The sequence below is a fragment of the Lupinus angustifolius genome, chromosome LG17, assembly GCF_001865875.1.
Source record: "Lupinus angustifolius cultivar Tanjil chromosome LG17, LupAngTanjil_v1.0, whole genome shotgun sequence".
In the NCBI taxonomy this organism is placed as follows: domain Eukaryota; kingdom Viridiplantae; phylum Streptophyta; class Magnoliopsida; order Fabales; family Fabaceae; genus Lupinus; species Lupinus angustifolius.
The window spans coordinates 20,603,574-20,747,147 of record NC_032025.1 but is presented as its reverse complement, the minus strand read 5'-3'; the positions used below and the strand labels follow the sequence as shown (position 1 = coordinate 20,747,147).

Genomic DNA, 143,574 nt, shown 5'->3' with positions numbered 1-143,574 from the left:
AGTCAGGGCAAATATTGTCAAATTAAAGGCATAATACTGTGCAAAATCGAATGTCTGTTTTGGAGCGGGGGAGCTTCCGGTTATCGGATAGACAAAAAGATCTTGTCCCTCTAGATTATCCCCATTGGAAGTGTCATAAGCACTGTCATGCATCAGTGGTCTCTGAAGACTATCAATGTCCTGATGTTCTAACGGGTATTCTTCGCTTTGTTCTGGAACTAACTGAAGCATGTCATTCTTCCGAAACTTCTGAATCTTTCTTTTAATCCAAGGAATGGGAGCCAATAGATCGTATGATATACCCAAGAAAGTACTTGTGATCAGAAATGCAAGCGAGGAAAGGCATGATTTTGACAGGAATGATGCACTCATGTATTGCTCAATCCTCTTGCAATCTTGTCCGTCCAAATAGCACTGTCCCATCTTCAGGATGGTACTCTCTAATGATGATTCTACCAGACCCCTCAAGAGAATGAGATTTACAAGGAAGAAGCAAACCAACTTTAAGAGTGCAGCTCTTTGCTCCCCGGACACTGTCAGATGGCGTTCAAATTTTGAGAAATAGGAAAGAGCCGAGGGAATTATTATGTACATACTAACAAATATGATGACATTGGGCAAGAACTGAAAAATAAGGCTTGCAAGCCAGCTAGAGCTTTGCACCCAAGCCAACCACAGTTGCGCATTATCCATAGCTTCGGCGTTGAAGATCCTCCCAGCATTTTTAACAGCACTTATCACAGCAAGAGGAGAACTAAAGAATAAGAGCAACAACAATAAGCAAGTATTCACAAACACTCTCCGCAACTTTAGCGAGAGCTTTGGTGTGCCCATATTTTTCCAATAAATGTCACTTGCCAAGGGAGCACGCTCAACTTTCCATTGGTTTCTCCGCAATCGCAACTCCATGAGAGAAAAGAACTGCCCAATTCTCCTCCTCTTTTCATTCTGAAAATCCTGAACAGCTCTATTAGCCGTGTACACATCCTTGAATATAACGAACGCAACTCCAGCACCAGGCGCACGGCCTTCTTTGTATGCAGCCAATTCCGTCTCCAACTCAGCCCTCAGTTCTTGCAATTTCCTTAACTTCTCTTCATCAGTGTAACCAAATCTAGCCATGATGTCAGAAAAAATATCTTTGCACCATCTCCAACAATAAACCACCCAACCCCATAATCCACGAGAAGTACCCTGCACATTCCCATCATCTTCACCATCATCTGGCAAAAGCCGAGAATCAATTCGTGCAACTAACCACAAAATCTCATCCCTTACCCGCAACAACTCCGTGGCCAAATCATCCAATGCACACAAATCCATCGGCACAATAACCTTATAAACCTTCCCATGATATCTATACTGAAAATACTCCTGCAATAGAGCCCTATCAGCACCTATAATCTTAGGCAAACCTTGCACCATGATAGTAAATATAGCAGTGGAATTCACAGTTGGATCACTCAAATTACCATATCCATCTCTAAACCTAGTAATTCGCAATCGTTCCTCGGCCGCGGAAATGCCAAAATGAACCAAAACAACCACAACAACAGCAAAAAGGAAATGAATCCAAAGCAAAGCCGAACCTTTCTCGATATGATTGATCGTCGTATTCGAAAACTGATCATCCAAAATGGCATTCCCAGCGTAGAGATTAACCGGAAGCAACACGAGTAGCGCCAACGCCGCAATTGACAAGAGAATTGCGCAGCTTCCACCTTCAATCAGGAGGAACTGCGCGGCGTCCGCGCCACAATGACGAGCGATTTCTCGGCCCGTGGCGTGCCAGACAGCGAGGAGCTTGGTGAAGACGGCGGCGGGACCCGGCATACGGCGGTGATCGCTGCGGAGCTTGACGAAGAGGAAGATGAGGAGGCAGCATAAGGCGCCGATTGCCGATATATTGAGAAGGTAGTCGATGTTACCGTACCAGGTGGCGAACGGGTCTCCGCCTTCGTTGCCGGAGGACGGCGGCGGAGGGAGGGGGTTTTCCATGGATAAGAGTCGAAGTTGGTTGGATTGTTAAATTAGGGTTTATAGAATCGAAATTTGGTGGGTTCTTGCTGGGAATTTAGGTGAATTGAATCCAATTGGGAATTGGTTTTCTTCATCGATTGAACGGAGTATAATTTTGAAGAAGGTTAGGGTTAGGGCTGCATTATTTGGGGGAAAAGTAAAAGACTTATATACATATGTTCGTCACATATTTATTTGGATGAACAATCACACTTTTCGATTTTCATATTGTGTTAAAAAAATTATAAGTTTTTAGTTTGGTCCTTTATTGTTTCTAAGATTTATTTTCCCTTCTCAAAGTATTGAAATAGGAATGTTTTGTAACTTTATATTTTTAGTTTTTCTTCTCTCAATAATAAGCAAAGTTGAATCAAACATTAAAAATTCAAAGATTCACTTGTAAAAAAGGTAAGGATAAGTTTGATTTGATTAGATATTGAAGACTTTTGACTCACCATAACTAACTCATTTAAATTAGGAGTGGATCTTTTGTATCATAAAATAAGTTATTTCATATATCATTTGATATAATTGGTTAAAAAAATACTGAATTATTAAAATTTTAATTTAAATATTTTTATAATCAATCATAGTAAGTGACACATTTTACATAATATAAAATATGCTCTAATTTAAAGCTTGGTTTTGTTTCCATTTAACAAATTTCCTTCTAAATTTTTTTTTAACATATAACACTAATAAGCATGTTTATAGTATAATTGAAATAAAGAGTATAAAGCTTGATTTCATATTGCAATAAGCTTTGGTGTAATGTTTTGAAGGGAAAGTATATTGATGATCTATCTTTGATATTTGCTAATCATCGATCTTGTGAGTCTTACACTTGGCGTAGTAGTTTGGAATGGATGGCAATGTTTCGCAATGGATTCTCTTTGCACATGAGTAGCGAGGAGGTTTCTTTTTGGTATTCTAATTGGCTTATGTGAGGGATTTTTGCAACGAATGTAGTTGGGATCTCAACAGGATAGTTACCCCTCTTTCCACAGAGATGAAGAATTCAATTTCTAAATTTGTTCTTCCTTTCGGTTCCTCCTCTGATGATGGTTGGGTTTGGAGGTCTCATGCTTCTGGAAGTTACACTACTAGCTCGGGCTATATATGGCTTAAATCAGATGGCGAGGATGTTTCCCTGACACTTGTGTGGAGATGGTTGTGGCATTTGGATGCTCTAGAAAAGGTGAAATTCATGGCTTGGCTTGTTGTTCATGATTTCCTCCCAACCAACGAGCTTTGTTTCAAGCGTAAGTTGGCTCTCAACCCCTTTTGTTCTTGTTGTAATATGAATGTTGAGGACCTCCTTCATTTGCTTCGATATTGCTTGCACTCGACTCTTCTTTGGTGTCGTCTAGGCTTTATTGTTGTTGCTTTTTGGAATAATCAGTCTTTCCATAGTTGATTGGTGGAAATTCTAACACACCCAATGGAGGTTTGTTCTTGGTTGGCATTTGGTGGGTGTGGAGGTGGAGGAATAACTCTATTTTGGATTCTTCGATTTGGGATATCAACTTTGTAACAAAGCGATCTCATCAAGACTTAAGTTATTGGTTTAGTAAGGCCAGTCAGAGCAGTGTGGATATTGGTACTTCTTGTTGTAAGTGGGTCCTTTCAGCGTTTGGACAGGTGAAGCTCAATGTGGATGGTTGTTGCTCTATGCGTACTATACTTATGGGTGCTAGTGGTGTGATTCACAACTGTAAGGGTCAGTGGCAAGTTGACTTTTCCTCTACACTAGGTGTGGGTTAACCGATTAAGGCTGAGGTTATGGCTATGGAAATTGGGCTCCTCTTGGTCTATGAGAGGGGTTTTCGATCCATCATCCTTGAAACAAACTGTTTAGAGGTTGTGCAAATAATTTTTAGAGGCTTGAAAGTTATGTTTCATCATCTTTCTGGTGTGGTCCAGAGGATTCGTGACTTAATTGTTCGTCAATGGGTGGACCAGGTCAATGTGCCAAACCTATATTTCAAACTAACCCCTATCATTATTGTATAATATAATCAAAAGTTGAAAAAGTTGAACCACATCAAATCTCAACATTTTTCTCCAACGAACTCTTATTTATCTCTATATCATCCATTCTCAATGAATTGTCCATTCTCACAAACGTCATGTAGCATAATCATAAACAATTACACAATTTTCATAAATACTACACCAAAAATGCCTGATTTGTCTAATTTTATTATTTGTGGCAATATCATAAACATGAAATCTAAATTATTATGTCATGCTTAATTTATATTATTAAATTGTATAACATATTTAAAAGAATTAATATTCTAATTAAAAACGTAATAATATTTACAAATATAACTAATGGTACTAGTCCATATTGGAAAGAGTTTAATATAAATAGTAGGAGAATAGTCAAATCTAATATAAAAACAAAGAAAAATAACATCTATTTATAAAAGTACAAAGCATAAATAAATTATACTCTTAATTTAAAGTTTTAAATTTATATTATTTTTTATTTTAATGCATGATTTTATATTCTACATGAATTTATTATATATTTTTTGATATAAACAATGACATCCCTTACCACCTGTATTGGTAATTAGGGTTGCCCTACCTGTACATATATAATGTACGACTAAATTAGGGCGGACATAAACATGTTCGTTTTTAAATAGGGTATGAAATATCATGTCATGTTCGCCCTAAATATAATTACAAGATATATATATAAATATAAATGTATATATTAGTCATACAAAATAAACAATACATATTTTGCATACAATTAATCTACAAATATATTTGTCATAATAAATAGTCATACAAATGAAACAATACATACAAAATACAAATACATATATGATACATAATATCCATTGTACATAATTTGTGTACAAAATACATAACGAACAATACATGTGAATATATAATATACAAAATATAAATATATATAGTAAAAAATAGTACATTTTTCACATTTGATATACAATTTCATATAAGTTATAACAAGTGGACAATTTTTCTCAATTTGATAAAATACATATAAATTTACATATTCAATGTTTAATACTTTCTCCAATAATATATGCGGGCCACCCATTTTCCGTTTAAAATACCCTAGGTGAATATGGCATGTTAAGCAGACATTTTAGGGCAGATGAGCTCGTCTCTTATGCATTGCCGCCCAATAAGTGCTGGTGACGGGCTCCATGGGCTTTGCCCAAATTTCCATTGACACTTATTACATAGAGTAAAGAACCAATCACTTTTGAAATGCAAGATATTCTATGGGGTAATTCACTCATATGGTGCACTTTGACCGAAAAATTATGGTTTTGATGCACCTTTTAGGAAAATTACAAAATTAGTGTAACTTTCCTAAAATCAGCAATGGAATTACCGATTTCTGTATAATTTTTGTCTGACTCCCCCAAAATCGGCACTAGGGGAGTTTTATTAAATTGTAATTTTTTTAGCCTCTCCTCGCTAAATCGTCGAGGGGGATTTATATAATTTTTATTTTTTCTCCTCCCCTAAATCGGCAAGGGGGGAGTTTTTGTTCTTTTTTTGTTTTTTTTTCCTCTCCCCCTAAAACGGCAATGGGGGTTTTGATTTTTTTTAAATTTTTCCACTCCCCATAAATCGACAATGTGGGGATTATATTATTAGTTTTAGGGTTTATTTTTTCAAACACTAACCCTAACAGCACACAACATAATAATTTTTGTCATTCCAGAAAATTAAAATTTTAATTGGTTAAACAATTAAAATTAACATTTAAAATTTTAATTTAGGGTTGACAAAAATTATTATGTTGTGTGTTGTTAGGGTTAGTGCTTGAAAAAATAAACCCTAAAACTAATAATATAACTCCCACATTGCCGATTTAGGGGGAGAGGGAAAAATTTAAAAAAAAAATCAAAAACTCTCCCATTGCCGATTTAGGGGTGAGGAGAAAAAAATAAAAATATATATAAATCTCTCCATCTTGACGATTTAGGGGGGAGAGGCTAAAAAAATTACAATTTAATAAAACTCCCCCTAATGCCGATTTTGGGGGAGTGAGACAAAAAATACATATAAAAAAGTTACACTAGTTTTATAATTTTCCTAAAAGGTGTACCAAAACCATAACTTTTGGTCAAGGTGCACCATATAGGTGAATTATTTCATTATATGATACACGAGGATTTAGTGGGGTATTATGACATCTACATGGTATTTTATTATATACTATTGATCATTTCATTATATATTATTGATCATTTCATATATCTGATTTTTTCATTTAATTTTATACTCCTTAAACTTAGAAGTATATATGCATTGTTGGTACTGGTGTATTGGTATTAGTTATACATATTTGACAATGGAATCAACTCTAGAGTGTATTAAGTTTGTCACGTGTTAATATGAGCTATTTATGAATATCTCTAAAATATACATTCTTTAGTTTATTTCTACAAGATATATAAATTAATAATACTTGATATATACATGTTTATTAATATTTTAATACCTCTAAAAATTGAGGAAAATTAATTAATACTAGCACATACGATGGATCTAGTAATTTAGGCTGAATAATGCATAGTGGGATTTTGTTGATACTTATGAAATAATTTAGAAAGAAAACATAATTATTTTCTATTTTATTAAGAAAAATACATTCATATCATTCAAATATAAAATACATACAATGGGTGTAGTTATTTAGCCCGTGTTATGCATGATAGGATTCTAATTTTATTAATACTTATGAAATAACTTAGAAAGAAAACATTTTTCTATCCATTTTATTAAAAAATACATCCATATAATTCAAATATTCAATATGTACAGTTTTCAATAGCAATCAAATAATTTCATCCAAATAACTGGTGTTGTAACACAAAATTTAATAGGGTTCATTATTTTTCATTTTTCAAATATAATGATCTAACATATAACTAAATAAAACTATAATGTAATATATTTGAAATATAAGTATAAATATTTATGACCCGTCACTATATCATCTATCATTTATTTAAACTATTTTTTAGAAGAGTTAATTATAGATAAATATAAATGGTGAATAATACAGTAAATAACATAATTTTTTTCTAATAAAACTATCCTCATGATTACATGACAGATTTTATAATATTTATTTCACGATTCCATAGTAAAATTAACAAATGGATGCACAAGAGATACGAAAATAATAACCCCAAATTGATGTTGCTTTTCTCATGTAATAAAAATAGTAATTAATAGTGTAAAATATTTTTACATGTTACTGTATTATTCATATTTTATTAGGATGATATATCATCATATAAATCTTCCAACAATATAAAAAACAATATATGTCATATGATAATTTGTTTATTAATGATATATGTCACTTTCTTTTTGTGTAGAAGAATTTGTTGGGATTTGACCAGATGATATATTCTTCCTATTTTACAATACACGCTTATTACAATTTACGATAGTATATGAGTTTTATACATTATTATTATTATATTATATATTTTTCAAAAAAGTAACATAAATGATATACTGACTGTGTATAAGCATTTACAATGACATTGAGTAAATATTTCATTCTTTTATTTTTTTTTGGTATAACAAAGTGTACATTATTGGTAAAGAATTAATCTTTTCTTTTTTCAGGTATTGAGAAATAAATTCATCTCCAATGAGATGAAGTAGTTGTTAAAAATATTTAATTAAAAAAAGTAAAAATCTCAACTATTAGAATTTTGTTTTTGCTATATGTCATATGCACTCTCTCTAATAATTAAAAAGAGTAAACTATATTATAATTTTTCTGAATCAATGTTATTTTTAGGAATGAAATCTTTTATATTTGACATAATACAATACATAAAAATTTAATATAATCGTATGCCACTAAACTATTATTTTGATTGTTTTAATTACTATTTAGTATTTACTAATAGTAATTAGAAAATGGATAGGGATTAAGTAAGTGCATGGGTGGAGGTGTGTCATATTCACATAGGATAGAGTTAGTTGAGACAGGGGTGAAGTTTTATCCCTTTCCTCCCGGCAGAATCTCTGATGTCCCACAATGTGTCACTAATTATGATTGATTAAAAAATATATTTTAATTAAAATTTTAATAACTAACAATTATTTTTCTGATCAAAGTAGTGACACACGGAGAATGATACATTATTTTGGGACAACATATATCACTCATTTCCTCCCTCCTCCACCAACACTACAAATCCATAATAACAAAAGAAGGAAACTATATCCACTTTAATCTTTAAAAAATTTAAATAGTTAATAATCTACACTAAAATATCTCAAAAATTAATATAAAATTGTGAAAAGAGTAATCATCCTCTTACAAATAATCATATACTACAAAAATTCCATATTTTAGTTGTAAATTAATTATTAATAAACAAAATTTATAACATATATTACTTTTCTTATGATGTGAGAAAATTTGTAAGATAATATATCATTTTGAGAAAAAAAAATGTATGCACCGACATTATAAAGTTTTATACATTGCACAGTTCATGATTTATATTTAATCATCACTAACTATTAAAAAAAAATAATACAAACAATGACAAATAATATATTGTCTGTATATAAATTTTTATACTAAAAATACATAGATAAATAATATATATGAAGACAAATTAAACAAATCATATTTAGAGATAAATAAATTTTTGTTTTTGTTTTTTGATCCTATCCATAACACAAAAGAAGAAGATGAATATTTGAATTTAGATTTTATTTTAGAAATTGAGTGTAAGTAAAAGAAAAAGAAAAGGAGGTGAGTCTCACCTTATGAGTGATGATGATGATTAACACCTTTTTTGGTCTCAACCCTTTTCAATCCTCTTTTCTACTTTCTACACAAAACCCTATCACCACACACACACTTCACACCTTCTTCCATCTCTAGATCTAACAACCTTCTCTTAACAACCAACAATAACAACAACAATAGCAATAACAACAACAATAGCAGTAACAACAATAACAACCTTTCTCTCTCTTCCCCTTCCCTTATTTATTCCATTCCAAGGTACTCACTTTTACTCAATTTCATTTTCCACTTCCTTTGTTATTATTATATATTATTCATTTCTTAAGTAAGTGAAGGAAATTAAAATCATTTATCTAAGTTGTATTATTATTATTATTTGTATTATTAGGTGAACAAAGCGGTTTTTTATTAGCATCCATTTGTTTGGATGTGAATTATATAAGTCGGGTGTTAGTGGTGAAATGAGGGATGGTATTAAGTTTAATAAACTTCCTAACTGCCTGTTTGCGGCGACAACAACAACAACAACAACAGCAATGCTCGGCTTCTTCGTCGGATCGAAAGGGTTCGGATGTTAGTGGACGTAAAGAAGGGCTGCTTTGGTATAAGGATGTTGGGCAACACTTGTTTGGTGAATACTCAATGGCTGTTGTTCAGGCTAATAATTTGCTCGAGGATCAGAGCCAGATTGAGTCTGGTCCTCTTACTTCGCTTCATGATGGCCCACATGCTACATTTGTTGGTGTTTATGATGGTCATGGTGGACCCGAAACTTCGCGCTACATTTGTGATAACCTCTTCCAGCATCTAAAACGTAATGGTTTTTTTAAGCTTTTACTGGATTATGTTGTAATATTTTGTAATCACTCTTACTCTGTTTAACATAGATTTTTAGTATTTTGTGATTCTGTAGCGTTACCATTCAATGTGTATTATATCGAAAAATAGTTAAGGAATAGATATGCACACACACACAGTTGATATGGTACATATTCAATAGTATAGGACTCGTTGCTCATATTTAATAGTGTACAACACTCGTTGTTTTAAATTGTGGTTGTTGTCGTAGTCGCAACTGCGGTTGCGATTACATTGTGGAGACTCCTGAAACTGCAATATTTTGGTTGCTATTACATTGTGGAGACTCCCGAAACTGCAATATTTTGGTTGCGATTTTGTTGTGGAGACTCCCGAAACCGCAACATTGTGGTTGCGATTGCGTTGTGGAGACTCCCGAAACCGCAATATTGTGGTTGCGATTACATTGTGGAGACTCCCGAAACTGCAATATTGTGGTTGCAATTATGTTGTGGAGACTCCCGGAAATGCAATATTTTGGTTGCAATTATGTTACGGAGACTCCTGAAACTGAAATATTGCGGTTGCAGAGTGCAATTTGAAAAGCTGTTAGCATGTAAGAATTTCTCATGTTTGTTGTTGTTTTTGAACACTTGTATTGATGTGTATGTGTGTGTTATTTTGTACTTGGAAGGATTTGCATCTGAGCACAAGTCTATGTCCGTGGAGGTTATTCGCAAGGCATACCAAGCTACGGAAGAAGGTTTTCTGTCGGTGGTTACCAAACACTGGCCCGTGAATCCCCAAATTGCTGCTGTGGGATCTTGTTGTTTGGTTGGAGTGATTTGCAGTGGTACCCTCTATGTTGCTAACCTTGGTGATTCCCGTGCCGTGCTTGGTCGGGTTGTCAGAGCAACTGGTGAGGTTCTGGCAATCCAACTCTCATCAGAGCATAATGTGGCCATAGAATCTGTGAGACAAGAGATGCATTCTCTGCATCCGGATGACTCGAAAATCGTAGTTCTGAAGCACAACGTATGGCGGGTGAAGGGCCTGATACAGGTATGTTTTATATACGAGTCTTGGTGATTGGCTTGTTTTATTAAAAAAATCAGCATCTCATTTCCCAAATTATTCTGCTATTTTGTTTTGGGAGTTGTAAAAATAAAATTATAGTCTATCAAAAACCGGATGCCATGTGAATAGACTACATATTTTTATTAACTTTTAGATGGGTAATGCTATAGAGCAAATATCTGAATGAATCTCGTAGAACCCTGGTAGTTGATTGCTATGAATAGGAGAAATATCCCCAGATTACTATAATATGTTGCGGAACTTCGAGGGTACGCACCTCCTTATACCGAAAAGACCCAATTCTTATTTATAGGCAACATGCCTTATTTCTCTAAATAACTTCCTTACTAACTGTTACCACCAAATATCTAACTAACGGGTTGCCTAACAGAACTGTAAAAGCTATGCTTCTCTTTTAAACTTGTACATTAGGGAATATGATTGAACAGTTCAATGTTATTTATACTAAATGTCATATGTAATTTTGAAGTTATAAAGTGAGAGAGATTTCTATCAACAATTATGGTTTTGAATGTTGGAACATGCAAAATTCATAGTAGTAGCTCAAGACTCAAGTGCTGCATTATAAGAAAAAGGACGAAGTTATGTATTTCTAGAGTTGCTGGATGCTTCTGTGTTTGTTCACCGATATGTGTCACACTTGAAGGAAACTTTTTATGTTTGAACCTACTTTTGTGGTTTGATCTGAACTTGATACACATCAACTAGTACAGTCCATGAATTTGTTTAAATTAAAGGTTAGATTGAAGGGAAATTATGGTGATAGGTAGTATGAGGTAAACGGTATGTGTGGGAGGAGTCTACCTCCTTGGATAGAAATATGATATGATAAGAATAACAGAATTCTAATCCTAAGTGAAGTTAATAGTTGTTGAAGCCAAATGCTTCGTGCTTACATATGTGTGGAAGTCTTTTCAGCTTCAAGTGGTTGAGACGTTATGAAACCTCTGCTGTTGGGGAGAGATATTTCATTTTAGTTGCTGTTGACTTTAAGGGATAAAGACTTGCTCACTATCCCTTACGACATACCTAGTTTTGAAAGTGAGGGCAAAGTGTTTTCTATTTTTCGAGGTCAGAATGATGGAGGATTGTATATTCTGGTCAGAGTTATTTAGCAACGATAGTAGGAATACAGCTTTTGAACTTGAGGGCCGCTTGTGTGCAAGGCAGAATCTTTTCGAGAGGTCTTTTAGCTTTATCAGATTTGTTGATGGCAGTCATGTTGAAGACTGCTGAGTTGTAGCCCAATCAGCATTTTGCATCGCGGCCACAAGCGGTTTTTGGGATACAATCATGTTCGAATATCGAATCTGGAGGCATTAAGAATGGTTGTCATTAAGGAGGTTGTTTCGGGTCTATCTAGACTTGGAGGAAAGGGGAATATTTTCTGGGCTTGTGCCTAAACCATAGTTATTGGGTGTCCATTAGAATTATGGATATGCAGATCGTCATTTTTTCTGTTCTTATCACAAGGCTTTCTTTAAGGCAAATCTGTATGTGGCACGCGGTACAACGTATTCGGTATGTAGGGTAAATGACAGTACCCAATAGCTAAGGTATAAACCCTCACCATCTAAAGGTTCATTAAAATGCCTCTAAAGATCAGTCATATTAGGGTTATAAAAGCTACATCATCAAAACCTTCAACTCAAGTTCAGTTAAGATAGTAAGTTTAGGTAAAAGCTTTGGTGTGCTGGCTTTTGCTAAATCTACTTGGACTCCACCTTCCTTCTCCACTGCTGGCTGATGGAACTTCAATTGGTTTATCTCAGCTCACCAAATCGGGTGATGTGACATGATCTTATAAAATGTGGGAATAACAAGGACAATGATGCAAATAATCAATTTATCCGGGTATCTAATTATGCTTTTGAATAACCTTTTCCACCTATTATGATTTAGAGTCTGGAGTGTGTGATGAGGATGGGTTCCTATTCGATAAGTTGCAGTGGCTTTGAATTTGACAAAAGACGGTTCCTAGGTTGACTTGCCAGGAATTCTTGAACTTTTTAATCAAACAAATTTAGGGGAAATTGCAGATTCTACTTGTCTTCAAGTTGGCGTTAATTGTGCTAAGAACATTGGTTTTCCAACTCAAGTTTTATCTATTCTAGGGATTGACCTTTTGAGTTGATATCCTCTTTGTTCAAATTTCTCCTCTATCCCCTCTTTGTGTTTCTAATGACGAGACTGGTAATTTCTCCCAAAGAAATGGCCTTATTTTATTCCCTTCCAATGTCATATTCTTCTTCTCCTAGATTGCGCAAATGTGCCGAAGGGGACATATGTTAGAATTTAGTAAGGTGAAGTTGGGTCTTATCCCCTTCAGATTTAAAAACATGTAGCTTAGTCATCGCTTTTATCCCTTTTGTTAAGGAGGTTTGGAGTTTAGTTGTTGCTGATGATTGGGAAGATTTTGAAATTATGAGGAAATTAAAAATTCTAAAGGATAAGTTAAAAGAGTTGAATAAATTTGTTTCTGGGATAATTGAATTAGAAAAGAAAATATCTTGAAAATGGATTTTTGATCTTTTTCGACCTTTGCAATTATAGTGAATAATGAATCTACATTTTTATTACTTAGACCAATAATTACGAGATTGGACTTTCCTAGACTCAATTAGTAGTTCTAGACTTAAAATGAATTATGACTCTGAAGTACAAAAAATATGGGAAACGCTAACCATCGCCCGTTAAAAGCAATGACTGTCCTTTTTTTCCTAATCAACAAGCAATCCCATACATTTCCGCATAATTCAAACGCTTTCTAAAATTGATGCCCCCTTCCATTTTTCAATATGTCTTGCAACTCTTATGTCTTTGGAAGACACCCACTCATGAATAACATCTTTAACTTTGTCAGATGCTTTTGACACCTTACAAGATCTAGGAATAGTTTTTCGGCCATTAATATCTCGTTGGATCCATAATGTTGGATGAAAGCATTGTGTTCTCCCCTTCCAACTGCTTCAATAGCAATGTTAACAACTTTAGGTGTTAGTTGTTTTTTCGTGACCCCTCACTCTTGTTAATGGCTTGAACCACTTTCCACTGTAAGTGAAAGTATGGGTTTTGGTTTTTACCATCGTGTTGCACCTCTGTATCAGTGACATGTACGTCCCAGGAAAATGTGTGCTACTTTCATTGGAATAACATCTTTCTAGTCTGTCTCTCTCCCTCTATATATAATGGTGATTGGTGACCAACAAAGAAGGTCAGTAAACTTTGTTTAGTGACTTAATGGGTTGTGTCATTGATGTTCTCGACTTTTCAGATTCTCTCTCTATGTCAGATTGTGAGTTTGTGAAACAACATAATCATAACTTCCACCATCGATGATTAGCCATTTAGCTTGACCCCCTGGTTTCCACAGTGAACATTCAGCTGCTATAATCCTTCAAACAATGATTCCTCATAATTGAGTGGAAGAAATCTCTCTTGTAAACTTAGCTTCTTTTCCTCCCAATGAATAACAAGGGCCTGGCCTAGTTTATTCATTCGTTCTTCAATATTATGCCACCACATTCCAGTCTGTCCTTTCTATTTCATTTTTGCAAAATGACCTTCCTTTCTTCGTTCATGCTATATCACTCGAAATAGTCTTCTGAAGCTGTTATCGTATCAGTAAGGCCTCTTTCAAGAAAAACATTGCTCATCAACCTTCAATTCTTTCGGAATATCATGATGGCACAGCTTCATAGTTGTGTTGCTCCAAAAAGAATGTTGGTCCCCAATATGAAGTGGGACTTTATAAGTATGACTGTTTTGGTTCATTTATCCAGGTCTTGGACTCCAGGGAATGGATTCGAGTCAAACTTTTGCATGACAAAGCCATGTAAAGAGATAGATACAAAAACTTTTAATATATGGGCCCTCTTAGAATTTATTGGACCCTGTGTTAGGTTTTCTGTCTATTTCTGAAAATTTGACATGAGAATCAATTCCCTTGGACTCCTTGGCTTACTAATATTACTTTGTGCATCACGATTTTCTTTGAAGTTCTTTGTAGTTTTCATTTTCACCATTTCCTGTTTCATGATTGATTGTTGGAGTTTCCCTCAATGCTTCTAGACTAGCTACTCGATTTGATATACAGTGAATTTCCTCTGCCTCAGAATTCTGCGACTTCTTGTTGCCATCGGAAAACAAAGCAGTCCCTAAGAAAGCTACTCTAATGTGAAACTGATGTAGCCTAGGAATTTGTTTAAATTAATAGTTGGATGGAAAGGAAATTATGGAGGTAGTATGTTAGATAAAGGGTATACGTGGGAGGATTCCACCTCCTTGGACATGATCAAAATTCTAATCCTATGTTTAGAGATCTGCCGGAACCCGGGCGAACTCACACTTTATGTCCCATAGCTCTACCAACTGAACTGACTCTTGGAGGCATTAGTTTAGGTATTAATGGTGAAGGATGGGGTAAAGTAATAAAGAGATGGTTAAAAAATCTCCCATTTGGGAAAGTGAAAACTTCAAGAAAAACACACGGGGATCTTCACATTAGTACCCTCTTGCAGCTGACAACCTCCAATTTCTTAAGAAGGATTGTAGGATGTGATCACATTGTTGATGAACCATATTTATGTGATTTATCATTTAAGAATTGAATCATATGTTCGTTATTGTTGCAAAATATGTAGCTTTACTGTGCTTTGGTTTTCGGTTTTATTACGTTCTTGATTCAAACATCTTCCAGTGAAGCAAATTGAAGAAAATTACTTTGATTAGTTTCTGTATGAATTGATTTATTATTCCATAAATTTGACAAAGGATGCTAGGTTTCCAGTGATTTTGGTCTATATGTGATAGTAAATTGTTTACTCTTATCATGTAAATGCTTAGTTATGAATTATTTTCATGGCAGGTTTCTAGATCCATTGGTGATGCATACCTTAAAAAGGCCGAATTTAACAAGGAACCTTTGTATACTAAGTTTCGTCTTCGGGAAACTTTTAAGACGCCAATTTTGAGCTCTGACCCATCAATTTCTGTTCACGAACTTCAAGAACATGATCAATTTCTCGTATTTGCATCGGATGGTCTTTGGGAACACCTTAGCAATCAGGATGCTGTTGATATAGTTCAAAATAACCCACACAATGTAAGATGAATGTGTGACTTTTCTATTTTATTTTATGTTTTTCATTACTTAGGTTTTCAGTGCTTAGCTACTAACTATAGTTTTGTCCAGTTCCAGACACTTATCTGCTCCTTTTCTTTCAAGATGTTTCATGCCTCCGATATTTAAATTTAGAGTAAATACTCATTTCAGTCCCTCACGGTTGTAAGTCCTTTTTAGCATGTTTTACAACACCTAATAGAAATTAATTTGACCCAAAAAATCACTGATTTGACCCACATTTGAAAATTTTGGGACCATTTTGGGTTTTTCAATTTTTGAGGGATCAAATTGGTAAGGTCGAAAAAACAAGGGGAACTGAAATGAGTATTTACTCTTAAATTTATTCGTGTATTCCGTTGGAGCATTGAGTAGTTTATTTTCTTGACTTGCTTTTCCATGCAGATATAAGCCACTAGTGTTTACCTTTAGGTCATGCTAATGTGCTCTTTTCATGTAGAAGATACAGATTACAGGCTTGGAAGTGAAAATGGAGAGGCTGTTTATTTGATTTGTAGAGAGGAAAACTAACTTAAACTGCTTATGATGCAGAATTTGATGGCAGTTTATTATGTAAAACAGATCTAACACTAGAATCGAAGCGTCGGAGAGTAAATATAGATGTTGGCATCACATGCTTTGTGTTTTGCAGGGAATTGCTCGGAGGCTCATCAAAGCTGCTTTGCAGGAAGCAGCGAAGAAACGAGAGATGAGGTACTCTGATTTGAAGAAGATTGACCGCGGTGTACGCCGTCATTTCCACGATGACATCACAGTTGTAGTTGTATTTCTTGATTCCAACCTTGTGAGCAGAGCCAGCTCAGTAAAAGGACCTCCCTTATCGGTAAGGGGAGGTGGCATTCCCGTACCTTCAAGAACCTTGTCTCCCTTCGCTGATCCTACGGGAACTTAGGTTCCGGCGATGGCTGTATGAACTTTTACGCTTGTACGTACTGTTGTACTTTTAGCATACATTGAACTCGCGACCGTCAGTTTGTATACCTGATTTAACAGAAACTGTGAAAATGTTGGTTCAATTAATACAATGTAACAGGTAACTTGGGATATATATAGCTTGCATGAGTAATGCATCATGGAAATAGAACACCAAAGCCAAAGGTGACCTTGAATATTTGATCTTTCATTGGTAATCTTTTCTGCATTTCATATATTTCTCCTTCAAATGATTTAAATGTAAATTGTGTCACACTTTAGTAATACCAATAAGACTAAACATCGATGTCAACTTCATGTTTTTCGATCTTACCAGTTTGGTCCTCAAAAATTCAAAATGGTCCCCATATATTTCAAATGTTGGTCAAATTAGTCATTTTTAGCAAGTTTTATAATATATGATAAAGATTAATTTGATCAAATATGACTAATTTGATCCACATTTGAAATTTTTGAAGATTATTTTGGATTTTTCAAATTAGTAAGAAAAATATGAGAAATTGAAATGAATATTTATTCTACCGGATAATAAAAGCCTCATTGTCCCCAATTAGAATACTGAAGCCACCACCCCTGAGAACATTTTTAGTTTTACTGATTGAATTCCAAATACACAAACCCCTCTGCAAATCCATCTAAGAAATTCCCATGAGAAGTGTGCTAGGCTGGAAAATAAATTGAACCCAAAAATTTGTCTTTGATAGATATTCCCATGTTTTGATTTACTCAATGTTTGCTTTCAAATATTTAATCATTGAGCTACTTCCTTCCTTATAGTGTATCCCCAAGAACATGTACATGTTTTTTGTAATGATATTCTTGGAGAATCGATAGAGGAATTAATTGTGAAGCTACAAGGTATCAAGAAGGTGTTGGACTAGTGGTATAAGACATCTCTAGATCTCCAGAATGATCAAAAGGTTAAAAGTTTGATTCCGACGAGCGATTTTGTTGGAGGGGCAACTACGAATCCCGAAAGGGATTACTTCCTTACCTATAAGGGTGAGGGGTACACTTGGTCATACAAAAAAAATGTAAAGATATGCTTTAAAAGTACATGACTTTTGTATAAGTCGAAGTAAAACTAATTATATGGACTGTAATTTAACATGCGAGTGACAAACCCTAGTCAGAATATCATATCACAAGTAATTAGATTTAAATATATTAGGTCAATCATACTACACAACAAGGAAATTGCGGGAGATGTAAACCATAAGGTTCAAGCTAGGTGGATGAAATGATTGATTGCATCAAGTGTTATATGTGATAGAAATGTGTCACTTAAGTTTAAGAGAAAATTTTGCCTATAACTATAAGACTTACAATGCTAAATGAGAAAGAATTTTGGACGACATAAGAGAATACACTAAATGTAGTAGATATCCAATAATGTTATAAGTCGTTTCATGTTAGGCAGTTCAACCGATAAATCAGTCTTAATATTGATATTGTACAACAATTATACTAATCATGCAATCATATGGGTCAAAAACTAACGTAATATCAATTGATTTTTAATTGAACCGTATCGGTTGTACCGGTCAGTTTCATTAATAGAATACTAAGGTGTTGCTCAATTCACCTATTCAGATTAAAGATTTGGCTGTTGTCCCCATAATATTAGAATATCAGTGAAATTATTTAAAATGTTTTTTTTTGTAGTTAATATATTATTTTATGTAATGTTCATTAAAAAAAAATTATTTTACAACTAGCGACTTAAAGTTTCTTGTGAAACACTTATGTGAAGTAGGTGGAGAATTGAAAGGGACGATTAGGATTAAAGAATGAATATAAAATGGGGATGGGTGTCTTTATTTTCCCCATTAAGTAGGACACTTGTCCTATTAATGTTGAACAAGCTCACTGCTCTCCACTCATTTATGGTTGTTTTTTTTGTTTCCCGCTGGTATCTTCATACTGGAAGCAATCTTATCCGAGTCGGGAACATCTATAAGTCTATGGGGTTAACTCTCCTGATAAACATTTTTCATCTACAAGACTCGAACCAAAGAACTTGCTTAAAAAGAATCAAATATGTATCATTTGAACCAGCGTCCGATCGTTTATGATTGTTTGTGATGCTCAACTTGGAGAGTTGTTGAAACATTTATTTTGTTTCTAATATTTTATTCGGCAAATCACATGACACTATTTTTTTATCACATTATTAAATGTTTAATTATTTTAAGTAGATATTGTTAACGAGGGTTGGTCCAAGTCAAAAAGCACTATCACTTAAAAGATATAAGCTCACAAGTTTGGCCATTGAATTTATTTATATGTAAAAAATATTATGGTAATAAATTTTCGCTTGAACATCTTATTGTACATTGAAAATTTAATCTATCATCTATAATTCAAAACTTAATGTGAAAACTTTTGTTTATAAAATAAATTCAAAGATGAAAGACATCAACAATAGTGATCCCAAATCATTATGTTAATTCTTCTATATAAATACATTTAAAACACCTTATTTTTAGATGATCACAATAGAATAGAAAAATATTCTAACAATATTTTGTTTTTTCTAGTTTCTTTGTTGATTAGGCAATACAATTAGAAATGAAAGTTAAAATATGGATAATATCAAACTATAACTCCTTAATATAACATACACGTCAAAATATAATATCAAGGCTTCCAAATAGAGATGACAAGCTGCTTGACCCGTTTAGCCCGCGCCTCTAAATGCCCGCAAAAATTTAAGCGGGTGCGGATATGCTCGTATTAGTTAACGGGCAAAATTCAATGTCCTGTCCATTTTAAAACAGGCTTGCGGGCAGCCCGCGGACATTGTTAAATAATTTAAAAAAATAAAAAAAATCATATAATAAATGAAATTAAATTAAATAAAGTAGTTGAAGATAAAAAATTAACAAATTTTTTTATATTTTACATGAAGTTTAACAAATCACATTAGATTACAATTTTGTTAGGGTTTAAAAATCACATTACTTCATAACTTATTTAAAATTTTCTTACTTTTTCCTTAAATTATGTTTATGGGCCGCTCGCATGTCCAACAGAAATGCCCACAAACTTAGCGGGCAAAATAGGCCGAGCAAAACAGGTAAATAGGTAAATTTTTATGCCCTGTCCGCAAAAAAGTGCGGGCTATGTGGGCGCGCCCGCGAGCAATACTCGTTTTGCCATCTCTACTTCCAACCTTGGATTTGATAGTTGTTTGTAATGAGTTCGGATTAGGGATGACAATGAGTGCAAGCAAACACATATAGTGTTTTTCCATTCCCAGACTTTCAATATTTACTGATATTCGTACAGATATATATTACACTCTTAGACAATTAGATGTGACAACATTTGTGAAAAAATAATATATTTAAATTTAAAATTTAATAATAAAATATTTTTTGATGTGCCGGTATTAGTTTCCATTAAAAATAGAAGAGATGAGTAAAATTGTTACTAGTCTCTCTCTAGAGCCTATAATTTCTCTCATACCAATCATTGATTCAAATTTCAAAACCCTACAAAAGCTACGCTACCATTCCCCAGAAGAACAACAATGGCGAGAAGAACCGTTTCAATCCTCAATCATCTCTTCACCAGATCCAATTTCCCTCTCTCTTCATCGATCTCCCCTCTCATCTCATCCCGATCCGTCACCTACATGCACCGCCCCGGCGACGCTTCCCCTCGCCCCGTCACCCTCATCCCCGGCGACGGAATCGGACCACTCGTCACCGGCGCCGTCGAACAAGTGATGGAGGCGATGCACGCGCCGGTTTACTTCGAGAAATTCGATGTCCACGGTGACATGAAATCGGTGCCGCAAGAGGTTCTGGAATCGATAAGGAAGAATAAGGTGTGTTTGAAAGGTGGACTTGCTACTCCTATGGGTGGTGGTGTTAGTTCGCTTAATGTTCAGCTTAGGAAGGAGCTTGATCTATATGCTTCACTTGTTAATTGTTTCAATCTACCTGGATTACCCACGCGCCATGATAATGTTGATATTGTTGTCATTAGGGAGAATACTGAGGGTGAATACGCCGGACTCGAACACGAGGTTGTTCCTGGTGTTGTTGAAAGCCTTAAGGTATTGTGTTTTTTTTGGTATTTTGGTTAAATGATTCATTTTCGTTGTAATGTTGTTACTATTGTGAGAATTTCGTGATTTCTTTTGTAAGGGGGGTTGTGCAGTACTTAATTTCCATTAGGTTTGGGTTAAATTAAATTGGATACTATAACTTATCCGTGATGGGTGGAATTACATTGATTTGTAAGCTGGTGATCAGAGCGTGGTCATTCTGAATTAAGTGGGATAAGCTTCAACGGAGGCAGGTAAAAGATTGTAAATCTAGGTGTTACAGAATACAGATACCAGAATGTTAAGGTTTTGGAAGTTGCCGAAACTGCACCGTGATCGCACTCGCGGAAGCAGTTACCTGCACTAGTATGTAATGTTGAGATCTTCGGAGTCTCTGAAACCATGACCGTGGCCACTGTTTTAAACTTTGGCCATGTAATTAAATTGAATCTCTCTCTCTCTCTCTCTCTCCCCATATATATATATTAATATTTGCCAGCAATGATCCTCTCCAATGGAGAGGCAAGTGGTTGTTTTTACACATATTTTCAATGGCAAAAATGTGATTTCATGGTAAACAAAGGGATAAAAGTGTATAACATGTTGCTTTTTGTGTGTTATTATGTGGTACTTGGAGAGGATCCTTACTCAATATTTGCATGCTGCCAGACAAAGTTGATGCTTTGCCTATTTCTACTCTAAGGTCTAGTTGATTGTACTCCAGATATTTTCTGGTTTCTATAATTTATAGGGCAATTCTTTTTATAGGAAAGTTATTTTCCTTGTTTAATTTTGTTTTCCTCCCTGTAAATTTAGTGTATACTTATCATGGAGTTATCACCTTGATACTGATGTTGTAGGGTTTATGTGTGGTGTTTATCCGAACATTTTGCTAGGTAATAACGAAGTTCTGTTCAGAGCGTATTGCTAAATATGCATTCGAGTATGCTTACCTAAATAACAGAAAGAAAGTGACTGCTGTGCACAAAGCAAATATTATGAAGCTTGCAGATGGTTTATTCTTGGAATCTTGTCGAGAGGTTGCTACAAAGTATCCTGGAATCAAGTATAATGAAATTATTGTGGATAACTGCTGCATGCAGCTTGTTTCAAAGCCCGAGCAGTTTGATGTCATGGTATGCAAATTTACTATTAAATCCTGGTCCCCAGCTATTTAGTCACTTTTGTTTAATATATTTTTGCAGAGTAAACATGTAGATTTACTCTTGTTTGATTTGCAAGATTTTTTAAACATACTTTTCCCAGTTTTTTATGAAGAAAAACAACTCTTTGCTTTAATTGTGAATCCATTGTATCTCTGTATATTTTTTTGTGTTAGGGAAGTGTGCTTTAAGTTTCCCCCGTTTATGTTTCAATAATTTATTTCTACTAGGGAAATCAACTCAGTAATGAGTAGTGGCAGAAAATACAGTGGGTATTTATAATAAAAGCTAAGATGTTTACGATAAATAATGCTCTACTCTTGCTAAGGCTTTTTCACTGTTGGTTCAATCAAATGGGTCTTTCAAGGTTTAATGGAAAAAATAAAAGCTAGGGATTGAGATGTTTCATAATGTGGTTATGGCCATTGAGGATTGTTGGGAATGTGGGAAAAAGAGAAGGAGTATTCTTTTAGCACATTGTCTTGGAAGGTGGAAATATTGATACTGATAGCATCTGATAGTCATTGATATTATTTCTAATTATGCTAGAGGATTAATTAGTATGATAAAGGCAAACGATGCATTTTAGTCTGTTACGTTTAAAAAATTCAATTTGGTCCCTGATTATTTATTTTTGTCAATTTGGTCCCAATCATTTATTTTTGCCAATTTGGTCCCTAGAGTTTTAAATCATCAAGACATCAACCAATCTGATCCTCTGTAATGATTCTGTCATAAACCCTTTTAGAAGTGATGACATGCCCGTAATGGTGGTAATGTTGCTGACATGGTGATGATGTGATGATGAAATGACATCAATAGTTAGTGACATGTCATTGCTTCTTTTAATGGGACTAGTGGAAGTGTGAAGGAAGGCTAGATTGATTGACTATTTGAAACAAAAGGATCAAATCAACAAAAATAAAGATTGAGTTCTAATTTGGGGGAAAAAGAAATAAAGATGTAAAATGCATATTTTGCCTATGATAAAATAGTTATAACGTATTTTGGAATATTTGAAGACGATGAGTATTTTATTTAATAGTTGAGTAAAATGTAATTGCAGTTGGGTTTGGATAGCCTTTTGATACATATGAAAGAAATATTTACTTATCTCCCTTGTCCCTATGGAGATGAATAAAGTAGGGATTTCTTATAATGAATGGTGTGCCGTAGCACTTGTTGGTCTTTGGGGGGTAGTTTGGACTTCGGGTGGAGGAGTGTTTAGGAAAGGAGAAAGGATGGATTTTTCTTATTCTTAACGATAGGAATATAATGAGAGACTATCATGTAACTTCCAACCATCCCTTTTATTCATTGGTTTAAACATTTAATAATTTTCTAAACCTCTCCCTCTCCATCTAAACTTCTCCATCCAAACATACCCTTAAGGGATGTTGATGTACTTCCATGGAATATTGAAGGATACATTTGTTTGTTTATCTTTTCTATTACAAGTGTGAACCACTCATGTTTAAACTGTAATTCTGATGGTTCTCCCTTGCAAATCAGTGTTTGTAATTTACTTCCCATTTTCAGTAAATAAGGAAGTTTGAAGCTCACACATGCTATTTCCACTTGCTAGGTAACCCCCAATCTTTATGGAAATCTAGTTGCAAATACTGCAGCAGGTATTGCTGGAGGCACTGGAGTCATGCCAGGAGGTATTGTCATTAGTTATTACTGCATATTGCAACTTTATTGCTGTCACTTAAGTATGTTTCCTGTTTCCTTTTTGTCTACTCATTCACTTCTATAATGCCGTTGTCAGATGTGTGACTAAATGTTCAACACTTGTAGGACTAGGCCCAGTTTATTAATCATGCGCTTGTCTACATGGTTACTCTGGGGATCATTTTTATGCATTGAAAATCTTTTCAAATAAAAACATATTACTGTAGTAGACTGGATTACATAAGACTTGTACCAAGCTAGAAGTTAATTTTTCTATCTCCATACGAACTGGAGACAGAAGCTGTCGTTGGCTCACTGCGGGGGTAATGGAGTTGTTGGTAGAAGTCAAAATGGAAATATAAGGTAGTGATAACTGATATCAGGTTGTGGAGGTTGCCATGCCATTTTTGGGCATTGATAGTAGAAAACATCTGGAACATCTTGAAGTTGCTAGTCGGTAGACTGAATTGAACACTTTTTTTCGGAACGGAATGGAATGGCTAAGCACATTCTAAAGATGTTGGTCTCCCCAACTTTTATTTTAACCTCCTTTTCGGGTGTGCACGTGGGCAGATTTGACTGGATGATGCAGCTGGCTAATCCATTCCCTTGTGTAGGTTTGTTCCCTCTTGTTTACAGCAAAAAATAGTAGTGAATCTGTGAAGTAGACAAAGAAGTGGCTGTAATGGTAGCAGTGGCAGTATTATTGTAGAGAGGAATTAGGAATAGAAGACAGAGCTAAAATGGCATCAAGCTGGTTTTAATGGCAGCAGCTGATGCATGTTTACTTCACAGCTTAAATCATGAGAAATGATCACTAGTTTTTCTAAAGCTCTTCGAAAACATTTAATTGTTAAGCTGTTTTCGACACAAATAACATATCCACACACCATCGTATTGGTCCAGAGGTTTTTTTTTTCCTTTTTATTTTGGGGGGTCGAGGCGGAAAGAGATACGGTAGGTAGATGTAATTGTTGAGAAAAATCATTTTGGCATATTTATTTCTTGAAATCACAAACTCTGAATGCCATATTTGTAGGTAATGTTGGGGCTGAGCATGCTGTGTTTGAGCAAGGTGCTTCAGCAGGAAATGTTGGTACTGATAAAATTATTGAACAACAGAAAGCCAACCCCGTTGCGCTTCTTCTCTCATCAGCTATGATGCTTAGGCATCTCCAGTTTCCGGCATTCGCCGACCGATTGGAAACTGCTGTGGAAGGAGTCATTCTAGAGGGCAAATACCGGACCAAGGATCTTGGAGGGACAAGCACCACCCAAGAGGTTGTTGATGCAGTCATACGTGCTTTAGATTGAGTTATTACTTATTTGCTGATTCCTAAATGAAGTTAGCCTCCTATATTCTTTTCTAACTAATTTCATCAAGAGAACAAAATTTATGCACTGGTATAAAAGTTTTATACACTGTCAGTTCATCGTATACCATTCATTTTTTAATCATTATTGACTTTTCAGAAGAAGTAACGCAAACAAATGGTGGATGATGTAGTGACCGTATATTAATTTTTACAATAACAATGTATAAATATTACACTATTTTATAAATATTGTTTTCTCCAAAGGAAGGTGAGCCTTAGTGTAATGGTAGGTGGGGCCTTATTCACTGGGTATCCTTTTTTGTTTTGCCCCTTCATATTGAAAATAACAATTTTGGGGTCCTAAATAATGTGTATGCAGCACAGTAAATGTATTTATTTTCCTGAAGAATATGTAGAGAAAGTGGTAATTACTAAATAGTAAGGTATGAATCTGAACTTGATGTTAATGGAGATTTATTAATTGTTGAATAATGATTTCAATCATACATATTTATTGTGTAAAATACAATTTCTATATGACTCACCCAAAAACATGACTTGTTTCTTGGAAGATAGAAGTGAAAGATCTCTTTTTCCCTCTATGGCGTAATGATTTGTTTATGAGTTAGATTTTGGAGGAAAAATAAGAGAAGAGAAAAATTATTATAAATGTATTTCATGATTTTGAAGTTTTTTTTAATTTATTTTCCAAAATTCAACTTAAACACTGAGATAGCTTTTTAACAAATATTATTATAATATTACATTATATTAATTAAAACAGTTTCTTTTAACATCAGGCATCTCCCTTACTCAGCATGTGCTTCTACAGAAAAAGTGATTTTTTTATCGGTTTGACAAGATAATAATGAAAGTGCTTTGTAGAGTATCAATATTTTATTCAATATTTATATGTTAAAAGGTGCATAAATTATTTGAATGGAACCTATTATCATTAGCAAGAGAAAATATAGAATTAGTGCAGGATAATAATTCCTTATTAATTCAAATTAACCCATGATTTCGAGCATACAAGTGCAATAATATAATTATTGTCTCTTAAATAAAATAATGATTTTTAGGAATACAAATAAAAAATATTGTTTATTAAGGAAGAATTCATCAAGCAATTTTATTATATCCTTTCTAAAAAATCTAAAATAGTTATATATTTTTTTGTTTTTAAGTTAATCCCATGATTGTTTTTCAAATAGGTTCTTCAAGTTTTTATTTTCAATTAAGTTCTTTAAATTATTATATATTTCAAGTTCTTTATAATTATTTTTCATTAGATATATAACCTAAAATCTATTCTAAGTGACACCATTTCAAAAAATTGTAGAAATAGTTTATAGATTATTCTAAACGTATCACATATTATGAGTTTTAGTTGAAAATTAAAAAAATTATTGATTTGTTAACCATTATTGATTCTTAAATCAAAGTAATACAAATCAATGATAGATGATATACAATATAAAATTAATTAGATTAAAATAAAAATAAATAAATTATAGAAACAAATTGAAAAGCCAACGAACGCAGAGAGAGAGAGAAATAGGTCATGTCATCGCACGCCAACGATCCACGTCAGCCATCGGCGGCGAAGCCATACGTCGCGCCGCCAGTTTCCCCGCAAGATCTTCCGATCGATTACGCCGGTTTCATCGCCGTCGTTTTCGGCATCGCCGGCGTCATGTTCAAGGTTCGGATCATCTCATTTCTCTTTGTTTTTATGGATCTGTAGTTTTCATTGCACTAATCTTCTGTTATTGTTTCAATAAATAAATTAATAAAAAAATCAGTACAAGTTGTGCTCTTGGCTCGCTCTCGTGTTCTCTGCGCAATCCATTGCTAACATGAGGAATATCGAAAATGATCTCAAACAAGTTATGATGGCTATTATGTAAGTCTTTCTTCGTTTTCATTTGCATTTGTCTAGATTAATTTGTATGCATATTTGTGTGAAACATCAGGGTGAGCCTCGGCGCAAGGGTAAGGTTACGAGAAGATCATGGTTTCAAATCCTGAAATAATTGTGTCTTATATATAAATAGAATAGACTAAAAAGTATAATATTATGGTTCCATTTAAAGAGTGGAACTGGTGTTTTAAAATTGCGGTCACAGTTACATTTATCGTAGTTGTGTGAAAAAGTGGGTGATGCAGGCGCAATTGGGATCTTGATGCCATTTTTGTGACTCCGGAAACTGCAATATTGCCGCTGAAATTGTGATTGCTGAGTGCAATTTAAAATACTGTGTGGAATGAAATAGAATAAAACAGAAGATTTTTCTACATTCAGTTTTATTCTTGGACCAAATAGTACCTTGTTTTATGAAGGCAATTGAGTTGGCTGAATCAGCTGTAAAAATATTCTATAACTTTCCTTTCTTTCCTTTTTTAGTTGAGTTTGTTATCCTATTCCTATACATTTGCTTCCTCATATGTTACAGTAGGAGGAGGAATAAATATAGTCAGATTTTTAATCTGTTTTCTGTTCTCGATTATCCATGAGTATAGAAAGCTGTTAAAAAAAATTGATGCTCAAGTCAATAATCAGCTAACTAGCATCAACATCATATATAGATGGTTATAGGTCAATTGTATGATTAGTGGTAGCTTGCAATAGTGCTATGGCAATTGCCAGGGCATTGTGAAATTGCTTCGCAATAACACAGGCTATGTGTGATGTGGCAGCTCAGAATCTCTAAGTGTCTATTTGTGAGGGGTAAGGTTTGGGAACCAATATACCTTGTGTTTCTTTTTTCCCCTTTTATGTTCTCTTCTCAAGGAAACTCTCCATTATCATGGCATGTGTCTACCCTCTTGTAATTCATCCTTGCTTCTGTTTTATAGCTCTATCTTGTCATAAATGGCTATCACTTAATCTATTTTTACTTGCAAAATGGACTCTTTAAATAAAAGTTCAGAATTTCCATGGGAGTACTGCTATGCTTTTGCAATACTGAGTACTGACATGTTTATGAGCTGTAGCATTTTTTTACTAAACAAAAATACTTAATGATATGATAGGATGAGCTGTAGCATTTGCTTGAGCAATGAGAATTCCCATCAATAGAAATCCACTATTTGCTATATACAAGTGTGGGTTGAATATATAAAAAAACTTTCTATTCTATTGTCCAAAGATGTAATTTCTGACACCAGTACACGCATCATGGTTTAAAACTGAAGTTGGTGTTATTGCAGTTGTGGGCATTGTGATGCTGGTTGCGGCCTATGCAGCTGCAGTTTTTTATAGCCAGCGATAGCAACTTTGAAATTTATTAAACAAAAGTTGCAACATAGCAGTTGATGCATTTGCATTGCAGTCCTGTCACAGCCTTTTTAATGTCATTAGATATTGATCATCCGCAATTTAATGTGGTGATGCAGTTGTGGATACTACTACAAATGCAATATTGTCACTGCATCGTTTGATCCTTTTATAAATGTATTTGTTACCCCTATATGCAATATCCGTAGCATTAGATAGTAATTTAGTGAAGCTGTTTTTGAATTGTATTTTATGGAGATGAGAGTCACGAGACTTCTTTTAATTGTACGAAATATTTGTTTCTTCACATTCAGACATAATAGAGGTAAGAGTATATTAGGATATACTTTCGTTATGTTGACAAATATCTTTTCTGTAAATTGTGAACATTATGCTTATTCATTATTATCATTAATTGAGAATTGATGAATGTCTTTGAGGTTTAGATTCATTCTATGATAGAAAAGGTAGCTTAGAAGCATACTAAAATAAATTCTAGCTTTCTCCAAAAGTGATGTTAATCTTGGATGTTCCATTAATTTTGGACATAATTGATATTAACGGCGATCCTTGTACTTCATTTCTCCACCTTTCTGTAAACAAGAAGTGTATCATGTAATGATTTATTGTCCTAAGTTCTGGGTAAAATATAAATTTAACAAATTTTCTATTTCACTATCAAAACTGTTACCTTGATATGTTAATTCTGAACTTCAGGTTTTCTATAATGGGATTGGTAACCAACTACTTCGGAGCTCCTAGGCCCAGCAAGCAAAGCTGAGATCTCAAGTTTTCATGAAGCAAAATTGTCCTTTTGTGGCTGTTTTCTGGTATCAACAAACATAGCAGGTGCTTCTTTTTATCTTTCTTCATATGATTTCTCAGTTGTGGCTGTAATATGCTTGTGAAGACTTTTGTACACTTGTGTCTTTCAGCATTATGATGTTTTAAGCATTAAAAGTTATCCATTTAGGAATATAAAGAGAGCAACATGATTAACCTGTTTGGAAAAATATTGAATGGAATACATGTATGTGATTTTTGGTAGTTTTTATCATATGATGATTGATGCATGCAAAGTTCAGAGTTCTAGATTGGGAATCACATACATGAGATGTTATTACCAGAAATGTCATTGTTGGGTATGTTCCAAAACATGTTTTGTAAGCAATAAGTATTTCTGGGAATATTTTTCAATTCTTGAGATTAACTTATTACTGGGAATTGATTGTATACTTAACAAAATGTCCTTGTTCTGTAAAATGTTATTTAAATGTAATTTTTAATGCCATTAAGAAAAATGAAAAAAAAAAACAAAGTGTCATGTCTATAATATAAAAATAATATATTATTTTATATTTTTCTTACATTTTTAATAATACAAGTATTAAATTGTTGTCATTGCCATTATGTAATTGATAATAGTTACAATATTAATTGTAGGATTTAGAATTAATAAAAATTCGAAATAGACATTTATAATAAAAAATGTTATTTGAATATAATTCTTAATCTAATGAAAAAGATGTACACAAATCAAGGTGTTTATTATGTATATAATATAAATCAATATTTATATTATTTCCGTTACATATTTAATAATTTAAATAAGAGAAAAATGCATTTACTATCTGTGTATGAGTTTTATATACTGTCATTGTATTCTCTACCATTCAATAAATTTAATAATCATTGACTCTTCAACAAAGTAAAAGTAGTATAAATAAAATGTAAATGATGTGCTGATTGATAATGTAAAAATCTTACACTATTTAAATAATTATTTTCTCATAATTGTGCCCATGTAATTTTTAATACTTAACGTTTTATAATTTAAATAATTAAAATGGGCCTAAAAAACCCATCTATTTCCAAAGAGCGCCCCATAATCTCAGTAAAGATCTAACAATGGCACATGAATCGAGGTGTCAAACTTTAACTGGTGAGCATGCTCATGCACATCCATGGCACTAAATTGGGAGCAAATGTTTAGTCCGAGTGTTAGGATTGATCAACACTATTCGACCTCTAGGAATCATGCCTATCACTAGGTAAGTAAGATTTGGGTCACACGATTGTCAATCATGCTCGGGCGGTCGACATAGCTAGGTGAAGGACAACAATGATAAGACATGGTCGAATCAATACCTTTAAAGTTGGAAAATTCTTCTACATGCCAAAGGACAAACTATGTCGCCTGAGCAGTGCATGTTGTCATCCACATGACAATGGTAAACCAAACACATAATATTAACAATCCGAGCAAGGATAAAGCAAGACGATCCATTATGATTAAAGCAATTACTTTGGAGTATACCATACTTTACATCTTCATAAATAGATAGAACTACCTAAAAGGAAGAGTTACTTACTCACACACTCTGACTCTAACTTATATCTCTATACCATATCCTTTTATTGAATTGAGTATCAAAGTCCCTTTTCAAGTACCATCCAAGGCAGTTCAAGGCGTTCCCGAATATTGAGAGAGGTCTATATTCCTTTTATTGAACATAATATAATTCTGTTTTGGGAATTATATAATTAATTAGAAAAAAATAAAAAATAATGTAAAAAAGAGAATATATTTATTCCAAAGAAAGTTCAAATTTTATAATAGATATGTGTTTACATTGTGACATGTATATATTTATGTATTATAAGGATTTTTTTTTTGCATATTGTGAATAGTAATTCACAGTTTTATTTAATAATAAACGATGAATAACATATGAATAACGAATAATAAATAAACAATGTAAAAAATTCTTGCACTCTTAGTGGGTAAACTATGTTCTCTTTTTTTAGTATTTTATCAGTGAAAAAGTAAAAATAGTGCTAATATTTTCATTTATTCATTAATTACAATGATTAAAAAATGCTATTGCTTATATGAAAATGAATTGAAGTTTTTAATGAAACTTCATAGATAATTATTAAATGTATGTTTTAACCCCAAAAAATGATTAGATATATGTTAATAAACATCAACCAATAATAAAATTATAATATATGAAATCCAACAAACACTAGTGGGACTTTCCATTGAGAAATTTCCCCTCTAGAACTACACGTATATGAAGATAAGACCAAACAAAAGAGAGTGAAAGGAGAGTGTAAACACCTTGTAATGATATTCATTAAACCAAGTTATAGAGAAATAACCATGTTCTCCCATTTGTATTTATTTTAATTTAAACTCTACTATTATTTCAAATAGTACAAGTATTCTCAACACTAGGCTACAACAAATGAGGATATAACAATTGCTATGACAATAATAGAGCTTATTAAACACTATTCTAGAATAAAAAGAAAGTTTGTCAAACCGAATATATTTATTCCAAAAAATGTATCATTTGTCGTGATTAGTTAAAAAATATATTTAAGTTAAAAATAAAAAAATTAAATATTTTTTTGACTAATCACAACAAATGAACTATATAATGACACACTTATTAGGATAACAAATATGCTCTTCCAAGGTTAAACTCTTTTGTTTTCTGTTTTTGAGTTTTGTATACAATACAAAAAGTATGTGACCAACAACTTTTTTATAAGTGTATTTTTCAATATTTGTCACCAAGTAGTTCATGCACCAAATTTTCTCTTACCAAAAGCTTGCATTTAATGCATATGAATAGATTGAATATTATAATGTGTAAATTATATTCACATCATTTGAGTTTTAATGAAATTATACAAATCATTCATATACTTTTATATTTATATAAATTATCCATAATTTATATACATACTGACTATCATTGCAAAAGAAATATGTTTGATCTTTTAACCAAAAAAGATATATTATAGAGACAAATCCAAATAATATAAGAGTCGATGTTTCTTCATCATTTTTGGTTCGTTACAACCTGTATAATAATTCTAAAGAGATGTTTAGATCACTTTTATATTATATTGTAATAAACCAAACATAACGAAGAGATATTGATTCATATAAGATTTGGATTTGTCTCTATAATATATTATATATTTTTTAGTTTAATTATACTTATTACAAATGTATATAAATAATGGGGCAGATAGAAAATGATGGATAATTTATATAATTTTACTAAAACTTTAGGAAATATACATGTAATTAATTCTTATAATATTTACAATAAGAACATTTCCACACATAATAAGAACATTTAATGATACTCGAATAATTTAATCTCTTGATGCAATCCATAAAATATATAAGTTCATGTTTGGTACACTTGGTCCATTGAATACACTAATCTTTAGAGGGGAGCACGTGTGATATCTCATACAGTGTTTCATTCTATGTATTATTATTTATGATTAATTGAACAAAATATTTTAATTAAAAATTTAATAATTAAATATTTTTATTACCAGCAGTGTCACATGAAATGGTACAATCTTTTGGAACAAAAAGATATCATCCCTATATAGTGTTATAATATATTTACAATTTTATCATTAAAAATTATAAATTGGTTTGTGTTTTATTATTTATTTTATTAAGATGAACCTGAGATGATATTCTACACCAATTTTGATGTAATTAATCTTTATCATTTATATTATTTGAATAATTATTTTTATTAATACTTACAATAAAATGTATTAAATATATACATATTATGAAAATGGAAAATTTTAATGAAATGATAATACCATCTCATTATGTAGGTTAAGTGTATTATAAATGATCAGGATGTTCACGATCAGCTTGGATTGGTTTTTAAACAAAAAAATCATCTGACCTAAAGACATAAATAACATTTGGTCATGTTTGGATTTATTAATTCACATTAAGATATGTGATCCAATTTAATCCTAAATTCATATGCAATTTCAATCCAATTTAATTCAGTTTTTAATTGAAAATAACAAGTTATTGGTCTAGTTGTGTAAGACCTCAATGAAATTTCAAAGGTCTAGAGTTCAATTATTAGGAATGACACTTATTGGAAGAAGCAATTACAAATCCAAAAAAATTAATTCTTTATCCAAAAAGGTGAGAAAATATATTATTAGTAATAAAAATAATCAAAATCCGCGCACCACGTGGACAACTACACTAGTTGAGGGGTTATACCTTTTTTCAGGAATTAGATTTAGAGTTATATTTCTACGATTTAATTCCCTGTTAATTTAAAATATATAATTTTTTCGATATTATCAAAATATTCACTCATCTTATAGGTAAGAAATTTGAAGTATATAATTTATAACCTCGAACAAGTATATAAAAAATAATAGCTCAAATAAAATAATTGATATACTTAATTATAGTTCAAACAAATATATCATGAACAACTTATTTTTTATGCTTATTTTATTTTATTTTATAAATATTATAATAGAAAACACATTTTACGGATTTGAACTTGAGTATTCACATTTCATGTTGCATTACTTAATTTATGTTTTTTTTGTATAACTAAATTATCTCCTCACCTTAGTTGTCCATCCTAATAAGTTTTGTCTATATAAATTGAACTTTTAATTTTTTGACTTATCGAAAAAATCTAATGAAACCTTTCACTACTAAATCAACATCTCTCCTTGTGCTTCACAAAGTATGACACTTGGGATAATGTGATCTTATGTGCATTTCAAATCCAAAACATCTAGATACATATCATATATAAAAGAGAAGTTTACTCTCACTATAATTTTTCGCAAAAATGATCTTAATTAATGCTAAATAAAGTTAAAATTTATCTTAAAGCTCATTTACAAATTTTACGAATAAACAAAGAAACGTAACTTTTAATATATGAGAAAAAACAACATCAATTTCGGGTCATAATTTATGTATCTCTTGCACATCAATTTTATTAATTAAACTACGAAATCATGAAATAAACATAAGAAAATCTAGTATGTTGCATTTGTCATATAGTTCTGTGATTTTTTTTATTGACTAAGATCCTATTTCATTATGTTTGAAAATGGAAGATAATCTACCCATATTATATAATTTTATTTTTTGTACATCAATTATTATGTAATTGCTATTTTATATGACATATTATGTATTGATATTTCTATTTAAAACTAAACATATTTTACATTTGAATATATTTTCCTAATAAATTAAAAAATATATTTCTTTTTCTAAATTATTAAACATGTATCGACAAAAGAAAAATCCTTCCTCGCAAATAGAACGAGCTAAATTGCTAGTTAAATATATGATATGAATAAATGGGATAATTAATAACATTGGGAATTTCTTTAAATCTGAACATTGAAATGCATTAAGAAAATTAAAATATTACCTTCATATCTAAAAAGTGTTTTTTTAAGAAAAAGGAATTTGTTTAACAGTCAATTTAGAAAACAAAGACAATTTTGTTGACTATTTTTTACAATTCTATCATTGCTTATTAAATTAGTAAAATAATATGTATACTTAATAAAAATAGATATATTAATTTTATTCCTTAGTTATAATATTATTATCTTTAAACTAAAGAATGAAAAGTAAATATATTAATGACTTTTCATAAATGAATACCTTTTCCATTAAAGTATTGATGATAATGATATAGGCATTTATGTTAGTACTACACAAAAGTAGAGATAATAATTCATTTATAATAAAACATTATATTATATCTCGAAATTGGGTGAAAGTTATGAAATTGAAATATTATAATTATAAAGAGCAATTTAAAACATGACTAAAAAAATATATGCCCTAACAATATAAAATTTTATATATTGTCGGTCCATTATTCACTATTAATTTTTAATTTTTATTATCTCTTTAAAAAAATTATACAAATAAATGATAGATGTGTATAAATTTTTAGACCGACAATATATAAATATCACTATTTTGTTTAGCCAATTTCATTACATTGTTTTGAGGATAATATCTATCTATCTACCTATAAACATTTACAAATCCATTCATTGGATCCATAATATATATATATTTTTTTGGAGTTTAAGGCCATTTTCTTTAGCCATGGAAAAAATGACATATGATTCCATCACTAAGAAGCTTCTTTCTCCAAATGATGAACATGAAAAAGATGATAATGTTATTGCTTCAACTGAAGGAGGATCAGAAGAAGAATTAAGTGATTCAATTCAAGAACCCACACTGGAGAATCTCAATCAAGGTTTATCTGACACTGGAATTATCACTCACAAAAGAAAGCTTTCTGAAGGTACACTTTATATATATATATATATATATATATATATATAAATGATTACAACTTGTTACAAATAATTCGATATTTTTGTTGATTTCTGAAAACCAACAAGTTCCTCGATAATCAAATTGATCAAACCACTACAAACCAAATTGACATACATGACGTTTTCTATTTCTTGTTATTATGTATGAGTAGTTGTTTCAAATTGCGGACTACATCAAGTGATGAAGTGATAATATTGTGGTTGTGGTGATTGTCGCAATCACATTATAGTGCAATTACGATGTGACACCAAATCATATATAAAGTTATGATGCGGTAAAAATGAGAAGTGAAAAATTGAAAGAAAAAAAATAAACCATCATATATATATATATATATATATATAAAAATATATATTCAAATAAATAAAAAAACCAATATCAATATTAAAAAGATAACATGACATACAAATAAATAGAAGTTGTTAAACTTAAATTAACAATTAAAAAAATAAATAATACACGAATGTCAAGTTTTATATAAAAGTTTTAATAAATTATGACGATGATATGAAGAATTATGGTGCTTGATGGAAGAGTAAAAATGACAAGAGAGATAAAGTTATGTTGGAGTAAAATGGGAAATAGAAAATTTGAAAGAAAAAAAAACTAACCAAAAATAAGTCAGCCCTGATTTTGAAGCTTATATTTTTTGCTTATTTTTTCAACAAAAAAACCGAGTTTATAATTTTATTTTGTTGCCAAACATATATAGTTTATATTTTCAGCTTATTTTTCAAAAAATAAGCATAAGTTTTGTTTGGGCTAAGTTACAAAAAAAAAAAGGTGTCTACAATCTTCAACACAATATGAGCATATGAATAATTCAAATAGTGATTATACCAATAGTATTTTTTCTCATTGATGATCATCTTGGTGATGCTTTTCATCATAGTGATAAAACTATATTAGCAATGACTTCTTTTCATATCGACGATCATTTAGATGTTGATATATCTACAGATTTTGCAGTTCACACTACCTTTTGACGATTTTATTATGGAGCCCATATAATTATTTACTTATTTTTATTTTTAAATGAATTATTTGTAACATATTTAAAGTTTACTAAGCTTTAGCTTCGAGACATATTAAACGATATTTGGATTGATAGAATATTATCTTATATATGATTTAGTTAGTTTTATTTTATTTGAATTTATCACTATAATATAATTTATAACTATTGACACTGTATTCAAAACTTTAAGATTATGGGTGAAAATCATGATTGATTTTATATTCTAATGCATCTTTCATATATAGGTTGTTTGATTTTGAAAACGTGGTCATCCACATACTTTTATTTTGCATTAAAATTCAAGCTTCTTAGAAGAAAAAGATGATAATGATAAAAATAAAATATGACGTTTACTATTAAGAACACTTGTCCTTAAGAATTGGCTTAGTTTGTGAAATTATGGGAAATTAAGATTGAGCACCTTAGATTCAAAACCTTGGTAGTACAATGGAATATATCCCCCACCCCTTAGAAAAAGAAGAAGTTTTACTATTACGAAAATATTGCGAAAGCATAAAATGAATATTATGGATGATTTTTCATTCAATTTGAAATGATACAAGAGAGTGTTGTTTATACTTAATATCTCGTAAAGCAAGCAATACAACTAACTTAACTAACTCTCTAACAAACTAATAAACATATGTTGTAAAACAATTTAACATGTATTAAAAGTGTAAAATGTGTCATTTTCTAATTAGTTAATCGATTAACTATAATATTAATCGATTAACACTTACCCAGTTAATCGATTAACTACACAGTTAACCGATTAACTGTTATTGCTATTTTCTTTCTGCTTGATAGCTTTGTTTTCCAATATGTATCTATCTCATTGTAACTAAATTTTGGTTAAGAACATTCCTATGGGTATGTTTTTGGAAATCTTGGATCACACATGAGAATCTAGCATTTCTAGCTACTTACTGGGTTTTTTAAATATGAAAATATATGCAAAAAAAATATTCCACTATAGTTTATTGATCTTAAGCTACATTATTTTATTTTGGATGTTATTTTCTCATTCATTTTGCTGATTAATTATGTGTATTCTTATATGGTTGTAGATGAAAGTGAATTAGCTATTGAGAAAGTAAACAAGAAGTGCTCATTGCCTAATGATATTTCAGCTTGGAAAAATGATTTCACTATTGATGCTTCTAAGAGAATCCAACTTGACCTTAATATTCCAATTATTGATGAAGATGAAGGTTAGTATGCATTATAATTATAGCATAATGTTTAAGATATATAAATGTCACTCATATTTTGTTTTATGTGCAAATAAGGTACATGAATGAGTTTCATTATTTTTTTCATTAGTAACTCATGATTATGCTACTATGGTTGCCCTATAGTTAGATACTCCTAATTAATGTAAAGAAAATAAGAATTAAAAGTTTGTTACACAACATATGATATTTCTATACTATTCTTAAATCTCAAACCCTATTGAATGTGAGTACAAACCTATATTTGTTTTAAGCCTATGTTGTTGCTCCTTCTATATTTCACACCTCTAGAGAATGATGACCATTTTGGATACACGATAATTAAGGGTTTGTTTGGGATTTGGATTTTGGAGGGAAAAAAAAGGAAATGGAAGGCTTGAGAATCATCTCACAAATATATTTCATGACTCTCAACCTTTCTCTCTCCCAAATTAACCCTAAGTGTATTCGATATTTTAAACTGTGCTCTACAACCATAATTGTGACAATAATATTGCGGTTTTGAGAGAACATAGTTTGCTGGAATTGCTAATGCTTGGGGATCAAAATTGGACCCTTGATGTTAATGGGTATGTGTGATTCAATGGTTTAAAAGATTACTAATATATGATTCAAGAAAGTAACTATTATTGAGATTATTCAACGGATACACCTTATAAAATACAAAGTGAAAACTCAACCATGTTATTTTTACCAACAATTTTGTATATATTTATTGTACAATTTTGTTTTTGGCAAAAAGAAATGAGGGTATCCACTTTATTGTGTTAATGTCACTTCTTTTAAGTTAGGGAATATATTATAGGTTATGTGTATATATTCATGTTTGTATTTGAAAATTGTTTCTTATTTGTCTTATATATTTAACAAAAATATATATATATTTGTTTATTATTGTGATTGAAGGTGAAGCCATTGATGAGAAAGTTGGAAATGTGGAATCACCACATGCTCTTGGACTTCAACTAGATCAAGGTGAAAAGTGAAAATCAATGCATACTTTCTAGATCTTAATGCATATTATTATGTTAACGTTCTCTTAAATTACATTCCACAACTACAATATTACGGTTTTAGAAATCTTTGTAATGATATCATGACCACAGTACAATTGCGATAAATGCAAGGTAACCATAGTGTTTTAAATTGTGGTTGCGGTAACGGTTTTGGTTACTGTGATTGTGGCCATTGCAGTATAAATTATTTTGTGATTAAAAAACTATTTTTGAATTTGATGCAGTCTAATGCGGTCAAATACCGTTACGTTGTGGCATGACACGATTGCATTGCAGCCTGATGCAGTTGTGTTACGGCTCGATGCGGCCACACCATTGTGATGGTGTTGCGGCAGTAACCGCAACCGCAATATTGCGGCCACAATTTAAATCACTGAGTAACCCTAAAACCGTAGCGAAACTACAACTTTTAGTACTACCAAGAGTATCCCCTCATCTTTTTAGGTAAGGAACTAATACCTTTCGAGGTTTGTAGCTGCTCCTTCCAACAAATGTCACTCTCAGGAATTGAACCATCGATCTTGGGATCCAATGAGGCCTTAACTACTAGACCAACGCCATATTAGTAGTGTAAGTACTTGTGTATATTTCTTCATTTTAATTGTGTGTTATTAACTAGGGGAAAATGAGGAATCACCCTATGAACTTGGAGCAGCTGAATCTGAAGGTGGGATCTCTAGTTTAAATAAAAGTGATGAAAAGGTTTATGACTTTGACCTTAATGTGCCTCTAGTTGATGAAGATGAAGATGGAGCTTATTAATATTTCTAATAAGGGCATGCATTTATCATCAAATGGTACCTATAATAAATGAACTTTAAAGTATTTAATACACATTGGAATATTGTTGGAATATTGTAGTAGTGTTGGAGAACATTATTCAAGAGCTTAAGTTAAGATTCTTATTAAATGTGTGCATGCAATTTGAGGAACTTTAGTGCTTAATTAAGTTAAACTCATTATTTAATATGCATGTCAATGACTATTAAGTCTTTTGTTGTTCTTGTATGTGTGTATTGGGTTAAAAGCTATGGCTCATGGTGTGTATATGTTGTGTTTATAATTTATATTTTTTGAAATGGTTATAAAATATTAAACTCATATAACTTATTTATTATAAAATTAAACCCATACAACTTATTTATTATAAAATTAAACTCATACAACTTATTTACCATATTATAATATATTTTGAATCACTTAATGAAACTTACACCTCTTATTCCGGAGTCATAGATACACTATTCCTTGATAGAAATGAAATAGCAATAGATAGAAGTATGAGATACTTTTCTTTATTAGTAAAAAGAACAAAGATTATATGTCCCAAAAAATTCATGTCCCAAGCCAATTATATTACAAGCAATCAAAAAAAATTATTTTCTTTTTATGATTTTTTTAATTAATTGTAATTTTTTATAGGATTAGTACATAACGAGACATCAAATCTTGAGACAGGTGATATCCATTCATTTTGAAAAGGGTCGGTGAAAAATAAAAAATAGGTAAAAATAATATTACTCATTGGGTTAATTGGGTGGGGCTTACAAAATCTTCCAGAATACATTTTTATTTATATTTTATATTATTTTATAATTTATTACACATTTTCATAAATTAAGAGTAACATATTTTTTATTCATTATGGAAACCAGATTTCTTATTCTTATTTGGGTTTTACAATCTACTCACATTTTTATATTTTATAATAACAAATGATTTCTCTCTCCTCATTTCTACCTTTTTGGGACCCATATTTCATTATAAGAATGTTTTTTTGACAATAAGTATTCTTAAGAAATAAAAATCTCACATTGACAAATGAATAAATAATATTATTATTGCAATTAAAATGCTATAAAAAACATGAATGGTAATGCTCTTACATTATTGTTATTATGGGTGGGGATTGGCCTTTTTGCATAGTGATCTTATCTCAGGTTTAGCCTGGTACCCTATTAGTAATAAATCTTCTTCTGTTTTTATTTTTGTACTTAATTTGTATCTAATTTTTAGAAACTAAATAGAAAATAAAAGTTTTTAGAAAGAAAAAATGAAAAAATGATGTTCATGCATGAATTGTAGATGAAAGATATATATGGTAATAGATTTATAAATTACCATTGATTCATCACATACACACAAAATAAGATACCAAGAATTTGCCATGAGTTTGGAATCATGTAGATTTTTATCAAAAGAAAAGATTAGCATACAAATTCATTGTTAGGATACCATATTCTAAACATAACATTTTAAATTATAATTATGATCGCGGTTATAGTCTTATAGACTTTATCGTAATTATGAAAAATTTCAGACGATACGACTACAATTGTAGTCATGATAATCTCGAAATCACAATATTTTTGTTGCAATTGTAGTGACAATGTATGATTTAAACGTTGTTTCCACACAATAGGGTGAGTATCTACAAGACCCTCTAATATTAAACCCTTGGGTAAATGGAGATAATTAGAAAATGTAAATAATAATATTTTACCATATGAGAAATATTTAATTTCCTCTAATCACTTATGTATACCATTATGTCACTATACTTCTAAAGTCTTGATTTATGTGAGATCACACTTCAATGTGTCCCACCATGGGGGGGTTTAGGCCTTTGGGCAAAGGATCTATTGGAGGGTGGTGCCCTTAGGAAAGAGCAAGCTTAAAGTTGTAGGTACCTCTTATGGGTATTTGGATTAGGTCCAAAACAAATTTAGTATTCAACTTTTATTCTTAACATTTCTTTAATCCTATACGCTTTTTTCAATAAGCACCGTTAGAATATCATGGTTATACATAGTGAACACAAATTTTTTGATCACATCAAATGAATGTTGCTCAATCTAAGCATATGACTAATTAGTTGTAGAATTTGCATTTTAACTTTTTAGAATATCATGGAACTCGAGCAATAAGTGTTAAACACTTAAACAAATAACTTTTTTTTTGCAAATTATTAATAAGCCAAATTAATCCGGTCTAATTTAAACCAATATGATTCCTAGAGTTGGAACAAAAAACTGAACATGACAAATGATTTTTAAAATATTAATCTACATGATCCAACCATATTTGTGTTTTTTTTGTAACTTTGATTAATTTTAACCGATTTTATGTTTTAGTCTTGAAACTATATGGATTTTGAGATTCTTACCTTAGAACATCTATAATGATTGTTCTTAAGGATGTTTTTAATATTTTGCTATATTTATGGTAAAATATAAAAGATTGGGGTAGATTGTGGGACCCAAATAAAACAATGCTTGTCATTGCTGAGAAAAAGTAGATGTTATTATTACTTTATGAGAAATTATAATAATTATAAAATAGTGCGTGAGATTCAAATAAAAATGAAAAATGTTTTCTCCATTGTAGATGCTATTACACGGCTAGAATATCTTGATTATAATATCTATCTATATCTATATCTATACTATATATAAAACTAAAATATGAAATAACTTCCCTCATGGTGTAATTTTCACTTCCTGTTTTGCCCTTTATATTATTTAATTTTTACAAAAAAACCATATAATCCTAAGCAACCATCACCAAAACATTAATTAACCACATATCTCACCTTAAATTAAACATTATCATAAACGCATAAAAAATATAATATAAAGTACACCGAACATAACAAATACATTCTAATTCTAAAAAATGAAATATATAAAAATTGAATATGTAATATCATGCAATATTCATCGGCAGGCACGAAGTGCCTGTACACACTAGTTATTAATAAAGGGAAAACACAAAATAACCACCCATCATGGTGTAATTTGTGTTTTCCTATTTTACCCTCAATATCTTTTTATTTTTACAAAAAAATCATATAATATTATTTTCTTATTTTATTTTTATTATCTTTTTATTTTAAAAGTGTATTTAAAAAATTGAATATTAGACCAATTGAATAATGAATAAATTCAACCGTAAATTTAGCACAAAAAATTATATTTAAATTTATAAAATATAAACTATAACGATAGAAAAACAGGTTGACACATGACAGTGTATGTTAACACGCTAGTGATTATAATTTGAATATATAAGGGTGTGATAGGTAATAAGGACCCGTAATCACCGAATACGTGTTTCAACCTCACATTCCTCCGCAATCGTTTCAGCTTAACCAATCGAAATTTCCATTTCAATTTTACGAATTTGAACAAATTCATTTAACCATTTCATTTCATTATCTTCTTCAACAAACTCCTTAATCTCAATTCGTATCACTATTCTCCATTCTTCCACCTTCTACAAGGTCAACATTTTCTTCTGCATTTTCAATTCATCATTATCTCAATTTCAATTTGTTTTAGTTACTTTTAATCACACAACTTAGGGTTTATTTGTGATTGCGGGGCTATTCTATGTGTATCGGATTCAGCTTACCGTGTACTCGATTCATATAAAAGAAGTCACTCAAAAAGTAATGAGAAAAAAAATGCATGCACGGACGGAGTACGAGGTTTTTTACACCGTCATTGTTGATTGATTGAATGAATGGTGGATGATGCAGTGACTGTGTATAAATCTTTACACTATCAATGTATAGATATTACACTCAAAAGTAATTAACTGCATAGAACTTGTACATCGAACCAGAACTAGTACGGTAAACAATGTAACTATAATGTGTGTATATATATATTGATAGTCGAGTCTGTCTGGTGGGATTAAGGCTTGTTATTGTTGTAATTGTACGTAAGTTTTACTAATTTCAACTACATTGTTGGTTAAATTGAGTTGGAAACCTTTTACAAGCTTATTTGGGTTTGTTTGAGCTTGATGGTGATTTCTGGTGTAGAGAGTTCTTTAATCTTTGAATGATTGGATCTGTTGTTGTTTTTTCTTTCAGTGTGTTAAGAAATAGGATAATGACGGAAAAGGCTGATTCAGTGAAGAAGCTATACACAGAAATGCGACTTTGGGAATTTCCGGATCAATATGTGATTCAGCCAACGGATGGATCTTCTTGTTCTTCATTGTCCATCAGTCGTAAAGATGGCTCCATGAAACACATTGGTTTGTTCTTTATTTGTATCGTGTTTTTGGTTCCACGCTTTTGATTGTGCTTTGCTTAGGTTTGCAAATCATTGTAGCTCAATCTGTGTTTTTTTGCGTTTTTTTGTTTTGGGTATTGTTGTATTGCTTAAAACAGATGAGATTCCAGAATACAGGACCATTAGAGTTCCCAAGATTTTCACAATTTTTGGTGTGGTTGGGATGTTGCGGCTTTTGGCTGGTAAGTACTTATAGCAACCACTTAACCTTGATTTGAGGTTGATTTTGTAGATAGTGAAAGTGCTATTTAATCTATTTATCTGTATTATGTATGCCTCATGTTTATGTTTCCTGTAATTTTAAATAGTGGAAGGAGTGGACCATGTTTGCGTCCATCTTTGTCAATATGATTGTTCTATATTATGAAGAAACTAGATTAAGTGTTTTTTTCATGGAAATGTCTTTGGCTTCATCAAACGATGATTGATTTTTGAACATAGATGAAAACAAAATAGGATAAGATACCGGCAGTCTTCGGTGCGCTTGTGAGCAATGATAATTAAATTATGCATTCTACCTCCCTTTCCCTCTCTCTCTCTCTAAAAAGGCATTGGAGTTAAGGATTGAGATGGTTGACTTTCATTTGCTAATCTTCATAGTCAGTGCACTAGGTCTCTAGTTTTTACATTTGCTTGTACTTTTGATTTTGATCATGACATTTGTTTTGTAAATCTACTTTAGATGCATCAGCTTCATATTCATATGATGCATTCCTTTTCTGAAGTAGAGGTTCATTTGACCTATAACTTTGATGTGTAACTTTTAGGGTCATATTTGATGGTTATAACTGGGCGTAAATGTGTTGGATCATACTCGGGGCATCCAATTTTTAAAATTTCATCCATGAAGGTTTTTCCATGTGATCACTCTCTTAAACATACGCCTGCTGAACAAGTAAGTTGCTAGGACTCCATTTATTTCTTACTCAGTGCTATGTTCACAAGCAATTTGAAACTTATAATTGTTGCATCATATTTGGCAGAAGAGGACAGAGATGGGATTTTCCGCACTTTTAAATGTAGCTGAGAGGACTTCTGGTCTGTTCTACTCATATGACACTAATTTAACTCTGAGGTGAACTTCCTTGGATATTTTTAGCAACCACCCAACTCTAATTATGATTGGAACATGACATGATTCTATTTTGATTCTCAAATTTGATGCTTATCCCATTAAAAATATCCATATGTTCTAACTTCGGTTAGTAAATAAATGGGTGCAAGTGCCACCATTGAACCTTTTGAAATAGATAGAGTTTTTTCAATTATAATTAATATAACTCATTTTAGCAGGACATTTAGGATAGTTGCATCTCTGTTGTTTTTTATTGGATAAAATGTATTACTTCATGCATATTTGATAGCTTCAGCCCGAATTAGTTGCACTCATACTCAATTTCATAGTTATCAGCACATAGTAAGCACGAGTCATATATATATATATATATACAAAAGCACATTAATGATCTTCTGAATTTCAAGAGAGGATCCTATGTTGCAACTATAGCATGTTAAGCTATATAAATCACTAATTTTAGACGCAACAACTTATTTTAAGATAAACCTATTTTTCTTGAGGGTGATATTTTGAGCTGTTCTATATCGCTTGTCTCATTGTCTCAGGAGTGGTTTAAATTTTTTTTGGGCTACTCCTTTCATTGGCAGTTGGTTTTGTGATCGAACCTTAACATGGTATTGCCTTTAGGGAAACTTAGGCTTGTGATCCTTCTATGAGTTGATTTTCTGGTTGTTGCCTTCTTTTTAAGTTACAATTAGTTGTTGTTGTCATCTCACTTTCAAGGTTTGTCATTTCCGCTTGTGCTATTGTTCTTCTAGCCTCTCTTTTTAGTACGTCGGTTTTCTCTCCTTGTCCGGTTTTGTTCTTGTTGGTGTACAATTTTGTTAAAGCTTCGATCTACACTGTCCTTCTTGAGGGGAATGTTGGAGGATTTATTGTGGTTTAGCTACAGTTAGTGCTTGTGTTGCTTAAGATCCTTATTGATACTCTTGGTATCATCCTAATTACCAATTTAACGATGGTAATTTCTGGTTGATGGTGCTTTCAAGTTCTTCCATATTGAAGATCAATCCTCAAAATTAGTCATTGTTGTTCGGTATTGCCTATTGTGTGCCCATCATTCATGTTTAGTCTGTTTCTAGATAGCTTCTGTTATGGATGGTTAAGCGTTGTTTGCTTCTGTCCGTGGTGGTTAAACATGATGTTAGCTTTTTTCGTGGATGGTTAAGCTTTGTTGCCTTATAGCATTGGAAGATTGTAGAATTTAATAGTTTAAAGCATTTATTTCAGATACCTTAGACTCTACCTTCACCATAGCTTCATTCCACCATCTCCATTATAGATTCCGCCAACAATTACCTACCTTTCTAGCAATGTTTGTGAAGTTCATATAATTATTTTGGTTACTTTCATTTTTTTTAAAGGAATTTTATATGTCAAGCTTAAATTATAGTATACTTTAGCTAGAGAGGAGTATTAGAGTATATGGCAATATCTCAAAATATGTTAAATTATTTATCACAAAGTATATGGAGGATATTTGAATATTGATAGGATATTTCATATTATCATGATTATATCTTAGATTGGTTTAGAATATATTAGAAAATTTATTAGGATTAAAATTATTTCATCTTATCTTTTATGATTTATTCCTTAAGTAATTACTAGTCTAATATTAGTACAAATATGAGCTATTGTTATATCTTTTGTATAACATCATCATTCATAATAACATTAATATGCAATTTTACTATTTTGAGCATTCCTTTTTTCTCTTTTTATACCTAAATCCTATAATTTCAATATGGCATCAAAGCCAGGGCCCAACTTCTCTTTGGTTGACATGGGCCAAAAGATGCCCTTTCGTTATTGGTCAAAGGTAACCCCTCGCCTGATTCGACAAACTTATGTGGAGGGAGCATGGAAGTAACTTCTACATCGCCTACCTCATTGTCTTGAGAGTGATTCAAATGCTTGTTGGACTATTTCTCACATTGTAAATTGGTTTTGAAATGAAACCTTAACATGAGTTTTGGATCTTCACCAATGTAAAGCTACATATCATTGCAATCTTAATTAAAAGACATCATTTTAGTGGTAATGATTGTCTTTGACTGCTATCACCAAGCATGTAGCTCAGATGACATGGGGCTCTCTATCTTAACCAAAGGTCTCAAGTTCAAGCCTTATGAAATGCAATTGCGTTAAAAACTCGGTAGGAAGAGCTTTGCAGCCTTTGTGACCCTACCCACTCGATCTCCGATTAGTCAGCACCCCATGGTGTCTAAATACATGAGTTCATACCAGGAAGAAGTAGTTATTACTTCTAAGATAGAAAAGTTTGAAAGTAATTTTAATACTAAGTGGCAAGTTGAATTCAAATTCTAATTGGAAATGAAGTATGAAGGTTTTTTTTTGAAATAATAGGTTTTGATTCTACGAATAATTGTTATTAAATAAAACACTATAGCTACCTTTATCTATTTGTGATAAGGCTTCTCTTACATGAGCTTGTACGTAAAGTGAGTAATCATGGGTGTATTCCCCCTTAAATTGTTTAATGGATTAAGATCATGATGCACTTTAGATAAAACCATGGGTGCATGCATTCTAACTTGCTTGCTTTGGCACAAACTCACTTTAGAGGAGCTTTTTCTATCCACCTGTTATATTTTATTGACAATTATGATTGCTTGATTGCTCTGTCAAGTGACTCAAGTCTGATGCTCAGGAACTGCACACTGCTAAATTTTAAGTTCAATACGGATACAAAATATTTTCTGCAAAAGAGCCGATAACAAATAAGAATTCCTAACAATTTTAGAGGTTTAAGTCATTCTAATATTTTATAAATAATTACTAACATTGGGAAGTTTCTAACACTGCATGACTGAAACAAAAACTTATTTATATTTTTCATTGAGAGACAATAAATACGTAAAATCTTTGTTGAAATGATTTTCATGTCTTCTATAGTGCTCAACGACTGAATGACCTGGGAGATGAGTCTAGATTGCTTCCTCTTTGGAGACAGGTAATTTATTGCCTTTTGTATCCTTAACCTGCTGTCGTAGAAGATTTTTACTACAAAAGAGTTCTGATGCCATGGTTGAAAAAGTATCTCTTTAATAGGTTGTTCCTAATATTATCCCTGGGTGATAGTTTTGATGTCTGTGTGAACAATGTTCACTCTGGATTATCAAATTTGCATTTTTTTTGGGTTTCCCTTTTTATCTGGTTGTTTTACAAATGCTTTATCTCAGGCAGAGCCTCGATTTCTTTGGAACAATTATATGTTGGAAGTAATCATAGATAACAAGGTCGGATTGTGGCAAATTTATTGTTACTTGTTCAATTTTTTCATTGCTTGTGCACTTTAATATTTCTAACTAGTTGATGTATAACCCTTTGTATGCAGCTTGACCCATACTTGCTCCCTATTGTCCAAGGAAGTATCATTTTCTTATTGTTGTATTCATTTTATGGTTGTTTTCTAAGACATGCATTGTTTTTGGGTTTGTTTAATCTGACCATTTTCATTGTTATCTAGCAATCACTTAACTATTTCCTTTTAAGATTATCCTTAACAATGCATCAGGCTTTCATTACTTTCAATCAGCCATTGGGAAAGATATTATTGACATCACTTTGATTGCTAGGAGATGCACGAGAAGAAATGGTATTTAATACTTTTGAATTGATTCTGTATATTTACAGATGGACAGTACAGTTATAAATATCATAAGTACTAGTATATTCTTACAATTTAGTGAACCAATATCCTTTAGGCCATGAAATTTACTTGAGGATAAATGTCATTTCCTTAGCATTCTAACGTCATGTTTTCTACAAAACTCCATCAAGTACCTCAAGCAAGGAAAAGTTACATACAATCAGAATTATCCAATGTCTCCAAAATCCATAAGATGCATAACCAAGATGTAGTCTAATGTTTCCCTAAAAAAGAGACATACCCTAATGTTCTAAATAGAAATAAATAAAAAAGTATATTCGGAACATAGCCATGTGCTCCCTGTCCCATTGTGTACCTAGTAAAAATATGGCAGCCACGTACAAATGGCTTTTTGTTGGGTACGTTCATCTGTTTTTGGTACACAATTGCGCAAGCAATTGGCTTCACAATTTTGGGCCAGAACGACAATTAGGTAAAACCCTCTCTAAAGTGACAACTCCAGGATTTGAACCCCTAAAATTGTTGATAAGTTTCACCTGGGGATGAAATAAATTTGCCTGATAGTGTTCATGTTTAGAATGAGACAATGAAAAGATTGTTAATTACAAGTATTTCGGAGGAGAAACAAAAACACAGTTGATTCTAGGTGCAATTGGCTTCTGTATCTATTACTATTCCTTTAATGAGGAAAATGATCATATGCACAGGGAAATTGGAGAGTTAAAAAATATTATCTCGGAATTTGAAAATTTTGTGTGAGAAAACTTGTGGTTATCATTTTGGGATGATTAATGAAGGCTGTGTGGCTGGCCCATGAGCTACCATATTAACGGTTACTGTCATCTGCCTACCTGGCTGCATAAAATATTTTCAACTACTTGCATTGGAATGGCATCATCTTTTGTTGGTTGGTGGTTGGCTAATGCTTCAAATACAATTTCATTTCCCGGAAGGAACTCGAATGTGGAGAAGAGGAGCTGACCCTGATGGGTATGTCGCTAATTTTGTGGAAACGGAGCAAATTATACAGATCAATGGGTATACAGCATCCTTTGTTCAGGTAATACTTTCTTTTATTATTAAGCAACTATACAGTGCCATGCAAGACAGGAAAATTTTGATGATTTTATTTAGTTTTGTGATACTAACACAGGAGCTATTGTTGCTTTGAAATAGCTCTTAGTTCAACGTTGCCATATTTTTCAAAGAATATCCACATGTAGTTCCTTTATCGCTCTTACTTATTTCATATTTTCCTCTCAGAAATTTTGCCTTTCCAGTTTTGAGGTGATTTTGACGTTGAACTGAAAAAACATAATGATTACTTCCAGGCCTAAGCATTTCTAAATGTAACAGTTGGTGGTAGCTTTAAGATGAACGGTAAACTAATCAAGCACAAATTGCATAGAGAGACATAATGACAATATATTGAGGATGGAAGGGTCTGCACCCATAATGGCCCTACCTCCGTCCCCAGTGGCGTGCCAATTCGCAGTGGCCCTGGGTGGGGAGTTTAGGATGATGGTTGTGTTTTGTTATCGGATTGTGCTGACCCGCTTTGAGGTTTTGCAATATTACACCTAATACCCCTACATTAACAACTTGCTAATGTCAGGGGATAAGTATAATGACAGCGTAAATCTCAAGAGATTGGTGTAAACAACGGGTTTTGAGTGTATTAAAACTAAACATTAGGGGAGGTCAATGTAGTTTTCCCTTTTTTTAACATGGCTTTCATGCATCTTCCATTTGCTGGAATGCCATCTCCCATAACCTCTTGGCAGATTTTTGGCCTGCTGCCATGAACTCCCATTTGCCATTTATAATCAACTAAGAACACATCTTGCTTACACATGAACCATTTTAATTTGGTTGTTCTTTTGCAGGTTCGTGGTTCAATTCCACTGCTTTGGGAGCAAATTGTTGACTTGACATATAAACCGAAGTTTGAGTTATTGAAACTTGAAGAAGCTGTAAGTGATTGTTTTATTGTAGTATTTTTGTAGTTTTCATCTAATATTCTATTTGTATTTGACATATGTTTAACCGCGTATGATGCAGCCTCGAGTCCTCGAACGCCATTTCTTAGATTTAAGAAAAAAATATGGGGCTGTGGTTGCTGTTGATCTCGTCAACAAGGTGAATATTCTTCCATTGCGTACAGAACTCAGATTACTTATCTGATGGACAATATTGTGTTACGAAACTAGCGCATGCAATTGTTTAGTGAACTCATTAAATGCATGCAATCTATGTTTACTGAACAAATATCATTGCTCTATCATGTTGCACATGATTTCCTCAAGATATACTGTGTGATAATGTGTGTAGTTGATCATCATGCATCTCTTTGAGTGGTTTTTTGTTTCCTTCATTTCTTATCAGCATGGAGGAGAAGGGCGACTATGTGAAAAATTTGGAAGTACAATGCAGCAAGTGGCTAGTGATGATGTAAGGTAGAAAAGTCTCTTTCAATTTTCGTTTAGATTTGTTAAATATATAAACCATTCATGTTCCTTCGCCCAGCTTTTGGGAGAGTTTTGTTCTTGACATGGTATCCAAGCAACCAAGCCTCTACTTGAGTTCGACCTTTGTTGTCTCCACTCAACTAAATAAATTAAAGAAATTCAAATTTCACTACAAGATACCCCTGTGCAAGGATGAATCTGAAAAGGGTTAGGGGAGAGTCCCGAATAATATATACATGTTGCGAATATTTATTTAAAATGTATTTTTATGAAAAATAATGTATATAATTAGTGGTACAAAATATCTATAAAGGTAAAAAAAAGTATGTATCTGAAATAAATAATTTTTAAGACATTTTTTATTAAAAAGTTAAAATGTTCTTCCTACATAATTAATTATACAAAATATATACAAGATTAGTAACTTTGCCCATTATCTATTGTATCTTTAAAAATGTGTTATGCATCCCTTGGATGAGAAAAGTAAAGCCTAAAAAAAATCTCTGTTTCAGCTATTGACTATTATAAAAGAGAAGAAATGAGAAGAGAAAGAGAGAGAATACGAGTGTGAGAGAGGAGAGTTGAGAGTGGTAACTGTCACTCTTGATTTGTTATTGAAAATAATGAGTTAGTTACAAAAGAGGGAAGCTCACCTCTTTATAGTATGTGGATGGCTTCTCAAGTAATAAGCTAAGACTTAGTTATTGATAACTAACTCACTAAATCTTATTAACATAACTACCCCTAAGGTAATTAACACAAGAACAAAAAACAGAATAAATGCTACTACTCTAATATACCCCCTTGAAATCATACACTCTTTTTGCTTCTATTTTCTAATACACCCATATCCCCATGGGTTTAATGTTAAGAGATAGAGGATCAAACACTATGAGAGAAGTGAACTTGGAAGTAGACAGAGGTTTTGTCAACACATATGTTGTCTGATGTTCAGAAGAGATGTGTTTAACTTGCGAGGCCTTGTACTGGATTTTATCTCTAACAAAGAATAGATCAAGTTCAATGTGCTTTGTTCTATTATGTAGAATAGGATTATGAGCCATAACAACAATGCTTAGGTTATCACATAGAATTAATGGTGCTTGATGAGCAAATTGTAGTTCTGAGAGCAATGATTTTATCCGAATTATCTCCTGAGATGCCAAAGCAAGGCTTTTGTATTCTACTTTGGTGCTGGATATGGATATGATTTATTGTTTCTTGGACCACAATGTAACAATGTTAGGTCCAACAAATACACAAGCCCCTGAAATGGATTTTCTATCATTTGGGTCAGATGCCCAATCTGCATCACCACTTGCCATAATAGACATTGGCAGTGATGAAGCAATTGGCTTAACATGAAGACCAAAGGATGATGATCCCCGTAGATATCTTAGGATCCTTTTTACTGCACTATGGTCTTGCTGTAAAGGTTGGCTCATAAACTGACAAACCTTGTTCACACTGAATACAAGGTCAGGTCTAGTCATTGTAGTATACTACAGTGCACCAACTACAGACCTGTATAGAGTAGGGTCATCAAAAACATCATAACCGATTCTAGTAAGCTTGCAAGTTGCACCCATGGGTGTGTGAATGGGTTTAGCACTACTCACATTTTCCCTTAGGAGAATATCTCTAATAACTTTGTCTGGGAAAGGAATAATGAGCCATCTGAGAGATGCTTTAACCTCAATCCCAAGAAAACCTAGTTGAACTAGAGTGCCTTTTAGTCTTTCAAACCACTGCTTGGGAGCCTGTTTCCATCCATATAGGGCGTTGTGTAATTTACATACAGTATTTTTGTCACCATTACGAAGACCAGTAGGTTGAACCATATAGACCTCTTCATCCAGTAGACCATTGAGGAAAGCTTTGTTGGCATCTAACTGTTCTAGGGCCCATTTGTATGTAATAGCAAGAGTGAGTAGAATTCTAGTAGTTATTGGCCTTACAACAGGAGATAGTGTTTCATTCTAATCCACTTAACAGCAAGAGTGACTCAGATGTACTAAAAGTTTTTTTTAGCAAGGGGAGAGCCTTGGCCGGGCAGGCCTGTGTCCCCTCCCTGGGCCTGCCCATAGTACATGCTTCAAGCCCAAAGGAGTTGGTTCATGAAAACATTTATGTATATACAATTATACATTGTTTAGGTTTCTTTTTATTTGATATTAATGCTTTCTTTTTAATTTTTGTAGATATGTACACTTTGATTTCCATCACATCTGCGGGCACGTTCATTTTGAGAATCTCTCAATCCTTTATGATCAAATTTCAGATTTTCTTGAGACAAATGGGTATGGAAATTTTATTGATGAAGCTTTTAGTCATCTTAATATAAACTTTCTTGTTTACTTTACAATTTGATTGCACTTGCATTGCTTCATTTCATCCATGCAGGGTTTAACTAATTCCTATGATTTATAATACTCTTCTGTTATTGTGCATACTGTGAAACTATCTGGTATAGTACCTTGGGCAACTGTCTAGCAGAATGTTAATTAGTGGCTTCTTTAAAATAATCTTAACCAAATTTTTTGTTTTGTACCCAAATTTTGTACTCCGTTCTAAACATAAGGAAAGGCTCAAAAAAATCTGATCCCTGTATTTTTGGCTGCAGATATCTTCTGTTGAATGAAAAGGGAGAGAAAATGAAGGAGCAACTCGGGGTTGTTAGGACCAATTGTATTGATTGTCTGGACCGTACAAATGTTACTCAGGTTGGTAATTTCTGTGACGCAACTAGTATGTGCATATTAGATGAATAAAAAAAATAATTTGCTATCCCCCTCATAAAGAACACTCCATTTCTCTTTGATTACCGGATTTGGACTTGCTGCTTAGCATATACCTTACAAAAATGCACAGACATAACCACAACTTCAATTGCTTTTGTTATTTTCAAATCAGAGCATGATAGGCCGAAATATGCTAGAATACCAGCTTAGAAGGCTAGGTGTCTTTGGTGCTGAAGAAACCATTAGTTCACATCCAAACCTGGACGACAGCTTCAAGATCTGTAAGTGTATTACTAAATTTTAAATTATGTATCTTTGAAATATAACCATGTTGTATTAAGTAGTTATCTTCATTTGATACATTCTAATTAACATTGTTTCATAGGACTTCAAATATAGATTCTATTCTAACTGATTATTTATGATCAGTGTGGGCTAATCATGGGGATGATATAAGTGTACAATATTCAGGCACTCCTGCTCTGAAAGGAGATTTTGTCCGGTATTTTCCCATGAATCTTTTCCATGTTCATTATGTATAAAGAACCAAGAGAATTTGGATATTCATAAAAGGTTGTTGATATTTATTCTAGGCTGACATTATATTACAATAAATAATTGCAAAATCTATTAAATTGTGTACTGGCCTTAATTGTATTGTCTAAAACAGTAGTTTATGACACTTCACAAGTAGTATTATGATAGGAATGGAATTTATGGATTAATGTTTTCTCTTTTTAGCTTTGTCCTTGTGAAGGAACGTTCATGCATTATGTTTTCCCATATCAATATATTATTCTTTTTCTTATTGCTTGCTTAAATTCTACCATCTAGTATATTCAATTGGAATCACAAAACTCGGGAATTATATTAAACATTATAAAGCAGTTGCCGAATGATTTTTATACTTGTAGATTGAATAACTTCCTTGTGTAACTATCTGATAAAAAATTTATAGGAAGATGTTGGCTATATGAAGAGCTAATATCTCATAAGTTTCAAAATATGGTAGTAAAATTTGATTTTTTTATGCTTTCCCTAAGTAAGGTTTTGGTTGGATTTAGATACGGGCACCGCACTATTGAAGGGATACTAGCAGATGGTTGGAATGCTCTTATGCGCTATTATTTGAATAATTTTTGTGATGGAACAAAGCAGGTTTGTGAGCCTACTCTCATTATATGTATCAGATAGTTTACTAGGTGTCTGCTGTCATAACTTATTATCATCTAGGTCTGGCCCTTGTATGTTTGATTTTACTTCCGCATCCTAATTCTAAGTTTTACTAAGGTCCTTTTTCTCCATGTATAAATTGCGCTGTCGAAGATACTGATTTTTAATGTAAATGTGGATTATATTTTACACCAAATTTATCCAGAAGTTCCTTTTCCCAGATAAACTATACAGTTTGAGTTGAGTTCACTTTTAAGCTTTTTTGGACCTAATTTGTTTCTTAACTTCATTGATGTAAATAAATTTATAGTTTATTTGTAACTAATTTATACTGTTCATGATTTTTTATTTATTTATGTGAAGGATACAATTGATCTCCTGCAAGGACATTATATAGTTTCTGTTGGCCGAGATATGGCTCCCTCTTCTCAGAATGGAGGTCTTGAAGCTATCGCGGTGAGTTTAATATAGATGAAAGTATATTCCAGATTGAAGTTTCAAGCATCTGTTTTGTTTTTTGATCAGTTATTAGAAAGTTTGCAATATAAATATATTTTAACTTTTGATTTGTGGCTAAATTCCTTCTGACTATCCTTTAAATTAGTTGAAATTTAAGTTTTGTGAAGATAACCTACTTCCCTTTAAGGAAAAAACAAAACACAATACTTTCTGATTTTCTTTTCTGACTTTTTGCTAGACATTTCTTCTGTTTAAGGTTTTCAAAAAGTTGGTCCTTGCTCCTAACCCTTCAGGAATGTCCTGGTTTGGATTCGGCCAAAAGCAAGTTGTCCATGATTTGCTTTATGTAGTTTTAAGTTTAACAAAGTCTCCTTTGACATTAAAATGTGCAACATGGTTTTTCAATCAAGGAAATACTTTAAGTGATTATGTTGAGGGACTATGAACTACAGCATTGCCTTGTGTTGAAGATCTAATATGATTATTTTTCGTTCTATACTTTTTGGCCATGTTGTGGTTAGGAATGCTTGAAGAATAACATCATTTTATGCAAACTAATAGTAACATCTCTTTGTTTATCTTTGTAGTCATTTCCTCTGGCTTTGGGTCTGGTTTTGACTGGATTCCTTTTTGCAACAATGTCATTGAGGCAAGGTGAGTTGACTTTTGTTCTTTTAACTTAAAGGATACAAAGTACACTGGAAGTCTAAATTAAGAATTAATTTGTCGTTACCGTGTTTTTATTCACCACATTTGTGTTCTTATAAATATAAGAATAGACCCAACCCATCACTTAGACTTGTGGTTTCAAACCACCAGTCTAACTTTTTTCTATAGGTGGTGGAGCAATACTATTAGGGACATTCGGGAGAAGGGAAAGGAGAATTTGAGGAGACAGAAAATGAGGAGAAAGTTCAGAGAGGAAAATAGGGTGGAATGGTGGATAGATAATAGGGACATAAGAGAAAACTGCTCAGTAATAATTATTCAAGAAAAATCTAGGAGCTGAGTTAGAGAATAATCCTGAAATAGGTGAACTAGGATTAATGCCACAAGAATAGGAATGCCTCACTCTACATCCATTATCCTATTAAATAGAAACATTAATAAACAAAGCTACTTACAGATATTAAAACCATACATTTCTTTGTTCATTAAATCAGCAATTTGTATTGTATGGTGAGTCATAGATAGCTTTCGATCATGCATGTATTGGTCAAACCTGTGTGAATTGCGCGGTTCTGCAATTCATTGATATGTATTTGTATGCACAAACACAGAATTCAAAGGGGGAGAGAGGATTAAATTAAGTCAAAAGGAACTAAGGGGCTTCATTTAGTTCCGCTTCGGCTATTTAATTTTCTGCTTTCATTCTGCTGAAATGGGGTCTTCACTCAGTCACCTTTATGGCTCCTTAGGCAATTAAAAGAGGAAGAAGGATGTCATTTAGGAACTGTGTATTGTTCTTGACTATAGATTACACATCAAATGTAATTATTGTCTAGAAACAATGTGAGGGTTACATCTAGGATGAACCATGTTTTTTCAGGAACATGTCTAAAAAGTTTCCGAAAGTATCCACCAGAAGATGTTAAGACTTAAGTATATGTTCTTGAAGATGTTGGAGGATAAAGAGAAAAGGATGAATGATAAATTATGAAACTGAGTTATATCTAGAATTATTTTTTCAACTTGAGTAATGAATTGTAAATTGTAAAATTTAGTACCCAGAAATTTATAAATAAAAAAACTTAAATATACGTAATCTCCCCTTTGCCCTAGTGACAAGGGCATCAATAGCTCCTTTTATTTCTGAACCATTAATAATAATAGGACTGTCTCTCTTTCTAAAGAGTTCATTAAGCAGCATGGTCTTGTACCATTATGAAACTGTTTGTATATTCATAATGTGTTCCTTGTTCCTGCAGTTAGATCTGATTTTCGGCACTTCTTCTTTTCGCTAATGTGGGCAAGCATAAGTGTCGGTATAGCAGCATTCGTGAGGGTCAATGGTCGGATTTTCTGCAACAGGCCTCGTTTACACAAACCCAGGTGTTAACTTTTGTATACATATCACTTTCAGCAATTAACATTTCCCTCGAAGTGTCGCGCTTCTGCAACAGGCCACACCAACTGATCTCTTCTACATCTAGACTTTTTTTCGATAAGAAAAATTGTGTTAAACAGAGTACAAGGGGTGTCGGCCAATACTCTTCGACATCTAGATCACTTTAACGAATTCAATTCATTACACAAGGCTCCTAGCATGTTGCTTATTATATTTTATTCATTCATACTGATTTTATAGTGTCATTATAGCTTCCAAAAATTTATTCATACCCTCATTTGAGTGATTGGTGCTTTGTCTGCAGTTCCTGTGCCACTGTTCCTCCTTTTGTACATGTGGGTTTTTTTTGTGCCTTGTTTAAGATAGAAGCACTCAAGGTTCTTGAAAATCACATATTCAGTTCATTCTTCATGCAATAGAACCCTTGCAGGTCTTTATTATTTCAGTGAAGGTTATTGCAATAGGATACTATTGCCCACTGAAAATTATCATAAATTTGTGTGCAATTAACAAGGCGTTGGTCTAGTAGTGTAAGACCTCACTAGATCTCTAAGGTTGAGAGTTCGATTCTTGTGAGCGACCCTTGTTGTAAGGGATAGCCAAGAACCCGAAAACGGATTAGTTCCTTACCCAAAAAGGTGAGAGGATATCTTTGGTAGTATCGAAAAATCTTGGGTGTGTGCACCACGTCCAATAGGATATTATCACCCAGTGAAAGTTATCAGTTAAAATTAATCATTCAGTCTTAATCTTAATTAGTTATATGGATTGAAATATGGTAGAATATTTTATCATAAATTATGATTATTAATAAATAAAAACATTAAATCTTTAATTCTCCTTAAATATTAGTTTAGTCTCTTTGAATTGGATTAATCATAATAAAAAGGGGAACATTTACCAAAAGGAAGACCGAGATTAGTATCAAACTTTCACATTATTTTTTATCTTAGATAACATAACATGTGGATTATGTAATGTTGTTTTATACAACTAGTTCAGTAAAAGATTGTAAGAATGATCATTGAATTTGAATTGTTTAATGAGATTCAATGATAAGGTAATTGATAGGTAAAAAATGACATAAAAACTTGGAAATATATATAATAGTTGAAAATAATAATAATAAAAAGGCTTAAATATGCTTTTTAGTATCTATGCATGATTTTGACTTTAGTCTCTCAAATCATATGTTTTTAGCTTTTTAGTTACTAATTTAGTTAATCATTTTGGTTTAAGTCTATGTTAATAATATGTCAATATTACAATTCTCACATGATCATTTAGTATAATGTGTCACATGTGAGTTTTAACCACATGGTACCTATAGATTATAACAAAATTATGGAACATATAATGACAAAAACCAAAAGAATAAAATTAGAGGACTTAGATCAATTTTTTGTAAATTTTTAGGTATAAGAAATATACTTACATTCCATTTGGAGGTAGGGATGTTTTGGATACACATATGCTGTCTCATAATTTGTGTCACTCTATGTGTTATGGACTTATGATTGGTCATAAAAAATATATTAGAATTAAATTTTAATTATTAAGTATTTTTCTAACCAATCACAAGCTCATACATGTACAAACTGTGAAACATCAGATGTGTTCCGGATGTTTTTAGGGCATTCTTGGTTATGGAATGCATGAGAATGTAAACATCCCTTGGAATATGATTGAATTTTCAGAACTATCATTAATTGAAAATAAAAGGTTATAAAGGGGCATAAAAGTAATTGCAAAATAAAAATGTATAATATTCCTTATAAAAATTCAACATTCTCACATCCTTCAAGATTTCGTACTTGTAAGAATGTTGCTTCCCAAAAATATTTTTCCAAATCTTCTACCAATAATGGGAATCTCACATCTCAAGAAAGATTTTGAAGAATGACAAAATATAATTTGATCATTATACCTTAGGTGAGTAAATAGTCATCATCATCATATCTTAAGCTAGTAAGTGTATTTTTCATATATTTTTATCTACTCTAATATCAAATAGGTAGAATTTCAGTGAGTTGACATATAAGAAATATTTCTTTAGTGCAAGTTATATTTATCCTCACAACACAAATTCTAAAATTAAAAGCTATTTATGAAGATAAAGTGATATACTTACAATGAAACCCTTATCCTTAAAAAATAAGCATTCATTTCCTTTAAACCATCAATAACAATTAAAAATATGAGTACTTCCCATTCAAAAGGAAAGTATCATTCTAGCCATTCATGTGAGCTATTTATCTTATAAAAGTTCTAGACCAAAGATCTCAACAAATGTAAACAAAATCTTGTCTATCATTATTATTTTAGCTAATCTGGACTTACATTTCACTTGTATAAATTCAACAAGCTTCATAGATATAGTTCATTCATCTTATTCTCTTTCCCCGATATTATGGTCTTTTGATTCTTACCAAATGGTTTTTTTAGTTTCTTTACACACTTATCTACATGTTTGCTCAATGTAGTTATACACTTTTTAGTGAACACTCTCTTGCATAATAAAGACAAACAACCTTATTATTTTGGTTCAATGGAGGGGCTAAAACCCCAAAAAGACTAAGCTAAGATAGATCTAGGAAAGTACATTCCCGTAGGGTCAAACAAAAGCAAATCTTTACACTTAGTTAGTGGAAGCTCCACAACGTAGGTTCCTATATCCTCCTCATGTGACAAGTTAGCCATGAAATCTGCTACCTGGTTTGCCTCATATGTATGTGTACACATTGAACATTCCAATCTCTGCACAATGAAGTTCTAATAACATCCACCAAAGAGGAGCAAGGATGGAACTGATCACAACCTTTTGAAATCAAGCCGATAGTTACCTTGGAATCATTTTCAATATTTTCATTTAATATATTCTTTTTGTAAATTGAGCTTCACTTGTAATTTTACCAATTGCTATAGCCTACAGGTGTTCCATTTGATGGAATTGAAGGAGTTGGTGCCATACCAACTTCAATTCAATTTGTATTTTGAACTCAAGACATCTTAAATGATTTAGTAAAAGTTTAAAAAACACGAACATAGTGTTGTGTAGCTTAAAAAAATCATTTCAAAACATGTTGCATATTTGTGATCTAATATTCAAGCTTCCCAAATGTAATGCTCTCTTTTTCTCTAGGTCATGGATGTCACATGACAAAAATAACACACATATATATCTTGTTTTTTATTCTATAATTATTTTACCATTTTTCTTATTTCGAAAAAAATAATTGCTAATTTAGGATTTAGGATTCCAAGATTAGCATGCAAAAAATAGGTTTCATACTAATTACTTTTCATGCAATAGAATCTGATAATTAAAAACAATAGATACAGAGACATCGGATAACAAAGAACGATAAATACCTGAAATTCATATTATTTTTTTAAACATGTAGTTAAATTTTATTAAGTAATTGTTGAATTCCTAGATTTGTGAAGCAATCATAAACAAATACCTTAAAGAATAATTGAACTGTGAAACCAAACCATATTTTATGTTGAATAATATCATATAGAATTTGATAATTCATATTTTTTTTAAATATGTAGTTAAATTTTATTGGAGTAATTGATGAATTCCTAAATTTGAAAAGCAATCATAAACAAATATCTCAAAGAATAATTTGAACTTTAAAACCAAACCATATTTTATGTTGAATAATATCGTATTTTTGGATTCAAGTAATAGAGACACACAAAAACAGTGTTGTTAAAACTGGTTATTAAATCGATCGGGGTATTGGTATAATGGTACAATGGTTCAACCGGTGATTTAGTAATTAAATTGCATGTCAGCTAAACCATACACATCTGTTTATATTTATACATATAAACCTATAACAAAAAAAATTCAAATAGATAGATACTCAAATTTATAATTCATATCCATAATCTACTCAAAATTCACATAAACAAACAACTTTTAAGTCTTTAACAAATTCAAAGTCTAAATTATAAAACATATATCAATCCAAAAGTATCACTTAACAACCACAAAATATAAATAAATGACACAAGTTCACAACTCAATCTACAAAACAAATAAATTAAATTTGGAGTTTTAATATTTAACACCAAGGAGTCAAAGTTGTCTAATCTCATATCGAGATTATATTTTTGCACCAATCCTGTCTTCAGACTGACAGTACTCCAAGATTACACAAATGTCAGTGAGATTACAGACGAATGTTAGAACCAAAAAATGTAATCTAAGTATGTCTTGGAAGCATGTGTCTTGAAGTGTTGAAGAAGAGATGGAAAGATATCACCTTGTAATGAGTTTTAAAGTTATTTTTTTTAAAAAATTATGTGTATAAATCGGCCGGTTTAGTCAAATACCGACTGATTCACCGATTTTGATACTTGGCCAGTTTAACATCTATACCGTACCGGATAGGAGTCCAATTCACTGATTTCTGGTCGAACCGGCCAGTACGACTTTTACATCATTCCAAAAAAAAAACCAAAATGCGGAAAAGAAAGGAATATTCTAAATCCCGCGCGCGTAAACCCCAAAATTGAATATTTAATGTTCCGTTTTCTTTCTTATTTTCTTCAATCACCACACAACACAAACCCTCACACTTCGTGTTCTCTTTCGTGACTCAGAAACCCTTTCTCTTCTCACTCCTTCTCATCATGCCGAAGGCTAAACTTCAATCTAAATCCATTGATAACAAGTCTCTCTCTATATATATATGATTTTGAGATTTGATTTTTGGAATGAATTTTGATATTTTGTATTGATTTGTTGATATAGGTTGAAGCGGAAAGGTGGTGGAAGTGGGAATAAACAATCAAAGAAAGCTGCTAAAGATCCTAACAAGCCAAAGAGGCCTCCTACTCCTTTCTTTGTTTTCATGTATGTATTCTTTTTTTTATTCCTTTTAATTTAATGTTCAGAGTAACCACAATCATTTTTCTCAATGTTGTTTTTAATGGAATAGCATTGTTCTCAAGTTTGTTTTTAACGGAATAGGAATATTTTTACTTTGTTCTCCGTTATGTCTTTCTTATTTCTTGACTTTTGTTCTTAAATAACAACATTTTTTTGTCATTCTTAACAAGGAAAGGGATGAGAGACTTAGATGTTGTGGCAACAACAAAAATGACGTGGGACCCAAATAAGAATAAGAATGATGATTCTCACTATAAAAAGTAAATGAGTTTTTATTTTATGGGAGTTGTAATAAATTATAAAATAACCCAAGTAAGAATGAACATGTTGTTTGTCAGTGTGACTACTCTTATGTATTACTTTTTATACTATCGACTATTATTTTACACTATCGACTATTATTTTACACCATCAATATATTATCGAGAAAAAATGGATATACATACAATGTATGAATGTGTTATTCATTAATCATTGACTTTGACTTTTAAGTATATTTAATACAAATAAAGTGTAAATGATGTGCTATATATATATTGATTGTGTAAAATCTTTCATGGTGTGTAAACTATTTTTGCTTTTGAAATTGTTTTTTTCTTTCTAAGTTTTCATTTAGATTACTGTTTTAGGTTTGGTTGAAATAATATTCGATTTGTGATTGTTGCAGGTCTGAGTTTAGAGAGCAGTACAAGAAAGATTTTCCGGAAAACAAATCTGTAGCCAATGTAAGTAATTTTCTTCTTCTTCTGTGTGGAAAATTCTTTCCATTTTTTTAATAATGAAAATTATTATTCCTGTTTTATATGTGAAATCAATTAGGTCAGTAAAGCTGGTGGTACAAAATGGAAGTCAATGTCTGATGCTGTGAGTATTATTACTCTTTACCCTCTTTTTTAGGTCAAAGTAATGTTATGTTTTATTTATATTTTAATTTAAATTCTGATAATTGGTCATTGGTATTGTGGGTATGAGTTTTATATATTGTTGGTGTATAATCCACAATTCGTGTTTAATTATTATTGACTCTTCAAAAAAAAGTAAAACAAGTGAATGGTGGATTATGTATTTATTGTGTATAAATCTTTACACGGAAAATGCATAAATATATTTTTGTGTAATTTGCTCCTCACTTTTATTTTTTCAGGAGAAAGCTACTTACGTTGCCAGGGCAGAGAAGAAGAAAGAGGAGTATGGTAGAAATATTCTGGCCTACAATAAGAAATTGGTGAACATCACTTCTTTACTAATGTGACTTTTTTATTGCTTCCATTTTTTTGTTACTGTGGTGATTCATTGAAAAGTTATTTTTTTTTAAATTGTATTAGGAGGGCAAGAATCCTTCAGAGGAAGATGAATCTGACAAGTCAAGGTCTGAAGTGCATGATAATGATGAAGATGAGGTAGATTTTATTTAATCGTCTGATTTTAATATTTTACTTCAACCTTATCTCACCAACAAGGTGTTAGTGTAGTGGTAGAAGACTTCATTGGAATCGGAGGTATCGTACTAGGCTAAAAGAAGTCAACGTTAGATTCCTGAGTATGACACTTGTTGAGTGGGACAGTCATGCATTCCGAAAGAGATTAATTCTTTATTCATAGGACGAGGGATACCTTTGATTTATATCTCTTACTATATATTGATTAGTTTATAAGTATACATTTTTTTACTCTGCAGGGGGAAGATGATGATGAGTGAAGTGGGTGATAGAAGAAGTTTAGTTAGGGTGTGGGGAAAAATGTTATTACATAGTTTGGCTTAGGGGTTTTGTTAGGATGTTTCTCAATCAATAGTCCTTTTTGATAGTTCATGAATTATTATATTCTAAACCTTTCAATGTTTAGGTTGGTGCACAATTCTAATTAAGTTTCAATATCATGATTTAAAATGTCAATTTGAAAATAGAAAAATTTCAACTTGAATATATTACTAGTTTTAGTGGTGTATTAGATTACTCTATTTAAGATATTTCTACCGTAAAAAATGTGTAAACAAATTATTAATCACGATATTCTTAAGTACCACAAAAAGAAAAATGGGAGGAGACAACACGTAATGCATGCACATAAGAGAGGGATAAATGAAAAGTTGTGGAATTGTGTCTCAACTTATGTGAGGATTTTATCTTATTTGCTAGGATCAACATTGCTAGTTAATCTTAATATTTTATGCACTACATAGAAATCAATCACTAGCTCTCTATTCTCATTACCCTTTACACCTCAGAAAGCAATTGAGAATGCATGTTCTTTCAATTGTTACAAACAAAAGTTCTCATGTAAATAATGTTCTCTCAAAGGGATATCACCACACCATAACACTCTCTGGTGCTCAAAATAACTCCATGAGGTTGTTTGTTAGGGTTTAATCGGTTAAGTAAGATTATCCTGATTCTACAAGTTACATGTCAGGCTATCACTGCACTATCTTACTCTCAAGGTTTCTTGATGAATCACCATCATTCTCGTCCTGCTCATATCTACATCACGAAGTGTTTCTACCACATATATTTCTTTTCTCCACAACCTTCCTCTCAAATGAAATGTTGAGTCAAATAATTGACACTTTTAATCTTTCTCTGATCGTTTTACATAGTTCTCTTTTAAGACATTTTTTTCAATATAAAATAAGGCTTATTATTCTAATTTTAAAATTTTCAGGATGATTATCAAGCACCAATAAGGAATTTATTGGGCCAAGTCCAAATCAAACATTAATACCAATATGAAATGCATAAAATCAATTTACGACACCACTATCCAATTAACTCATGTTTCCATGCCCATTACTCTAACACATACATTACCTTTGATAAGCTAACTTTTATTTTTATTTTTATTTTTTCTAAAACCTTCCTCACTTTTTGTCATCACTAAAAGTTATAATATCTAGCTTTAGTTCATTTGATAACTTTATAATTCCACATTCATGAAGTGATATAGATCTATCTATTATTTTATTCCATATTTCAATTTTCCTATAAGAGCACATATTCTATATCAAAATATGTTATTATATGTGTTAACTTTTGTACTTTATTGAAAAAGAATATTTCTATCAAGATTAATAAATATGTACTTTATGAATAATTACAACACATGTCATGGAATAACACACTTTTATAGTATAAATGTGATATTTTCCTCTTAATTTCTTAAAAAATAGGGTGGGTTCACTTACTTTAGGATTAAGTTAAAAAAATATATTTCACATTTTAGTTATACATTCTATAAAAATGTAACGATTCTATTCTCTCAAAAATAAATTGAAAATACTATATTAGTTTAATATATGAGCTAAGCATTAATTAAAGTGATGATAATTAAAGGTAAGTAGTGTATATATGACTTAAAAATGAATTTAAAACTATTTTCTCTTCTTCATCATAACTTGTTTCTTCTCTCTCTTGAAAACCCTAACCTCTATCTTCCTCCACAATTTTCCATTTCTACCCTTTACCTTCTTCAACTGGATCAGGTTCTCATCCACCTCCTTCATCCTCAATCTTCAACTCTCTCCTTTTTTGTGTTCCTTAACTTATTTTCATTTAAATTCTCATTCATCTTTCATGATTTTGTTGAACCTGGATTTTAATCTGTGTTAGGTTGCTTGATTTTTATTAATGATTCCTTGCTTTGTGGATTGATTTAAATGGTTTTTGGAACTTGGGTTGTTGAAAAAACTGAGTCTTTTGCTGCATGGGATAGCCAGAGTTCAATTCATATTCTACCATTGATATTTTGAAAATGCCCTATTGCTGAATTATGTATATTTTTTGTGTGGGTACTTTGTTGGAATTGTGGGGTTGGATGAAGTTTCAGAATTTACATTTTCATGTTGTGTAAATGTGTGTGTTTTTACATAGATAAACTTATTCTGATGAAGGAAATCATTTATATTATTTTTATTTGAGTTTGATTTTGTTGGTTTCTTTCTTTATGTTTAGGAATCAAATAGATGGAATTGAAGAATATGATGTTGGGTATGAGTTGAATTTCTTCTCTTGGAGGTTAAGAACATTAAATGGTGTCGCGCTGTTTAGTGTTTTATGTAGGGTTTTGTTAAGGATCCTCGATTTCATTAGGGATCTCGAATTGGATTTGTGAGTTAGAGATCGGGAAAGGTTTGGTGACTTGATCATTGTCCGGATGATATGACTGCCAATGGAGCGACAATTTAATTCATGTGAAGATTTATTCATTATTTTCTGAGTATTAAATTGAATTTACTGTGGGATCATGGAGAATGTATGTGATGTCAGCCAATTGGATGCGGATGTTCTTTTGCCTCCTCGAAAACGCCTTCTTGCTGGTTTGAAAAAACGGAGTTCAGATGGTGATGCTACTGCCTTTCTCTCTCCTGTTGCTGTTTGTTGTGTAACAGATGTTGCTTACCCTTCGTCTGTGTCCTTTTCAAGTGAATTCGAAACCCGACTTAAGCACTTGTTAAGTTATCGTTCAAATAACCCTAACCTTACACCCGAGGAGTTAGTGGAGGCCTCAAAAGCAGTAGCAATTTCTGCAACTAAGGCTGCAAAAGCTGCTAGAGCTGCTGCTGAAGAAAAAAGTGCAATAGCAGCAAAGGCGGTTGCTGCAGCCAAGAGTGCTTTAGATTTAGCTGCGTCTTTTTCGGAAGAGGCAGTGACCAAGAAAAGAAATTTGAAAAGGAGCAAGTCAAAGAAGCATCTACCAGTGCAGCTGTTGTACAAAAAAAATCGACCAATTGGAAATTGCAGGACAGATGAAGAATTAGCCCATACGTTACATCGAGCCATAAACAGTTCTCCCAGAATCTCTAAGAATTCTCCAAATTCAAACTCTAAAGGCAGTAAACACAAGAAGCTCAAAAGCTCTTCAAGTTTCAAAATAATCGAGGCATCTGATGCTGGTGTGGCATTTGGACAAGATCACTTATCTTTGAATAACGGGCATACATTAGTGGGAAAGATTGATTCTGATGGATCGAATAAGAAGGGATTCAAATATGATATATCAAGCCAAATGGAGATAGATAATGGGAAAGCAGAGTCAAGCCAGTCAAAGGAGAAGAACTACGAGGATCTGTCTCCCATCGGTAAGAAGAGAGGACGGGCAAAGCTAAAGAAGTCGCCCTTAAGTATTTGCACCTCCAAAGATAAGGCGCGTCCAAAGGAAGGTATAAGAGCAAGAAGTTCTCTGTTGACTGAAATGAACACAGGCAATCATTCTGCCAATAATATACCTTTGTTTCCCGTGGAGCCGTCCTCGGACAGAATGAAGCCGATTGAGGCTACACCTATGTGGAAATGCAAGGAGCTGAAGGCACCGCCGCCGACTTGTATCAAACAAAATAAATCTGTGCAGTCATAGTATTTACATATTACATTTGAATGACTCTGTGCTAGTGTCATACATGTTGATAGCAGAGGTAGGAATCATGATGCTTCTTTTTTTACAGTATGGAATTTATCTTTTTGTTCATCTTTTGTTTTGTAATAGATTTGTGCTGAATAAATATAAATTTAGATTTTTAGTTGCTTTCATAATTTCTTTCATTTCATTGTTGTGTTACTTCAATTGATTGGAAAACTAGACTTTATTTGAATCTGAAAGTTAGTATTGTGTGAGTTTTAGATGTTCCAAATTGTCTATTCACACTTTTTTACTAAGTAATCTTTATAGTTTTATAAAATAATAATTTTCTATTAATTTCATTTTTATTTGGTCCTGCTTGTTATTTTATAATTTATTATACATCTTCATAGATTAAGAATAACATTTAGTTTTTCTAGATAATTATAGATTTCATTCTTATTTTTATTTGGGTCTCGCTTAATTATATTTTTATATTTTATATAACAAATGATTTTTCTCTCGTTCTTTCTACTTTTCTGACCCACATTTTCTTACAAGAATAAGCATCCAAATGTTCGTGTGCGATGAGTATTCTTAAGAAATAAAAATCTCACACCAACAAGCATGGATGGAGATGCTATAGGGTTACATGAAATTGGAATCAAGCCACTAAAAAATTAGATCATGGTTAAGAAAATTATATTTAAGTTAAAATTTAATTATTAAGTATTTTTTTGACCAACATAGTTTATGATACATGAAGATATAAATTATACATCAGAAAAGGAAATTATAGATCAGAAAAGGATGTGATCCCTATTTGAAGTGGTTGTAGTATGTAATTCTGAATTGGGACCCACCCAAAAAAGTTAGAAATGACTTAATGAAGACTCAGAAACATAAGGAAAAAAACTAGAACCTTGGGTCGGAACAAAAGAAACAATGAAGAGATAACATTTTCTAAATTAAAGATGGGAGGAGATTAAATTTAAAAAATTTCTTTTCATCTTAGTTAAATTTTAGGAAAATCTAACAGTTTGAATTAATTAATACATTTAAATTATTGAAAATAAGTTTTTTAAGCTTAGTATTGGAATAAGTGAATTTATTCTTATTAAACATGGAGAGAAAGAAAGATAGGATAACTACACAACGGAGAGAATATGGTTGTGAAAAAAACACCCAAATGGCATCTAAGTAAATGGGTACACATCTATTATCCTCACAGTTCGTACTATTTTATGTGTCATGAGCTTGTGATCGATTAGAAAAAATATATTTAAGTTAAAATTTAATTATTAAATATTTTTCTGACCAATCACAAGCCCATAGTATATAGATTGGTACAAACTATGAGACAGTAGATATGGACGCCAATGGAATATGTCTATATTCCAACCAAAAAATTAATATTGTTACGATAGAAATGAAACATTAACCAATATTAGAAAGATAGAACACAAAATTAACATATTTTTATTAGAAAACAACTTGGGAAACATTATTTTAAGGAAAAATCATTTATAAAGAGAGAAAAAATGAATACACCAACAATATGAGTTTATACACTATTATTACATCATCTATCATTTATGTTTAATTATCATTGACTCTCCAAAAAATAATACACACAAATAAATTATAGATAATATAATGAGCATGTATAAATCTTTACACTGTAGTATAATTGTCCCTTCCCCTTCATATCACATGCCTTAAACCAAAATGTATAAAGAAGAAACATAACTCAAAGAAAGTGAAATGGTAGTTAATTTCATTTAATAAAAAATTAAGTATATTAAATTAACATTTAGCAAGAAGCTTTAATGTTTTGCATATATTAATAACTTGTATTTGAGTGATAATACACCTAATTACCATGTGTGTACTATTGAGTAAGAGAACAAGTATCATATATTCATATGTATGGGCACAACAACCATTTTAGAGTAACCATGCTTCATAGCTTGGGAGAAAAACATGACATTAATGTCATAATAATCACTTAAAATTCATATGAATATACACTCAAATTCTTGTCAGATATATTTGGATGAACAAAATTCTTTACTAATTTACATTTTTGTAGGTAATATAATTTTAAAAATATTATTAAACTTGATAACAAAAAAAAACACAATCAATAGACATTCATGTGGAAGGGGCTTAAAAATGTGACTGTGTGTGTGGCTATGTTAGACACCTTTCAAGATTTTAAGGTTGTGCATGCTAACATCCACACCTGATTGAATTCTCATTTAAGTTGGAGTGGAGTCCTTGCAGTTGAGCCATGGGTGTTGCAGGCACTGCTGTGCAGTTGGTCGCTTTTCCGGTGCAAAATCGAGAAGTGGCAAAAGAAACTCCGAAAACTCATGAGCATCATTCTCTGGAAATTTATATCTATCAATCAATAACTTGTTAAGTGGCCAGAATTTTAGCCTTCTGATCCTTTTAAGATCACCATGTCTATCAAAAAAATCTTTGGATTTTGCTCCAGCAGTAGCAATCTGCAATATGCAAGCATTAGATATCGCTAAATCGCTATATATATATATATACGATGGAGAGATGGCGAGAGTGTACTACTACCTTTCGCGGAATCTTTCCAAGTAGTTCCATCATCAGAGCAAGGTGATCCTGAAATCAACAGAACACAAACTTCTATTATTCTAACATGCAATCTGATGTGTAGAAACTTGTGTTCAGCCTATTGAAGCAATTGAAATTGATGAATAAGTTCTTAGAAACCAGTTAGAAGATTAACCAAAGAATTTCTTTTCCACTTTTGGATGAAAAATGAGAATAATTCCAACACCAGTAGTTGTAATAATAAAGTACTTAAGAATAATATGAAACTCATAATGCAAACATATAAAAAAAAAATTGTTTTCATTTCACCATGATAATCAAAGACTAAGAGTTATTGTCTACTAGTGACTATTTCAAGACACATATAAATCAATGATTGACATCATTCGATTCATGTAGGTGACCCCACCTAATAAGACTGAGGTTTGGTTGTTGTTGCATATGCTTGCTAGTTTTTCTCTCATCAAGGTTGTGAAAAGATCATAAATATATAGAAAAGTGAAAAACTTTAGATGGATTCTGAAATATATGATATGACCAACTCACCATTCAAGTATCACACATCATAATCCATTCAGTCATAAGGAATCAGGAACTAGCAACAAAAGGAGTATAAAATATTCCTTGGACTTCAGAGAGATATTATACAACTTCCAACCAAAACAATATTCTGAAGTGGAATAAAAAGTGCTTTACTACAGAGAATATATAAATATTTGTAATCTTGCCATCAAATGGACCAGTAACACAGTTAGCTTCTACAAATTGTGTTCCTGGGTATCCTTTTATATCGGTTTATCATTATCTGGTAACCATTACTCACATAACCCAAAATAAAGTATAACTATTGCAAGTGCATTCATGTCAATGGTAAAATATAAAATCAGAGTCAACCTTCTTAAAAAATAATAATAATATAATAAAATCTATAACATCATTTCAGACAAAGTCTTACCATTAGTCCCCCCTAGTTTGGTGTCACACATAGCAGTTTTCAATTCTTCTGCGAGCTTTTCATTTGATATGAACATATATGAGCATATGATTTGTAACAAACTCTCAGGAACTCATCACCCAAATCATTAAATTATATTGTTTTTCTTGCAGTAATGGCATTGAAATATAAGGCATTCGGTCTATGCTAAAAAAATTATCATAAATAAGACCATGCATAAGATAAGGAACATAATCTAAATCTAAATCACCATAATGTAAAAACATCATACCTCATCCTCACTAAAACCTTGTCCAACCTTGGGAGTAAACAACATATCACCAGTGGCAAGCTCAAAAGCAATACAAGCAAAAGACCACATGTCAACAGAGAAGGAATACCCAGCCTCCAGTATAACTTCAGGAGCCCTGTACTGCCTTGTCTGAATTTCTTGTGCAATCGGCTTGTCAGCGAAACACGCATTTCCGAAATCTACTATCTTGCATCTCACATCTACCCCATCAATATTTCTATCAGGCTTTGGAGCTTCTCCTGTTTCCACCATTGAATCTTTTCTTCCAGATATCTTAGCAACTGCCCTCCTCGCTCTCCTTTTCAACCTTTTCTCGATAAGACTTGTAACTCCGCCATTTATGTTTCCCTCCGGCCTCTCTAGAATTGGGGCAGTTTCAGATCTAACAGGGTCTTTGGCAGGATCGATGGTCGAAACCAGAAGAACATTTTCAGGTTTTAGGTCTGTATGGATAATACCATGTTCTCTATGCAAGTAATCCAAACCAATCAAAATGCATTTACAAATCTCCCTAACTCTATCCAATGGAAGGCCTTTGTAACGGCTAAATTTGATAAGCCGAAGCAAGCTATCGCCGAGAAACTCGAGAACCATACAAAGGTGCTGGCCATTAGGGCCTGTATGCTTAAAGTGATCAATCAATTGAATAACAAACTTTACATTTGAAGATGCATTTGAAGAGGAAGCACAATCAGCAATGGATGAAAGAATTTCAATTTCATGAAGTGCTGCATCAACAAACTGAGACGCGCTTTTCTGGATCTTTAGAGCAACATATGCCTGAAAATGAGAAAGTTATATAATAAGAAAAGAGAATCACAAATTTGGAAATAGAAGTAAAATGAGAAGCATAGGGTTTGGAAATGTACGGAAGTGGTGGTATCATAAGCGAGCCATACGGTGGAGAAGTGACCCCAACCAAGCTTCCTCTGAGCAATATACCTACCGGCGGCGAATTGATCGCCGATCCTGACGGCGTGGTATCCTCCTTTCCGGTAAGAGTCGAAGCCCTCACCGTCTTCTTCTGATCCTGATGATGAAGAACACGACACCATTCTTCTCTCTCTATTATTCTGTTATTCTCTCTCTCTCTTATTCTCTCTCTCTCTTATTATTCATTCAATTCTATTTCTGGTGTTTGGCTTTTTCAAATCTCTCTCTCCACTTTTTTCTCTTTCTTTCTCCACTTCCTCTTATATAAATGTTTGAATATAAATAACTTGTGTACTTAGAGGGTTTGTTGTCCTCGACTATGTTCCCAACCACGTCCCTGAGACCAATCATAATGAAGTAAAATTGATAAAGTTATAAATATTTAAATTTTTTTTAACTGACATGACATAATAGGATTAGTTTTTTCCTTGCTTATACGAGTATGCCATTTGGCCTCTCACTTTGTTTGCAAGTATTTATGGCTATTTTAGGAATTGAAAATTTTGTGATGTTATTTTAGGTGAAGGGGTTGTAATCATGTTGTTGAAAAGAGGGTATGAGTTAGATATCATTATTTTCTATGTCACCCATCTACCTTGTATCTTTATTATTCTTTATACTTTTGTTTGTTTTTCCTTTTTCCATCATACATCTTTTTATTGCCCAAAGTGGAATTGTTCTTCAAAACCTTGTTTGGTTTTGTGATTGGGACACCCTACATTGTGCCATGTTTCATGACAAATAGTAAATTCGATGTTGCTAATATTTCTCTCTCCAAAAATCATATAGTAGATGGTATATTATAGTCTAATATTATTTCGAAAATGTTTTTAGATTTCAATACTATTTTTTTATAAACTAAACGTCAATAGTGTGTTTTTATATTGCAACACATTTGTTATATTTCTTATTTCTCATATGTTCCACCCTAATTCTAGGACACGTCATGATTGACCAAATTTGCATATATCGGCCAAATGTCAGGCAAGTATGATAAGATTCATGCATTTGTCGATCATGTCGAATAGTCAATCTGACCAAATAAAGGACAACAGTGATAGGACAAGGCCTAATCTACAATATAAAGAACCACACACCTTTGCTACAGGACTATCTGATAATATTTCAGGCTCATTTCCCTCTCGAAATATAGTAGATCCCTCAAATAGGGATGAGAAAAATATCTGACACGAGTATACCATCAAAATACACGCAACAGATATCCGTAAAAATGGTTGATAGATGACAATGTGTGTCATAATATTTGGGTACCCATGTATATATTTTAATTAAATATTTTATAATTTTATACTTTATTACTATTATTTTAATATTCTATTTTGTCTATCTTATTATTATTTTATAATAAATTTTAGTGATTAGACTATAATCATAAAATTATCATATACATATCATCAGGTGATAATTATTTTTATACATTGATTATTATAAAGCATATTAAAATTAATAAAATCATTGGGTACACGTGCATACCCGCTAGTTGCATGAATACCAGCAAATAGTGCAGGTATAAGTACGGGTATACAATATTTGTGCCCGCCCGACTACGTTATCATCTTGCGGCCTCGTAAGGAAGTTAACACTTAATATTCTCTATTGTGTTCTTACATCTTATTCTCTTTACACACTTTTTTATATATTGAGTTAAGTATGGGAGTGTTACGAAAGAACATCATCTTAACACATTTATATTTTAAAAAAAGTAGTATCTCATAGAATGTTAAACCAATGTTGTATAAATAAACTTTTTGTTTTTAATGGATTTCTTATGCAGCTGTGTTTTTAATGGTTACCAAGCACACTTGAAAATTGAAGGGGCTAGGGCTAAATAAACAATAAAGGACGGGATCTTCTGTCCCAAAATGACTTTGTCCTCATGTTCCTATCCAATGAAGTAACATCAAATAATATAAAAAATAAAATTTTATTTTTATTTTCTCGATAAAGTGAGACATTTTTATTGGTTTTGGACACAAATGGGGACACCAATGGGAATAGAAGATCTTCATCCAAGAATAAAAGGCAGAGATTTTTTCCAATCGGCATAAAGTATGAAACAACATATGTGTATTCATGGGAATAGGCTACATTTGATTTTGTTAGGGTTAGCCTTTAATATGCTAACAAGTTTTTAAAAGTCTATATAACTAGAGTAGGTAGGTCATAAATCATTAAAAATATCTTTTAAATTTAACCACTCACTCTATTTAATATATATTAATAATATTTTATATTTTATTATGATTATAATATTTTAAGTGAACATATTCGTTAATGTGCATATTGATTTTTGTTAATGTACAATGTACCATGTTAGAAGAGATTATCATTTGAAATTTTGAATAGACTTTCATACCTTAAAGATGATATATAAGAGATTAGGTCCTGTGAAGCCTATTTCCAATCTTAATGAAAATTTATTTAAAGGTTTTATTGAACAAATAAGCTTTTAAATAAGTTTGTAAGTACCAATGAACATTCAAGTGGTACATGTTTGATTCCTCTTAAGTAAGGTCTCGGGTTCGAGTATTGTAGATGAAAAATGTCCGCTGGGAGAGTTAACCTCATGTACCTGTGAATGTTCCCGACTCGAATAGAATTACTTCTGGTGCAAAGATACCGGCGGGAAACAAAAAAAATAAGTTTGTAAGTGAAACTACCTAGGCTTCGAAGTAAGCTTTAAACTTTGGCCTATAGTAGGCCATGTATTTGGAACACAAATTAAACCTATTCACCTTAAGGTTTAACTTATGATGGCAATGTGGTCGAGTAGGTGCAAATAATATTTTCTCATTACCAAACTTATACAATTTGTAGGGGTTCGTCGGGTAAAAATATCTATGGATACCAAACAAATTTTTAATGTTAATTATATATTTTGTAATAATTAATGTATAAAAATAATAATTAATATATTCATATGATGATTATAGTAAAATTACTGTAATTTAATATGACATAATAATAAAGTAAATAATATATAATCTCAAAATAACAATAAAAAATATAATATATAAAATTAATTAAAAATAAATTTATAAATATGTAGATATTCAAGTAGTGGATATGATAAAAATCATTATCACTCGTACATTATTGTTGCGAGTATCTATTGTACATATTTTTATGGATACAATTAAAGGGTTTTTTACCATCCATAATTCAACTAGATCTATATGTTTAAAATACAAGCCAAACGACTGTTGACAACTTTAAAAATGCCACATTACCTTTTAAAAAATAAAGCATATATTTTTTGTCTAAAAAATAAATATAATCTATATTGAATTATTATGGTATTGACCGATAAAGAAATGATTTAATTGTGTAAGGCTTCACTGGATCCACAATATCAATAGTTCAATTTCTTTGGACAACACTTGTTGAGAGGAACCCTGAAAGAAATTAATTCTTTATCAAAAAAGTAAAAGAATATCATTAGTAATATTAAAAGACTAATAGCAAGAAGATATTTGTCTTGTGGTATAAAACTTCATTAGATTCTAAGATAGACCAAAACATCAAATGTTTGATTCATATGAGTGACATTTGTTAAGAGGTGCAGTCACACACTCTGAAGTGATTAGTTCGTTATCATAAGGTGAGAGGATACCCTCGATCATATGGGTGAGGGCCACTTATGGCTTGTCCATTACCCGACCGTCGGGTTATTTTTATGAAGTTGGACTCGACCTCAAATATCGATCAGGTGAGCCTTTGAATCTGAACCTAGACCAAATTAAATATAATGTATATCATTTTAGATAATGTCTTCTCAATGTTATTTATTATTATGAATATGTAATTTGACATATAAAATGATATATGTATATATATTGTTAATCACATTTATTATGAAAAATTAGATAATCAAATATGTTTTCGACCAAATAGATGTCATTACTCTATACAAATTTAATAGAGATACATATAAACATGATAAGTAAGTGATTGTGAGATAGATTGATTCATACTCATCCCCTATCAAGTCGATGAGACACAAGCTTATTCAAGTATGATCATGATCAGTTAAATTGGTAATTTTAAACTCTTTATATTAACGATGCATAGATATTAGACTCTTTTGAGAAACCTTTTTTCAGAAATAATTTTGTTAAGCAATCAAAACAACATGAATGAGCAATTAAGAGTAGGTAAAATCTTTCACAAATAACATGTGGAGGAATATTAAATCATTAATCAAAAAGTTAACTTCTTTAAATCCAAAATCATCCCGTTAATTATAATCTGAAAGGAATAAAGAGTTAAGAATATAATAATGACACAATTATTTATATTGGTTCGATGAATCCAAGCAACATCATATCATATCACATCACAACATTAGTAACTAAAGAATTTCTCTCGATCAACACCAACTGAAAAAATACACCTCTAATATATGAAATTGTACAATCATTTTTTTTAATGTTGGGAAATCCGAATCAGACATTAAACTGGAAGAAAATTTGTATTAGGTTTAAAACTTAAACAGTTAAATCGTTCGGTCGAATTATACGATTTTATATATAATTTATCATTTTATTTATAAATATATAGTTATGTGTAAATACAAAATTTCATATAATTATATTGAAATTTCATTAGAGTAACGTTCTATTTTTTAAAATTTTAAGTGAATCCGCTTCACTTCCCAGATTATTACGGTTCAATCGGGTTTAATATGGTTAGACCGAAATTTCTCCGGTTCAAAGCGATCTAACTCCTCACTCGGTTAAGACTACAAACTAAAGCGATTTTCAAGTCCAGTCAGTGGTCAAACTGGTCAGACCTTCCAGTCTGATTATCACAACACTAATTTTTTTAGTCATTACAGTATCTACTATTTATTTGTATTATTTTTATTCAAAAGTCAATAAATATTAAAAATGAATAGTAAATAATATAGTAATAAAGTAAAAATTTCTTACACTGTCAATATCAATATATATATATTTTATATGTTATGATAGCCACATTATCTCTCATGTTAAATATCATTCTCAAGCACCAAATATATTAACTTATGCATAATGATGATAGAGTCAATCTTAAACATTATACATAAGTTCATTCACACTATATAATTTTTTTTGTTATTCATTTTATAAGATACTAAGCTTTTGATAACACATATTTTCAATCCATTTAAAGAAAAAATGTATACACTGACGGTTATGAGTTTGATATATTATTATTATATCATTCATACTTAATTATTATTGATTTTTCAAAAAAAAAACAAAAGAGTAAAATGTTTAAAATAGAATATATAAATTTATTGTTAATAATAAATTTAATTCTAGAGAGATAATAAAAATATTGTGTAACATAAAAATATAATTTCTTAAAAAGGGTACAATATGGTAAAATAAAATTATGCCATCTAACTATTTGTCTCCTCAAAATAGTAAGTATAGATTTTACAATTTGTGTAAAGTATTTAGTTTTTTCCCTTCTATGTATATGATAAATCATGGTCCCAATTTAATAAACCAATAATCTTTAATAAAATTTGTTGCCTTTTGAGGTTATCAACTTTAAAACTAATTCAAAGTAAAATCAAAGAAGGTATACTAAATAATAAGTATTTTTTATCTATATAACATAACACAATAAAAAATAAGACTATAATATATATATATATATATATGCATTAATAATATAAAAATTTATATACAATTAATATATTTTCCTCTATCTTTCAGCATATAGTTAGATTTATATGTTTGAGGAAAAAAAATGCATAAATTTGATAAATTCATGACTTTAATAAACTGTCCATAAATTATCCATGTTTTATCAATTGACTTTTCAAGAAAAAATAATATAATTAAATGACGAATAAATGAATGATGTATTAATATGTACAAAACTGTACACCAGACAATGTATATCACGTAAAAAAAATTCATTAGAACATCTCTCTCTAGTTTCTCCCTCCTGTTATTGTCTTGTTTCACAACATACTATTGGTTGTGTTTTTTTGTTTATAGTGAATGGGTACACTCTTCTACATGAACCTTCACCACAACCCCACATTCATGTAAAGGATTTGTATAATCAAAAAGCAAAAAGTGAAAGAAACTAAGAATAACATCATTCACATTTTCTCTTTTAAGATCTATTACTTTATCTCCCTATTTTTTCCTTGCTGCCCATGTTTTCTATTTCACTGCTTTTGATTTTACACTCATAGCTTCTGATTAAAGTTCATGTTTTTAGTTCTAGGTACATGTAAAGTTGATATTTTTAGTTTTCAATTTGGACCAGGAATCAAGTTTTGTGCACCATTTTGCTGCTAATATATCAGGTATACTTATTTTGTTGAATAAAGCTTTATTCCCTTTGAGTTTCTTGGCCTGCAACTTAGTTTAGAGGGCTGCTATTACTTACCAACAAATGGACATGATTATGAGCTGCAGTTTATGCTTAGGTGATGTTTTAAAAATCACTTTTGACACTTGCAAAGTATATTTGGTTTGATTTGATTTTTACAATGAAAAAGTAGAAGCGCTCTAGCGAAGCTACGATTATCAGCTTCGTATTGGGGTAACTCTTACTGTAGAAAAATGTTAGAATCCGACCTTATAGGTTGTTTGGGCATGTTTGGAGGAAACCGGTAGAAGCCCAGGTAAGGATAGTAGATCAAATAGAGGTTAGTCCAATTTCTAAAGGCAGAGATGTCAAGAAAAATCATAAGCCAAACAATTATGAATGATTTAGAGATCAATGTTTTGTCGGTGGACACACTTTACGATAAAACATTATAACATTTTTCGATCCATATAGTCGATCTCACCTAGTGAGACTAAAGCTTGGTTCTTATTGTGTAGTCATCAACTTCTTAAAAAAATCACTTTTTTTAAGCCCAAACAGAAATGTGTGTTTAACTTCACACTTTTTTATTTGTTTAATTGAGGATGTTGCATTACTTGTTTGATGAGCAGAGTGATCATTACTAGCTTTTCAAAAGGCAACACAAACCATGATTAGTGTTTGGGTTTTGGTGTTGACGGTTCTCGCAAATGGGTTCTCTTCAACCGGAATTGGCATGGATAATTCCACCATACCCGATTTTGTAAATATCGGGGTTCTCTACTCTTTCAACACTAGTGTTGGTAGAATTGTGAAGATTGCTGTAGAAGCTGCAGTTGAAGATGTAAATTCTGATCCATCTATTCTTGGTAAAACTAAGCTCAAGGTCTCACTACAAGAAGATTCCAAATACAGAGGTTTTTTGAGCATTGCCGAGGGTACGTTACGTCCTTCATGATATCCCCTTTTTCGATGTTACTTTGACTCTAACAGATTATGATTAGTTTTAAACATTTTAGCAATTTGTAACAGCCTTGCAGCTCATGGCGACGCACACTGTGGCCATTATCGGCCCACAGACCTCTACAACTGCCCATGTCATATCACATATTGCGAACGAGCTCCAAGTACCCCTTCTATCATTTTCAGCTACTGACCCTACCCTATCTTCACTTCAATTCCCGTTCTTTATTAGAACTGCTTTTAGTGATATTTATCAAATGACGGCAATAGCAGACCTTGTTAACTACTACGAGTGGAGAGAAGTTATTGCAGTCTATGGCGATGATGACCATGGAAGGAATGGAATCGGCGCTTTAGGTGATAAGCTTGCTGAGAGACGTTGCAAGATCTCATTTAAAGCACCTATGAGTCCTGAGGCAACTAGGGAGGAGATTACTGACGTGCTTGTTCAGGTGGCTCTTGCAGAATCACGAGTTATAGTTATTCACACAAGTACTGCTTGGGGACCGAAAGTGTTAGCTGTGGCAAAGTCTCTTGGAATGATGGAAAATGGGTATGTCTGGATAGCCACCAATTTTCTGTCTACTCGGCTGGACATCGATAGTCCCCTCTCATCCGATGTAATGGATGAAATTCAAGGAGTTATTACACTACGTATGTACATACCAGATTCGAAGCACAAAAGAGAGTTTGCTTCTTCTAGGTGGAAAGGCTTAACCAGTGGAAAGACTGCTAATGGTTCCCTCGGATTGAGTACTTACGGTATCTTTGCATATGATACTGTTTATTTGCTTGCCCGTGCGCTTGATACTTTTTTCAAACAAGGGAACCAAATAACATTTTCTTCTGATTCGAAGCTATCTCAACTACGTGGAGACAACATGCATCTTGATGCTGTGAAAATCTTCAATGAAGGAAAATTGTTGCTTAAAAGTATTTATGCGGTTAACATGACTGGTGTATCAGGTCCATTCATGTATACATCTGATGGAAACCTTGTTAATCCAGCATATGAAATCATCAATGTGATCGGAACAGGAACTCGGAGGATTGGTTACTGGTCTAATTACTCTGGATTATCGCTTGTTCCTCCGGAAACACTGTATTCAAAGCCACCTAATCGTTCCAGTGCAGGTCAAAAGCTACTCACTGTGATTTGGCCTGGGGAAACAGCCAAAAAGCCTCGTGGTTGGGTTTTTCCAAACAATGGAAGGGTGTTAAAAATTGGAGTACCGAAAAGGGTTAGCTACCCTGACTTTGTCTCGCAAGTACAAGGCACTGACATGTTCAAGGGATTCTGCATTGATGTGTTTCTTTCTGCAGTAAATTTGTTGCCCTATGCTGTCCCCTACAAATTTATCCCGTACGGGGATGGTCACAGCAATCCTAGTAACACCGAGCTTGTTCGTCTAATCACAGCGGGTGTGAGTATCAATTCTAATATTTTTTTGTAGAATCTGGATGTTTTATGGCATAGTCCTGATACCAGTTTTCTTCTTATCGTACAGGTCTTTGATGCTGCGGTAGGTGATATTACAATTACTACCGAAAGATCAAAGATGGTAGATTTTACTCAGCCGTTTATCGAGTCCGGCCTAGTGGTAGTAGCAGCGGTTAAGAAGACAGAATCCAATGCTTGGGCATTTTTTACACCATTTACCCCAATGATGTGGACTGTCACTGCTATCTTTTGCATAATAGTGGGAGCTGTTGTTTGGATTTTAGAGCATAGACTGAATAAGGATTTTCGGGGACCCCCCAGAAAACAAATAATCACAACATTGTGGTATGGAAATCTAGGCCCTTTCTGTCTACCCTTTTCGCCGTGTTCACCTCATTGGACCTTTTCGGAACCCAACCTATGTTGATGATGCTTATAATAATTATATCAATGTTACAGTTTTCCGAGTAGGTTTACTTACACTCTGGAAATGTTTGTAAGTTGTATTTGTGTTTTATTTTTTACAGGTTTAGCTTATCAACTATGTTCTTTGCCCACAGTAAGTAACAATATTTTAAGTTCCGTGACACTTACGGCGTCGGTGATAGCTACTCTGGTTAATCAACTTGCTCTTTTTCTAACATGCAGGGGAAAATACAGTGAGCACTCTTGGTCGCTTTGTGCTACTTATATGGTTATTCGTAGTTCTTATAATTAACTCAAGTTACACGGCAAGCTTGACTTCAATCCTCACGGTGCAACAACTTTCTTCGCCCATTAAAGGCATCGGAAGTTTAATAAATAGCAAAGAACCTATCGGCTACTTGCAGGGTTCTTTTACTCGGAATTATTTAATTGGCGAAATTGGTATTGATGAATCAAGACTTGTCCCCTTAAAAACACCAGAAGAGTCTACTAAAGCATTGGAAAAAGGTCCTCGTAAGGGTGGCATTGCTGCGTATGTTGATGAACGTGCTTACATAGAGCTCTTCCTTTCAAGCCGGTGCGGTTTTACTGTTGTAGGTCAAGAGTTCACTAGAAATGGTTGGGGATTTGTAAGTATATCCTTACTAATGCTCCTAGTTTTCTTTTTAGTATTTTGTCTTTACAATTGAATGTAGTTTTGATCCGATCCGGTCGTGCTTTACACTTATTTTTTACTCTCCTCTTTTCCAAAAGAAAGTATGGTTGCATCTTATGTTGAATATTTTGATTGAAGCTTTGTCCTGCTGTTTATATTCTCCATCAACTTATGCTCCACCAAGCACGAAGCGCCGGAGGAAGTGGATTATAATGACATGAGCGATATTAAATCCAAAGAATACTTTACTTCAAAGTCATGACATAGAATGGTTAAACCGCGTTCCTAAAGACTAATATTAGACTCTGCTTTTGTCGTTGAACAGAAACGCGGTCACCCGTTAGAGCATTAAAATTCAAAACAAATATCCGACATGATAGATATAATGTTTGTATATGTTGCCAATGATATCGCTGTCGTTCCTAATTTGTGTTTTTTTGTTGGCATATTCTTCCTTCCACAATGTTACGGGTTCGAATTCTAGAAACAGCCTCTCCGCTTGCCGGGATAAGGTTGCGTACATCTACCCTCCCCAGACCTCACTAAGTGGGAGTCTCGGTCTCGTGCACTAGGCCGCCTTTTTTTTATTCTCCCTTCCATGTATGACGGATGATGCACAACAACTTCCTTTCCTAAGCCAACTCAAGAATTTGACAAGTTATTTTGGTTTGTGTATACAATATAGCTTTCAGAAGCCAGTAACCATGAAAAATCTATGTTCCCTAGATTATACATAATAAAGTTTACTTTTTGTGAGATCATTTCTTATACCCGTTAACGACCGAAGTTAGCTCGACTTGTTATTCTAAGTAACATGTTCTAATAGCACGGGAGTGCAAGAGATTCTAATACTATACCATGCTTCATTATTTCATGCCCTTTATTTTTCATTTTTCTTCAGGCTTTTCCGCGAGACTCGCCGTTAGCAGTCGATATGTCAACCGCGATTTTGGAGTTAGCGGAGAATGGAGATTTACAAAGGATCCATGACAAATGGCTTTTGAGCATTGCATGCCTATCACAAGGTGCAAAGCTTGAAGTAGACAGACTCAATCTTAGAAGCTTTTGGGGTCTATATCTAGTTTGTGGATTAGCATGTTTACTTGCTCTCTTGGTATACCTTATTCAAACCTTGAGGCAGTACAACAAGCACTGCCCAACAGAACCCGAATGCTCCGGATCGTCACATTTCCGAACTTTCCTTTCGTTTGTGGACGAAAAAGAAGACATAGCTAAGAGCAGGTCGAAAAGAAGGCAAATGGAGATGATATCATATAGAAGCACAAGTGAAGTTGGATCTTCCATCAGTAATGCAGAATATTATCAATCATCTATGAACAGAATTGATTGTACTAATGAAGTTTAACTAATTGTTGCACATTGGCTCCAAATAATTTTGTAGCATCTTATGTAAAACTACTTCAACATGATTCTTTATTTCAATCTGAATGTTTTTGCTCTTACCTATGGTTTATGTGGAATATACAATGTAAAACAAAATCAGATGAAAACACAATCATGATAGGATAAAGAAAGGATTGGATAGATCAGGATAGGATAGGATAAGATATGAGCGAGATAAAAAATTTATCGTGTCGAGTGTTTGGTGTGCATCATATAATGATGTCATTGATGTGATGGTGGTGATGTTGGTGTTCAGGTGGGAGGGTATGAGGAGGGAAAAATTATACTATCATATGTTGCACTCATTTTTAATTCGACAACCCATAGGATAAAAATCAATGTTGTGAAACCCGAGTCGGACGTAAAACTGGAAGAGTCACGTATTAGAAGATAATTATTGATTATACATAATTATACATAATTATTAATTATATAAAACTTTACATTTATATATAAAAATCAATGTACGTGGGGCTAACACATTTTTTTTCATCTACAAGACTTAAACCCGAGACTTTACTTAAGGAGAATCAAACATATAACACTTGAACTCACGAATGTAAGTTAAGTTCAGTAGTAAGTGAAGTTGTATATGTTGAGGAGTACCCTACATAATTAATACCTATGTTTTTATCATTACTACCTCGTCAGAAACAAAGACTTTTCCACTTATGTGGGAGGCAAGACATTTTTATCTCTCTTTCTTTATGCCATCTTATTTTCACATCACATAAAAAATGACAAAAAGTATATTTTTATGGGAAAAATCTATATTTTGATAGTGTAAGACTTTTTTATATTGTCACTATATTATCTATAATTCATTTTTAATATTTAAAAAAAAAATCTCAATTAATGATAAATGATACACTGACTGTGTATAAATATTTATATTGTCAGTGTGTATATATTACAGTCTATTTTTATTCTCTACAAAATCATATTAATTGAGACTAATCTACCTCAAGGGTTTAAGGAATTAAATATAATGTTCAAGGTCATTTTTATTTCTCACAACATTGGCATCATGTTCAAGATATTCTCCAAAAAGTAGCACACAACCTAAATGAATAAATCTATAGCCTAGTCCTTCAAGAAGTTGTCATGGTTATTGATATCAAGCACCAATATTTTAATATTTTTTTATGTATATGTATCCAATATTTCATTTATACATATTATATAATGTTGAAATTATTTTTTACATAAATAAACTATAACTTAGATACTTTCCATATTCTTTTAAAATGCTTTACAACATTTTTAAAATGTTTTTCAATACCTATTCATACACCTAAAGTAGTATTTAGAAGCATTTTAAAAGTGGGAGAGAGAAACATAATACACAATTGATTAATAGACAAATATAATATTGTTTAGAGAAGACATGATATTCAATCTATCATTGAAATTGTAGATAAGGAAAATATAATATTGCTTAGAGAAAGAAGAATAAATACATATAAATAATGATAATGAAAGATTTAACGATATCGATATTTTTTCTATTGTAATATCCTAATTAATATCTTACTTGGTTTTGATTTTCTTATTTTAAATTCTATTTTTTTATCATATCTTGTATTTTATTGGGCACTTTCACCTTGTTTAGAAAAAAAAATGTTAACTTTATCATAATTTATTGAATAAAGTGAAGTATGAATAAACATTTAGAGTCATAACCAAATTAAGTAAAACAAGGACATAGAAAAAAGGAATTTCATTTGGGTATAAGTAGCATGTAATTTTTTTTAGTTTACCATATGTATATTCGTACTATAAGCAATCATGTTTGAGCTAAGAATATCTACAGGTACATGAGACTAACTTTTTTAACGAATATTTTTTTCATCTACAAGACTCGAACCCAAGACTTTACTTAACGGGAATCAAACATGTACCATTTAAACCAACGCAAATGGGGAGTAGCATGTAAAATGTGAACACAAAGACTCATGACTTATGAGTTTCCAATTTCCAAATCAGAATAAGAAAATGAATTTCCATTGAAAACAAAAGCCTTGAAAAACATTCCTTAATTATCGCAATAATACAAGTCAAAACATCTCTACGCGGTTATTATTTATTTATAGCATTTTATATATTTTGGCTATATTATTCCGTAGATTGCATGTAACTATTATAAACATGGACAAAAGACACAACATATAATACAAATTCCTAAATATTTTCTATCACTTTTTTCAAAAATATATCACCGACAAAGCCTTAATCTAGTGTTATAAGACTCAACTAGATATCAGATAGACTAAAAGATCAACGTTTCTTTTAATGATATTGGTTAAGAGACAACTAACCATTCCGAAATTGTTGGTAGAGACAATCAAACCACTCATATTTCTCCTTTTACCAAAAATTATTTCAGTAACAAAATATTAGTCTAGTAATAAATCTCATATAAATCAAAAGATCAATAATTAACAACAAAAAGTTAGGCTAGAAGATCAAAATTTCAAAAGATCAATACTTCAAAGTAACTCTTGTTAGGAGGGGTAATCACAATATCGAACAAAATTAGTTCCTACTAAAAAGTGAGAAGATAGTTTTGTTAATACCAAAAGAAAAACAGGTCAATTTAAGTTAACAACATTCATTACGAGAGACAACTACACATTCCGAAATTATCGGGAGAAACAATTAAACTAGTCATATTATTACTTCCTTTACCACACAAAAATGCTTCTGGAACCTTTGGTTACTGCATTCATATTCATTATTGTAGCTACTACACCAAAACCCAAAACCCAGTGTATATATCTTTCCCTCTTTGAAAAATCAACTTACTATTAATGCATCACGCGCTTCAACCAACCCAGATAAAAGTTAACAATAAAGTTTTAATCTTTGTTCTTTTCTCAACCCATTTCATTCTTAAACCCTGTACAATCTGTTTCTCAGTTCATGCAATTTTTACACTCATTGTGAATTCTGCTATTTTTCATTCATGTCTGTCTCAAAGTACAAAAAGCTATGTTTTTGTGTGGTTTCTTGGTTCTGTTATGAAGTTGGTTTGGTTATGGGTTCTTCAAATGAGAAGGGTAGTGGAAGTTCTAGAGAACTTGATCATACACCAACATGGGCTGTTGCATTTGTTTGCACTGTTTTCATCTTAATATCCATAACTATGGAGAAGAGTCTTCACAAAGTTGGAATGGTATTATTCATAATCATATATTCATTCATTTTTTTCCTTCTATATGGGTTTTAATCATTGTCTCTAATTCAGTGATGAAAAAGTTGTGGTTTGTTTTGATCCCTTATTTTTGTTTCCATTCACTTTAATTTGGTCTTAAAGCAATTGACTTTTTCTTTTGTTGAGGCTTGTGTTCTATGATTTTGCTGTAATGTAATGTGCATTGTTTTGTTATGCATTTGGAATTTATTTATTTTTGTTTGAACATAAGATTTTAGTGGAAAATGTTGAGATTATTTAATAAAGATTAATATAAGTTATTAGAGTTTTTTTAATTGATATATCAAATTTTGACACCCCTAACTTGTGGAATGAAAAGGACTTGGTTTTAGTTATTGTTGAAATTGTGGAATATTTGAAATCTTAGAAATATTTGAAGTTGATGGTAAGATGAGTATTAGTTTTTGATTTTCTTATGTATTCTCTAATTCTTGTTGAAACTTTCTCAGTGGCTCCAACAAAGGCACAAGAAGTCTCTCCTTGAAGCTCTAGAAAAAGTCAAAGCTGGTGAGAATTAAGTCAAGGGGTTACTTGTTATAACAGGGTGAGCTCGGCGCAACCGTAAGGTTGTTGCTTAGTGACCATGAGGTCACAGGTCCAAATCCCGGAAACAGCCTCTTCGCTTGCGAGGATAAGGCTATGTGCATTCACTCTACCTAGACTCGACTAAGTAGGAGCCTCGTGCACTGAGCTATTTTTTTTCCACTGCCTTTTTTCTCTGTTTCGAATTTATGTGAAATAAATGATTACTTCTCACACCTTTTTTATTGTTAAATTTGTTTTCCAGAGCTGATGATTCTTGGTTTCATTTCACTGCTTTTGACATTCGGGCAGAGATACATTGTTAGAATATGTATTCCGGCCAAAGTTGCTAACAAACTGTTGCCATGTCCACTCAAAGACAAACATCGCACGAAACTAGTCTCTTATGAACACAGATATTTATCAGAAGATACTACCTCTCTCCGATGCAAGGGGGTAACTAAGTCTCCATGCATGTTATTTTACTTTTAATTGAAACCTTAGTTGTTGTTTTTCCTAACATCTATTCTATGTTCTTTATGTTTACCTTAATCTGACATTTTTTGTTAAAACGACTTACCGTTTTTCTCACGAGCTCGCAGCTAAACAAATAAGTATTCGAGTATGAAATTTTTTATAAGACATTGCAAGTTTATCTTTGAAAAAACAAACAAGTTTTATGTTATGCCACATTGCCGGATATATTTAACATTTCTCATTCAAAACACCATCTTTCGACGTTTCAATGAAAATCCCCTATAATTTCCATCTCTTTTCTTTTATCATATCGGCACTTTGATTTTTCCGATTTTTGTCAGCAAAATATCAAAACTTTCTTATGTTTTTTGCTGCCTGTCTATATATGCAATTTTTCTCTCCTATCAACACTCCTTATTTTATTCTTGTTGGTTTCAGAGATACGTGCCTCTTCTATCTGTCACTGGATTGCACCAGTTACACCTTCTTCTATTCTTCTTAGCAATCCTTCATGTTCTTTACAGTGCTGTGACAATGCTTCTCGGGAGGTTAAAGGTCAGTTTTCTCTCTCTTTTTCTTATTTTCTGGTTAAATAATTAAATATTTTTTCGTATCTGTGCATTTTAAGGATACTGACTCGGTACACACCTTACGACTCTTCTTCTTGCTTCGGAAGCATGACATGTTGAAGATTTATATGTTTATGGTCACTAGACTGTCTTTGGGTATTGAGTTAATCTGAAACACAACTGACGAAACGAAATCCGATTATTTTTCTATTAAAGTGTCTTGCATCTACAAAATAGACGCAATTGTATATTTAGTTTAAGGTATATTTGTTCAAATCTCTGTCAAGCCGCATTATTCCGGGGTATTAACTAGTATAAGATGGAATTAAGAGGGAATTAAAAACATAGTAGAAGCAAATTTAGGTAGGCCGAAAACACTGAATGAGACAATATTATAATAACACTAATAAAGCCAAGACCAAACTGAAATACAGTGAGTTCTTCATGGACAATGAATGAGAAATCGCCGAATCAAAGAAATATCATCTAGTTGGTAAAGAATTTGCATCTATGGACTTAAGCCTTGAGATTGGCCACTTTCTGTAATGGTGGTCACGGATTAAGGGATGCAACCTTAGAATTTGCTCCACAGGATCTCGTTATGGCAATTTCTATATCGTTGTCCATCAATAACATTCTAGAGCGGTAATATGATCTCGTCATGGTAATGACTATATAATTTCATTTTAATGCTTCTTGATAATAAAGATTCACGAGTTTGGTAATTTCGTAAGTTGATCAAAAGGTTCGTTTCCACAGATACGTGGATGGAAGGCATGGGAGGAGGAGATTGCATCTGATAGGTTTGAGTTTGACAATGGTATGATGTCATGACGTATTTAAGTGTGTTGTCTTTTGAGTGTAAAAGTACTAGTTCCATAGTTTTACCGACAAGTTTGCCAATTTTACATTGAAAATGCTGCTATATGCAATCTCATGCTTTTAACGGGTATTTATATGTGCAGATCGCTCAAGGTTCCAGTTTACTCATGATACGCCATTTGTGAGAGCTCATGCCACTTTTTGGACACGATATTCAGTCTTCTTTTATATCGTAAGACACTACAACCTTTGTTTGAACCATAGCAGACATGTAAAAAGTTGTTAAACGATAATGAACGACCATACTTTAGTGGCAGTTTTTTAGGTACACTACACAGATAGATTGGGTAGTGAGAAAAATAACCAATCAGTCAATCCTTGCAAATATTCTAATATCGACGTTGATCAAATGGCTGCTGTTTTTTTACTTAAATATCCCGTGTTCTTTTTAAAATTGACGCTGTATTTTCTCTTCAATTTTGCCTATTTCAGGGCTGCTTCTTTAGACAGTTCTATAGGTCTGTGCGTAAGGCCGATTACGTGACTTTGCGCAATGGATTTATCACTGTGAGTCCTGCTCCATAAGAAATGTTATTTAAATGTCGGATTCACCTTTCGTTTTTTACAGTAACATTATGTATAGGTCCACCTTGCTCCTGGCAGTAAATTTAACTTCCAAAAGTATATCAAAAGATCCTTGGAGGATGACTTCAAGCTAGTTGTCGGAATCAGGTAATACTCTTCGACACAATGTGTTTGCAGCATTATATTAACTTGTTTAAAATATATGCTCACTCGGGTGCGCTATGTTGTTGACAGTCCTGTCCTCTGGGCATCGTTTGTTGTTTTCCTGCTCCTAAATTTTAATGGTAAGCACCTATTTTCTTGGTTCGGCTCCGAATATTCAGTTAAAGATTCAGAGTTGGTTAATCCTATGTAATTTGCAGGATTGCAAGCTATGTATTGGGCATCCTTAATTCCTCTTATTGTAAGTATTCTGTTCCGTATTTTAAATTTACGGATTGGTTGAGATCCACAATGAATCATTTAATTTGTCGCAGATAATTTTGGTAGTCGGAACAAAACTTCAAGCCACATTGGCAAATATGGCTATTGAAATCACAGATAGACATGCAGTTGTTCAAGGGATGCCTCTTGTTCAAGGCTCGGATAAATATTTTTGGTTTGGTCGGCCGCAATTAATTCTTCATCTTATCCACTTTGCCTTGTTCCAGGTAATCAACGGGTTTCCTTTTAGCATAATCTAGAATAAATGGATCAGACAAATCATATGTAACTATTAAGATTAAAATTCAAAATGCCTTACATTGTGGCAAATGGGCATTGCCAGTGATATAAAAACTAATGTCGCTTCCAAAATCGAGAAGATAATATACGTTTACCTTCAAATCACTTCCGTATAATCATACAAATTTTGTTCTTGTGATATAGCAAATAAGTTTTCGGGTCACTTGAGTTTACGAATTTTAATCCATTGCATATAGTTTAAGATATTTTGATGGATAAACTTATCAAGCAAATGTATAAACTTGCCTAGTTAACCTTTGTAGTTTCCAGTAATGAGAAATATTCGGTGAGAAAGTTGTTAATATTTGATTTATTACGTTTATGAACTAACTGATTTTATTATACTCGTAGAACGCGATCCAAATAACGCATATCTTGTGGATACGGGTACAGTACTAAACCCTCTTTACACCTTAATCTTGAATAATGTCTTTATCTTGTCGATGTAAAATTACGGCAAATAGCCGAAAAATAAATGTATGTGACTTTATTTGCAGTATTCTTTTGGGAAGGAAACCTGTGTCCATGCAGGCGACATACTTGCAATAGTGAAAGTAGCTTTAGGGTAAGTTTTTATTTATTAAAGAATCGAAGTATTAATTACAACAGAAAACAAAACCCGCAAACCAAACGGGTAGCTATCTCGGAAGAAACAACACAACACGCTAACCTATCAAACAATAATAAAACAAGACAAATTCAACTCGACATGTAGACCTACATAATCGAGGAACAACAAAAGTCGATTACAGTAACAACGTAAACTTAGCACTGGATTAGAAGTCCGAGTAGCTTTAAACTAATCTGGTGAATTTCATGTTTTTTTCAAGGGTTGTGGTCCTATGCCTTTGCAGCTATATCACTCTTCCATTGTATGCTCTAGTAACTCAGGTACTACTTGTTTTTGTTTCCTGATTTTCTGTGATTTCCTGAGAAGGTGTGTTGTTTAGCCAATAAGAACAATATATAAAAAGGTAGAGTGACATTCACGACAAACCCTCCATTATCGGGTAAGGTTGTTTGCCTTGTAACCTGAATATCGTTGGTACGAATCCTACAAACAACGAACTCTAGCTTTTTATACGGCCACCTTTTTTATAATCAAGCCATTAGGGTGATATATTATGAGATTTGAAATTTATTAACATTTCAAAGTGGACTAAAGATGACTACTATGACCATGGTAAACACTTGCAGATGGGATCAACGATGAAAAAGTCGATATTCGATGAACAAACAAAGAAAGCCTTAAAGAAATGGCTCATGGATGCGAAAAAGAATAAAGGATCGAAAGCTGGAAAATCCACTGTGAGAACTGCAGATGGAAGCACCAATGGTTCTACAATACATTCATCTGGACCTACACTACACCGATTCAAAACTACGGGTCACTCAACTCGAACTCGAACTATATCACCCGATTATAACCAAGATGATCACCATTCTGATATCGAAATGTCTCCGATGTTACCAACATCAAGTTTAATTGTTAGAGTGGATCATGGTGACCAAGAAGCAAAAGAAAATGAACACCAAGTGTAGGAGAAAGCAACAATGAAGATGTTGGATTGAAATTTGTGAAGCCTAATCCATTGTAAAGAATTATGAAACATCATCACAACTTACATAGTTTTTTTGGTTAGTTTTCATGAGGTTTTAAATCTTGTCCGCGACAAGATTTCGAGAATAACCGAAATTCTATCGCGAATAAAATTCTAACCATATCGACCATAAATGTCCACAATTGTTTAAGGTTTTCATACTTTATGAAATTACTACCTAATCCATAACCGTTCTTATTTTAACTTTTGATGATTTTTTAAATTAACATATTACCAATGACTTAACATGTTAAAAACTTATAAATATAATTTCATGCTATATAAGTAATTGATTGAATATGTTGTAAAGCAATTTCTAGACATAATGTGTTATCATAAAAATTTAAAAGTCTTAAGAGTAAGGCAAAATATCAATAAATTTGTAAAGTATATTGGACTATGATATTCAAAGTCTTAATTTCATTGGGGTAAGTTATATTGTTGAACAACATCATGTATATGTTGATTAACAAAACATTAATTTCTAATTTTTTCTAATCATTTTGTTTATAATTTGTATCAGTCTTTCTCATATTTTGATTAAAGAGCATATCTCAAAATTGGAAGGAATTAGGGGTGAGCAGGACCCGATCCTAACTGCTCACCCGGTATGGTCCGATCATGATCGGGTCTGAATATAACCGGGTCTAGGTTCGGGTTAAAAAAATAGACCCGATCAATATTAGAGTCAGCTAGAGACCAAGCATGACTCCATCCGTCTCGTCTCATGGTCATTCACTCATCATATTTGTATGTGTTTCTAGTGTAGAGAGTTTCCTTTTGATCGAAAGTATCATTTATTCTTTAGTTTTTCTATAATATATATACATACATATATCATTTTATATGTCAAACTACATATTCATAATAATAAATAATAATAAATAATAATGACAGTGTTTATCTAAATGAATATTAATTATATTTAGTTAGGTTTAAAGGCTGAACCAATCGCTATTTAGGGTTAGATTAGCTTCAGATCTAGAGCCGAGTCTTGGTTCAAAAAAATGACCCGACCAATGTTTAAGACCGAATAATGGCAAGTCTTAAACCGACCCAATCCAACCCATGCTCACCGCTAAAAGGAATGATGGTTGAATAAGTTCTTGTCACCTAAAGGAATTCATATATAAAAAATAAAACTAACTCATAATAATATTCATAGAAAAGGTAAAAGCTGAATTCCAAAAAAAATATATAGTTCTTTTGCACATATAATAAGGAACCTACAAGATAAAATACAAAATCAATACTTATGAAGGATTATTTCAGAATATTTAATAGGAAATAGATATGAATCTAGAAAAAAGATTGATAAACATAAATAAAAATCTCTTTGAGAAAATAAAATATATATCTACACAAAAGGAATGACCATAGATAAAGAGAACCCACACACATTGTGTCCTTCCATATCAGTGTTATTAATATCATACTGATTATCAAACTGGTTAGAGTAATGATATAGTAATTCAACTGGTAGTTTACTAATTAAATAACATATCAGCGAAATTAGATATACATATATAACATATTCATATTAATGTTGAAAAATCAATAATCTTTTTTATATTCATTAAAAAATCAATTTAAAAAAAAACCGGCCGATCTGATCAGTACGGTTCAATTGAAAACCGATTTCAGCTAATTTTGACCGATATAATTGCATGACCAATATAATTATTGTACCGTATCGGTATTAGGACTGGTTTACCGGTTGAATCAGCCGACACGAACCAATTTTTACAACACTACTCCATATGTCACTTGATCTGAGTTGATTGAAAAATATAATAGTTAAGTATTTTTCTGATCAATTACCGAAGACAGTTTTCGGGACAGAAGATATGCTCTCATATCTCGAAATTAGCAGCCCATCTTAATGAAGCCCAATATCTTACACGCCCTTATTCCCGTATCAGTTAGATAAATAATAATGACAGTGTTTATCTAAATGAATATTAATTATATTTAGTTAGGTTTAAAGGCTGAACCAATCGCTATTTAGGGTTAGATTAGCTTCAGATCTAGAGCCGAGTCTTGGTTCAAAAAAATGACCCGACCAATGTTTAAGACCGAATAATGGCAAGTCTTAAACCGACCCAATCCAACCCATGCTCACCGCTAAAAGGAATGATGGTTGAATAAGTTCTTGTCACCTAAAGGAATTCATATATAAAAAATAAAACTAACTCATAATAATATTCATAGAAAAGGTAAAAGCTGAATTCCAAAAAAAATATATAGTTCTTTTGCACATATAATAAGGAACCTACAAGATAAAATACAAAATCAATACTTATGAAGGATTATTTCAGAATATTTAATAGGAAATAGATATGAATCTAGAAAAAAGATTGATAAACATAAATAAAAATCTCTTTGAGAAAATAAAATATATATCTACACAAAAGGAATGACCATAGATAAAGAGAACCCACACACATTGTGTCCTTCCATATCAGTGTTATTAATATCATACTGATTATCAAACTGGTTAGAGTAATGATATAGTAATTCAACTGGTAGTTTACTAATTAAATAACATATCAGCGAAATTAGATATACATATATAACATATTCATATTAATGTTGAAAAATCAATAATCTTTTTTATATTCATTAAAAAATCAATTTAAAAAAAAACCGGCCGATCTGATCAGTACGGTTCAATTGAAAACCGATTTCAGCTAATTTTGACCGATATAATTGCATGACCAATATAATTATTGTACCGTATCGGTATTAGGACTGGTTTACCGGTTGAATCAGCCGACACGAACCAATTTTTACAACACTACTCCATATGTCACTTGATCTGAGTTGATTGAAAAATATAATAGTTAAGTATTTTTCTGATCAATTACCGAAGACAGTTTTCGGGACAGAAGATATGCTCTCATATCTCGAAATTAGCAGCCCATCTTAATGAAGCCCAATATCTTACACGCCCTTATTCCCGTATCAGTTAGGTTTGGCCCAATATATAAACAAAGAGCTACACTTTCTGCAAAACCCTCTTCGCTGTATTCACCTCTTCAACAAAGAAGAAGAGGTAGTAGCAGCAATCCCTAACTACTACACCGCGCGAGTATGGGAAAGGTGCTGATGAATGAGAATCAAGAATTTCCTGAAATGGAGACCGATGATTTCACCGATTCGCAGTTAATTTATCATGTTCGAGATGCACTTGCTTCAGTTACTTCGATTGATGGTGGTGATAGAGAGAATTATGATGAACTCGTTGGTTATTTACATCCTAAAAAGTATCTTAATCCTCATGAAATTGCTTTGCTTGTGGTAATTTATCATAAACTACGTAATACTGTTATATGCTGTGAAATTTGGATTATATACATATATATGGTGTGATATTTGTATTATATATATGGTTTCAGACAACTTTGAAGGCTCTTGCTGGAGCAGCTTCGTATATTGATTCTGCTTATCATGAAGCTCTTCTTTTCGCTGTAAGTTCTTTTTTACATGTTGTATGTGTTCAGTTTTTTTGTAAGTTTTAATTGTGTTGTCGACTGGCTCACGTAGTCTTAGTATTTTATTCGGGCTTAGGACTGGAACTATTGCGATTAAGGCTTTATTGTTATTGTTGTTGACATGTTTAGTTTTTCGTGATACCGACCCGGTATGACAAAGAAATGGGCATGTGGTATAAAGATGTAAAATTATAGAAGGCATGGATATACAAGATATAAAATTTGCATGAGATTAACATGAAAGTGTAGATTTTATATTCGAGGAGAGATAATGTTTTTAAAGCTGGTACAGATTACTACAAAGTATTAACATGATAAAAAGGTATTATTTATATAACTACCATATATGCCTAAAACTAAATAAATGTATCACATTGTTAGGGACTTAGGGGTGTTTGAAAGTGTCTGTGAAGTGTTGGATAGGGTCTCATGTTCGGCATAGAGAATATGTGGCTATTTGAAAGTGTCTGTTCTGCTTCATAGTCCTTAGCTCTTCATGTTGTGTTTCAAACTTTTGTTTATTAATTCACGCAGGTGGATGGTTATCACAATAACTAATTAATACGAGTTTCCTGATAAAATTGTTTGTCCAGGTTTCAAGAATGAGCTTGTGGAATTATGGGACAGATGTTATGGATGCACTACTTGAACTCATCATCTCTTTGGTACATGAATTTATTGCATTACCTTGGGTCTTTGTAATTAATTTTAGAGCAATTTTGTGGATTTTTTTTTAAATTTTGCTCTTATTTTTTCTGCAGGCTGCTTCCAATGGAAAATATATAGATTGGTGTTTGGAGATGCTGGTGAAGAATTTTGTACCACCTTATTTTGACATCACGAAACATGAGAATGGAATCGACAAGAAGAATAAAGTTCTGCCTCGGGTGCATGCTGCTTTGAAAGACATAGCTGATTTGGTTCCGCTTGCCCCCTTGCGACTATCTCCAATCGTCGTCCAGAGGATGCCAAGCGTCTTCAGTAAGGAACCTGTGAGTTCAATCTGTACCTTTTGTAAAAGAGTTCAAGCAACTGCTTGTGCTAGATACTACTCCATAAAATGTATTTTCTGTTTTCATATATATGGGGGCGTCGATCTACTAATATTTCAGATTGCATTAAGCCACCTGTACTCACCAATTTTAAATTCTGCATCAGAACTTTGCAGCATTTCTGTTTTCTAAATTTTATGAAAGACTTCATGGTTAATTAACTGTCAGCATCATTAATTATTACTTGTGCAACATGAATTATGTAGGATCTGTTCGTGTTCCATTTCCTCCCTTGTGCTTAATTTTCTCATTTGACAATGTGAAATGACTTGTGACTGTATATTTACTTTTTTAGTATGCATCTTGATTTCAAAATGGTATTATCAAAGTTCTTATTAACTATTATGAGACTTTCAGTTGTTCAGTTTTCTATTTTATTTTTGTGCGGCTCTGTCATCCATACCAAACAAAGAGAAACTACCTTTTGTCTATAATATTTCTCATCAATGTTCACTTGCTTCTATTTTTCTTGTAGGAGATTGTCGCATATGTGGAGAATATGTTAAGGCTGGAGAGTGGTGCAATTGGAGAAATTGTCAGTGGTACAATGCTGCCTGCACTTGTGGATAGGTTGATAGAGTTGGATGTAAGTCCCTTAAATTTCTGGCCAAATCAATGGTGATTGGTTAAAATTGAGTTTAAAAATTAAGATGCTCTATTAAATTAATTATACCTGACCTTGTAGGTGGAAATTGGATGGGATGGCCTCTTACAGGAAGATGCCAGGGGCATGTTTGAAATGGAGTTGGAAGATGATGATGACATTGAATACAATGATGCAAAATATGATACTTTGGTATGGTCCTTATAATTCATTTGACGTTCATGTTGCAGTCTTGTGATGAAATGGAACTTTGAAAATTAAGATACTCCATTGAATTGAATTGGCATAACATGGCTTGTCTGATTTTTATTCATTTATGCTTCTCAGTGTGTTACCAAGCGAATTTCTTTTCTTTTTAATCTATGTTCCACCTCTGATGAATTTTTTCATAACAGTATAATCTGTTAAGGCTTGAGTGAGGTTGTCATGATGACCTCATAATTTCACACTCATCAAAATCTCCCTGACTCCTACTATTGGTTTGAGATGATTGTATCATTAAGCAGATACCAATGCTTGCTGCTTAAACAAGCACTTGTGGAGAAGCCAGTGGCGGATGATGTGTATCTGTGAATGTTTCTTTCTGTCACCATCTTTGCAGTATAAAGTTTGAGATTTGTCTTCATGCCCTTCGTTTTTGTTCTTCTATAAGCTTTATTGGTTATATATGCTGTAGAAAATAAACTTTGATATGCATGTGAGTTTGATATTCTGATTAACTGCTTGCAGTCCGATTAGTTTGATCATTGCACTATTGCATGATCTGTCACAAGATCACAACCTTTTCTGTTTCCATAATTTCTATAAGCATTCTGGTTGCAAGAGAGAGACCGTAAGGGGAAAGTCGGAAGTTGTGAGTTCAGTTGAAATATAAGTCTCAGTCAAACATAGGTTTCCAAATTGATTGGGTAAGTTTGAGAGTCCTGCTGAATCGGTTTTGTAATTTTCAGAGTATGCATGTTTACAAGGCTTTTAAAGCAGCCTTTTGCCCCATCGAAATACGAAGGGCCTTATTATGGTTTTTGCCTGTTTCCCTTTCAGGCTACCATGCCAAGCTGAGTGGTACTCACGCTTGGCTTGACCAGGCCATGGTTGAGCAGCTTTGTGAAGTGGCAAAACTTCACATGGTGAATACAGGTACTTGGCTGTTTGTACGTGACATGCTAAGCAGGAAGTGAGCATGTGTGCTTGCTGTCAGAAATATTTATGCAACCATTCTAGATGTCTTGCTCATGTCTTAATTGCAATTATTTAAGCTTTCAATATTTAAGACTTAGAGCCTGTTTTTTGGGTGTTTATTTATTAAAAAATCACCTTTGGCATTCATGTTCTTGTTGGTTGGGCTTTAACTAAAAACAATTAACTGAAAATAAAGCTGACATTCCACTTTTAGGTTTTTCAGCTTTCTATAAAAAAAATTGTACCAAAAATGTTGATAGAGAATCACTTTTTTATTAAAGCCTGAACAAACTGCCTCTCGAGTTTGTCAATTAATGTGATATATTTTTGGACTCATGTTGAAGACTGAGATCTTTGTCGCTTTATCATGATTTCCATTTATTGTGTATCTCCGTACCAGTAACTTTCCTAAGTGGGGAGAGGGGACATTGTTTGGTTGAGCTTTTATATGGTAAAAAAGAAACAAAATTCAGCTTTTTGGAAAAGCAATTGTACGCGAAAGACATTAATAGATAATCACCTTTTCAAGTCGAAACAAACTGGCCCTTGAACTTATGCTAATTAAACAAACACAAGGTGACTGACCAATTCCTTTGCCTAGACTTAGGTGCATCTTCTGTTGCCTTTAATTACAGTGACATTCAGGTGCCTGAATTAATAAGTGGCAATACCTTCAGGGAGTAAAGTTGAGGGTGGGTAAACTAGTTGTCAAAGTAGCACTGGGATATCATACTAGTACATGAGATCCCAGTTTGATTTTATCGTCAACAATAGTCATTTGAGTTCTTATCCTTATATGAAGGATAAACATCCTCTCAAGAGACTGATATGTTGGTTTTGCATACTGCTTTCTAACTGTCTGTGTATAGTATGTGTGTTTTTCTTCTTCAAGATAATAGTTCAAGGTCCTTGAAGATTGATGTAATTATTGTATATTGTTATATCTTGTAGGAATATATGTTAACCTATTTTCATTATATTATTAATTAACTAGGAAATATAAACTAATTCTCATTACAGATCGTCAATGTTCAATATTTTTATAAGAGAAGTATATTCTCTACTTTTGGCTTTCCACTTATACTTCCCATGGCTAATGTGTTGTTTCATGGTGTTTGGTGTTCATTTTTACAGAGTTCATCAGAGTTATTGTTTAGGAAAAGCTTACAAGGCAATTTGGTTGTTGAGAAATTAGATAGCTTAATGGTTCTGACCTTTTTGCATCTCGAATCCTGTCAAAGCAGTGGCCGCTTGGCTGAGGTATTTAATTATATGTACACACAACATATTCTGTAATCCTTATATCTGATCTGTGCATGATTTAGTAATGTACTTGATTGTTATTGTTACGCACTCATTAAAGTTATTGATTAGGTATTCAATGTTTTACTGGGATCGTTTAAGAGAACTATACTTAATGCACACAAGTCAAAGTTTACCCAGGTACAGTTTTTTTCCTTCATTTTTTTATATTTCTAATTTGCTTGTGCCATTTTCCTTATTGGTCCTATTTTTGTGTAATGCATTGTCACTGCTTTTATTTCCTAATTCCAGTTTGTGATGTTCTATGCCTGTGCACTGGATCCTGAAGAGTGTGGTGTGAAATTTGCCAAGGTTCTTTTGGAGATGTTTGTTGGTGATGTTAATCCCCCTATTACCAGGTAACTGATTTGCCATGATAAGCCACTATTAGTTATTTTCGATTATCCTATGTTGTGGCTGTTGTTTCAAAATGGTGGTCTTTGCAGCTGCAACTTTATTTTATTGCACACTGTCTTTTCTCCTGATCTTGAAATTACTTTTTATGTTAATGAAACTAGACTTCCATGGAATCTTTATTTTGGGTGGGGCATATGTTGTTCACATGTAACTTATACATTGGTAACTGTCTTCATTTATTACAGGATGAGTGCTGTTGCATATCTTGCTAGTTACTTGTCCCGTGCGAAGTTTCTTTCAGCTGCACTGGTTGCTAGCATCTTACAAAGGTATGTAAATATCAGTGTCCATTACCAAATTGACTGTTTTATAACAAAATATGGAAATTGATAATTGATGTGATTATCTTTTGTTGAGGTTTCAGTTTGGTAGATCGGTGTATTGACTATTGCAAGTCACATGACTTTGATATGAACCCACGAGCACATCAAGTTTTCTATTCTGGGTGCCAGGTATGTCCTATCTGGGTGTATTCGGTCCTTTAATTTGGTAAAGGGAATCCAACTACTTGCGAACTTCCGCCAATGTGTAGTTTAGTTAGTTAGTATGTACATATGACTCTTTGCCTTCTCTTATTCTGCCCTTTGTCATTTGATTCATTGGCCATGTCATGAATATAATCAACTAGTTTGGCTTCCTGGTAAATATCCATGGTGTGGTGGGAAAACTTCCATTTTTGCTCTTAACTGCAAAATTTTCTCATGTTCAAGTTATCATCATTATTATATTTGCAATGAATTGAGATTTTTATTCATTTTTTTTGTGAGCAGGCCATAATGTATGTTTTATGTTTTCGTCTGAGATCATTGATGGACATTCCAAGGCTCAAATATCAGATTCAAAATATGGCCATAGAGTCAATCTTGAAACATAAATTGTGTCCCCTCAAGGTAAGGAACCTTCTAGAAAGCTGTGTAATTATAGGATTTTGTTGATAAAGTGATAGACTATGGCCTTCTGACATTTAAAGGGGTACAAACTTTATTGATTTTGTTTAAATTTTCATCTTGCAACCTTATGTTGATGCTTCACTGTAACAAAGCTTTGGACCCTAATATAAACTTTTTAAACAGGTGTGTTTACCTACTATAGTTGAGGAATTTCTTAGACAGGCAAAGGCTGCTCAACTTTTTATGACATCAGAGTCATTTATTTTCAATGATCTGCTCGAGTCGGATCTTTCCAGGGCTTTTGGTGGAATGGATAGACTTGACATGTTCTTCCCATTTGATCCATGTTTGTTGAAGAAAAGTGAAAGGTTCGTAACCTTAGTCCTTAGGTTTATGCAAGTAATAATGTCTTATTTGACCAAACATTTTTCCTTTTTGAATTGTTTGCTCATCTTGCTTTTTCTGCAGCTACATAAAGCCGCATTTTGTCCGCTGGTCAAAGGTCAAAACTATGTATGATAGTGACAATGGTGACTTAAGTGATAGTGGCAGTGATGTATCAGATGAAGAATTCGGCGACGGGAATGCAGAAGAAATGATCGATGATGATATGATGGTGAACATTGTAGGTATCGACTTGAACAGAATGTCCATCACACCCAAAAACAGATCATTCAAACAGTTAGAACAGTTTACGCGAATGCCAGCATCAATCAGACCATCCACTACTCCAGGATCTCTGTAATTTCTATCTGCATGTTATCTTCTTTTTACAGCTTAGCAAAACTTGTTTGTTTTGAAATGTTATATGAACTTAGATGTAGGAATTCAACTTGTTCTTTCTCAAAACAAAACAACAAAAAGCTTTGTTAGTGTTCTTTGCTCTGGTATTGGGTCAATTGTAGTTGTAGATTTTTCATTAATGTTCACTTATGTTTTTAAAGATTTCATTCCCAGCTCAGCTATCTTGTAATTATTTTTTGAATTGGTGTGCCAAGGTACATGAAACCAATATTTGTTTTAGAGATCCATGCTTTGTCGATAATCGTGAATTGTGATAGAGCACTATGATGTTCGATTTATGTAGCCGATCCAATCTTTGTAAGATGAAGACTTGGTTGTTTAGACTTAACTACAAAAGCTTGTAATGCTATTTATACAGCTGATCTGGTTGGTAATGCACGATTGAGTCTATCTAAGCATATAATGTTCATGTTTGGCTTGTAAAAAAATAATGTTGAAATTTATTTGCCTTTCTTATTATCAAATTTATATTTTTAACTTTATTAACTTAATAAAATTGTTTTAGTAAATAAAAATTAATCAGAAATATGATATAATTTTGTATTTGTAAATACAAGCCTATAACAAATAATGTGCAACTTCTACTCATTATAAAATGATTGTTTTAATTTGGAAGCAATAAATTATATTTGGATAAATGATAAGTTATTAATGTTACCCTATAAAATTCAAGCATGAGTTGACATGTTTAAGTAAACAAATAAGTTTGATTATTAACAAGCCAATCTCAAATAACTTATGAAGAGTTGGACTTGTGTAAGTGTAAAGGATAGTTGAAAATGAATGATAAATAATATAATGACAATGTAAAAATATCACAGATGAAGGATAAGGCGTACCAGAAGCATAAGATGAAGAGTCAATATATCATCCACATTTATTTATATTACTTTTTTTGAAGAGACAATGATGATTAAATATGATAATAGATGATGCAGTGACAATGTATAAAACTCATACATTGCCCAATGAATACATTTTTTTTCTCATAAATAAATGGTGTACATGTTACAAAATTTCACAACAATATCACTCTAATTATCACATACCCATGCTTCACAGTATGAAACTAAAACTAAGTTATAAATAAATAATCATGCTATGTAATAATTGCTGATCTAAGTTAAAAAGTTTTATTACTAGTAATCTAGTTGATTGTAAAGAAGTGTAAATTTAAAAGAATTGTGGGATATTAGACCTAACTAGAATAATATGAAGTATAACCTTAGAACACAGTGAAACTTAAAGTCAACACAAGTTTATATCATAAGATATATCTTCAACACACCCTTGTGGTTAAGTATATGTAGTTTGTTTTCCATTATTTTAGTGGTTCAAGGATGTCTCTAATCACTTATGCCTCAGAGAATTGTTTCCAATAAAGGAAATCAACTCCTAACATCATACTTAAGGAAATCAACTATATGCCAAATCCTGAGTCTTATTATTTGTTTGTTTGATTTTCAAATATATTGGAATTGTTTGATATAATCGGTATAAGTTGTGTACTTTTATGATGGTATCCATTACCATATCTCGATGTTTAGACTCCTATTGAGTTTCAAGATTACCGTAATGGATACCATCATAAAAGTGACACAAAAATTGCACTTGGAATTCTACCATGGAGATAAGAATGCCTCATCACTCCACTGTTATTGCTGAAATAACATTCTTTATGCCAAACACCATCTTAGGTCTTATCCTATCATCCATGCCAAACACTTCATATATAAAATAAAAGCAATAAATTGCTTTTAGATAGTTAATATAATGTATAATCTAATTGAAGAACATGAAGTCCTATAATCTAATCACAAAAAAACACTTATGCAGCTTTTCCATGTAACATACCCAACCACTGAGGCTGTTACAATTGAAGGAAAAAAATTAAAGAAAAAGAATTTGATGATGTATAAGATTTAGACAGAATATCCAATTTAGTTTTTATAAATTTTCTGACCTCCAAAAAATTAAAAATCCAAATTAGTAATAAAAAATCGAAAATGTGAGTCAAAATAGTCTCTGCCAAGGGTTATAAAATATGCTAAAATCGACTAATTTGACATACATTTGATTATTATGGGTACCATTTTGGGTTTTTCAAGAACCAAATTGGTACGTGCAAAAATTTTAGGAGACCAAAATAGGTCTTTACTGGAAGATTTATTCATTAGCAGCAACTGATTTGACCCTGAAGTTAGTTGAGTCTGTAGTCTTGAACTGAGGCTTGGAAGGGAAAACAAAAACAGAATTTGAAGAATTTGAAGGTTGATATGCTGCTGAGTATCTCACTGAAGTCATAGAAAATTTGGGTAATTGTTGAATACCTGAGGCAAGTGGCACAAGTTTGTAACTCAGAATGTGCTCAGATTTGGGAAGAACATGTATAGTATCATTATGATACCCAGATAATACAAAACTCTGTGAATCTGCTAGTGAATATTTGATTTCTTGCAGTAACTGTGTTTGGTTCAGAATTCTTATATAGTATGTGAAGGGATCTCCCGATATGGCATAAGGGGGGCATTCCAAACTCACAATCAACGGTGGCAACTCCACATCCTTATCCGGCAGCTTTTGTTTAGTTACAACCCAAGATAACGCTGTAGCAGAAGCCGATTTGTCTTCAACCCTCAAGTCCCTCCTCCATCTCCAAATCACTGTTCCAAGTTTGAGCTTCGAAATGTTCATATCGGAACTCACTGAGAATACTTTCTTGAACTCTTTCCCGGGAACAATAAGAGCGGGCTCAGGAAGTTCTGCATTTGTATGTTGAATGGAGCAGGTTCTTTTGACATCATCACCCTCTACTTCTATGGAAATGGACTTTAACCTTAATGGCAATTCCGTGCAGTTCTTAGCACTAACAACAAGCACAGTTTTTTGGTTTAAAGGCAGTGATTCGGACTGGTCAGATTCTAAGGCTTGCTTGTTTCTTGAGAGTAACAACGGGTCCTGTCTAAATGGCATCAAATAATAATGGTTAAGAACAATAGCAGTGTGCCCTTCAATTTGCAAGTTCTTGTGGACGTGGATCATCTGTGTATTCGATTCATCTCTATATGGCGTATAACCTAATGATACATACAGCATAATAGGTTTAGGTCGGTGCCACTTGATTTCTAGCTTGCAAGACCAGGAGTCTCCATTTTTAAGAAAGGGGATAGAAATTAATCCAAATGATTGCTGTATTTTCTTTATCTTGTCCGGATCTAGTTGAGAATCATCTTCCCCTTCTGGTGCAGATATACCAAGCAACTCAACATGATGACTATCTGTAGAGTATCGTTCAGAGTCTTTCGGACTAAACAAGACACCTCCCTTGACATCCACGAGATTGATCTTCAATTCACCCGAGTAGACATCATGGCCTTTGGAGACCACTGTTACAGGTACCAAGAAAATCTCTCCCACTAAAGCAGGACCAGAGGCATCAAGATGCAGATCAACTCCTGAGTCTTGTTGTGCAACCTGGATAGACTTCTGACCAGATAACACAAGAACCGGATCTTTTAGTGGAACACTCGGTACAGAACCCTCCAGTGTCCAAAGGGGTAAACTCTCCAGTGAGGCGGGGTTTTCAGCTCTGCAGCAGATTGTGAAGTGTGGTCCAATTTTTGCAAGAACAGCCAGGCAGTCGAGCTTTCCACTTTGATCTGGAAAACCGTAAAAATATCTAAATTATAATCAACATAAATGGCTACAGCAAAAGCAAAATTTAGGCAATAGATATTCATGAACCAAAGTGGACATTGAATGAGTTAGGCATAAACCGCAACATTAAACCAAGATGATGGACGAATCATGTTGAGAAAGGAGTTTGATAAATTCATACCAATTTTGAAAGAAATACCAAAGCATTGGCATGACTCAAATAAAAAAAAAATCCCATTGTTACTAAAACAATTAAGCGGATGTGGGTTATGCAATATATAACCAGTTTAACCACTAATATTTATAGCCATAAGGAGCAAAACACGCAGAAGTTAAGGATCACAATTCATAACAGCAATAGGGTGGGGAGTTTTAAAAAAAGAGGATGCTTGAAATGCATCATTCCCAGGTTACTCACTAGTGGAAACATTTGAGTGCACTGAGAACGAATTTGGCAGCTAATTAGAAGTTTGTTGTCAAGAGCATTTCACTTACCAGATTTTATGTCATAGGTCAACCTTAGCCATTTGTTTGATTCAAGCGAAAGAGAAGGCACTGTCTCCACTCGATGCTGTTGAACGCCACCGACTTCTACTGATCGAGGTTTTTGGGCATTTGCGATGAAGAAATTACAATCAGATTGGTTGAACTGGACTTCTAATCGGTCAATCTCAATAGTTATGGGTAAGTGGGAAAGAAGTGACACTGTAATCAAAGTTGATGTTCCAGGCTTGATTGCCTGTTCATGGAAAGCAACTGATGCAAGCATCACCAACCTAAGAGGACTGACAAGATCAACCTCGAGCTGAAGTGATTCACCTCCAGTAAACTTCAGATTACTAAGGTGTTCATTTGTTGCCGACCCTGAAGCTTCAGTGACAAGGTTAAAAACCTCCTTGTGTATAGTTTCTCTTTGCAGTAGATTTGCAGGACCAGCCGGACCAGTGTCTCGCTGGACACCGATATCAGATGTTATTGGCAGTGCAGCCATTTCAAGGGAATACTCCACAAAATCTTTAACAACACCATTCTTCCGTGAACACTCTCGCAAATAACCCAAGACATCCCATAACAAAGTTACCCACCCTTCTTTTCTATATAGGCTAGCAATACTGTCAAAAACCTGTTTTGCATTATCAATATCACCTTCGATAAAGTATTCTTTGGCCATCTGGAAACCGCAATAAGAGCTCATCCTATCAATTTTCATACTACCATAGGACTCATAAGCTTTTTTTTGAAGAGCAATAATTTCAAGTGAATCGCGGAACCTTCTTCCTTCAGAAACAGCAAAGCGGGTGTACTCTTCATCGGTGATACTGCAAATCCAGATGAAAAACATGAAAAGACGATACATGTCAAAACATAAACTTATTTACAACTCAATTAAGACTCACGGTAGCATGTCAACATTATCTCCTTGCTCAATTAACCGAGCAAACTGACCCACATACACTGAAGGAACTACTGAATCAGCACCACTATCAATCTCAGTAGAAGTCTCTGACATTGAGATTGCCAGTTCCAGTGCTGACCTTTTCTCACTCAAGTAGTGGGCTGCTAACTGTTTCAAAGATAGGAATCAGGATTTTCGAGTGAAGTTTAAATAAGAAACAGACAAAAAACATTCCTATAATTCTCATAGAAACACACATAAATACACATGCATGTCACAAACATGTATCAGCAGGGCAAGGGGAAATGTTCACAGCACATCCCATGTATCAAGCATGAAGAGTAGCAGTTTGGAAGTTGATTATTGTGTGAAAAGAGTCAAATGCAAATATGCAATAGAAAATTGCCAATACAAATTAACAACAAAAAAACAAAGGTGGTTCAGTGCACGAGGCTCCCACTTAGTAGGGTCCGGGGAGGGTAGATGTACGCAGCCTTACCCTCACAAGCGGAAAATCTATTTCTAGGATTTGAACCCTTGACCTCATGGTCATTAAGCAATAACCTTACCTTTACGCCAAGCTCACCCTCTAACAACAGAAAAACAATGAAGAAAAATTGAAGAAAACAAAAAAAGTAAAGATAGACAACCAAGTAGTTAGTGTAGATTGAAGAATTGGGAATGAAAGGAAAAAGATGGGACTGAACAATTAGAAAGGATCTTGAAACATCATCTTTTATTAATGCACTAAATTGAACTTCAGAAATATTTAAAGGGTATTATAGTAGCTTATTAGTTATAAGTTACTCCTCCAACATGCCCCAAATTGGAGTAACTCAAAAAGTGAACCTTTGAAAGGAAGTCTAAATAAGATGATGAATTTTCACTACAACATTCCCTTCCCTTACTCTCCAGCCAAACATAACCCATATTGTTCCCTAAACGGCCTAAAGTTAAACCATGAAGCAAGTAAAATATATAAATAAATAGCAGCATTGATAGAGATATAAACCATGGAAATACCAAGAATAATTATCTCACCAAAAATCACCTAATTATTTGTTCAATCAGATAAATTGATAAAGGATTCAACTTCATAGTTCATATACATGAGTAAATATAAGGTTGTAGGCATTGCTTGCAGAGTGAGAGAAAATGAATTGTAAAAGATTTAACATTACCATATGTATACACAAAACAAAAGCAGTATCAGCACACAGGGTAATTAGGTAAATATTTCAACTCATGGCTTAAAAGCTTCTCCCCTAAGTTGCAATTACTGCAAGGTAAGAAGTCTGGTACCATGGCTAAAAAAGCTATAAAAGATGAGCATAAAGGACTGGTGTTCCAAAGTGTATCTTAAAAACAAATTTAGCAGGGATTATAATGTTGTGGTGGATAAATGGAATACGATAAAAAATAAGATCAGCAACGAATGTATTAAAGAGGAAGCTGGAGTAAGGAGAAGAGTGTCATGTAAGGAGAAGATTGACAAATGCTCAAGTGAGAAAAGTGAATTAAGTAGAATATAGTTTGTTTGAAAGAGGATATCAAGGTATCTATTTCCCACTTCTACTTTCCTTTCAAATAAAAGGTCATAAAATTTCCATTTTGAATGCTGTCATAAAATTAACCATCTCAAAACTGCCGATAAAGTAATTACTATCGTTGTTCCAGTACTGCCAATGCCATCATCATATATGTATTTTGCATGTGGATATTTGATACAGAGAAAGTTCAAGACTAGAATTTGAATCTCCATAAAAATGTAGTCATTTGCTTTTCTCAACATTTGCAGTATACAAGTCCAATAGTTAAAGAGAGCTCACTTGGTAGTAAAAAGCTGGATAATATTCCCAATCAGACAGAGGTTTCGATGAAGAAATAACAGGCAAAAAGCTTTGAGTGGTTATTGCACTTGTCTCCAACAATTCACCGAAAACCAAATACTGTCGACTCATCCACTCCCAGTGAATAAATGTTGCTTCTGGTGCACCAACAAGCTTTCTATACACATTCTTGTGCTGGCGGAACCATGTCACAGCTTCTGTAACCTTCCCACTATGCAGTAACAATGCTGATATCTTGAAATGCAACTGTTCGGAAATAGATTTTATCTCAACTAAGCGTTGTACTGGTGGTAACCTTGTCGTCACCCCAACAATCTGTATAGTGTAATACAAATAGAAACTGCATGAGATAAATTTAGCTTTTTGAAGACATATCTAATAATCACACAAAGAAAGACAAGTTTGAACACATGCAACTTTCTCCAATCATTGTGAAAATGACAAGAGACTAAATGAGACAATTCCCGATTTCCAGATCCTTAGACAACTATGGCATATTTGAAAATACAAATAAGACAACAAAAAGAAGGAGCAGGACATATAACACCAACAATAGCACTTGCACTCAAGGGACATATCATCAATGGTGAAAAAAACAGCAGATAAGGAAAACACAGATTAATAACATCTAAAATCACCTCTCTCAGTGTATGATAGGCCTCCTCGTAAAATTTCAATGCTTCGGCCCAGTCACCTCGGAATTCTGCATAGACAGCAACCTACCAATCCATAGCATCTAGATAAATAATGCACACATTTTAATTTGATAAATAAAAGTAAAAATAATGAATACTTGCTCAAGTTCATGTACAAAAAATGGCATGAGAAAAAAATAAACATATGCCATCACAGGGCATGATCAATGCAATTCCTCTCTCTACTACTAAAAATGACAATAAATTGCATGCACTATACATTCAACCAATCCTTAGCCTCACTAGGTGGGGTCGACTACATTGATCGAATGACGACATAATGATTTATCATAAATCATGTCCAATGACAAAGTATTGATATCTAAGTCTTTACTAATCGTTTCGCATATGGTTTTTCTTGGCTTCCCTTTACCTAAAAATTGGACTAACCTCCATTTGGTCTCCCTCTAGAAATTACATGCATACATCTATTATAGAAAAAATGCATACATAAATCATTGAAAATTTAAGCATGTGGATATATGAACAATTTTCTAGTGTAGACATTGTGGGTCAATTTATAAGATCATGCACCTCTGCAGAAATCAATAAGACCAGAGCAATATTAAAAACTGTACAGCACTCTGACAGAACCTCACTTGATTTGTATACAAGTAGAGCAAGCAAAATGTTTAAAAATTGATTTAAGAAAAAAAAATGATTTCCTACTTTGAAGCAGTAGCGGACAATCAACTCGACCGAGCTAACATTCTTCTTTTCTATTCGCTGTTTAATCCCTCTTCCTTCTTCTCTGTAATATATACTGGCTAATTCTGAAAATGCATTTGCCAGGCTGCAACCAAGAAAAGAACAAAATAGTGCATAATGATAATTTTGTTCTTTGTAGAGAAAATTGATACAAGTTTTTGAAAAATAGTGCACACCTATTGAGAGACTGTTTGAGTTCCGAATTGTCATTCGGGTTTAATGTAATAACATATTTAGCTTCTACTTCCGCTCGCTTCCTTAAGGCAATCATTCGATCATCACTGACCTCCTCTGCAATCAAATACATTGAACATATTACCATACCCTGTAGCTAATAATGACATCGAAAATAAACGCCGAGAGGATGAGGCTATTTCTCCTCCAAATTTGTAACCAAACTCACCCCTTGATAATGGCACAACATAAATTAGTTCTTTTTTCTATATGTTTCTGGGTGAACCTGGAAATAAGGTGAGCAAGATAGAGAAAACTAGTAAGCTAACCTTGTACATTAGTGTTGACGATTACAACAACCAACTTGATGTTTCTCCCACGAATCACATTCCTGCAACAAACAATTCAATATATTATGGTCCGTTTACGAGTTGGATTTTGGAGGAGACGAAAGGGAAAGGGAAGACTTCAGAGTAATGAAATACACTTGTGAAATGACTCTGAAGCCTTTCATTTATCTTCATTCCCCTCCAAAACCCAACTCACAAACATAACATTAGAGCAGTGTTTCAAATAATTGCGGACTGCATCACGTGATGTGGCCGCAATACTGCGGTTGCGGTGTGATGCCGAATCACAGTGATGTGACCGCAATGGGCCGCAACACAACCGCATCAGGCTGCAACGTAACCGCATCGGGTCACATCGATGTAAAAAGTATGTTTTTACTCATAAAATAATTCACACCGCAACAGCCGCAATGGCGCAATGACCGCAATCGCAGTAACCACAATGACGACCGTAACCGCAATTTAAAACATTGCAGTAGAGTATGACTAGACTGACAAATTATTGATTTGTAATGTTTTTTAATAAAAGGGAAAACCACCATTTCATTCACTAAATTTTCACTGCACAAATCACATTAGTTCCCTGATTTTAAGAAATAGTTATTTTAGCCTCTAAAAATGTATGCACAAGTGGTATTAGTCCCTAATTCTAGAGAACTAATTCACCAATAGGATCATCAAAGCGGCCCGGTGCACGAAGCTCCACTCCTCACCCAATGGAATATGATGAGGGTAGATGTACATGTGAACTAATAACCAAAGGCTCAGTATACTAGATTCTCACTTAGTGGACCCCACCAATAGAGGATATAACTTACATATCTGTTTCCGGAATTTGAACCTACGACATCTATGGCAGTCTTCAAGACAAAAAACCTTACAGCTAGTGGACCCCACCAATAGAGGATATAACTTATACGTCTGTTTCCAGAATTTGAACTCACATCTATGACAATTTTCAAGACAAACAACCTTACAGTTAGTATACCCCACCAATAGAGGATATAACTTATATATTTGTTTCCGGAATTTGAACCCACGACATTTATGCCAGTCTTTACAAGACAAACAACCTTACAGTTACGACAAATATTAAAAAAAGAAATGGTATAGAAACAAGAGAATGAGATCATACTTGATTGAATCAAGATCATAGCAAAGCTGAAGCCATTGATCACTATGAGCAAATACAATTTGCGAAGGGAATAGAGCAGCAAGAACAGAAGGAACCTGGGTACGGTGTTTGAGTAACCAATCACGCTTTAAGATACCAGCAAAAGCAATGGAGGAATCATGAGAAGGTTGAGTTTTCAAATTGGAAAGGTTGAGATTTGAGAAATGGGGTATTGGTAAAGTGTTAATGGGTGGTTGCAAAGAGAGAAGATGAGTGGAAATGAGAGAATGAAGTTCTGGGCAACCAAGGAGTGAAGCTAATATCAATGGCGGAGTTCGTAACTCTTCTGGGTATTCTTCCATTACAAGATCTTCGATCCAATCGCATCAACTCAAACACAGAGTTTATAATCAATCACGACCAACAAGAACAATAAGTAACAACTTTTCAAGTAAATTATTTTTTCGACATCAATTTCACCGATAATTAAAGTTTAAGAGTAGAAAGGTGTTTTTATATGCTTTTTCACTTTTATTTTTCTATGAATAAATTATGCTCAATAATAAATTTGAGTTTTTTTGTATTACGAAGAGTATTCTTCATCTTTTGGATAATGAATTAATCTATTTTGAAGATGTGAGGCTGCCCTTTTCCGATAAGTGTCACTCCAAAGAATCAAACCTTTGACATTTTCATCATCTTAAGAATCTAACTTACACCTCTAAAATAATATATTGTTTAGCTTAATATTTATATAACAAGGGAATAGTTAGTGTCATTGAATGCAATCCAATAAAGTTTAGCTTAATTGTGAAATTGACAATTGTTCTTAATTAAAACATGAAAATGTATTTCAAATTATTGATTTGTGTAATTTCCTCAATCTTATTTCCTTTTAATGTAAATCTCAAAAAGTTTGAATTGATCATATCATATAACATATATAAGGTAAGAAGTTACATCATTCAAATATAGTAATTAGTTTGAATTTTAGTTGCTTACAATATAAAATATATTTTATTCGTAAATCAATTTGTAGTTGTGGTTGGAATCGGTTTTTAATAAGGACCTAATTTAGGGTTTGAAAAATTCTGTTCTAACTCAATTTGGTCTTTGACAAAAATAAAACAATCAAATTGTATGTCAATTTTCTGAAACCCATAAAAAATTGATAAGAGAAAAATATTTATATCGACAGTGTATAAAATTGATACACAAATATATTAGATTAACAAATTTGATCTCAATTTTTTTTACATGATTGTTTAATCTGTAGTAAGTTACATAAAGATTAGTGAGTTTTCAAGGATGGATTTTACTTTGTGGAATACTATTTTAGAGGTGAATTGGTGTTTTTTTTATAACCAAATTATTCAAATAACAATTTTTCCAAGAATTATTTGGGATTTTGATTTATATAAAAAAAATTGAGAAAAATTAAATTATGATTATAGTCCAGAATCATTGTGAAAAAAGGAAAATAAAAGCAACATACATTAAAGATTACATAACATGTGAATATAATAATCCCAAAGAAGCAAAATGATATGTATGTGTTGAAGGTTGGAGGGTAGTGTAGGTTAATGGAGGTTGAATGGAATTTTGTACTATTAGGTTTCAACAATAACCAATTATTTATCTCATATGTGAATTGGAACGGGTGGTTCGATCGGTTTAACCGCTGATTAGACTTGAAAACGATTCTGTATTATATTCTTAACCGAATTAGAGTTAGACCGCTTTGAATTGAGAAAATTTTGGTCTGACCGTGTTAAACTCAATTAAACCGAATTAACCCATGAAGTTAACCAGATGATTCACTTAAAAATAAAAAATGAAACACTACTCTAATATTTTGTTTTACTATCATCCAAAAAAGATAAAGGTGTTATTACTTCAATATAATTATACATAATTATTAATTATATAAAGTTTTACATTTATATATAATTATATATTTATATATAAAAATTATTAATTAAGTATGGAATCACCCGGTCAAACTGGACGGTTTAACCGTTTAAATCTAATACGAGATCTCTGTCGATTCGACGTCCGACTTGAGTTTCACAATATTAATTTATCTCACTAGATGAGATCAACTACAAAGATTAAATAATGTCATAATATTATATTATAAATCATGTTTATTCACAAAATATTTATCTAGTAGAATTTAAAGGCCAAAAAAAACATGCACATTATTTTCTCAACTACCAAATTTATCTTCTATATGATCTTTCATGTGACCTTTTTTTTTAATTATCTAAACATTCACAATATACCAAAAGTTCTCATGTTTGGTTATTTCAAAATATTGAAAATCCATGTCACCAGAAAAACATTAAAAATCTAACCTAGCATGACAAAAAAGTTTTTTTTAAATAAAAGGTTATGAAAAAGAGGGAAGAAAATGCATTTAAGTTTACAAATGTTTAAACCATGGTAACAAATTTATAATGAAATTTACATATTGTCTGCAAATGATAATTGAAACCAAGTCATGCCAACAAAAGATTCAACAAAATATTTCAACCCTGTTTATAATTAAAAGTGGCATTTTAATAATATTCTCTTTTTAATTTTCAAGCTACATCAACATCACACATGATGTTCCACTAAACCAAATCAGCAACTATTAATCAATAAATGACATAAGTTACAACTATTATTAGGTATTAAACTTTCAACTATTAATTAATATGCTTTCTTGTATATATGTTTTTTTAGGTTCTACACTTAGAATTTTTAGCCTATGACACATCAATATTTCTTTCAATGTTTTATTTATTCTTAGATTTTATCAAAATTTATACCTAAGATTATTCAAAATGTAATATTTATACACTATTAGTTTGTATTATTTTTATTTAAGAATCGAGTCAATAATAATTAAACATGAATGATGAATAATATAATAATAATGTAAATTTAAATGCAAGTTGATAGATACTATTAAACTTCTTAGTCTAAACTTAACTATCAATAATCTTCCTTAGAATTATCAATAACCTTAGATCGCAAACAGAGAGATTATTTTCAGGATTTCAATTCACGACTTCATGGTCACTAAGCAACAATCTTACCGTTGCATTGACACTCATTCTTTTATAAAAGGGTAGCTTAGTACATAAGGCTCACACCTAGTGAAGTCAAAGGAGGACTACTAGAAAAAGTTTTACCCACACAATTGGGAACAAGGATCCTCTCCATTAATTGAGAGACAAGTGCATGTTTTTGCATTTGTTTGTAGTGGTAAAAATGTAATTTTATTATAACCAAAAGGGTAAATGTATCACTGAAAATTGCATTTCCTTTTATTTTTTTTGAAGCATTTGCCTTTCCATTAATGGAGATGATCCTAACTCTAGAAATGAAGAGGTATTTTCTAGAATTAAACTTGTGACCTTTAGATAGTAACCTTACACTTGATGTCTTCATCAATTTTATTATTATTTATTGCCTTAACTAACAATTCATTTTTGAAATCCTTATAAGTATCACCAATAACTAAAACATTTCACAACTAACCAAAGTGTCAAAACCCAAGAAAAATATAATATGGATACCAAAGACAAATAGCTTTTATTCACCTATAAATTATATATATATATATATATTCTTTACTCTTCAGAAATCAAGGTTACTCCTCCACAACCTCTTCTGCCTCAAACCCACCAATAAATAGGACCCAAACCTTCATGCTTTAACAATGATGCCTATAAAATAGACATTATCATAAGTCACTTTTCCAATTATGTATGATCCTAGCAACAACCATTTTACTTCAACGAGACTTGTTTTTTTGGTATTACCAATAGTATTCAGAAGATAGAGAAAAGAATAGTGAATAACAAATACTTACGGTAACCAGCATTGGGGCAAATCGCTTTGATTCTTTTGGTTGCTCTAATGGAAATGGAGAGTAACTCACACTTTGAACTCGGAATCTGATCTGTCATATTAGCTACCGAAATTTAGGTGTATCTTTGTTTACCAATCATACAACTAACAAAAGAGAAAAAATATGGATACAATGACAGTGTAAGAGTTTTTTACATTGTCATTGACTGTGTATAAATCTTTACGCTTTTCCGGTATATAGATATTACAACTCTTAACAAAAAGGCAAAGGAGTCTAACCTCATCTTCACTATTCTCAATTGCATAATGTTCCCCCTCATAATCCCAAAACCATGTACCTTTCTTGCTTTCATTTTCATTTCTGCATATTAAGTACAGTGTTGAAAATTGAAATACATAAGAAATGATGCATTATCTAATTTGATATAATGATTGTTTGTGAAAATCCTAAAACCATATTCCTCTCTAGCTGCAATATAAGCATGGTTTTGAGCATATATATGCAAAGGTGATGCAGGAAAGTAAAAGTAAACAGAGGTAGCATCACCTATTTATCGGATCGGCCTCGAAGTGATTCGGTATGGGCATGAGATGTGCAGGAACATATATGTCGTTGAAGAAACCAACGGACACTGTCGATCACAAAAAACTCGAAATTACTAAGCAGGGGCTATCAAGAAACATCTCAGCATTTGACAATCGGTTAATTTTTTAGACGACGCAAACATCGGAATATCGGATGGTGGTGTTACACAACACAAATCATAGGCCGCTGTTAGCATCACAACAGAGAAATGAAAGAATCGGATGGTGTTGCACAATTCAACATGCAGGGTAGCATCATTGTCTTATATTGTCTTGACATAGTTTCATGTCTAATTAACTTAACATTGACTAGATTTACCCAAAAAACATTAACATTAACTCCCATCAAGGTTGGAATTTTCATATTCCAACAGGGCCAAGCACTAATCACAATCTTATTATCCTAGAGTAGCCGAACAATAAAACCGCCTTTCGTCGGAAAACACACGACGAAAAGTGGATGCCTTAAAAGAACACTGAAGTATACACATTAACATGATTCTTATCTAGCAATAACAGATACCAGAAAATACTGAATTATATGGAACTAAATTCTGCATTTTAAGTATACAAAATATAATGAAGGAATCAGCAGAAAATATAAGACATACAGCGTAAGCCATCAGCATTAGATGCAAGAAGTTTTGCAGCAATAACCTCTCCCACAAATGGACGAAACATAACCAAATTAAACACCACCTGCCACAAATATCATAACTGTTAAAATAGTTGAGCTTTTGTTAGTCGGTTAGTTAATTTCGTTCGAGTAGTTAGTGTTTTCTTCCCTTTATATAGATGATTCAATATAACTTTGGAAATCAATTCAATTCAATAACATTATCTCGTTCTTTCTTGTTCATCAAGAATCTGTCTTATCCATGCTACTACCATTTTAACAATAACCAAATATGCACATCATTTTTTTCATCAAATAACAAAAGTTTGGTTTTGCACATCAACATTTTTGTGTACATAAATCAAAATTTAAAGATTTAGTCTTGAACATAGGATCTCTCTAACTCATGATAAAGTTAAAAATAAAACTAAGACTTAAAAGCCCACTTTCAACTCCAAGAACACATCATGTAGAACATTTGTGTCAGTTTGTAAATTGGTTACTAGAGGAAAATAGAAGCAAATAAAAGACTTCACGTCATAAATATATACTGTGAGATACTCTCAAGCCTTACCTTCTCTCAGTGTATCAAACTGTGGACCGCATCACATGATGCGGCCGCAATATTGTGGTGTGATACCGATTCACGGTGATGCGACCGCAACAGGCCGCAACACAACTGCATCGGATCGTATTTGGACTGCATCGGGCCGCAACGCAATTGCATCGGGTCGCATCAGACCACATCGATGTCAAAAATATGTTTTTATTCACATAATAATTCACGCCGCAACGGCCACAATGACCGCAATCGCGACCGTAATCGCAATAATCACAACCGCGAACGCAATCGCAACCGCAATTTAAAACATTGCCTTCTCTTCTTCTCTAAAAATCAATTCGTAAACATGTTCATCTGCTAGTTGAGTTTTGGAAGGAAAAAAGGAAAATAGACTTTGGGAACCATGAAATATAGTTATGTGAGATGACTCTGAAGTCTTCCCTTACTTTCCCTCCTAAACCCAACCTCCTGCAAACGGACTTTGAGTCCATTTGGGATTTGAATTTTGGAGATAAAGAGAGCACTTCAGAGCCATGTCACAATTGTATTTCATGCTTCAGAAAGTTTCCATTATTTTTCTTCCAAAACTCAACTCGCAAATGAACTATTTAAGTCGAATGTTATGGTTTAAAGATAAAAAGGGAAGTGATGAAATAATACCGTATAGGTTGGAGCACCATCACCAGGGAAGATATAGTCACCTTCAATTGATGTAATATCATATAGAGATATGCAAAGACCCAAGTTTGAAATAACCTGAGACAATGGTATTATAGTAAATGAACTAGAGAAATATGAGACATGATAAGGAATTTAATACGATCAATGATATATGATATGCTGACTGTGTAAAAAACTTTTACCGTATTCACGAAAAGCTTCTCTATCTCGATCTGCATAGCATCTCGAATGGGAATGGAAAGAAGAGAAGGAGACAAGGACAATGTGTGCTCAATTCTACTAAGATAAAACATCATATGACTCAAAAGTGTTTCCTGCGAATAGAGAGAACAAGTGTTTGTTGTTGTTGTTGTTTTATGTTTTATGTTCTCAGCCTCTCACTTTTCTGTTTTCTTCCTTTTTCCCCACGGAATTGAATTGTTGTTTTTACGCTTAGCGATTAGTTTGTTTCATGGTATAGATTTATAATTCAAATTTGAATTTAAAGGAAAAAAAATCTAATGTGATTAGATTTGGATTTTATCGGAATTCATGAATTGGGGTTTGGTATAATTGAAACTCAACTCATAACTTGCCCGAACCAGATTAAAATATATAAGATTACAACATTAAATATAAATATATATATATATATAAACCTTATTTATATATTTACAGTATAGTACTTATAAAAGGAAAAACCCAAAATAACCACCATCATTGTGTAATTTGTGGTTCTCCCTATTTTGCTTTATAATTTTTACAAAAAAATCATATATAACATAATGTTCCTCTCCACCTAATATATGCTCATATTATTTGGTTAATTATTTTTTATTCTTATATTATGACTATCAGTCTTAAATGTATAATATTACACAATCAAATAAATTCAATTGTATATTACAAATATTTAACACAAAATATTATGTTTGACATTTATGACATACAAACTATACATTATAAATGACAGGAAAGCGTTGACAAACACAATAGTGGCTGTTAACACGCTAGTATATATAATATAAATACATGTTTTGGGTAAGTTCTCGTTGAGTCTGGGTTCCACGAAACCCAACTCGTTTGGACATGATAATATTTTTTCAACACATTTAATTCGAATTCGGGTTTTTAGATTTTGTGTTCGATGTTGGCTAAGCATAAATTCAACCCCGACCCGCTCGATGTCATTTTCCTAATCCTCATAATCATTTTTCTAGAAAATACTATTTTGAGGAATGTCACTTTTGGTATATTAGAAAAGAACAAAGTATCTCTAGATATGATGAGATAAATTATATCTTTCAGCTATTAAAATCATACTTTTATATCTCTAAAATAATACTTTTTTATCTCTAAAATCATACTAAAATTATATCTCTAGAAGAGAATGTCACTTTTGTGTCATATTTAAATATTTTTTATAAAAATATTTTTAAAACTAAACAAAACAGTATAAATATCATACTTTTATTGGTTGAAAGAGATAAATTATCTATAAGAAGATATTTTATTCTCATAAGGAACCTCCTTTCTTAATTAGTTACATGTTAGCATTGTGTTAGATAATTTTTTGTTAAAAATATTCTTTTTCCTTTTGAAAGATAACAATATTCTAAGGTTTTTTACTAATATCACTTGAAAAAAAAAGAATAAACAAAAAATTTCACTGCTCTCCCTCTCTTTCTCTTTCTCTTTAATTCCAAAAAAAAAAACAAGATACATTCATGGTACAAAATAAAAATTATATTTTTGACAAATTTTATGGTACACAATACTAATGTATAATTAATAAAAATGGAGGTTATGTCAGCAAATTCCATTAAAATATATGTTTGGTTGATTGATATTTATATTTCTTTAGCATCTCTATTGACAGAGTATAATATATATGCATATGTAAAAGTTTATATATTGTTGGTATATTTTGTATTAACTATATTTAAAGTCAGTGATGATTAAATTTTAATGATTGACAATACAATGATAATATAAAACTTTCATACCGTGAGTATACATTTTTTTCTCTTCTTGATATTCATGAGAATAACTTGAAATCATATTTATTTACGATGTATATTCCTAAAAATAGATTGTATTATTATTAAAATACCCATTTTCTAATAATATTATGCTATTTATTATTATAGTTATATAGTTGAGAAAGCTAGATTAATATTTTTTTGAAGTTATAGAACTAAGAAAATAAATTTAGGCTAAATAATACTTGAATATAACCACATAATCTAGTAAGTACTTAATGTATATTTTTTTTTCTTATATTCATATAAGATATATCATTTTCCATATTAAATTGTAAAAATCATGAAATACAAAAAATTAAAAGAAAAAAGATATCCGACTAATGAGTAAGGCTCCTTTCCATTAATAGAGAGGCAAGTGATACATATTAACACACAAAATGCAATATGTAATAACAATTTTACCTTTTTGTGTATCATAAAATTACCTTTTTGCCATTAAAAATGTGAGCAAAACAATCGTCTCTCCATTGATGGAGAGGATCCTTGTTCCCAACTAATCTTTTCCAAGTTTGGCAATTTTCCCTTCAATAAGGAAAATTCTTCGCATTTCCCTTCAAGATATGTGTGTTTTAACTTCCAAATTCATCGCATTTTCCTTCAATACGAAACCGTTAACTTTCCCATTTTCCACATTTCCCTCTGAACCAAACAAAAGCTTTCAAATTCCCTCCCTCCCTTTTCCCTTCTCCTAGCTTCTGGGTTTTGCCTTCCATTTTCTCTCGAGATTCCTGCATCTGCTTTCTCCGTAGATCAGTTCTCGTTTGAATAATGGACGTTCGCCGGCGACTCTTCACCACCGTCCGTACACCCGCCGGCGAACATTTCAAAACCCAGAAGCTGAACCACAACCACCGCGACACTCCTCGTGACTCATTCCTCCCTCTCTACCTCACCAACGCCGTCTTCTTCGGCCTCTTCTTCTCCCTCTCCTATTTCCTCCTCCACCGTTGGCGCAATAAGATCCGCACCTCCACTCCCCTCCACGTCGTAACCGCCTCCGAAACCGCCGCGATTCTCTCTCTCCTCGCTTCAATTATCTACCTCCTCAGATTCTTCGGCATTGCCTTCATCCACACCATAGGCACTCGCGCTGCCACGTTAAACGATGACAAGGTTCACAGCGACGAAATTGAAATGAATGAAGAAGAGTCTGCATTGGCATTACCAAAGAAGATAGTAATAGAAGACGAGGAGATCGTGAATTCCGTTGTTTCGGGTTCAATTCCGTCGTATTCGTTGGAATCCAGGCTGCTGGATTGCCGAAAGGCGGCTGCGATTAGGCGCGAGGCGGTGCAGAGGCTGACTGGAAGGTCATTGGAAGGATTGCCAGTGGAAGGATTCGATTATGAGTCAATATTGGGGCAATGTTGCGAAATGCCGATCGGATTTGTGCAGATTCCGGTGGGAGTGGCAGGGCCGTTGTTATTGGATGGGAAGGAATATACCGTGCCGATGGCCACCACAGAAGGTTGTCTGGTGGCGAGTACTAATAGAGGTTGTAAGGCGATTCAGGCTTCGGGTGGAGCTTCGTCGGTGTTGCTCCGAGATGGTATGACTAGAGCTCCGGTTGTTAGGTTTGCAACTGCCACTAGGGCTGCTCAGTTGAAATTCTATTTGGAAGATCCTCTCAATTTTGATACCATTGCTGTCACATTCAACAAGTACTTTTCTCATCTTTGCTTTCCTTTTCATTTCTTAAATATACACGATCTTACTCTAGCAAGCGAATATGAAGATGGTACATATACGCAGTTTTGTCCTCGTAAATGAATAGACTGTTTTCAGAATTTGAATCCATGAGACAAGACAATCAACCATACCATTGCGCCGAGTCTTGCACTCTTAATTTTTTCTTTTTAATTATTAATTATAGTTTCAGGGTTCAAATATGTTACCTAAAGTTTAGGGAAATAAAGTAAACAAAGAAACTTTAATTTCGCTCAATGCATCAGAGAGAAAGTTGAAGTTTCTACTATTATAGAAAAAATGGTAGAATCACGCTTTAGATAGTTTAAACATGTGGAGTAGACCGTTAGAAGCTTCGTAAGGAGACTAGGTCAAATGGATGTTAGTCCAATTCCCCATAGGAGGAGAAAAACCAAGAAAAAACATAGGCAAAACGATTAATAAAGAGTTAAAGATCAATGTTTTGTCACGATAGAGTATTATAACGTCGTTCGATCTATGTTAGTGATCAAAACTTGGTTGTTGTTGTTGTTGTTGTTGCAGTTGAGAATAAACAAATTAGTTACAAGTGACCAATCTTAGTTAATAACAACACTATTGGTAGAGTTGAGACTAGTCTGGTAAAAGTCATGTTGGTTTAAATTTGGATTTTAGATAAGAAGTTGGCTTAATTCTAGCTATCTGTTCATGATTTTGACTTTTGAGAGGAATTGATATATCTCTCTTAGCTTTGAATGAAGATTTCCATAGAATTACATATGTAGAACTACTACAGGCAGTAATTAACATGAGATTGTTCTTGGTTTGATTAATATTTAATTGGTATGTGCAGGTCAAGCAGATTTGCCAGGTTACAGAGTATTCAGCCTGCTATTGCTGGTAAGAATTTGTACATTAGATTCCGTTGCAGCACCGGGGATGCCATGGGGATGAACATGGTATCTAAAGGAGTCCAAAATGTCCTCGACTTCCTCCATAGCGATTTCCCTGACATGGATGTTATCGGAATTTCTGGTAAACATGACTTTCTTTCTTTGTTTTTTACCCTCACCCCAAAACCTACATTGTTATTTGCCATGGTGAAAACTAGTTACTAAAATTGTCATATACCTACCTTGTTGCTTGAACTAGGAAACTTCTGTTCGGACAAGAAAGCTGCTGCTGTAAACTGGGTTGAAGGGCGCGGTAAGTCCGTGGTCTGCGAGGCTATAATTAAAGAAGAGGTGGTAAAGAAAGTATTGAAGACTACTGTCGAGGCCCTAGTCGAGCTTAACATGCTTAAAAACCTTACCGGATCAGCCATAGCTGGTTCTCTAGGTGGTTTCAATGCTCATGCTAGCAATATTGTCTCTGCCATCTACATAGCCACTGGTCAGGATCCTGCTCAGAATGTGGAGAGTTCACATTGTATTACCATGATGGAAGCTGTGAATAATGGAAAGGACCTTCACATCTCTGTCACCATGCCTTCCATTGAGGTATAACAATTCTCTCGTTTTAAGTAGTGTTTCTAATCTTCTGTAGTAGAAGGTTCTTTTTTATTAGGTGCAAGTCGTAGAACCATTATACATGAGCATGCCTTGCATATTCAGTTATATTGTTCATGTGGAACATGATTTATGGTTGAGGGTGGAGGTTAGTCCTCTAACCAATATCCGAACTCATCCTTCCCACACTCAAATGGGAGAAGATATAATCAAAATGCTTGTTTGCTATTCAATATAAGATCCAGTGCCAATAATGTCATGTGGGAGTAGTTTTATCTAAGAATTGATTCTTTCCTTGGCACTTTTTTAATTTGCCTTCTGTTTCAACTTTCATAGATAAAGGAAGAAAAACATTTATTTATTAGCAGAGTACTGTACATGGCATTCTTCTCCACCATTTGTATAAAACTAATTTTCGAACAGTCTTGCTTTGCTCCTTAGGGAATGAGATTAACAGAATCCACCTTAGGTTTTTACTGTAATTCCTTGTTTTCCATTGCTTGCACAATCTAGTACAAATATGTAGCTACCACGGTACAGCGAAAATTTGTTTAACCTAAAATATATCTCATGTTTCAGGTCGGTACCGTTGGAGGGGGCACACAACTTGCATCTCAGTCAGCTTGCCTTAACTTACTTGGTGTCAAGGGTGCCAATAAAGAATCTCCAAGTGCAAATTCTAGGCTACTGGCCACCATAGTAGCTGGTTCAGTCCTCGCCGGGGAGCTGTCACTAATGTCTGCAATTGCAGCGGGGCAGCTTGTTAATAGTCACATGAAATACAACAGATCTAGCAAGGATGCATCTAAAGTTGTCTCATGACCTGGCCTTTATGACACCAGTTTAGTAAATTAGCATTGGAGTTTGGAGACTAATATTTCAAAGCCCTTAATAAGGACAAAAAAAGAGGGGGGTATATCAGTGAGTTTCTAAAGGACTATTGGTTGTGGTGGGGGTGAATAAAATAATTGATGGTTGGTATCTTTTGAAGAGCAAATCCATGTCCCCAAGAGCTTGATGTAGAAACCAAACAGAGAACACAACCTGCATTTAGACTTATTGAATATCCGGTCCGTGTGAGGTTGTCTCGTTTTGATCTTGTGCAGAAGGACTAGAATCAGAGAGTGGAGGAAGAACAAGAAGTAACCACAACTTTGGCATTAGTTTTATTCTTTTTTGATTTAATCTTTTTCTGTTGTATGTTATTCTTTCAGCTGAAGCTATTGCCTCAAAGATGTGCCATTTTAGTGTTTGTAGTATTCTGATGTGTTTTAATCTCCATTTTCTTGTTAATTTGTAATCTAAGCAAGAACAGAGACATATCCATATGGGATGTAGAGTTGTTAATAACAGTATCTGGTTGGTAACTTTTGGATCTTAGCATTTTTACAATTGGTTTGGCTAACCATTGTCCCAGGAATAAAAAAATCTTTATTAGAAAACTGAAAACCAATTTATTCTTCGGCAGGTTAGCAAAACTATTCCAAAATAATCAGTTTAGGGTCTGTTTGCGAGTTGAATTTTCGAGAGGGAATACATCTCGACCCAATGGCGTTTCGCATACGCTGTCAGGGACAGACTTCTGTTAAGCTTCACATGCCGGTCGAGTATTTGTGTGTCGCTTAAGGCCGAGTTATGGAGCCTGCTTCATGGCCTTTCTGTAGTTTCTGCTGCTTAATACCATCATCGGTTGCGAATGCATATGGATTGCATTGAAGCTATTCATCTTCTTAAGTTTGATTGTGCTGATGGTAACCATCATTGTTTGAACTTGGTGAGGAATATCCAGGCTTTTGATGGTTAGTTTTGAAAATGAGTTTGGTTCATGTTAGTTGCAATGTGAATTTTGTGGCATATACTATTGCAAAGATGGGTCTTAAGGGCACTATGTCATATTAGTTAATTACTTCATAAAATATGGATTACTTGTTATACTTATTTTCATTATCTTGAGTAGTCAAATAATTAAATATTACTATATATGTCTTGGAACATTTATATCAAGTGGGAGAGTGTTTATTGCGAGAAATAAAAAGTTTTGTTATAAAAAAATATATAAATAAATGACTTCTTGTTTTTTGGGAGTCATAATTATTAATTTTATTCCCTGCTTGTAATCATAATTCTTTTCAATATTATTTTTATTTCATGAAACGTTTCATCTCTCACATGTACATCCCTGCAGTACCAGACACGAGATAGATCTTGCAATTATGCAGAAAATACTTAGTAGTAAATCAATAACAATTGGTATCACATTCATTATAATATCTAATCATTGTCCGGTCGGATCTTGTGATTTCATTTATATAATTAATATTTTTGTCAATAATTATATAAATGTGAAGTTTTATATGATTATTAATTATGTATAATTATATTAAAGTAATATTTTTATATCTTTTTTGAACCAAAGGAAAATAAAATAGTAGAGTAGTGTACTATTTTATTCTTAATACTTAAATGATTTGTTGGTGACAAACTAGAACTAATAAATGATTTAATAACAAAACAATAATTCATGTATGACAATGCTTAATAAAATAGAATGTGTTAAAACTTATTTTATTACCATTCCTTAAACGATAAGTAACATATAGTATAAATAAAAATAAAAATAGAGTAATTTGTAAATAACTCATTTTGGTTCGTTACAAAATCCAACAATAGTTGTAAGGAGATGTTCCTTAAATACTAAAAAAATATTGAATCGTAGTTAAATATTATCTATAAATTTACAAATGGTAAATTTATACTAGCTAATGTACAATCAATTGATTAATATTAAATTATATAAATGTCTCCTAAACTTCAGTTTAATTACATTCATTAACCATTTTTGTTTAAATGATTATATTCACATCCACTACAAGGATAATCAATTTAATTTATGTATTTAAATTAAGAGTGATTTATATATGTGCAAAAAATGAATAAGTAATACATATAATTTCATTAATTCTTAAGGAATATCAGTATAGTTTTATCTAAATTTAATTATCAACAAATCTAATAAAACTAATTATATTAATTAATATTTCTAACTTTCAAAAAAAAACTATCCAAAATAGGACCAATACATAAATGATGACTATAGTATATGGAACGTTGGTACCAATTAAATAAATGATGATTATGGTAAAATAAAAATATGTTTTTGCACTAATGAATGTAATAATTATGTTTTGTGATATGAAAAAGAATGATGATAATTGATAGCTAATCATAAATCATAATTAGATATAGATAACTGCTCATACATCCATGAGGATGTTGACTTTTTAGGCACTAAATTCCATCAGAATGATGACTACAACGGTTAAGTTTCTCTCCTTCTTGCTATCATCATAGAACCTTTTGGTCTGATAATCCGAGTTATCATTAATGATAGATGATATAATAAACATATAAAAAGTTTTTACACTTTTTATATATAAATTATTTTGGAATTCACTGCCTATAGGAACTTTATCTATTGTACAAATGGATTTTCCGCCTTTGTTTTGTTTGTTTTTTTTCTTTTTGGTTGTACCAAAAAATTATTTTCTCATAATAAAAATAGAGAGATAATTCACAAACTCCAAAAGTAAGTTCAAAAATATTTTGGTTATTCATTATATAAAAATTTAATGATTCACGTGATTTGAATTAGTCAATGAATTTGAATTATTAGATTTTTATAGAATGAACTATTGAATATTTCTTTTAACTTATTATTGGAATAAGTAGATCTTTTCTCGTAAAAATATATACATGTATTTTTATATTAATCAAGGTATTCTTTTGCTCAAGTGAGGAACTGATCTTTGTGTGATTGTTTCTCCTACTATTAGGTCTATCTCTCATAAATACAACATTGCTATTGAGGGGGTGTTGGATGCTCTTTTGATTTATGTATTTTGCACTTAATTTGTTCATTCTATTCCAAAAAACAAAACATACAATCCAATTCAAATATATTAAAATGGTGATTGGTTCAATTTTGATATTGTCCTTTGGTATAGAAATAGTCGGGCTGGACGAACAACTTTCAGGTAAGAAATCTCGTGAATGTCATCTAGTTGTAACTATGAGCGTTTGGGTGAGTACTTCAAAAGGTACTTCAACACTCAAGTCAATATATGAAAGAGACATGGAAGTAGAAGATATAATGCAAGAGCAATAGAGAGTACTAAGATATATTGCTTATGAGGGATGTCCCCTATTTATAATGGAGAATGATATGGAATATTCTCTCGTAGATGTTGGCATAACCGAATATTTTGCCTTGTCGTGCCTGGCCCATACAAGCATGAGTTGTTTTATCCATGTTGGGCTTGGGCGGCTCTGACATGTTCGTAATCTATTGATAGTTGACTTATAGCTTGCTTTAGCCCTCATAGTCGTATTCTAGGCATGTCTTTGCCGCCTGTCAGAAAGGGAGTACATGATGCATGTAGCATGCGACTTGTAGTAGAGGTCAGTGCTTCTCAAGTGGGCGTGACAGTCTTGTACATATATGGTCTCTTGTATTGTCATTTGGATATGTCTGATCAACTACATCATTTATCTTAATTATCCGATTGATCGACCTCGATCTCAAGATGTCTGGAGTGAGTTTGTCCATACCCAGTACATAGCCGAACTTTGGCAATTTAGTCCGGTCATGACTTAGCTTTGGACCGGGATCTAACACTACCCATATTAACCTATACTTATAAGTGGTGTGTTGGTGTCATTGGAGTGAAGGGCACTATTTTTCTTCATGAACATGCTTCAATTTGATTTTGTTGGCTATGAACGTGCCATGCATTTATATCTTCTGCTTTGAACAGTTGTGTAGTGATATCTAAAAAAATCACAAACCCATCATTTTAGAGAAATCAACAATTTAGATACAATCCTATAATTAACTAATGATGCACCACTCATTTTTTGGGTACAAAACTACATGTTAATTATAGCATATTAGATAACGAATCAAAACATGGAGTATATCACATGCTTGGTGCTTGCAATTTTGGCATTGCCAAGGACCCACGTGTGATATGCAATTGAGATAAAAAATATATGCACCTAAAATGTAAAGGTTTTATACTCTATTAGTTAACTATCTACCATTCATTTTTATTATTATTTTCGAAAAAAGTAATACAAATGAATGATGAAAATGTATTAACCGTGTATAAATTTTTACATCGACATTACATAAATATTACAATAGATGCGATTCTAGTTCATTCCTACATTGCTCGTTATGTATGCAGACAATCTGTTGGGCAATACAGGCTTTAGCTTAGTAGTAACAACTCAATAGAAACAACTACGATAAATCCATGAGGTCATGTGTTGAAGTCAAGAGGCTTCATCTTAAAAGAATAAAATATTGCAGAAATATTTAAATTTAAGAATGACACGCTCAATAAATTTATGCTTACGTTGTCATATGTCAAGAATGGGGTTCAATAGGCGTAAAGTGTAAAAAAAAACTAAAATAATTGTGATTTAATATTTTTTAAAATTTATAGTATAATATGCCCAACTTGAGGAATGTAATGTTTCTTTGTTATCTATGTCCAATTCCTTTTAATTTAGTTTTGAGAAAAAAGATGTATACATTGACGGTGTAAGAGTTTTTTATACTGTCACTGCATCATCCAATATTCATTTTCAATTATCATTAACTTTTCAGAAAAAGTAATCCAAATGAACAGTAGATGATACATTAACTGTATATACATCTTTACACTGTCAATGATTTTTTAACTACTTATTATTATTTATCAAAGTCCACGAACAATCCGTTAGACTGTTTTAAAACGAGTCGGACATAAAAAATTATTCGGTAGAAATAAGGCAACACTTTTGATTTGCAAACCCATTTTACTAGTGGATAGCGATTCAGCCACCTTGGCTCCACTAAGGTTGAGTGTTAATTACATTGCTTTTAACAATGACCATGATTTGAGGACCACATTTGACATTTGTGATCAATGGATGCTTTCTTCTTCCCACAAAACCATCATTCTCTTTCTCTCTTTTGTCTCACTCTTTATCGGAAGCACATCTGCTGTACCCAAAATGTGTCACTCCATGTGCCACTGTTTGTGATTAGTTGAAAAAATATGTTTAAATTAAAATTTTAATAGTTAATTATTTTTCTGACTAATCACAAGCAGTGACACACTTTTTTGGGACAGCAAATATCCGCCCTTCTTTCTCATTACTCATCATCTTAACTCACACTTTTTTACCCTTTTACCCCTTTACCCACTACAAATATTAGCCTTTCATGCCACTACTAATCCATATTTTCCCCTTTAGTTCAGTTATTTTCTAGGAAAAAAAATATATGTATCGACAATTTCAAAAAATTTTATATTCTTATTATATTATTCATCATTCATATTTAATTGTCCTTAACTCTTAAGTAAAAATAATATATATAAATAATAGATGATACACTAACGTATATAAATCTTTACCATTATACTGCATAGATATTAAGCTACTCACTCATTAATCAGTGCTCTTGATATGCCCGTTGAAAACTTAAAGAAAATGATGACATCAAAAAGTAGTTTTAAATTAAAAGAAGTTTTAAATCATTAATCAAAGATTAATATTTTTCTAGACATATAAATCATCCAAAACAAAGTATTATATTTTCAATAAAAAATCCCCTTAAGAATAAAATTTAATATTTATATATTGATAGTGTATATATTACTTAAAAATATTAACATATGAATGACGAATATATCATTGGTGTATATGTTTTTTATTAGGAAGGGTATGTTTTCAGCTTTCGGATAAATAACTAATTTCTTTCGAGTTACGTGATTGTCTCTTTCAATAAATAACATGTTAGTTCGGTGTATATATTATTTTCTCATAACAATATATATTTGATTTCATCATGGTTTCATCTAACCTTAACCATGATTCTCTCCAGTTTTTCCTATCATGGTTTTCAATCCTCATTTATTTATTCATTTATTTGATTCTCAATGTTCCAATTTCTCTTTATTTATAGAACCTGATTCTCATTTCATTTTACTCATCAAAAGGTTGAAACTTCAACAATGTCTTCTTCTAACTATGCTTCAATCAATACCTTGTTTTTTCTCTTTCTTGCAGTGCTTGTTGCACAAGTTAGTTTTTGCTTTTCTTCTAAGGTAAAATCTATTATAAAAAAAAAAGCTTTTTTTGACTATAGTACTTATTTCTGAATTTTGGGTATCTTAGATTAATTCAAAAATGGAATCTTTGTTGGATTTCAGGTTTATGTAGTGTACATGGGAAGCAAAATTGAAGAACAACACCATGATGATATTATGAAGCAAAACTATAAAATGATTGCTTCTGTTCATAGTGGAAGCTTTGAGAAAGCACAAGCTTCTCATGTTTATAGCTATATGCATGGTTTCAGAGGTTTTGCTGCTAAGCTCACTGATGAACAAGCTTCAAAAATTTCCAGTAAGTCCTACGATCTTACTCCGGGTTAAATTGCGGTTGAAATCGTGATTGTGTTGCCTCTAGTTCATTTTTTCGATCAAAGAAAAGGTCGAACTAGTGTATGCAACCTTACCATTACGATTTCTGATAATTGTAGTTATGATGTTGTTGCAGATATTACTAAACTTGTAATAATAGTCATAATTGTGACCGAGACTATAATTTAAAACCATATAAGCTAAACTTTTGTATGCTAATATTATCTTTACTATCCATCGAGATTATTAAAATGCAATTCATAGTCATAATTGTGACCGAAAACCGCGGTTTTGATCCTTTTTGTAACATTATCACAACTGCAATTGTGGTCGCATTTGCATCAATTGTATCCCTAGATTTAGATCCAAAAAGTAAGGACTTTTACAACTTTTATATTGAAATATGTGCAGAAATGGAAGGGGTGGTTTCAGTGTTTCCAAATTGTAAAAGAAAGCTACACACAACTCACTCATGGGATTTCATGGGGCTTCTTGATGACCAAACAATGGAGACTCTTGGTTATTCTATTAGGAACCAAGAAAATATCATCATTGGTTTCATTGATACAGGTAAATAAGTTGTTTTTACCAATTATGATGAGTTCATAAAGTTCATAATTTTTATGTATATGAAGTTGAATTCATTCCTCAAAGTCACATAAAGACATTTATTCCTTGGTTATCAACAAGTAGAACTTCCACTTCCACACTACATTTATTATTACCTAGATACATGGTATCCCGGAAATATCGATCATCTCCGATATAGTAATGAAGAGGTAAGTGCTTCAAAAATTTTGTTTTTGAAGGACTTACCCTTCCAATACTGGAGATGATTTCCTTAATCCAGTCCTGATATGTACTATATGATCATATTAGTTCGTCATTTTTTACATTATTATAATAAGATTTTATTTATGACAAACCCGATAAGTGATATACATACTCGGTATGTGAAATTTGATATACGATAAGTAGAGTAAATGAGTGAACCAGTATACTTTATGAATAGTAAAAACTCTGTTCCTTTATTTCTCTGCTTTTAGCAGTAGCAGCTTAGAAGAAAGTATAATTAATAACATTGGAGATTGGACTCCACATGACATTATTAATTTATGGTAAGTCAAATTCTTATTAATAAAATCTTTAATTAACTCCACATGAGCATTGTTCATTCCTTTTTTTGCGGATCATAGATATCAAACTTCAGAAAGAAAAAAAAAATGGTTTTGCAGTGCATGTTGAAAATGCTCTTTGGGTTTGTCAGACTTTAATTATTTTAAATTATGGTGATAAATGGAAATTACAGTATTACTTTTATTATAAGATTTAGAGTATCTTTGATTTTAGAACATGTTGTGAAATCAACAAATCATGTAACAAAACTAAAAGTAATGTTAGAAGTTATTTCTTATTTTTACTGCATGTTCTCACTTATTTTCTTAGAGCTAAAGTTTACTACAAATAGATCTTATGTTGTATTATTTTTTGGTACTACCAAGGATATTTTTTATCTTTTTGGGTAAGGGCTAATCCCTTTCGGGTTTCGTGGATGTCCCTCCTAACAAGTATCGCTCTCAGGAATCGAATCATTGATTTTGGGGATCCAATGGGGTTTTACACTACTAGATCAATGCTTTGTTCGTATTTTGTATTGTTTTGTTGCATGTTATAACATATAAATTACATCATTGAAAAAGATTGCACAAGCTCACACACACAGAAATCAATAAGCATCATTTTATGGATTGATGCCACTTTTTGTTAAGTAAAAGGTTAACATTCAACATATTAATTCATTGAAGAACTTCATTCATATTCAATATTTACATAGGAATTTGGCCAGAATCTCCAAGTTTTAGTGACACCGACATGCCACCAGTGCCACCTAGATGGAAGGGACAATGTCAATCAGGAGAAGCATTCAATGCATCATCATGCAACAGGTTTTTTGGTTGCACCATATATGTACCTTTTTTTCTTCATTTCACTTTATAGGCACTAGCATCCACTTAGTAGTGTATCATCTTCGATTTAAATTACGGATCACATCACCTGATGTGGCCGCAATATTGTGGTTGGGTGACGCAACCATGTTACACAGCAATTGCAGTGTGACTCTGAATCACAATGATGCAGCCACATCAGACCACATTAGACCACATCGAATTCAAAAATATTGTTTTAATCACAAAATAATTCACACCACAACCGTCGCAATCTGCATCACAAGGGCCGTAATGGCTGCAATCGCAGTATCGCGTCTGCAACTGCAATTTAAAACACTGATTGGTTAGTTAATACTTTATGAAATAGGAAAGTAATTGGAGCTAGATACTACATGAGTGGATATGAAGCAGAAGAAGATTCAGATACAAAAGTGTCTTTCAAATCGGCTAGAGATAGCAATGGCCATGGAAGCCATACAGCTTCCATAGCTACAGGAAGATATGTAGCAAACATGAACTATAAGGGTCTTGGAGCTGGAGGAGCAAGAGGAGGTGCACCTATGGCAAGGATTGCAGTGTATAAAACATGTTGGGATTCTGGTTGCTATGATGTTGATTTGTTAGCTGCATTTGATGATGCTATAAGAGATGGTGTTCATATTTTGTCTCTATCTCTTGGTGCACAATCTCCACAAGGAGATTATTTCAATGATGCAATATCTGTTGGGTCATTTCATGCTGCTAAACGTGGAGTCATGGTTGTAGCATCAGCTGGAAATGAAGGAATACCTGGTTCTGCTACAAATCTTGCACCATGGATTCTCACTGTTGCTGCTAGCTCAACAGATAGAGATTTTACTTCTGATATTGTGTTAGGAAATGGTGCTAAAATCATGGTAAAGCTTTTATCAACTTGGTAACATTAATCTTTTGGTAAAACTAAGTTTTTGTTAAATTTCTACATAGTTAGACAATTTTTGTAATGAAGTCCTTCAAACCTTGTACCACTTGAGGCTTATCTAAATTTTTCATAAATGTAGGGCCTAATTAAAATCATTTATACTTCTTTAAAAATTCAGTACATATCTATAGGGATCGATAAAAAAAGGTGGCTCAGTGCATGAGACTCGTACTTAGTGAGGTATGAGGATAGTAGATGTACGCAGTCTTACTCCGCAAATGGAGAGGTTGTTCCTTTAACAAAAATGAGTTTTGTTATATCCTACTAAGTACTAATACAGTATTCTAAGTCTAAAAAGCGAGAAAATGAGTAGATTTTAGATTTGTAAAACTTGATAGTACATCCTATAAGGATCAAGCTAATAGAAAACAAGTTTTACACTATAGCTACTTATCCAAAAGTTAAGCACAATTATCAGGATAAAAACCAATGTAACCTATCAATTTTAAAAGGAAGACTTTCAGAACACTATGATGAGGATGATCCTGATTACTATTCTATGATTGATACAGGGTGAAAGTCTCACTCTCTTGGGAATGAATGCCTCCACAAGGATAATTTCTGCTTCTGAAGCCTATGCAGGATATTTTACTCCTTATCAATCCAGGTGAAGCAAGGTACTTAAAAGTGAAAACTACCTAAAAATTAATACCAAATTATAGCTTCTAAGTTACATTTCCTTGTAATCTGTTTCTGTAGTTACTGTCTAGATAGTTCTATGAATAAGACCAAGACAAAGGGAAAGGTTCTAGTCTGTAGACATGTACAAAGTTCCACAGAGTCTAAGGTAGCAAAGAGTAAGGTAGTGAAAGAGGTAGGTGGAGTTGGAATGATACTTATTGATGAGACAGATCAAGATGTTGCAATCCCATTTGTGATCCCTTCAGCTATTATTGGAAGGAAAACAGGAGAAAGGATTCTATCCTACCTCAAGAACACAAGGTTGGTATTATTTATAAAAAGGAAATGATGACATTTTCCGAAATGTTATCTGTATAATTAATGTGGATAACTTTCTTAACAACTTTACTTTTTATAATATAAACTACGCATATTTTGCGTTATAAGTATCAAAGTTGTTTAGAACTTATTTTCGAGAATGGTTGTTCACAAAACATTTCAATTATAGAAAGTACTTTGCTTTTACTGCCATTCTCTAACTCAGCATACTGTAACATGCTGAACAGTAAGCCTAGATCAAGGATTTTGGGAGCAAAGACAGTACTAGGAGCTAAGCCTGCGCCCCGTATAGCAGCATTTTCATCTAAAGGTCCCAATGCTTTAAATCCAGAAATTCTGAAGGTGAAAGTCTAATTAATTTTTGCAAATGAATTTCGATAAATCTTATCTTTGGCTTTTATCATATATACAAGAGGCTGGCTGAGCCTTGACACAACGGTAAGGTTATTGGCCTTATGACCTGGAGGTCATGGGTTCAAATCCCGGAAATAGCCTCTTTACTTGTGATGGTAACTGGTAAGGTTGTGTACATCTACCTCCCGAGATCATACTAAGTAGGAGCCTCGTAAACTGGGGTGCTCATTCGTGGACTTCTGACTGTTCTGCTTTCGATATGTAGCCTGATGTTACGGCTCCAGGACTGAATATCCTTGCAGCATGGTCTCCAGCAGCTGGAAACATGTTCAACATTATGTCAGGAACTTCTATGGCTTGTCCTCATGTAACTGGAATTGCAACCTTAGTCAAAGCTGTTCATCCTTTATGGTCTCCATCTGCTATCAAATCTGCCATCATGACAACAGGTAATACACACCGATAGTAGTATCATTTTCTAGAGGCCTACAGCCCTACATATAACAGTCTGGTGTGGGGGTTTTGATCAATCAATTGAAGACAAAACTCCCTTCGCAGATTAAATTTCATCTGTTACTTGGAGTCTGTTTGCGAGTTTGTTTTTAGAGGAGAAGGAAGGGAAGGCTTGAGAGTCATCTTGCAAGTGTATTTCATGGCTCTCACGCCTTTCCCTTCCCTCCATTACCCGACAAAAACCAACTCACAAGCAAACGCTTAATGTCCTTAGATCTAGACAGTGGGCATTAGTAAGAATCTAACATTATCACCAAATAGAAAGATAATGATAAATATACCTTATTGTGCACAAGCTTAGTTACTGCAATTCAAGAAACTAATAATAAATTCAATACGCAGCTACTATTCTAGATAAGCACCACAGGCCCATCAGTGCAGATCCTGGGCGAAGAAGGGCTAATGCATTTGATTATGGATCAGGGTTTGTGAACCCTGCAAGAGTTCTTGAGCCTGGTCTAATCTATGATTCAGAGCCATCAGATTTTGTTGCATTCCTTTGTTCACTTGGTTATGATCAGCGCTCGCTCCGTCTTGTCACTAGAGACAACAGCACATGTGAACGGGCATTCAGAACTGCATCTGACCTCAACTATCCATCTATAACAATGCCTAATCTTAAAGACAACTCTACAGTAACTCGTATTGTGACTAATGTTGGAAAAGCAAGAAGTATATATAAAGCTGTAGTGTCTTCTCCTCCTGGTATTAATGTCACTGTTATTCCAAGCCGGTTAATCTTCACGAGAATCGGGCAGAAAATCAAGTTCACTGTGAATTTCAAAATAACTGCTCCCTCAAAGGGCTATGCATTTGGATTTTTCTCATGGACGAACGGAATATCACAAGTAACCAGTCCTTTAGTTGTTCGGGTTGCATCTACAAACCATGGGTTGGGGAGATAGCAGTGGCTGTAAATAACTACATTAGTACAAGAGATTTGAGATCCCTACACTCACTAGAACAAACATTCATGCTGAAATCTTGAACCTGATGCAACCTACTGCCAAACTTGTATTAGTTATATGCTTCGGGGCGGCAAGTCGGCAACCATTAACAAAAACAGAATCCTCACAATTGATATACGTATGCCCCGGAGGCTGGAACTGCTGAAATTTTCTATCAAATTCATTATTATTTGTCAGTTTTAGAAACAAACTTTGCCAAGTAGGTACTTCTGCACTTGCCTTGTATTTAAATGAATGTTACCATACTCTTTAATACATATCTTTGAGCTGAAAAAACACTTGGATGGTCCAATTTCTGTTTACATAGACTATTATTAGATTTGATAACAGTAACTTAATTTAGCTGGCAGTTGAAAGGAGCCATAGAATAAAGCAAATTAGAAAGTTACAAAGATTTTTGCAAAAATGATTGGTTTGCTACACGGGTACACATCTGCTGTCCCACATTTTGTGCCACCCCATGTGTCATGGGTATGTGATTGGTCAGAAAAAATATATTTAAGTTAAAATTTAATTATTAAGTATTGTTCTGATCAATCACAAGCTCATGGCACATGAAGTAGCACAAACTGTGGGACAGCAGAAGTGCTCCCTTCGCTACACCGGTGCCATAGGTCCATTGTGATTGACAAGATGTTTCATATTCCATGTTATGAGGGAACATTACTCTTTTATTTCGTCAAAAAGATAGGTGCGCACATAGTTACATGGTTCTCTCATTTAATCTATGTACCGCATCCCAGATTTGGCGTACAACGTATCACGTACCATATTCAACCATATAGACTTAGGAATCATAAACCATGCAATGATGGGTGTACATATTAGATGGACAAATTAGTTGTAACATCTAACCTTCTCCATGGCAAGTATGAGCTCCCTCTATACTTCACTGTTTTTGCATTGAAAACCTTACAATTATTCTTGCAAAGGGTGTCCCCACCTTTGGCCATTCATTAAAGTGTGCCCTGGACCATGATGATGGTGGCCACTTGTTAAAATCACTCAATGCATTGCCATTAAAAGTCTTCATCCTATTCATTGTAGCTTCAAGGTTCAAACTCAGGTGGGGGGGGGGCTTCTGAAAACTTTCCATATATGCATCATGCAGAACTTGTGGTCTGCATCAGGCTTCAACTCTTAGAATGTTGGTATATGTTACTCATGGGAAATAATTCCAAAATGTATTTCAAAAAAGTTCTTCACCATTACTCCATTTTAGGAAATCATATTTAGATTTCATACAATGTTTTATAAAAATGATAACTTAGAAGTAAAGAGTTATATATAATCCCCATAGATGACATGCTTATGTGGATATATCAAAAGTATAATCCTCATATGGGTAAGAAACTAACCCCTTTCAGAATGTGTGACAGTTCATCCTAATAAGTATTGTTCTCCCGAGTCGAACATTTGATCTTTTGGTCTATCTGGGATTAGGGTCCAGTACAGCCTTACATCATTAAATCAACATAATTTTGTGCAATATGAGGATATTTGGGAAATAAAAAAAATTATGTCAAAGGATATTTATATACCCAATGAGCTATATTGTGCAATAGTTGCTTCCTTCTTTTCCATATCTTCAAAAATGATATATTATATAAGTGTTTATGACATAAATGTTACAAAGAATGATACAACCAATAAACTCATGAGACATAAATGAGCTTCTATGACTTGAGAATTTGTTTACCAAAACACCTTAATCTCTCCAAAGCACTACGGATTTGGTCAGAAATTTCAGTGTAGAGACATCTCTGTGCTGCTTCATCTAGACCATCACAAGTACTAGGCCACCCCATAGTTGGGAATGTTGGTCCATTATGAGAGTTGGAAATAGCCATTTGCTTCATTTTTGGTAGGTCAAACTCAATTGGATCACCAATAATTATGTCAATTTTCTTGTTACATAATGGTAAAAGAGGTCTTCTACCAAACATAAATTTCTCTGGCATCACCTACAAACATAATAAGCAAAAGAACCTAGTGTTAATAACCAAACCGGTGTGATTCTTGTTGAAGCATATACTCGGGGGTGCAGGGCGAAGGATTTCAAAATGGACTCTCCATTCATTAGATAGAGAAGATCACCAAGTTTCGTGATCTGCTGCCGAACTTATTCTAATTTACTAAGTGATCTCAATATTATGCCTTGAAAGTAAACATACAACTTAAAACAATAAAAACAGATTATATTTATTATACAGAAAATGAGCACTCATCTTATCATAACTGTTCAATGATCATATCAGAAGAACTAGCCAGAATTTGATAGACATGATAATAACTTTGAACAATTGTAGAAACGTTGATCTTTCTACTTAAATTATTATTAATATTTTAATTACAAATCATTTGTTTTTCTTGCAAATGATAATAACAAGAATCTGTCAATATAATCCAGGGAAGATATTAAAATCTAAAGCTTTTTATCTATGGCAAAACTTATGAGCCTTGAGGAAAAAAATCCAAGCCAGACCAAACATATCTCAAGGTTCATTGTTTAAATCTTCTAGACATATTGTCACTAATATCCCCAAATTAAAATAATTTTGCAACACAATTTTCTGCCACTACTCTTCATTTTTGACAGATACTTTTTCTTCCTTGAAAGACAATATTGATGATTTAAAATATTCAAATGCTATAAATATGTTTAACAACTAAAAGAACAAACTTATCAGAGAGGTTTTCTTAGTCCAACAAGATCAACTACATTATAAACAATAGGTGTAGGACAAGTCTACAAGCAGATAAATATTATAAGGAAAGCAGAATAAAGCTGAGTTACCTCCTGAAAACCATGATGCACAATTGGCAACACGATTGGAGTTACAGGTGCACGCACGATTAGACTAGCAGTTCCCCATTTCAATCGTCTTATAGGTGTATCGTCTTGATAGACTTTTCCTTCTGGAAAAGTATGTAGCTGACATAGGAAATACAGAAATAAGATACCCGTGTTGATAATTTTCCATTCGGGTAATAAAACATAGTATCTATCTTATTAAACCACCGGTTTTAGAGAATATCTGAAACTAGTTCTCTTATGGCTATGGTATATCGAATTACTGCATGTACATCCATAAAAATGGCATACAGAGATAAGTAAAAAAGGTATTGCTCATATTTTTTGGTTTTAATATTTGCATAAAAAAAGGAAAGAAAGCTTATGTATAATTTGGCTTAAAGGAGAAAGCTTTATGACCCAAAAGTGCTAAAAACTTGCTTTCAGTGTTTCCACTTAACCACAGTGCCATTTTGTTTATTTCCGTGATTTCTTTTCCAAAAAAAGAATCACTCATCCTAAACTTTGCTTACTCAGTGATGCAAGGTGAAGATCTTTAATAATGAAACACACAGAAATACAAGCAACCATTAACTGCATTGATTTACTGTGAAAAAGTTTGTTTTACAATGTTAGAAAATCAAGTATATGGCCACTACAAAGGATTAATTCATATTCATGAACTACTAAAAGAATAGAATGAAGAAAGAATCCCATCTCCTTTGCACCTCTATACCCTTGTTTGACTCAACTAACATATGCATCAGCGATTCAGCATAGAGGATAAGAATGGTTGCTGGAGATTTGGTTATCCAGGAATTACCGGTGAGGTTTGGGTTTGTTTTCAGATTTGATCTTCAATGAAAAACAGGAAACTAAAAACAACATAGGAAATCAGAACTGAAAAGTGGTTATCGGTCCAAATACAACCTAATAAACCGTTGAATCATTATTGTTAAGATAGTCCCATGTCCAATGGGAATATGACGAAAAATAGTGCTTATAAGGTTTGGGCATCACTCACCCTATGAGAGGTTTTGGGGAGTTAGGCTCATGTGTTCTAATAGTTACCATGAAAAAACAAGCTTCTACCCGGCATACATCGGATCTATGCAACATGAATTGCTAGGCTTTGGAATTACAAGGTGTGATCATGGTTGGGGTTGTGACGACTGCATCTCCAGCACGTGATGCAGTCTGCAATTTAAATAGTTTAGACCAAGGAAATTTCATCACAAAACTAAACCTGCCGAAACAACTCATCCTAGCATTGTGTTTCTGCATGTGAAGAAACGTATGAAATTGACCTTGCCGTCAAGTATTTAAATCACAAGTCACAGCCGTGATCAGAAGACAAGAGTTGGAAAGTTTGTAATCCATTTAACATCAACAACCAAGGAACACAAAAACAAATGAAATCCTAACAATAAGAGTCAAGCTTGTGCAAGGAAGAAGTATTAAAAGTCACATAGATACCCATTCTCCATTATTTAAGCGCTCAAGAGCTTCATTCATGTGTTCTTGATAAATTCCACCACCTCTTGTAATAGGTATACATTTCCCTGTGCAAGTTTAGCATTTTAATAACAACACAAAGTACACTACAAAAACAGATAGAAAAGCTTTTAGGCACATTTTAATGCAAATGTTGATAAGCTTCAACAGAATCCAACAAATAAATAATGATAAAATGTTGCATTCTGAACATTCCAAATAGTTTAAGATAGGAACTTGATAAACAATAGGTTAATACATACACCTACAACCTTAACAGAATAATAGTAAAGAAACTCAAAATTAAAATAGATCCCAGGATTGGTGGGATTTCCTATTTGACTAGTGAATACAATTAACCGGCTAGTAAATACCGTCAGAGTATTTCCTAAAATAACTATCTGAACACGGTTATCAGCACATTCTAATCATTCCAAATACTTCAAACTTTCCACTCAGAATAAAATTACTTCAAACTTTGATTGTCTTTGTGAAATGAAATTGATTTCATTCAAAACCATTGAAGCATAGACAATACATTCAAGGACTTCATCTGAATCACCATAATAAGATTGGACAGTGACTTTTTAATTTTTAGATACACTGAAGAATGCCATTGACTAACACATTTGTTATATTCAAAGACATTTTCATGGATATTAGTTATTTTTTGTCAATTCACCTAAAGTTCAAATGTTGAGAAAAGCCTACAGCCTTTACTTGTTAGGGCAGCCCGGCCGAAATTCCTTTTGTAGATACATTCTCAACCCATGTATCTTTGTGTCGTTCCAGAAGCAACTCAGCATCCCGGTTTCACATTGTGATCTTACAGTCCTCTATTTAGGAATAGAAAGAGTAATACAATGTGTCGAGATTGTGCTCTTTTGGTAAACATCTAGTTTATTTAATTGGAGTTTAACCCCAGAATCTTTCGCAATAAGTTCATTTTTCAACAAATTTTATGGGATAGGCTTGTTGTCTTAACTTCATTGTGTGTTTATGCTTTTGGGTTTTATATGGGTGTTTCTGTGTTATACTGGTAGAGGTATGGGTTGCTCTTCCGAGTTGACATCTTCTCTCTATCTCGTTTTCTTTTTCTTTTCTGTCTGATGCTTTCTTTGAAGCCTTAGGAGTATTGATCTTCCTGTCATGTACTCTCTCCCAAAGTTTGAAATTGTGGAACCACATCACCCGAACTCCCGAAGCAGTCGTGCCACTTGGGTTGGGGTGGTTGCCGCAACAACATTAGGCCATAATTTGCCCCAAAGTGGAGGACGTAACCAAAAATTTTATTGACTCAATTTCACTCAATCCCCATCATAAAATATTCAAACAATAGTAAGGACAATGACAGTGGTTTTAAACTGAGGTTGCAAGTTATGTCGAGTTTACTAGAATTGCAACCTCAACTAATGCGATAGCAGAGACTCTCAGAACCGCAATACAAGGCATTGGTCTAGTGGTGTAAGGTCCCGCTAGATTCTCAGAAAGGCCAAAAAGGTTCAGCTCCCGGGAGTGACACTTGTTTGGAGCAACCACGCATCCCGAAAGGAATTAGTTCCTTACCCGAAAAGTAAGGGATACCCTTAGTAGTACCAAAAAAACCCATCATTAAATATGAACACATAAGAATTTCTAATTGTTCAACAATAGTATGATGCATAATGAATGAAATCAAAACCAATGAACATAGTTACAAAAATGAGACTTACCAACACGAAAAATATATGAATAAAAATCATTCCTGAAACAAATATCTTCAGCAGCAAGAACCCATCGAGCTAATTTTGCATCAAATATAGGAAAACCCTTGAATCCCCACAAAAACGGATCATCCAACCTGCAATAAATTTCAATTGAAGAAAATTTCAAAATGGAAAAGTTTGAAACTTTGAGTTGAAGAATGATGGAATGAGAGCTTACGTGGACATGTGGTTGCTAACGGTGATGAGGGGCACGGTGGGGGGTCTAGATCGGAGAAGGCGGAGGAGGGTATCGGAGTTATGAACGGTGGTGGTGTTGAGAAAAGACGACACCGTTTTGGAGAAAGCGCCAACAGTTGCAATAACTATCTTCCTTGGAATACCTCGTAAGTGTTCCGACCTCGCTGCCCATTCCATTCTCCGTGCCATTTTTTTCCGTTACGGCGGCGCCGCCACTTCCCTTAGGAGGAAGAAGAAAAGCTCATTGGTCTTAAGCTTTATTTACTAATGTGAGTATATAAGCTAATTAGTGGTTAATTCATTATTCCGGTTAAGAAACTAATCTCTTACGAGTTGTCGACGAGTGTCATTTCGGGGAATTAGAAAAATGTAAGTATATAATGAAACTGCACACCACAACACGAAAATTCGTGATTAATCTCTTCTAGACATCTATTTTTTTATTATAATAAAAGATATTCTCTTTTATGGTAAGGAACTAATCCATTTTAGAGTGTGTGATTATCTTTTCTAATAAATGATATTCATATAAATCAAATTTTTGACTTTTTGGTCTATTTAAGGATTTAATGGAACTTTAAACCATTAGATCAACGTCTTCTTAATATTAGACATAGGGTTTGTGGGAACAAAAATTAATTCCTTCTTGGTTGAGGGTGTAACCAATGGTCTTCACGATCATGAATAACACCATGGTCTGCGATTATGTTTTGAGCCATGATGCAACTACCATCAATATTTAGTTTTACTCGTTTGGTTTCCAGACAACACCATTAAAT

General features: G+C 32.8%; 16 protein-coding genes and 1 long non-coding RNA gene across 22 annotated transcripts in view; 11 read left to right on the top strand and 6 right to left on the bottom strand.

Moving 5' to 3' along the window:
- LOC109331200 (CSC1-like protein At4g35870) overlaps positions 1–2,183 on the bottom strand; it is a 5,940-nt gene extending 3,757 nt beyond the window's left edge. For both annotated transcript variants that reach the window (XR_002105754.1, XM_019565559.1), the window contains exon 1: positions 1–2,183. This exon is cut by the window's left edge. Coding sequence is in view for 1 of the 2 variants with exons in the window: in XM_019565559.1 (XP_019421104.1) it covers positions 1–1,998 (1,998 nt within the window). In the remaining variant the exon portion in view is untranslated.
- Positions 8,828–16,962, top strand: LOC109331202 (probable protein phosphatase 2C 46). Its single transcript, XM_019565562.1, has 5 exons — positions 8,828–9,067; positions 9,198–9,623; positions 10,302–10,669; positions 15,573–15,809; positions 16,480–16,962. Exons 2-5 carry the CDS (start codon positions 9,278–9,280, stop codon positions 16,738–16,740), a joined length of 1,212 nt encoding a protein of 403 aa, XP_019421107.1. The 5' UTR covers positions 8,828–9,067; positions 9,198–9,277; the 3' UTR covers positions 16,741–16,962.
- LOC109331203 (isocitrate dehydrogenase [NAD] regulatory subunit 1, mitochondrial) lies at positions 20,258–25,458 on the top strand. Of its 3 annotated transcripts, none has more exons than XR_002105755.1 (5): positions 20,258–20,847; positions 21,735–21,974; positions 23,587–23,665; positions 24,715–25,048; positions 25,229–25,458. XR_002105755.1 is itself a non-coding variant. In XM_019565563.1 (4 exons), the coding sequence occupies exons 1-4, from the start codon at positions 20,317–20,319 to the stop codon at positions 24,987–24,989; spliced, it is 1,125 nt and encodes a 374-aa protein (XP_019421108.1). In that variant the 5' UTR covers positions 20,258–20,316; the 3' UTR covers positions 24,990–25,113. The 3 variants fall into 3 exon arrangements, 1 of the variants encoding a protein (XP_019421108.1); XR_002105756.1 differs by having other exon boundaries at positions 24,715–25,050; positions 25,238–25,458; XM_019565563.1 differs by lacking the exon at positions 25,229–25,458 and having other exon boundaries at positions 24,715–25,113.
- LOC109330546 (protein Asterix-like) lies at positions 26,456–29,323 on the top strand. The gene is made up of 3 exons (XM_019564773.1): positions 26,456–26,696; positions 26,797–26,897; positions 28,989–29,323. The coding sequence occupies exons 1-3, from the start codon at positions 26,556–26,558 to the stop codon at positions 29,050–29,052; spliced, it is 306 nt and encodes a 101-aa protein (XP_019420318.1). The 5' UTR covers positions 26,456–26,555; the 3' UTR covers positions 29,053–29,323.
- Positions 42,876–57,763, top strand: LOC109331737 (phosphoinositide phosphatase SAC6-like). 2 transcript variants are annotated; one of them, XM_019566422.1, is made up of 23 exons: positions 42,946–42,961; positions 43,499–43,529; positions 43,608–43,781; positions 43,918–44,001; positions 44,587–44,714; positions 44,803–44,894; positions 47,817–47,874; positions 48,104–48,160; positions 48,259–48,292; positions 48,439–48,519; positions 49,488–49,594; positions 50,421–50,507; positions 50,596–50,673; positions 50,920–50,990; positions 53,204–53,302; positions 53,626–53,725; positions 53,916–54,024; positions 54,173–54,245; positions 54,808–54,901; positions 55,280–55,372; positions 55,963–56,029; positions 57,304–57,522; positions 57,595–57,763. In XM_019566422.1, exons 3-22 carry the CDS (start codon positions 43,634–43,636, stop codon positions 57,432–57,434), a joined length of 1,791 nt encoding a protein of 596 aa, XP_019421967.1. In that variant the 5' UTR covers positions 42,946–42,961; positions 43,499–43,529; positions 43,608–43,633; the 3' UTR covers positions 57,435–57,522; positions 57,595–57,763. The 2 variants fall into 2 exon arrangements, with proteins under 2 accessions (XP_019421966.1, XP_019421967.1); XM_019566421.1 differs by lacking the exon at positions 43,499–43,529 and having other exon boundaries at positions 42,876–43,017; positions 43,615–43,781.
- On the top strand, positions 62,007–64,241 carry LOC109331013 (HMG1/2-like protein). Its single transcript, XM_019565296.1, has 7 exons — positions 62,007–62,131; positions 62,212–62,313; positions 63,017–63,074; positions 63,169–63,213; positions 63,494–63,574; positions 63,675–63,749; positions 64,028–64,241. Exons 1-7 carry the CDS (start codon positions 62,091–62,093, stop codon positions 64,046–64,048), a joined length of 423 nt encoding a protein of 140 aa, XP_019420841.1. The 5' UTR covers positions 62,007–62,090; the 3' UTR covers positions 64,049–64,241.
- LOC109331900 lies at positions 65,725–67,883 on the top strand. Its single transcript, XM_019566681.1, has 2 exons — positions 65,725–65,827; positions 66,297–67,883. Exon 2 carries the CDS (start codon positions 66,589–66,591, stop codon positions 67,696–67,698), a length of 1,110 nt encoding a protein of 369 aa, XP_019422226.1. The 5' UTR covers positions 65,725–65,827; positions 66,297–66,588; the 3' UTR covers positions 67,699–67,883.
- Positions 69,651–72,649, bottom strand: LOC109332032 (SRSF protein kinase 1-like). Its single transcript, XM_019566877.1, has 4 exons — positions 72,389–72,649; positions 71,499–72,299; positions 70,273–70,320; positions 69,651–70,190 (listed from the first exon to the last, which is right to left on the bottom strand). Exons 1-4 carry the CDS (start codon positions 72,572–72,574, stop codon positions 69,942–69,944), a joined length of 1,284 nt encoding a protein of 427 aa, XP_019422422.1. The 5' UTR covers positions 72,575–72,649; the 3' UTR covers positions 69,651–69,941.
- On the top strand, positions 78,452–83,717 carry LOC109332025 (glutamate receptor 3.6-like). 2 transcript variants are annotated; one of them, XM_019566867.1, is made up of 7 exons: positions 78,452–78,786; positions 79,424–79,729; positions 79,824–81,178; positions 81,263–81,540; positions 81,723–81,754; positions 81,844–82,250; positions 83,178–83,717. In XM_019566867.1, the coding sequence occupies exons 2-7, from the start codon at positions 79,462–79,464 to the stop codon at positions 83,640–83,642; spliced, it is 2,805 nt and encodes a 934-aa protein (XP_019422412.1). In that variant the 5' UTR covers positions 78,452–78,786; positions 79,424–79,461; the 3' UTR covers positions 83,643–83,717. The 2 variants fall into 2 exon arrangements, with proteins under 2 accessions (XP_019422412.1, XP_019422413.1); XM_019566868.1 differs by lacking the exon at positions 78,452–78,786 and having other exon boundaries at positions 79,622–79,729; positions 79,811–81,178.
- LOC109330705 (MLO-like protein 8) lies at positions 86,390–92,350 on the top strand. Its single transcript, XM_019564981.1, is given in 16 exon segments — positions 86,390–86,855; positions 87,344–87,401; positions 87,682–87,872; positions 88,332–88,448; positions 89,222–89,282; positions 89,428–89,516; positions 89,777–89,851; positions 89,928–90,016; positions 90,104–90,153; positions 90,232–90,272; positions 90,346–90,519; positions 90,944–90,979; positions 91,090–91,157; positions 91,423–91,483; positions 91,790–92,123; positions 92,126–92,350. Coding segments are annotated over 16 exon segments (1,719 nt in total). The 5' UTR covers positions 86,390–86,645; the 3' UTR covers positions 92,191–92,350.
- Positions 95,205–102,068, top strand: LOC109331147 (RNA polymerase I-specific transcription initiation factor RRN3-like). Its single transcript, XM_019565462.1, has 14 exons — positions 95,205–95,493; positions 95,592–95,663; positions 96,281–96,352; positions 96,449–96,679; positions 97,215–97,325; positions 97,425–97,535; positions 99,657–99,782; positions 99,897–99,965; positions 100,077–100,183; positions 100,427–100,510; positions 100,606–100,693; positions 101,012–101,131; positions 101,315–101,499; positions 101,600–102,068. The coding sequence occupies exons 1-14, from the start codon at positions 95,287–95,289 to the stop codon at positions 101,874–101,876; spliced, it is 1,860 nt and encodes a 619-aa protein (XP_019421007.1). The 5' UTR covers positions 95,205–95,286; the 3' UTR covers positions 101,877–102,068.
- On the bottom strand, positions 100,797–101,326 carry LOC109331151. The gene is made up of 2 exons (XR_002105750.1): positions 101,256–101,326; positions 100,797–101,198 (listed from the first exon to the last, which is right to left on the bottom strand). It is a non-coding gene; the product is annotated as an uncharacterized LOC109331151 (long non-coding RNA).
- On the bottom strand, positions 103,754–112,289 carry LOC109331145 (trafficking protein particle complex subunit 11-like). The gene is made up of 10 exons (XM_019565459.1): positions 111,901–112,289; positions 110,745–110,806; positions 110,418–110,532; positions 110,203–110,326; positions 109,477–109,557; positions 108,818–109,153; positions 106,990–107,156; positions 106,088–106,911; positions 104,102–105,594; positions 103,754–103,848 (listed from the first exon to the last, which is right to left on the bottom strand). Exons 1-9 carry the CDS (start codon positions 112,239–112,241, stop codon positions 104,102–104,104), a joined length of 3,543 nt encoding a protein of 1,180 aa, XP_019421004.1. The 5' UTR covers positions 112,242–112,289; the 3' UTR covers positions 103,754–103,848.
- On the bottom strand, positions 115,363–118,619 carry LOC109331150 (DNA-directed RNA polymerase III subunit RPC8-like). The gene is made up of 7 exons (XM_019565465.1): positions 118,370–118,619; positions 118,167–118,262; positions 116,940–117,027; positions 116,291–116,375; positions 116,023–116,104; positions 115,745–115,834; positions 115,363–115,598 (listed from the first exon to the last, which is right to left on the bottom strand). Exons 1-7 carry the CDS (start codon positions 118,481–118,483, stop codon positions 115,548–115,550), a joined length of 606 nt encoding a protein of 201 aa, XP_019421010.1. The 5' UTR covers positions 118,484–118,619; the 3' UTR covers positions 115,363–115,547.
- Positions 120,980–124,751, top strand: LOC109331148 (3-hydroxy-3-methylglutaryl-coenzyme A reductase 1-like). The gene is made up of 4 exons (XM_019565463.1): positions 120,980–121,872; positions 122,730–122,911; positions 123,029–123,375; positions 123,964–124,751. Exons 1-4 carry the CDS (start codon positions 120,980–120,982, stop codon positions 124,204–124,206), a joined length of 1,665 nt encoding a protein of 554 aa, XP_019421008.1. The 3' UTR covers positions 124,207–124,751.
- Positions 130,300–136,913, top strand: LOC109331146 (subtilisin-like protease SBT3.9). The gene is made up of 10 exons (XM_019565461.1): positions 130,300–130,541; positions 130,647–130,842; positions 131,271–131,429; positions 132,694–132,805; positions 133,176–133,704; positions 134,282–134,376; positions 134,469–134,711; positions 134,957–135,071; positions 135,349–135,532; positions 135,939–136,913. The coding sequence occupies exons 1-10, from the start codon at positions 130,449–130,451 to the stop codon at positions 136,499–136,501; spliced, it is 2,289 nt and encodes a 762-aa protein (XP_019421006.1). The 5' UTR covers positions 130,300–130,448; the 3' UTR covers positions 136,502–136,913.
- On the bottom strand, positions 138,166–143,072 carry LOC109331149 (N-acylphosphatidylethanolamine synthase). The gene is made up of 5 exons (XM_019565464.1): positions 142,776–143,072; positions 142,565–142,692; positions 140,835–140,920; positions 139,362–139,499; positions 138,166–138,528 (listed from the first exon to the last, which is right to left on the bottom strand). Exons 1-5 carry the CDS (start codon positions 142,982–142,984, stop codon positions 138,241–138,243), a joined length of 849 nt encoding a protein of 282 aa, XP_019421009.1. The 5' UTR covers positions 142,985–143,072; the 3' UTR covers positions 138,166–138,240.

Bases quoted from the DNA above. Each gene is read 5' to 3' on its own strand.
- LOC109330546 (XM_019564773.1), top strand. From the start codon at position 26,556: ATGTCATCGCACGCCAACGATCCACGTCAGCCATCGGCGGCGAAGCCA. The intron at 26,697-26,796 runs GTTCGGATCATC...TAAAAAAATCAG, and splicing joins TCGCCGGCGTCATGTTCAAG to TACAAGTTGTGCTCTTGGCT. The intron at 26,898-28,988 runs GTAAGTCTTTCT...TCTGAACTTCAG, and splicing joins CAAGTTATGATGGCTATTAT to GTTTTCTATAATGGGATTGG.
- LOC109331147 (XM_019565462.1), top strand. From the start codon at position 95,287: ATGGGAAAGGTGCTGATGAATGAGAATCAAGAATTTCCTGAAATGGAG. The intron at 97,536-99,656 runs GTATGGTCCTTA...TCATTTTTACAG, and splicing joins ATGCAAAATATGATACTTTG to AGTTCATCAGAGTTATTGTT. The intron at 100,511-100,605 runs GTATGTAAATAT...TTGAGGTTTCAG, and splicing joins GTTGCTAGCATCTTACAAAG to TTTGGTAGATCGGTGTATTG.
- LOC109331146 (XM_019565461.1), top strand. From the start codon at position 130,449: ATGTCTTCTTCTAACTATGCTTCAATCAATACCTTGTTTTTTCTCTTT. The intron at 130,843-131,270 runs GTAAGTCCTACG...AAATATGTGCAG, and splicing joins ACAAGCTTCAAAAATTTCCA to AAATGGAAGGGGTGGTTTCA. The intron at 134,712-134,956 runs GTTGGTATTATT...CATGCTGAACAG, and splicing joins TCCTACCTCAAGAACACAAG to TAAGCCTAGATCAAGGATTT.
- LOC109331900 (XM_019566681.1), top strand. From the start codon at position 66,589: ATGGAGAATGTATGTGATGTCAGCCAATTGGATGCGGATGTTCTTTTG.
- LOC109332032 (XM_019566877.1), bottom strand. From the start codon at position 72,574: ATGGTGTCGTGTTCTTCATCATCAGGATCAGAAGAAGACGGTGAGGGC. The intron at 70,321-71,498 runs GTATGATGTTTT...TGTTGATTTCAG, and splicing joins AAGGTTTTAGTGAGGATGAG to GATCACCTTGCTCTGATGAT. The intron at 70,191-70,272 runs GTAGTAGTACAC...TGCATATTGCAG, and splicing joins TTGGAAAGATTCCGCGAAAG to ATTGCTACTGCTGGAGCAAA.
- LOC109331737 (XM_019566421.1), top strand. From the start codon at position 43,634: ATGACGGAAAAGGCTGATTCAGTGAAGAAGCTATACACAGAAATGCGA. The intron at 43,782-43,917 runs GTTTGTTCTTTA...TGCTTAAAACAG, and splicing joins TGGCTCCATGAAACACATTG to ATGAGATTCCAGAATACAGG. The intron at 54,025-54,172 runs GTAAGTGTATTA...ATTTATGATCAG, and splicing joins GGACGACAGCTTCAAGATCT to TGTGGGCTAATCATGGGGAT.
- LOC109331148 (XM_019565463.1), top strand. From the start codon at position 120,980: ATGGACGTTCGCCGGCGACTCTTCACCACCGTCCGTACACCCGCCGGC. The intron at 121,873-122,729 runs GTACTTTTCTCA...TGGTATGTGCAG, and splicing joins ATTGCTGTCACATTCAACAA to GTCAAGCAGATTTGCCAGGT. The intron at 123,376-123,963 runs GTATAACAATTC...CTCATGTTTCAG, and splicing joins TCACCATGCCTTCCATTGAG to GTCGGTACCGTTGGAGGGGG.
- LOC109331150 (XM_019565465.1), bottom strand. From the start codon at position 118,483: ATGATGTTTTATCTTAGTAGAATTGAGCACACATTGTCCTTGTCTCCT. The intron at 118,263-118,369 runs GTAAAAGTTTTT...CCATTGTCTCAG, and splicing joins AGAAGCTTTTCGTGAATACG to GTTATTTCAAACTTGGGTCT. The intron at 117,028-118,166 runs GTATTATTTCAT...TATTTGTGGCAG, and splicing joins ATGGTGCTCCAACCTATACG to GTGGTGTTTAATTTGGTTAT.
- LOC109331013 (XM_019565296.1), top strand. From the start codon at position 62,091: ATGCCGAAGGCTAAACTTCAATCTAAATCCATTGATAACAA. The intron at 63,075-63,168 runs GTAAGTAATTTT...GAAATCAATTAG, and splicing joins AAAACAAATCTGTAGCCAAT to GTCAGTAAAGCTGGTGGTAC. The intron at 63,750-64,027 runs GTAGATTTTATT...TTTACTCTGCAG, and splicing joins ATGATAATGATGAAGATGAG to GGGGAAGATGATGATGAGTG.
- LOC109331202 (XM_019565562.1), top strand. From the start codon at position 9,278: ATGGTATTAAGTTTAATAAACTTCCTAACTGCCTGTTTGCGGCGACAA. The intron at 9,624-10,301 runs GTAATGGTTTTT...TGTACTTGGAAG, and splicing joins CCTCTTCCAGCATCTAAAAC to GATTTGCATCTGAGCACAAG. The intron at 15,810-16,479 runs GTAAGATGAATG...TGTGTTTTGCAG, and splicing joins TTCAAAATAACCCACACAAT to GGAATTGCTCGGAGGCTCAT.
- LOC109331203 (XM_019565563.1), top strand. From the start codon at position 20,317: ATGGCGAGAAGAACCGTTTCAATCCTCAATCATCTCTTCACCAGATCC. The intron at 20,848-21,734 runs GTATTGTGTTTT...ACATTTTGCTAG, and splicing joins GTGTTGTTGAAAGCCTTAAG to GTAATAACGAAGTTCTGTTC. The intron at 23,666-24,714 runs GTATTGTCATTA...CCATATTTGTAG, and splicing joins CACTGGAGTCATGCCAGGAG to GTAATGTTGGGGCTGAGCAT.
- LOC109331145 (XM_019565459.1), bottom strand. From the start codon at position 112,241: ATGGAAGAATACCCAGAAGAGTTACGAACTCCGCCATTGATATTAGCT. The intron at 110,327-110,417 runs GTGTGCACTATT...TCTTGGTTGCAG, and splicing joins CTCAAACAGTCTCTCAATAG to CCTGGCAAATGCATTTTCAG. The intron at 109,154-109,476 runs GTGATTTTAGAT...TACACTATACAG, and splicing joins CCTATCATACACTGAGAGAG to ATTGTTGGGGTGACGACAAG.
- LOC109331149 (XM_019565464.1), bottom strand. From the start codon at position 142,984: ATGGCACGGAGAATGGAATGGGCAGCGAGGTCGGAACACTTACGAGGT. The intron at 142,693-142,775 runs GTAAGCTCTCAT...AATTTATTGCAG, and splicing joins GTTAGCAACCACATGTCCAC to GTTGGATGATCCGTTTTTGT. The intron at 139,500-140,834 runs GTATCTATGTGA...TTCCTATGTCAG, and splicing joins GCTTAAATAATGGAGAATGG to CTACATACTTTTCCAGAAGG.
- LOC109332025 (XM_019566867.1), top strand. From the start codon at position 79,462: ATGATTAGTGTTTGGGTTTTGGTGTTGACGGTTCTCGCAAATGGGTTC. The intron at 79,730-79,823 runs GTACGTTACGTC...AATTTGTAACAG, and splicing joins TTTTTTGAGCATTGCCGAGG to CCTTGCAGCTCATGGCGACG. The intron at 81,179-81,262 runs GTGAGTATCAAT...CTTATCGTACAG, and splicing joins TTCGTCTAATCACAGCGGGT to GTCTTTGATGCTGCGGTAGG.